Source organism: Astatotilapia calliptera, chromosome 12 (assembly GCF_964374335.1).
Source record: "Astatotilapia calliptera chromosome 12, fAstCal68.1, whole genome shotgun sequence".
NCBI lineage: Eukaryota > Metazoa > Chordata > Actinopteri > Cichliformes > Cichlidae > Astatotilapia > Astatotilapia calliptera.
Genome location: NC_137433.1, coordinates 18,853,057 through 18,997,235, shown reverse-complemented (window position 1 = coordinate 18,997,235; position 144,179 = coordinate 18,853,057). Strand labels below are relative to the sequence as shown.

Here is a 144,179-nt window from a genome sequence, read left to right as displayed (position 1 = left end):
GTGGTTTCATAAATGGAAAAGAGATCTTTTTAATTTGTCATCTAGACACTGAAAAAACTGCACAGAAGTTGGACTGTTTACTCCATCTGCACGCTTGTATTGAATTCAATTAGTTATTAGTTTACATTAGGTTATACTTTAGCATACACATTGATTGGATTACAGTCTCATTTATTTAAACACATTAGATGTTTTGTTTTGTTTTTCTTTCCTGCTGTAACAAGGAGAATCATTAACAGATAAAAAGATTAAACACTTCTGAAGTCAACCAACGTTTCAGTGACATGAGAAAGACCATTTTACAACCTAATTTTAGAATGGTTAGACAAAATAGTCTCTCTTTCTTCCAGACTTCCTCTTCTCCACCCCACTCCCTGAGGCACGTGAATGCCTTCCTATCTTCCTTTATTCCAGATTAAAGCTTCAACCACCAAGGTCTTCATGACCTTAGGAGAGCTGGCAGGATCAGATGGCTCCTGCTTCGCTTGCATTTTAACTGCTGCAGCTCGGCTGTGTTATGCGTTTCATTTTTATTGAATGGATTCAGGTTTCTTCATCCCCTCTGGCGCTATGGGGCACGCCCACTTGCTAGTGTTAGGTTTTTATGCTGACTGAATGAACATGTAAGATCACTTACAGCAGCAGGGTTGACATGTAGACCCCTCTCCACAGTCACTGGTGAGCATTTATAAACACATGCCTGCACAAGAAGGACAGACAATTTGCCACAGGGCCTCTGGTCCCCTGACTGACAACATGAGAACGGGCAGTGGTGAGATATTGAATTGCTTCAGGGGGTTTAGATCATAATATTACTGCAACTTCACAGATTTCAGGGATGACTCCCTCAGGTCCCACACATCTCCCTGGTGCAATTGCCCACAATTTACAAGGATATTCCATGCAAATAGTTTGACAACTTTCGATTTGAGAGCTGGGTGTGTGTGAAATATAAAAATTATTTCCAAGCGGGACCTAAGACTATGTTTACATGGGGAAAATACATAACAAGGATTTAAAGTAGCAATAAAGCCCTTTAACTGACAAACAAATCCTTTAAAATTTTTAGCCAACTTGATGGTCTTCGCCTTGCTCTTACCTGCTAAATCATTACATAATGAGACCGCACATCATCCAGTGCACAAGGTGAGCTACTTAGCTCTAGAGCTATTTCCTCCTGGCAGATATTGATGCAGACACTTTGCTTCACATTAACCTCAACCTTCATCCTTACATCACAATGTTAATGGAGGGATAAAGCAACGACATAAATTAGTTATATTATCCCATGAGCAGAGAACTTCTCTTGCATATAGTATAAATTAGGCTTGGAGTTATATTTTGTATTTATAATCAGCAGTTTCAGGTGGTGTGAATTAGCTGAAGAATAGCTTATTCTCCTTTTGTTAATGATTGTGCACGTGGCAGCTCAGGTTAAGTTTACAGAAAGATTTCACCTTTTGTCCAAAGTGCAGCGTAGAAGCTACTGCGGAAAAGTGACCTTGCTCAGGGCACAGCATGATGTACAGACATCATTACAAGCCCTCCGATTTCCACTGTAACTGCCACAGTCAAACAAATGAGCAGTATATTAGCTAGACAGACTAACTACAACAGCTGGCGATATTTGTCAATGCAAATACAGTAACTATTATTTCCACCTTAACATACACTATCACAGACCACTCTAATTCTGTTGAAGCGTGAATTGGAAATTTCACTTTATTGTGGAACCATAAATATATTCTTGGCAGCACTGTTTTTTTTTCAGTTTTTTGCTTTTAGTATTTTTTCAGTGGATCATAACAGTGGGTCTAGTCTGAACAACACCACTCGGCTGACCTCTCAGCTAATGATGCACCACATAATATTGGACGTGTCGTACAGTGCATCATGACAGTGCATAAATGCCCAATTGGCTATCTCTTAATGATTACTAATTATGCAAAAGGAAGCAATTAAACCAGAAAAATAGGTGCAAGGCCCTTTCTTAACCAGCGAGAGTAATTACCGCACTTAATATTTTTCCCAATCACAGATGCAGTTGGCAGCAAAACCCTAAAGGCAGGCTGGAGCGTTACTCCCACAATAAAAGATTGCAAAGCTGAGGTTATCTATTATGTAGCGAGATATTGCATCCAGGAACAAGCTTGGCCAAACACATTAAAGGCTATAAAGAAAGCTGTTAGATTTTCTATCTATAACTTCCACTAAAACATTTCCATTCTCTTTTATTTTAGCAGTGCATCTAAACATTGCCCAATTAAAGTGCAGGCAACTAAAGGACTGTGATGCGTTCTGAGAAACCTTTTTGGTATAACTCACTCTACACCTCTGAAACTCAAACAGTTGTAGTTTTGGCTCATTTCCTTCCCTGAATTAAAATCCCTTCAGATCTATCTGTCCTTTCGAAAGGTTAAATCAATGTCTATCGGAGCTGATTTATGAAAAACGGTATGTATCCATTGTGCAGCTACTGTATATGGTTTAAAAAAGAAACTCAACAAGAAGCACGTGTTATTCTCCCTGACAGGTATACAGACAAAGAGAAATCATATTGCTGTACCTGACAAATCAGTCAGGCTGAAATAAGGAGACAAGATGAGCTGAGACTTGAAAGGTCACCGGTAATGGATGTCAGATTTGAGAGAGCTGATGTTTTCGACCCGACTTGTTTTGTTTTTCCTTGGTTTTCGCGTTCATGACAGGCACTTTCTGTAAGACATCTCTCAAATGCCTTCCATGGCCTGTCCACCACGATATCGAAAGGAGATTGGCAACAAATCACAGGTACGGTACCAAAATATTTTTTGTTCATCAGAGTATATCATCCATTCTTGTCAGAGCTATTTACTAAAGAAGTCAGCCATGACAAGGACAGTGCGGAGTCCAGAGTGCACACTCTGTACAACCTGTTGACAATGGATTGAGTTCCACACTAATTAGTTACATTGATGAGCACTTGTCTAATTATTTGTATTCCTCAGAGGCAGAACGCACGGCGCACATACACAGCAGTTCTCTTGAAAGCACTGAACTGGAATGGAGTTGTCAGATGCTGAATTGCAATTTGTTTAAGGACATTCAAGCTAGAGGTCACTCATGCCACAGTATCCTCAGGGATCATCTCTCACGTCTTTGCCCGTGACAACAATTCATATTCAAAACTGTTTGGGTTTGAACACAGACGTATGCTGAAATTACACACTCATTTTATTTTCAGTGTCTAACCTGTTGCTGGCACACTGTTTGCCCTCGTTATAAATATGCCCTTAAGGAACGTATTTATGTACACAACTCCAACTCAGCTCATTCCCGGTCATCTTTGTGTCATTTTTTTCCATTTTATGATGTGTCAAATGTTTTGTTAAAGATGAGAACTGCATGCAGGCCAGTTCGTCTTCCATTATAAACCTATGATGCTGTAAAAGATGTGGTTTGGGCATTAGTAACCCTCTACCCGTCTTTACTTCTGTGTAACTCTCTAAGGTCATAAATTTATTCCCAATCATGTTAATGACCTTACTTATGTAGTGCCTACTTTTCCAGCCTTTTGTTGCCCCCAGCCCAACTTTTGAGACATGCTGCTGCCATTGAATACAAAATGAGATATTTTTATGAAATAGGAAAATGCCATTTTAAACATTTTGTAGTTTTCCTGTTTTATTGTGACAAAAATACAGGTTTATTTGGACTATAAATATGTTGTAATGTCTAAAAGATGCTAATCATTGCTTTCTGTTTTTATTTACATTTTGTACCGTGCTTTTTTGGAATTGAGGCTGAACAGAAAATAGTTAATAATTTCTGTTCAGAACTCCCTAACTCTTTACAAGATCTCCACCCGTCAGCAATTTTTCATTTTTGAATTGATTTGTTTAAAATTTGTTCAGTCATATCTATTCTTGTCCGTTGATGGTCCGACCAAATCAGTCAGCCAACATTTGACTTCATGAAAAATATAAAATATAATATTATTAACCCCTTATCACCTAGTGTATCATATTTGATACATACAGTTTTCAAATGGCAGCACTGTAAATCAGTATTTCCCAGTAAGATCTGTCCAGGGTGCTCACAATCTCTGTGTAAGCAGACACAAATGAAGCTATTTATTTAAATACAATAATCATAACAATCATGGTGAATTATAATTAAAATTCGCATTTAAAGTGCACTTTTCATAGCACAAAATAATTTTTGTACTTGTCCTCGGCCAAACTAGGCTGTGTAACTCCATCTTTATAATGCAAAGTCTGTGCCCTCACATCAGCTGTTTTAATTTGCAAATCCTTGCCAAACTGATTTGGTGAAAAGAGATTATAGAGATTATATCCTTCTTTCCTGGCAAAAGTTAATGGCTGGGGGTTGGGGATGGGTGGGTATCTTTTCACGCGGCCCCTTACTGTGCTTGCCTGTAATGCAAATTAGTTGAGGGCACATATAAAGGTTATGAGCTAATAAATGCTTTGTTGGCATTGTAGAGGTGGTAGGGTTAATTGGCTAATTTCATTTAAGCATCAAGTTTTTTGCAAATTATTTTTTCAGATCGCTTACTAATAAATTTATCTACCCATCCATCCATTCTCTTCCACTTATCTTTATCAGACCCACGGGGGGGGGGGGGGGGCCTATCCCAGCTACCATAAGGCAACCCTGGACAGGTCGCCAGCCTGTCATTTTGAAAGTATATTTTCTACAACATCTCATACATGTATCAAAACACTCTTGGTAATATTTTAAATATATTAAAAAGAACAAAACCTAAATGAATATGTAAAAAGACATACTGTATATCTATTAAATAAACCAAAAGTGTATTTAATAGATAACAATTAGGATCACTGGGCATTTTATCACTCCTGTCCATACAGCCACTCATTCCCATCCTGCTTTCTACAATACCAACAGTACGGAAAGAAGAATTAATTGAACATTCAACTTTAACACTAAAAAGCTGAACCCTGAGTACATCATTTTGTTGTGCCATATCTTTCTTTTTGTACAGTAGCTGCAGCGTTGATAGCAATATCAATAGCTGTAGAGTAGCTGCAGTAAATGTAGCATTAGTATGGCATTTGTAGAGCAACTAAGTGCTTCCTTTCACTGTATCTAAAATCACATTGAAGACCAAGATAACAAAAAAAAATGTTATGTTAAGCCCTGGAGGTGTCACATTTATTACAAGTTTTTCGAGTCACCAATAATCAGCTGCTGAGGGACAGCAGCACGGAGACACACATGCACATGGAGAAACTGTGGGCGTGGGCTAAGCTACTCCGATGGAGCACAAAAAGTCAGAGTCAACTTATTCAAAGTAAAGGCAATTCCCACTAGTTTCATATCCCAATACCTTAACTAAAGCTTTAAAGCCAGCCAGAGAGAGGAGCAGGTTTTGAAGTCTTCATGTAGGTCATTTCATGAAAAGGGTTTAAAGATCACAAAGGCTTTCTTACCGAATCACGGTTGAGCTTAAAGAAGTGTCTGCAGTTCATTTTGGACTGTAAATTACAATACGTGTTCCTACACCTTTCATGCATGAAGGGAAAGGGACACTGTCACATTGTTAGATTGCCCTCACATTTTTATTATGTCTGTCTATTAAACAGGTCATGAAGGGGGGTTTATCTCAATACTGCAAATATCTTGCTCTGGACTCGATGCATATCACCTCTCAGAAAACGATATTGGTGCATTTTACCTTTCTAAAGACTAACAACGTAGTAAAGTATTATTATTAAAGACTACCAAATTTGATCTCATACTAAAAAAAATAATTGCTAGTGTGGACATTTTCTGGGTCTTCAGTGGAATACTTCTGAATTGATTTGAGGATATGTTTAATGTCAGCCTCGAACTGGTTCGGTCAATAGCCAATTTCAGAGCGATATTGAATGTAAAGCTCAAATGAGCAGAGCCAAAGTTGCTTAGATCCTTTGCAATATTTTTATGTTCAGTTCAGTAGGTTTTATGGCCACCGGACACAACTGAACACTTACAATTACAGCATATGTGTTTGTTCCTGTGACAAATAAGACTGAATGACAAATTGCAGCGCATACAATGGGGGTTAGAGTGGGTGGGTGTTAAACCTTGGGAAATGAACAGCTGATCCTGCAGGTGCAGCTGAATGGTGAACATTTTTAGACCCTAACAGACAATTGCTGAAGTGTTGGTGGCTGCAGGTCTGGTTTTAAGATGTAAAGACAGCTCATGTAGCTCATTTGCTAAATGAATCAGTATATAATTCTAAAAATTCCTCACAGCGTGTTACTTTATAATCTTGCTGGTTATTCTGCAGATACTTAAGGAACACTGAATTATTGTATTGATGCACTAATTGTGGGTCACACTGTTGCATGTCTAAAAATGAATAGAAAAAAAACCTGTAGTGAACGCAATTAAATCCAATCAAGACTGGATTACACCGGGAATAACAATCAGCCCTAACTGTGAAAAATTAAGCTTTATTGCACTTTTGTCTGTACAAACTAAGGAAGAAGGTCACGAGGCTCTCCAGCTGTGTAGCTGATTGCAGATGTTGATAAAATGGGGCTGATTGCATGATTTGCAAAGAGCCAGCTGCAACACCAAAGAAATACAGAGTACTGTACAGTATGTTGTGTACTTAATAATCTCTTATTGTCATGGATTGTTTCCAGCATGGAAGTTCTTCAAGATTTCTTGTGAATAGCATTTATCATACCACAAGACAATTTTCTTATCGTTGTTTTGTTTTGTTGGTTTTCAACATCTAAAATAATTTTTATCTAAATAACTGACGATCAGACTGAAGGTGACTTACATCCTAGTTTAATATTTAATACTTTAAAAACATTAGATCAGGTAACTGCTTTACTTCTGTGATGGTCATCTCCACCCCGCCTTCCTGCCTGTGACAGCTTCACTTTGCAGGAACTGAAGAGGAAGTGTGTTTGTGCCAGTCAGCAAAGCTGGCAACACATGTGCCTGTTATGACTGTTCCAAACCCTGGAGCTCTGTTGCTGCTCGGCTTTCCTCTTTGAGACAGCCCTTTGGATTTTAGTTGCTGGTTGCTTTGTGTTGTAGTGTACAACGCTGCATTCAGCACTTCTTTACTTAAACCTCTGACTTTAATGACTACCCCTCCCTGCCTGTCCCGTGTTTCTTTTTTAATGAAACAGACAATTTCTTAATCAACTTTGCTGTTCGTATCTTCTTTATTGTCACCGTGTCACCAGGTCACCTGGTGCATGAGATCTAATAATGTAAGCTATGTTTACACTTTATATCATAGTGATTTATTTTAGAGAGTGGTGAGTCATGACAGGAGTAACTGTCTGCATCGTCCAGAGCAGCTTCGACCCTCTCTTATCTCACACTTTTATTGCACAACATCAGTTCTGACCATCTTTCATATCATGTTTTATCTGTTTGTTTTAGGATTAGATAAGCTACTCGGGAATATTGCAAAAATACTTGTTGTTTTTTGTTTTGTTTATTTTATCTCTCTTTCTTTATTCCCTCTCTGTTCTGAAGTTCTGAGCGTTCAGGTACACAAGAAGGAAGCAAACTATAAGTTAACCATTTCTCTTCCACAATGCAAAATTTTAGATTCAAATATAAGTTGAAAAAGTTGAAAAAATAATAATAAAAAAGATAGCTGACTTGATTTGGACAAAGGATGCTGCAAACATTGAGTTTGTGACCACACATCCATTTCCTGTTAGCCAGAGCACCATTTTTTCACAGTTTGACGATTTCCATCACATTAGTGAGCTTTAAGAAAGCTGTAAAAGGAAAATCTGGGTGAGCAAAGCCATCACAATTCATAATTCAACGCAGTAAAGCAATTTTGAGAGTTCTGTAGTGTGATTTAAGGACGAATGAGGAGACTCCCCTCATAGCTGAATTGGACCAGAAAGAGAACAGAGTCCTCTTTCAAACAAACCCACAGTGTGACTTCACAAAGAACTGGATCCCTTTTGTATTGCTCCACTTTTTGGTTCCACAAGTATAGTATTTAGTCCATTAAAAAAGGAGGAAAACTGCCCCAACATTTTGCCCAAGAGCAGTCTAAAATCCTATAAAGAAACCCAAGGCTTGAAAACACCTTTTATCGCTGTCTGATTCATAATATAACATCAAATATTATTCAATCAAATCTTATGAAGTGGTTGAAAAATATGTTTCGTAAATAATTAATTGGCAAAATGTAGAAAAAGGGAATGCCACCAAAGAACAAACTTTCTTCAACAAAAGTGTTGAACATTAACACATCTCTCCCAAAGCTGGCAGACTTGCAGACTAGGTGGCAAATGAATCATGCAGTTAAAGAAGAAAAGTGTAAAAGAAGAAACAATCATTTAAATACCTTATACATAATGTTATATCAACTGGGAATGAACATTTTTATTAAAAAAAAAATAATGCTATCATTGGTTTATGATATGTGTATCAGATATGACTGGCTAAAAATGACTAAGAGGCAAGTCTTATATTTAAAATTATGTTAGTTTGTTCAATTACCTTTCATCATCTGAAAATGGGTGATTATGAATAAAAATTGTTAAAAGTCCTAAACAGTTACTTTATACTTTTTAAGCCCCTCGAATTAAAGTTTGTTAGCACTTCAATCACATATTGATTTTTCATTTCATATGCAGGCAGAAACAGTGTTAATGTCCAAATATTTATGGACCTAACTGTATGTATAGCATACATACATATAGCAGACTGAAATGATCTTTCTACTCCATTGTGAGACTTCCCCTTTTCTGTCTCTACATGTCTGTCTCTCATGTCCTTGTTCGTAGTAAGTAAATCTCAGAGCATTGGGTAGAGTGGGATATGATGCCCAAACAGATTACCCAGATGGCAAGCAATTTTACATATTATAATATTGTTGATAAAGAATTATTTGAAGAGTTAGCTAAACAGTTAGCTGCATTGGTCTGCAGTAACACACCCCGGGGCCATTGTGGCATAATCCAAGGTCACGGTTTCTAACTGGCAAAGACCCACTGCTGGAGTTTTATTAATCTACCCATATATATACACGCGTGGAATAGTTTTCTATACGAGATCGCTGCAAAAAGTGCAGCCTTACCTAATGTCCACCCTACTGTTACTCATTTATATTAAGATTTAAAAATCTAGTTGGTATTAGTATGGGGAGTAACCTTCAGTAATTCAGTAGTACATTCATGTAATTGTAAAAAGCATGATAATATATTAAGTAATCCAAAGTATTCAGAATACGTTACTCTCATTGAGTAACGTAACGGAATATGTTACAAAATACATTTTGGGGCATGTATTCTGTAATCTGCAGTGGGATACGTTTTAAAAAATAACCTTCCTAACACTGATTACTAACATTACTAACTATCAGAATTTTGGGGGGTGTAGAATATCTGCAATTTCTACACGTTAACAGACCTTGAACAGACCTCATTAAAGGTGCATAAAGAGAAAATGCCATGTAATACTGTCTACATGTAATAGTGTCTCACAAACTGTCTATACGTACCACATCATATCGAGACAGATACTGTACAAAGAGAGAAGGAAAAACCACTAGTTTGTGAAAATAGAGCCCTTGGTGTCTAGACGAGAATAATAATTCACTTCCTACTCTTCTTCGCCCTCTGGATAAAAATCAAAGTGAAGTCAATAATCTCCAAACCCATTGCTGAGATACTGTACATGCCTTTCCCACCTCCTTCAACAACTACCAGCTGGAGGTAAGTTTAGGGGGACAGAGCTCAAATTATGGGAAGTCAAACTGACACATGAAATGACACCCCTCCTGTCTCCTCCTCCAGCTTTCTATGTAATTGCTTAGCTGTGATTGACAGGAGAAAGTTACACCTTCAGCCTCAAACTTCTCCTTGTGGAGTGGATGGGTTTACTTGAAATTCACATTAAAAAGGAGTTTAGAGCTGTTCTGAGACTCTAGCCTATCTCAGATCATTTAAGGCTGTTACTAAAAATCCTTTTTTAATCTGTAAAGAAATGACACTGGTGTGGAGTGATGCAGGTGTTAAAAAAAATGATGTAAATTGACTAATGTGTTTAAGCCCCAAAGGGGTTTCTGAGCTTCCTGCTCGAAAATGCAATGCCCAAATGTAATTGATTATTTCTCTGCAATTACAAACTCTGTACTTACAATCTTGGTATCAAAATAAAGATAACACTTGTGAAATTTCATCAGAGGTGTAAATATTGAAGCATATATTACTGTGTCAAAGTTACTGAGACTGGAACACGGAATAATTAAGTCGATTTTATCCTCGCCTAATTTTTCTTTTTTAATTTTTAGCATATAACCCTTTCAAAAATATGCCTCAGTTCACATTTCATTCAAGAAATTCAGTAACCAACATATAAACATCATCTGTGCAAAGGTTTATGTTTCTAAAGTGAAACAGTGAAAAATTACAGCACTGTCAATACATGAATATCCAGATGTTGGACAAAAATGTCCAATTTTGGCACACAATTGCACACCATGCCAGTTGAATTTTTTAGGTATTAAAGAGCAGAAATTAATTTTATTAACAGGCCTAAAAATGCTTTTTTATATATATATATTTTTGAAGAATTAACCACACATTTACATGGCAATGGCCCTTTTCTGCCGTGCACATAGAGCGTTTGATTGGCCACTGGCCCTTTAAACTCTGAGGGCTGTAACTTTGGTTTCTTTTGGTCCATTTGCATGATTGACACCTCTTTTTAATCGTTTGAACCAATAGGATCACAGTAACAATGCCACGTTCGTGTCACTTAAACCAATCAGACGTTGCAAGGCCAAAATCCACGTGGGCCCAAATTTATTGCACGTGAGTCTGTCCAGTCACATGTTTATAGGTGGGTCTAAAATGGAGGTTGTTGACGGAAAACTGCTCTGATGCGGCTAGGTAGGCGTGGTAACTGCTGATAATCACGTGGCTACCGGCTACCGGCGAAAATAACGGAGGAAATCGGGACTGTAAGCCAATCTCTGTCTTAGCGCATTTGCGCTGCGATGTGTTAATGTGGTCTTCTTTTGCGGTTCAGTCAGTGAATTTTGGTCAGAGTGTGGTGAAACTTGGTGTTTGGAGTCAGTAATAGCTCTGGAAGATAACCAGCTTGTGTTTAGCCGGTTACATGAAGTCTGAAGAACTTATATTTCTTACCTCGTGTTATAACCGATTAAACGTGATCTCCTGCTTTTTGCCCCCGGTACCGGGGATGTGGGCTTAAGTGATTAAGAAAACACATTTTTTATAGTACATAATACAATTTGTCTGAAATTTGCACTGATAGTTTAGTGCTTGTGAGGATGAACATAACAACGTGTAAGTTAAAAAACATAAATGCAACATTACAATGGTCAGTTTGACTAAACATAACACCTCAGGATTATTGACTTTTTCTTCTCAAATTCACTTAACTTTATTCATAGTTCTGCTTCTGTTTGCTTTCAACTATCATGTTTCACATAATGTATGAGTATGTCATGGCAAAGGTCTAATGATAAAGGTTTTATCTGCCTTGGGGAATTTTAGTAAACATGGGCATTTACCTTCATGGATCACAGTACCTTATGCTAAACAGCACTAAAACATAAAATGCTTACATCCATCACAGCTTTCCATAGATTTCCCTGAAATTCATACCACTAATGGTGCTACATCTGAATATGGTAATTCAGGAAACGAGAAGATGGAGAGACGTTAGAGGCCACTTTTCTCTCCTTTTTCATTAGGAATCTAATTAATGCCAGCGCAGATGGATCTGCTGATTAAATGATGTTATAAAGCTGGATTTTCAGGAGCAGAATTTACAGCCTGTTTTATGAGGAAAAGCTGACATGAATATTTCCTCTTGCAGCAAATAAGTGCAAGCTGTAAAACGGGACACTCATTTAAACATTTATCACGTTAAGGTTCTAATACAGAATTAACCAATTTTTGCGTTACGTTAAAATCAATTATATATATATATATATATATATATATATATATATGTGTGTGTGTGTGTGTGTGTGTGTGTGTGTGTGTGTGTGTGTGTGTGTGTGTGTAATCTGCTTTTATAAGTCACTTTAGTATTTATAAATTATTATTTCCTTCCAAACAGCAGAAGGATTAAATTAGCTGTATCCACCTTTTTTTTTTTAAACCAACATGCATTTAAGAGCTTAATGTTTTAGTGAACAGCAAACTGACTGTATGACTGGAGACCAAATGGATTTACTGATGATTAAATGTCCATTACAGCCAAAGAAAATTCTATCTACAGGAAAACAATGTGTATAATGTGAACAGACAAATAAGACCAGTACACCCTTTTATTTAAACAGCACCCAGTACTCACATACACAAATTCATATTTATTGCTTAATACTTATTCTGTCAAAATACAGAGGTAGTTAAAATAATAACAAGTTATTTTATCATCATTTTGGTGACATTGTGAATAAGTAGTAGTGCATTGCAATTTGAAAATTCTTTTCCCTTTGACTCATGTTCTTTCAGCTGCCTGTTGAGGCCTCTTCATTGGGCCAGTTTAGCTTGGAAAATGTGATTAGATACATATCAGAGTATTTAGGGGAAGCTGGAAAGTAATTATGCTAATTAGTTTTCTAATTGTTTTCATTATTGATATTTAATTGGACTGGGGGCTGTTTTTTCTTTTCTGATTGGTGTTTTTTCTTTGGTTTTCATACCTTATATATTGACACGCCTCTCACAATAACTGGGAGGGATGTCTGATATGGATAAAATACCTGCCTCACTTTGCTATTTTAAGTATGAGGTAAATATAAAATGCAAATAATATCACATTTGACTTGTCATGACATTTTACGTGGCGACAAGTGCACAGGTAATAACTGATGATTCATCACTGCTTAGTTTTTGTCTGTCATCTTGACAAGGTTTCTGTGATGCTGTGACTAAAGACCAGTCTCATGAGCTGAATCATCTTTTATGATTTGTGAGCACGAATCCCCTTGGGTGGTAGCAACCACTCTATCTATTGCCATCCAGAGGTTGCAGTGTCAAGCCACAGTAGAAATGAACTCCATTTTACAGGTGGTTAATGAATGTGATCATTCTGAAATTAAACTGTCTTATTTTATTTATGATCAGAAAACTGGCTCTGCAGTTAAGCGGTCCACTGAGAATGCTCCCTAAGCTCCTAATTGGCCAGTTGAGTGTTGATATAAAAGCAATCTGAAGCAGGTGTGCAGGAAAACAAATGGAAAAGCTGGAAAACTTACTTTTGCAAGAAAAAGACTAAAATATCTAATACATAACACAAGCTGCAAATGAGCATAACTAACATAAACTAAAAAATATGCTGGTCCTACACATGAACCACATCTCCTTTCTTTTCCTTGCACTAAAAGTGAGCTTTTGAGCCTTTCCTTTGATTTTAGAGTCTTATTCATTCATTTTTTGTCATTAAACTATATTGTAAATGGAACTCTGATATGCATATTTTATTTCTTTATGTCTACATCTGCCTGATATTTAAGTACTACTTTTTTAGAAATGAGATATTCAACTGTCAAAGTGGTACAGGATTTAGGGAATGGTCAGCTGCTTCACAAATCAATATCCAATTGCAGGCAGCCGATGCTCACAGTAATGAGGATGGCAGCGCCACTTGCTTGGCTAAGTTTTGCAAGATATGCATCTCTACATTCAGTTGCTCTCTTTGAAACCGTATCCTTATCAGTGTTGCTGTTTATTTGAAAAGGAAGTCATGTGTTGTGCAGGGAGTCTTGTCCACCAATGTTTCCCCTGCTGTATGACAGAATGCAGAGAACATTGTTGGCCTAGTCTAAAACAAGAAAAATAAAAGTTTTAATTTCCTTATCTACAACAATAATCGCTAATAAGTTGACTTTTACGTTGACCTTAAACCAAAGATTTCTCTAAATGTTTAAATGATTTATGCTACAGAGACTTACAATTTGTCACTTTCCACAATGTGCCTGAACACACTGTCACCCACAACATGAGTATTACAAAGAAAGGCAATATGGTGCCAATTTACCATTCAGAAGGAACCTGAATGAGCCGCTTTGCTATTCCATTTCTCCACCTTAGAAATTTGATGACTTTGATGCTTCTTTTATGTCAAAAATGAAATAAATAAATCCGTGACAAGGCCATTACTATGATTGTAGTGACAGAATGGCACGACAGGAGCTTGTATTTGCAGGTGAATATATGATGACACACGCAAGCGGCCATGTGTAAACACAGTATATTATGCCTACTGCACACAAATGCCTTCCTTTAAAACTAAAAAACACCCACGCAGCAAACAACTGCACCTACAGTATAGCTGTGCTCATAACTTTCCAATGTGAGCACCAGAGAATGACTGCTTGGAACCAAAATATACCGTTTTGAATTGCAGAGCAGTGTTGAAATTCAGTTCATTGTCTAAACTCCCAGCATTTCAGACAGGGAAGGAAAGAGTGCACCTCAGTATTTAAGTTATTGGAAAGTCAGTGTATCATCTATGGATTCAATTTATTATATCTTCCTTTATCCATCTATTTTTACTTATCCATTTCAGGGTTGTCAGAGGGCCTGGAGCCTATCCCGGCTCCTTCCTTTATCAGTATAGTGAAAACCCAGATCCAGTGGTCAAAAAGGATAGCAAACATCTTCTGAAAGTGTAAAGTATCAATTCACAGGGACAGAAACCCAACGGAGAAGCCAGACAGACAGGAATTGGGAAAAAAAAAAATCAGTGATAGATTAATCCTGTTATCAGTTGACAGTGGTAATCAAAGGATTGGGAGGATTTGTGGGTTAAAGTTTTTATTATTGTTATTTCATATAATGGTATAATGGTAACTAAAATGCAAAGTGCAGACACAGCAATAAAAACAGCTGGTTTCAGTTATGTTAAGTATTTTTTTAATGCTGTCATTTGGATTACAGAATTAAGTTGTTGATATAACAATATTCCTAGTGCAAGTCCATGCTTTTTATACCTGACCATTGGTTTAATCATCCTGAATAACTGGAAAGACCTAATACATCTGGTTCCAATGGAAGCTAAGAAGAAACCACTGGACTCAGAGTAAATAATGCCTGCTGCTATGTAAAACCACTACATTTCTAGGGTAAATACCAGGACTTTAATATGTTAGGCTCTACTTCAGCAATACGTAGATCTTGTTGAATGTCATGCCGAGGTCTTAAATGTGCTATTTCCATGAATGCTTTTTCATAAAAACAACCACACTGATACGCCAATGTATAAATATTAAGATTGTCATATGCTGTGGGAGTGTCTGGTCGGGCGTGGTCCAGGTTCCTGTCATCCGTCCCTTGGGGTGGAGTTGGCCAGCTCATCACCTGTTTTCAATCTCCGGGGCTCCACCTAGAGGGTTTTTAAGCCAGCACTGCCTGCCACTCCTCGCCAGTTCATCCTGCTACCATCTGTGATTCACCACCCGTCGCACTCACCAGTAGTGCTGGTTCTGTCTCCATCCTGGTTTCCCGTCTGCTCGGAACCCGAGGACCACATACTCAACTTCTTCTCAGCCTACCCTTCAGTCCGTACTCTCCACCTCCTTGGAATCTGGACCGGACTCTCCACACTCTCGACCCTCTCTGGAATGCTCCCACGGCAGCCTTTTCCCCGCCTAATAACCAGGGTCTCCGTACCTCTGTCCCTTACTCGTTTTTCACTCAGTAATACCCTTCTCCTGTGTTTACAGAAGTTCCTGTTCGAGTTCTCCCTGTGCTCTACGCCTGTTTCTCCGCCCACGGATTTCCCTTAGTTTCTGCGAATGGTTTCTGTTAAACCCAGTCTTGTTCACGTTCTTGTTCCTTTCAATAAATTATACATAGTTCAAGCAATTGAGTCTGCTCTTGAGTCCATCGCATCCTTGTTTGTGACAAAGATACAGTGCATATTGATTCACAACACAAATGTATGGCACTTTATAGCACACCTGTGCAACCAAATTTCATTATATCGAATTTGAACAATGATCTATTATGGTGCTAAAGAAATTAAAGAGGATTGTTTACAAAGTAGAAAGAGGCATTTAAACTGAAATTTCATTCGCTTCCTTCCAAGCTAAGGATAAAGAGGTTAAAAGTGAATTAACCACTCTCTATAAGCGGTCTGCAATCTTTGGCTTTGAGTTGTTCTTTGAGATCACACATAGTGCTCTGGATAATAGTTTTAAGCCCCTCTGAGACCAAAGTAAATCAACCTTGTAATGCGAAAGGAAAGTACAGAAATCTAAAATAAAATGGAGGGCAGAGTCATTTTGACCTTTGGTCTCCGGGGACACTTTCAACCGCTTCTTGGTCATCACATCTGCAGGGCAAACTATATGTGGCAGAGGTGATTACAGTAAAAGACACGCAGAGGTTATGTGAAGGTTCTCTGATGAATGGAAAGGCAACGCAGGTTAAAATTAATTCAAAAAGAAGCTGAACTTAACACAAACTGGGCAGATTCCATTTCATTCCTAAGGATATATGAGAGACTCGAGACGAGTGACGGGTGACTTGAATCTTTACCTCGGGCGTCTGTGATAGAGACTGTCGAAGCAGACGGCACTCTGGTGGGTTTGTTTTAATACATTTTGTTTGACAAAGATAGAACAAAATGCAAAGCGACTGTGTCTGCCACAGGTTGGTCTCATTGGTCCAAAAACATAAAAAGACCCATCACGCTCGTCTCCCTGCTGGCTCACCTCGATCGTTCTCAGTTTGTTAAACAGTAGGATTTGACAACATCTTTACATTTTGACAATTGTGTTCTCTGAAGCCAAACAGAAAACTGAAAATGAACAATGCCTTGCACATCTGAGCACCTCTACATGCATCTCTGGCTTAGTGAAGCGTGTGCCACATTCAAACTGAGGATAGGAGACAGATTTTTCTTCTGTACCACACAAGCCACAATATTTCACACACCCTACCTTTTAAAACGAAATATTACAAAGTGGTATTTGCCCCAGCACTTTTATTTCCTACTCAAATGGAAAAAAAATGTTTGTGCAAGTTGTGCAACAAGTAATTGCTAACAGCATGCTATTCATTGTTTCCAGTTCTGGTTTCAAAGGCTTTATCCAACTCTAAGGGTACATGGAGATACTATATTAGCCTTGACATAATAACAAAGAGTACAGAAAACCATTGAGGAAGTATATGCATCTGAGAGGACAAGAAGGTCACTTCAGCAGGAGGTTGGTATATCTATATTACAAGCTTCACTGTATCCCCACAGCAGGTAACATATACAAGCTATTAAACTGGAATATTGTAGGACACAGGGTGTTTAAAGTCTATCCTGCTCTGCCTCAGTGCTTAATGGCTCTTTGAAAATAGAAACACATAGATAGTGGCCATGATTCCCACTCTTAAAAATGCCATTTTCATGTTCTCCCACTTGGCTTCCCTTCCTGGGTGACTCATCTTCGCCTAAAGACCCATTTCCTACCATTAATCTTGGGGAAAAGGTGATTACAATGAGACACAGCATATGAAGATTATGTCCTCCTGTTTCCTAAATGCCATAGACTAATAAGAACTGATGATAATCACACTGTGCTATGATTTATTTTTTTCAAAAGAAAAAGAAAAAAAGGCAGCTAACATAGTGATGAAGTGCCAAACACTGCAAAATTTTCAAGGACTCCTTTGAACTAAATTGACTTCTTCTAAAAAAAAGGAAGGACTTAATACTTTTTCAGTATTTTTTTAGTTGTTTTCTTGGTAGATTACATAAACTAAAGATTATATATACACCGGGGATAGTTCAGTTCAGGCAGTTACAATCTGATATTGATAACTTGGCTGTGGCTATCTGCAGATACTGTACAGATCCAATATCTATGTAAAATTAATAACCTGTATACCTTACAATAAGAAAACATCAAGCGGGACTTAAACATCATTCCTTACCTTGAGCATGAAATATAAGAAATAAATATAATCAAGTATAGAAATTCACAGAGTTATTGGTATTTATTAGTGAATAATAAATTAATATAGGATACTTAGAGTTATGTAGTTTATTTGCACTGGTCTTATTTTGGATTAAAGTTAGAACTATTAGGTGGTAAAAGGCTGTCATTTATAGTCACATAGCTTCTCCTTTTCCTCCTCACACACACCTGTGAAGACAGTAACCAGCTTAAGTGAAATAATGAGGTTTAATGTGTTTAATTCCCTTGAAAACAACACATTCTGATACCTTACGTATAATAAAAGTTTGCCAACAGGTTTTACACCAAACTAACTTCCTTCAGAGGTCCTTACATAAGAACAGAATATAATGAGAGTGAAAGTAAATGAGGGAGCGAGTGAGAGACAGTTTCATCATTAATGTCAGCTCACTTTGACCACAGTTTGCAGAAAGGTAAAACTATTTTACAAGCATACAAACATAAGCTGTTGGTTAAATACCTCCATACTGCTTAACCCTATGCTAGGTTAGCCCTGATATTAGCTGCTGGCATTATGTGGCAAACATGCAACAGTATCATTTTTCTGATATGAATCAGATCAGCAAAATTCAGCTAATACAGAAATGCCAGAATATCAGTATCCTGGTGTAAATACAACCAGATGGTAAGGGCTCTGTTTGCAAAAAGGCTTCTGGTCCCAGAGACGTTTATGGGAAAACAGCTTTCTGTCTTGACCTCTATAAACACTTTCCTGCTGAGTTTATGAGCTCAGTCATTTATTTTAGGTCATATTGAAGAAAAAGAAATTCATCAGTTTTGTTAATCTTGCACTTCAAATTTGAGGGTCTTTGACACCAAAACACATTGATGTGTTGTAAATGCTCATTTCAAGGCTTCAGAATGGGGCTTCAAAAGCTAGGTGGTGATATTTCGGTATCTATGTCTGTTTTTTATACGGTCTGTGGTGGCAGTTCCACATTACACAGCTTAGAACTGAACTGAATAATCAGACCATAGATCTGCTCCTTGTCACCAATATTTAATCCACATATTGGTACATCCCTAATACACACAAACGCGTGTAGATGCCATTTCTTTCTATCTTAAATTAAGGTTTTTCATATAGTAAAATATTACACGCTGAATATGATATGAGGGCCATTTATGAGCTGCTCAACCATCACATTATACTAGGACTTATCAGCCAAAACTTTCTAGCAAAAAAAAGAAACCTCCTGATGGATATGATCATAAGAACATGCAACAGAAAAGAATCATCACTCACAACAACTATGTAGAAAGTTTCTCTCAAATGAAGGTATTTTTCCTTTAATTATTGCTACTCAGTTTATGCTACGGTTCTGAAAGACCTTTGTGACATAAAAAAAACTGGAGTCATATTAATATAATTGCTTTCGATCTCACAAATGTATTTTATGCTTACTGTGAATGACATTTTAACTGTGAAAGACTAATAAATACTTTTAGATTCAAGATGTTTCTCTCTTTTCTATGGCCATATTTAATATAAAAGTATGATAGGTTTCTAATATTTCGTCTCAAGGAATTAACATATTAACTGGATCGCACAATCAAGCTGGAGTCTGTCATCTAACAGCCAACTGTAAATTAGAGTAGTGAAAAAGAAAACTGCTGTATTTTATAACAGGAATTTTTCACCGTCCCTGGAACAGGGGAATTATTTCTCAGTTCCTATTTTTCACTTTGAATTACTCCTCTGGTTCATTTATCTCCTGGGCAATAAAGATTAAGATCCTACTGAAGCCTTGTCAGTTTGAAGATCAGTTGTCAGTTTTGATGAATTACCTCGATTACATTACGTTGTCAACTTTGCAATATTTGCAGCACATCGTTGCTGAAGGTCCAGAAAGACCACGAGTCCTTAAGAACGAAAAGGAAATAATAAGGGAAATATTTAAGTTTAAAAAAAGAGGAGCACCAAGTAATATGTCTGTTTGAGTGTTTTAACTTCAAGGCAGAACTTACATTTGAATATTTCAAATAGGGTCATTTTTCTTTGCGGAGTAAATCGATCTTGGGTGTTATGCAGCAAATGGAAGTCATTTGCTGACATAGGCTAATGCAAACTGCATTGAATATGTTGCTGATTTGTGACTGCAGTAAGAAATCAGTCATAATGAAGGTTTGCTGTAAATATCAACATAAATCATAGTGCATTTTCTAGACAACTACTTAGGTCATCACCTACTGGATACAATAACAGAGAGTTGTCTTGTGCAGCAATGAATATCCATAATTTACTAAATATTTTATAGCAGGAGGAGCATACTTTTGTGGAAATGTTAAGTGTCTTCCTCTAGGATCATCTGTTCTTCCACACTTTTCTTAGCTTGATGGCACACCAGCGACTCATGACCACCTTTTCCCTAAGCTACACTTCCTTGCAGAGCAACGAGGTTACAGAAATAGCTGTTTGTTCTCCAACAGTGCTGGTGTTAGCTGGTAAAACCAACCAAAAAGAGCCAAAGAAAAAACAACAACAGCAACTTCACTTGGTGTTTGTCATAACAGAAATAACATTTATTTTATATTATTTTAAATTACACCACCACAGTCACAGCCAACCAAAAATAAAGAAAGAAACAAAGGAAGAATTTTCTTGTGTATAAAAATTTTGCCTCTCTGATTTATTGTTGCTTTACAAAAAACTTTTCTTTTACAGAGTCTCTTAATGGTCTGTGGAGAAGCTGTAAGGCAATCAATTATTACTTTAAATGTGTATTCTAATGTTTCCTGATGGCTTTTGCTAAATTACATTTCAGGAAATGTTAAATACCTAATCAAACAGGTAACATTTAATAGTATATCGTGACTTGCAAAGTACTTTAGTTTGGTAAATTGATTGAAATGATTATTTTGGCATTTACTAACCCCACTCTCTTCTAATGTCAGCTTTTTAAATGACGTTAGATCATCCAAAGTTACCTCTATGCTGTCTTGCATTTTTGGTTTTTTTGGTTTTCGTCTGATGTGTTGTTACGTTTCACTGTGCCTGCAAAGAATTCAGTGCAAGAAACTTGCAATACTGTCACGTTGTCTTGCAATAACATTTGCCTTAATGCACAGTATGCTTCCCTGAGATTCATTTGAACATTCTAGTGTTGGTCCTATCATGCAATACTGTACTGCCAGTGAACTGATAGTGGGAAAGACTATAGATATTAAGGAGAGGACAGATGATATGACTCTCTACGTCGTGAATTTTGAGCTCATTAATCATGTCATGAGGGTGATCTTTCAGTGTTTAGCTGCTGCTATGAGCATACAGCTGCTTTTCTGTTGTGACGAGTGAAAGACATGCAGTTAATATTCAGGTTTCTCCTTCTCTTGTGGTTCAATTTATGGTGGATATGTCTGTGGTGGATATAGAGCTGGACTGGTAGCAATCCTAACTACAAAAAACATGTATAGCATGTCTTTGCAGCAATGAACAACAGAGCTGTGAAACAGCTTTTTAATGCAGAGGTAGCAAAGATACAGACATTCTTCACTTGAGTAGAATTATGGAAACATCTTCTAAAAAACAGTCAGGTGAAGTTTGAAGGACTTGTTCAACATCTTTACTGAAGTATAAAAGTTAATAAGTACAAGCTCTGAAAAGTACTCAAAGTATAAAATTAAAATGTAGCTCCTTGAAGGACATGTCTACAGCTCTATTGTCGATGGGTGACTTTACTTCTAACAACATGACTGTAGTCAGGGGTTAAAGTGGGATTAGCCAGATGTGCTACACCTAAGACTGGCTGTCGTGTGCAGTGTGGGGAAAACAATCACTTAAAACACAAGACAAAGATGCTCTGTGTGTACAGGCTGTGATCAGCTGATCTGTTGCTACTGCTCTGAGGTTTATGGAGCCACACGGGCCAATTTATCAATATATAAGAAGATGTTTCATGAGGCATACACTGCTACACTGACAGTATAATGTTTACTCTGTCATTTTACCAGACAGAATGAAGTTGATATAAAAAACGAATCTAAGGTTCATCAGCTTAAATTCAATATGATGTCAACAACCACTGAAGTAACCTAACCAAGAACCAAGAAAGCCACAAATTCTCCTCATCAGTAAAACTCAATGATTTACTGTAAATTCACCCTGAAGTTCCCTCCTTTTAGATTCAACTTAGTTTGATGTCTGGAAAGTGTGCAGTGAAAAACATAACTGCAAATTGGAAAGTAAAGATATTGTGTGAAAATATAGGGAGGGAGTAACAACTTATCAGAAGAATAAATAGCTAAAAATTCTATTTATGTTTGTTTTTGTTGTTTGCTGTTCTCATCATAAATGATCATCTTGCAAGCAAGCAAGCAATTTATTTATATAGCGCTTTCAGATCAGCCACCAGCTGAACACAAAGTGCTGTACACTTGACATGCCAAACATGATACATTGAGCATGTTAAAAAAAATGAGAAAAATAGTAATAATAATATAAGATAAGTAAAACATATATATATTTAAAAAACAACAACATTTAAAACAATAAAATCAGCACATTAGATTAAAACAATAAAATCAGGGTCAGACTGTGTCATAAGCCAAAGAGTAAAAATGGGTTTTAAGACGTGTTTTAAAAGTGGACAGTGAAGGGGCCTCTCTAATGTGCTGGGAAAGATTGTTCCACAGATTAGGAGCAGCAATAGAGAAGGCCCTGTCACCTCTGAGCTTTCTCTTGGACCTGGGTACCTCCAGGAGCAGCTTGTCAGCTGACCTGAGAGATCTGGGGGTAAAGATGCAGAAGCTCAGAGAGGTAAGTTGGGGCAAGACCATTTAAACATTTAAACACAAACATGAGAATTTTAAAATGAACTCTAAGATATACAGGCAGCCAATGGAGTGAAGCCAGGACGGGAGTTATGTGCTCTCTTTTACGAGTTCTGGTTAAAAGTCGTGCAGCAGAATTTTGGACCAGCTGCAGACGAGAGAGAAGATGCTGACTAACTCCACAATATAGTGCATTACAGTAATCTAAACGACATGAAATAAAAGCATGGATTACCGTTTCAAGATGCGGCCTGGATAAAATAGGTCTTATCTTTGCCAAGCGCCTTAGATGATAAAAACTTGACTTGACAGTACCCCTAATTTGACTATCTAATTTAAAATCACTGTCCATCTTAAAACCCAGGTTTGTAACAACTTATTTAAAATACTCTGCCAGGGGTCCCAAATCAATAGTGGAGGGTTCACAAGGTCCACTAGGACCAAACAGAATGTTTTGCTGGAATTGCATCTTAGAAAGTTTAGGGACATCCAAGATTTAATGTCTTCTAGACATGCTAAAAGTGGCTTAATAGAGAAGGCATCGTTCTGCTTCAGAGGCAGATAGATCTGACAGTCGTCAGCATAGCAGTGGAAGGATATTCCATGCCTTCTGAGGATGGTTCCCAGGGGCTGTAAATATAATGAAAAAAGCAGAGGCCCTAAAATTGAGCCCTGCGGGACCCCAGACTGAAAAGTGGCAGAGGAAGACTCATACCCTAAAAAGTTAACACTAAAAGTTCTGTCACAAAGATAAGACCTAAACCATTTCAAAGCAGTACCACGAATGCCTGCAAGATGGTGCAAGCGAGACAGTAAAATGTTGTGGTCTACAGTGTCAAAGGCAGCTGTTAGGTCAAGGAGGACAAGAACAACATGATTGCCAGAGTCACAGGAAAGGAAGATATCATTAAAAACCTTTAAGAGTGCTGACTCCGTGCTATGCAAGTTTTTAAAACCTGATTGAAAGACCTCCAGGATACCATTCTCATTTTAAAAAATCCATCAATTGGCAATGTACAATTTTCTCTAAGATTTTAGACATAAAAGACAACTTGGAGATAGGTCTGTAGTTAGCCAATACAGTGTGGTCCAGGGCAGGTTTCTTAAGCAAGGGTTGTACTACCGCATGCTTAAAATTAGCAGGGACTACACCAGATATTAAACTGCTGTTTATAACACTAAGAACAGCCTGGCCTATGCTAGGAAAAATCTCCTTAAAAAATTGTGGTGGGACAGGATCATTTGGGGAACCAAGGATCGGTTTTAGCCTTGGGCTTCCTGGTTTTTAATGGTGCCACAGAGTCCAGAATGGTTAGGCAAGAAGATTGAAACCAGGAGCTGAGGTTCTCTGTGTCCAAGGGAGTACGATCGGCGGGGATAGACAGCTGGTTAAAAGCAGTTGAGAACTGGGCAGCAGTGAAAGGGTTAATAATCCGACAGCGGCGAACAGGAGCACCGGTTTGAGCTGTAGTGCGTGAAAACACAACATCAAATAATACAGCCATATGGTCAGAGAAAGCAGTGTCAGTCACTTCCACATTAGACACAGGTAGACTGTGTGACAAGACCAGGTCTAGTGTGTGTCCGTGTTCATGTGTGGGACCAGGTATGGACCAGATTAAAAGAGTCAATGAGGCTTAAAAACTCCTTCACCAGAGGTTTATCAGGGCAACAGACATGGATATTAAAATCTCCCAGCTAGAAATTCTGAAAAGTCATTTATGAAATTCTTATTGTATTTAGGGGGACGATAAATAACAGCAAAGAGCACAGAGTTAGAGCGATTAACTTCAAAACACGTGAGCTCAAAGCTGGAAAACGAGGGCTGTAAAACACACTGTTTACATTTAAATCCTTTTTAAAAACAACCACCGTACCTCCTCCTCTCCCTGATGTCCTTGGTGTGTTAAAATAGGAACAACCCGCTGGTAAGGGTTCAGATAAAGTACTGGACTCACCAGTATTAAGCCAAGTCTCCGTGACACACATGAAGTCTAGTTTCCAGGAGGTGAATAACTCATTCAGAATAAAAGATTTGTTCACCAGCGATCTGGCGTTTACCAGCCCAATCCTGACAGGAGCCGGGGATGAGGTAAAAACCCCAGCGGCACAGGGAGTCCGACACAGCGGCCTCAGATTGCGGCGGTTCGCCCGGCGCACGTTGAGCCGAGGGGGACAGGGGTCATGGAGGGGCGGCGCATCATCCTGGCAGACCACGGGGATGAGGCAGGAACCCACGGGGTCCAGGAAACGTCGGTGCACAAAAACTCCAGGAAATAATCTCTGTATTCCTTTGACGGTAGTGGGATGGTGTGCTAAAGAGATCTTGAGTTTAACCAGCCGACCACTGCGCCTACCCCGACGTCTTCGCCGGGGAGGTAGCATGACTGCACGGCATGGGCAAGTTGGGATATGTGACAGCAATGGACACCATGAATTCTGACCTCCGTTAGAAAATGGAGCTGTATTTTGTCCAGAACTTTGGAGGTTCAGAAGCGATTGGCGATCGTACACCAGTAATGACCCGATTTCTTGAGTGACACACGACAGGAGCAATATAAAAACAAACAAAACTGACAGCGACAGACGAGCAGCCACGTACACCGGCGCCATCTTTGCATTCATCTTGGACATGAATGCTTTAGATTCTAAGGAGATGTCTAGGATGCAACTTGACTTTCAATGGTGACCCACAAGTCATAACTATGTTTAAAATAGGCGTCCTTTTATATTCTTTTTAATGGCCACATATTTGTAGAATTTCTTCGATCAGTTTCTCTAGACTAAGAGGAAGTTGTTGCAAAGGTATTGTAAAGTAACCAAAAAATTAATGTTTGTAGAGGTTTTTGTGTACAACACTAAAAAGAAAACGGCAGTGGAAGGAAAAAATACTTTGTTTTTAGTGCATCTTTTGGCAGCTGTTTCACCAACTCATGTATCCTGTGACTGGACTTTAAAAGAGCTACAGTTTTGATGTTCATATTGTCAATACAAAGTTAGAGTCAATGGTTTTGTACAGTAAAAGCTTGTATCCCTCAGGGTTGTGTATGCTCGCTGCTGTGCTGGTTTTGTTTATTGGTCTCTCTCAAGTTCTCTTGTGCAGTCCCCGGAGATATCAACATTAAATTGCTTTTTGGTTCAGAAGCTACTCAGATGCATTAGAAGTTGTAATGGACTTTGCCTTAGTGAAGGCGTCAGGCAGTGTATTGATTGTGCCTACTGGGTACAGCTGAAACACCTCTGAATAATTCATGTCTCTATTACAATTATTGTCCTAATTGTAACAATGTTTGGATGGCAAACTGCAAGGAAGGGGGAAAAAAAACTTACTTTGTCTTTCTCTGTCTGCCTTATATTATGTCAAACTGTGAATTGTAATGTGATCATTTTTCATACGTTATAATCTTATCCATTACGAAGATGATAACTTGTGTTGCCTGAAAGGCAAACAAAGTTTTAGACGGATCACGCCTCTTAGTTTTAATTAAAAATCACAGACAGCTTAATTGCAGTGCAGTTGTGCTCTGCTGGCCTGTGATTGCTTCAGAAACGGAAAACGAGATTGTACGAGGGACTGCTGCTAATATTGCTCCGTGCTTCTTGCCCCATCGCTCTCCCATCAAGTGGACTTTGCAAACTTTTCTTTACAAGTTTCTTATCACCGTGTAATAAAGTGTCCTTGGAGGATGGATTCTTTAAAACAGTACTTTGATAGGTGAAAACTGCAGGGACAAAATGTCACTTGAACTCATTCTGTATGCAACAGAAAGTCAAGCGAGGCGCTTAAAGTTCTTCAGCTCTTTGAGGCTATTGTGTCATATTTGCATCTATTGAAGTAAGCCGCTTTTGAAATGTACCTCAGCAGAATTATGTATTTCTGAATTGATAATGCTGATCTGTAATTCACTGCAGCCTCTTAACAGTATGTAAGATGCCATACATATTTATGAAAATCTCAGCCTCTGGCTTACATTTAGCTGATTGTGCACTTCCCATACAGTCCAGTCTGGTCATAATCCATCATTATGTCTTGAAGGGGAACGACTGCCCCCACCTCCTGCACCCCGCTCAAGCTGTGTTAAATTATTGGAGATTTTTATTGAAATGTTTTAAGTAATTTTTCATTGTATTGTATTTATTGTGTGAGCTTATCAGTGAAACATTCTCGCATGAATTGAAAATGTTGCTGCTCGATTCAACATTTTTTATTATCATCGCTGATTCTTCCCTGTGTTTCAATCTTGATACATAATAAAGAGGTTTAACTATAACCGTGCTTTCCCTTTGCACTTTAAAAAGAATTCTGACTCTTAATAATATTCATCCCTTTACTTGCTGATTTGTTTCTTGTGTTATTCTCTTAAATTCCTTGCATCTGATTCCCTAGGGCACCTTGTTTTTTAGCCATTTGTTCTCCAAATTTAGACTCTTTTACCTGTCTACTGATGTACCCATGTCGCCCTTTCACTAGAAGTCTTATTTGTCCCAAAAATGATTTGAGTGATTCTGTGATGCAGTGGGTTGAAAGCCTCCTGTAATCACAAACGTCTTATTTGTGGTCTGACAGCATTTCAAACGTAATTGATAAGTGTTGGCGTCGGCATCAAAGTAAAATAACATTTGTACATCAGAAGCTGTCAGTAACTTCACAATCAAGTATTAAATTGGGTTGCTATTTGATAGGGCTAAAAACAAAAAAACAAAAAACCACAGAAACAAAACAACATTATCTGATTACCCGGTGCATGCACACTCCACTAAGGAAAAAATAAATAAAAAAGCTGTTTACAGAGACTCCAGCTCCCTCAAATTGAGTTAGGATTAAAAAGTACTATTGATTTCCCTATAATAACAACACTTCTGTTTTTGCTAAGCCTAATGTTCCCTTGGTGCAGTTTAAGACCAAATGTTGCCTGAGTCCTAATTTCCCTAAATTGCTCAATCATCAAGTCCCAGTACAATCAGACGGTGACATTCCAAGTTTCATTGTTACCAACCTTGTTCGAAAAAGACTTTGAGAGTTGTTTAAATCAGTTTAAGACCAAATGTTGCCTGAGTCCTAATTTCCCTAAATTGCTCAATCATCAAGTCCCAGTACAATCAGACGGTGACATTCCAAGTTTCATTGTTACCAACCTTGTTCGAAAAAGACTTTGAGAGTTGTTTAAATCAGGTGTATTTAAAAAGTGAAAAAATTAGCAGTGTTTTTATCATCTGGAGCTTAACTCTGGTTTGATTATATTATGGCATTTATTTGGCTTACTTCAGCTCATTTGTCTCACTTAAGGTAGAAGTAGTTGATGTGTTTTCAGTGAAATGTCCATGACCCCATTTATAAGCACATACAGACACACAGTGTCAAAAAGATCCCTGAATATACTAGAATAGCTTGACCATATCTCATTCTTCCATATTCTCCCAGTCTCTGTTGATGATCTAAAACTTGAGTGTTAACCATCACAATTGTTTCCAAAAGCCATTAGTAGGGATGGGTACCGGTGTCCGGTGCCATGATGGCACCGGTTCTGACATAAACGGTAGTAACCAGACCGAAAAGCAGTGCACATTTCGGTGCTTTATTTCGGTGCTTTTTTTTCCTGAGCTGTGATACACTTCTAGCCAATCATTTTACGTTTCCGAGGATAGTAGGCGGGGCCAGGTACGTACGTTCTTTTATGCAGAGCTACAGATTAAAAATGCCCAAGGTGAAGCGGTCAAAAGTCTGGCTGTACTTCACAGCAAAATATGCAAACTCAGCAGCAACAAGTGCTTTAAGCTGATACTGTGATACTGTGCAAAGGAGGTAACACCTCAAATCCGATGAAACACCTGGCGACGCATAGCGTTTTTTTGTTTTTTTTTCAAAAACCAAGAAATGCGCTGTATTTGATAGCTTGCTGCGAGCCTTCACACCGAGCGCATCTACTGCGGTGTGGTGCCTGTTATCGGACCCGGAGTTAGCAACATACCCAAAAACACGAAGAGGAGAGTCCTGGCCCCTAGCCCTGCCAGTGTAGCAGAAATGATGATGGATGATGATGCAGCAGCAGCCGTTCTCTGCGTGAGTAGCTTAATGTTGTTCGTGTAATTTACGTTGAGTAGGCTAACCACGTTATTACATTAATGCATGTAAGGTGAACTAGCAAACATCATCATAGCTACATGCGGCTGTCTTCTTGTTTGATGGCAGATACTCCCTTCACCCTGGCCAAAAAGGCTAAAATGACCAAAGAAAAAGAGGGAAACAGCTAAACATGAGAGGTTTTTGGACAAAGTTTGTGTTTTTTCCATTGTTTAAGCACTGCTTCCAGCCAAGAGTGATACCATATATGCCCCATAGCTGCAGAAAAGGCTAACATTGTTATCTTTTTACAAAAAACAGCTGAACATGAGAGGTTTTTGGACCAATTTTGTGTTCTCCATTCTTTAAGCACCGGTTTGAGCACCGTTTAAGCACCGGCACCGTTTCAAAAGTACCGGTTTGGCACCGGTATCGGATAAAACCTAAACGATACCCATCCCTAGCCATTAGTTTGATGTATATTGTTTATATTTCAAACCTTTCTTGTATGCCCAGGGTGTGGATCAGGGGTCTGTAATGAATTTTGATCTACAGATCAATTTACAATTTTGGATTTTACAACACTTACAACACTACCATGTACAAAATTAACAACAATAATAAAAGTTATTTATGAGAATGGGAAACATTTCACAAATTGATTATTTCAAAGCAGTGGTAAAGTGTTTCCTACACTCACTGAAATGGGAGCTCAGGTGCCAATTGAAAATGTTCTGGTACATTATCCTTTTCTTTATTGTTATTTCTGCAAATAGTAAAACTCAACATGTGTTTAAAATATACAGAAAGCCATCAATAAGAAATTAATATGGTGAATTACTTCATTTTAAAACAGTACATTGTATTGTTTTTTTTTCCTATGTTAGCACTGTTGTCTCACATGAACAAGGTCCTGGCTTCAAATCCACCAGCTGGCTGGGGCCTTCCTCTGTGTCGCTTGCATGTTTTTCCAGCCTCTTCCCACAGGCACACACACACACACACACACACACACACAACCATTAAACACAAGAAAATGGGTGGATAGACTGTTTCCGAGGTTCCCACGTGGCCCTTCGAAGACCAGCAGGTTCCTGTCTCTACCTGGTTGGAACAGAGACAGTTCTCGTGACAGGGTCATGGCTGCGTTCATGACTGGCATGTACAGTTTCACAGTTTTAAGATTTAGATTTTAATATTTTCATTTGTGTCTCTTTGAGTCACTTTAGGAAGTCATCAGATGAGTTTGAACTGTACACTATGTAAAGCTTAAGCATCATTTTCAATATCTTAGTAAAATAAAATAAATGTATAAGTAAAGGAAGGAAAAAGCCATCAACATAAGCAAATTATTTCAAACATCATTCTCTATTTATTTTTTTAAATATCTTAGAATTAATTTTGAACATCAATAAATCCTTAAATATAACATTAAGTTAACCCAGTGATATTGTATTGCTGTTTGTAACTAAAACTCCTGCTTAAATGCAGACAGGCAAATGCAGTCCATTTTGTCCCCCCAAGTACAATAATGTGCAATAATATCTGACATGTGTGGTTATCACTCCTCAGGGCTGCACAGATGTTGAACTGTAAAATCGAGCCCAGGGCAGCTGAAAAATGCAAAGTGACTAAATTAGCATTCAGTTGGCTGTATATCTGTGAGTAAAAATCTTGCTAAAAATGGGGGGGAGAAAATAAACTTTAGCCTTGGATTGTGTGCTCTTAATGAATTCAGTGTTGATAAATTTGTTTAAACATGAGGGAAACAAGATGATTTGGAGTGCCAACGTAACAAGGTCAACTCACTCAACAGCTGAGTGCAGACTCATATGCAACTTCACACGGAACAAGGTTAGCACACAGCGCAAGTGGAAAGTACTTACTTCAACTCTTCATGTACAGTAATTTGACTTTGTCCCATTTGATGAAATGGAAAGCCCAACTAGTGCAAAACGTTACACACGGCAACAACCAAGGGATGTTTAAAAAATAATGACAGTAACCTGATTTCATAGCGTAGAAAGTGCAAGCACACACAGTAAAGTCAGTATGTCGGAAGCTTTGAATTGTCATTGTGAGGATTAATAAAGAATGAGCTTCTTTAATGTTTCGCCTGAGTGAGCTCATAAAAGCCGACGTGTAGTGAAGGAAGAGCTGGAATACAAATAAACTCAGGCCTAATAAATGTCACTACTCTCCTTTTGTGTTTTCAAGGTATTCAGGAAATGGGAGACGTGGGTGTCCACGTTAGGGAGACAGGAGAAAGAGGCTGGGAAACTAATTTTTCAGACGCTTGGTAAAGGGCATTGTAAAATGCTCTCAATTTGTCATACACAATTGGCTGCATGCTTTCAGAGCACAGAGGGAAAAGGCTGTATTTTTATGTAAGGTCTCTGCTCTATCTGATTCTACCTCATCACTGGAGACTCAGCAAGAATCTGATGCGATGAATTGCCAGAATGAGGTTTTGTGAATGTGCAAAACTCTTCCTAGGCCCATCGTACATTTTGTCTGTGTACGCCTTTTCTTTTTGCTCCACTTCAAGTTATTTACACATTCTGATTCACCTCTCTTGCTTTACTGATTCAATTCAGACTTGAGGCATTTCTGCAGCCATCTTGTGTCCACACTGAATAACAGTCTAATTGACAAACATATTCACCTTCTTTTTTTTTCTTCACAAGGACATCTGACATTGACTGCTTTGCTTCGTGAGACAATGTTGCCAGACTAGCAGCTGCCTCACAAAAGGCTAGTCAGCGGGGTGAATGCAATATGCAACCTGGCTATGTAAAATCGGTTTGCAGAGTAGTTTTGTGGGCAGTGAGGAGGATGGCGGTCAGCTGAAGTGCAGCGTTTGATGGATAAACCTGCTCGCAGTGATGCGATGCGGGCAGGACTTTACGGCTCAAAAAAGCACCTAAAAAAAGACAACTGGTTTCAGTTCGGGACTCTGGGTAGAGCCTCCTTCGTATCTTTTTAGCAGTAAACCGTGTAAGGAATAAATGGACATTTTGTAACTTTATCAGGGGAAAGACTGTTTCACAGGACCAAAATGTATATTAATGCTTTTTTCATGTGGGAGGACTTTTCCCATTTTTATGCCACATTGGCGGCGTATCTCTGGGGAAGGTTTGGTTGGTCAGTCTGTTGGTCTGCCCACAACTATGATGAGATTTTATTTATAGGGAAATGAAGCTTAATAACTCTGAAAATCTTTTGAGCTCCACCAGTAGGTTGGCATTTGTGCTTTTCAGTGATTGTTTTAACAGCTGGATGACTCATTGTGAGACTGGGGAAGCAGATGGTTCTCAGGTGATGAATGATCTTGGTGATGACTTGACTTTTTTCTCTAGCTTCCTAGTAGATCAGCTTTCGTGTACCCTGTGCACTTCCAACATCTGTTCAACTGATAAGCACAAACTGCATGCTGGCCAAGAGTCCAAAAGACTTCGCTGATCTCCTCACTTTTCTGCATCACTGATAGTCTCATATTTGTGATTTTTTTTTTTTTTTTTGTGAAAATGCCAATAGATTGCAATGAAATTTTGTACATTATATAACTAATGTATTACTGATAATCTAGGAACCCATCAACTGTTCTAATGATTCCTCTGGAAACAGCAGCCAATATTTCATGTTTGTTTACAAATGTAAATAAAATTGAAAAAGCAAAAATATGTTTAGGCAAATGGTTTAAATGTTGTAGTCAATACTGTTACTTCTACTTGTAAACAAAGACAAGCAAGAAGCACTCCAAACCTCTGCCGAGGCCCCGCACTCATTGGGCAATATTTACTTTTAAGAGAATCCTATTATATTTTGTATATATTCATTTTGTTTCTTTTCTTTAAAATGTTTGTAGTGTACTAAAAGCAAGTGCAACGTGCAGGCTTTTGATATTTGCCTTCTTGAAACCCATTTTAATACACTTAAAATAATTTTTGGTATAGACAGATCAATACTTTATTGATCCCAGAAGGGAAATTGTTGTATTATAGCAGTACATGTTGTTGTTGTTTTTTATTTATGTCAATCTAGAACATGTATAGCACTCATTTAATTGTTTAGTTAAAATCATTTAAATGTGTAGTAATAAATATCAAGTGAAAAATGTTTTGATCAGAAGCTTGTTTTGTGTTCTGATGTAGAAGCATTATTTTCTCTTTGACCTTGAGATTATTTATTGACCTTGAAGGAGAGGTCAGAGGTCACAGTTCAAGTTTAAGTTCAAGTTTGTTTTATTTATGTAGCATATTTAAATACAACAGCGAGGTAGACCAAAGTGTTGTACAGGGATAACAAAATAACCTGTACCAAATAACCTACAACTTGTAATATTAATACCAAATAACTCTCATACAGTATTAAAAGCCAGTGCTCAAATGTGGTTGGATATCTTAAATTTTTCCACTGTACTTTCTATATGTTGACAGTACTTAACACGCTTGCAAGAATCACAGTTTCTAAGATATAAGGCTTTTTGTAAGTTTTTGACCAATAAATAATTAAGTTGTCCTTGAACACCTTGGTGGATGTAAAATGGATTTAAATATATTGTTAACATGAGCCCACACCACACCCCTACAAAGCTGTAACAGAATAAAGTCAAACCCTTTTGAGCCACAATGTTTGCAGACAGAAAGAACGACCCGCACACACACGCGCGCTATCAAAAACAAAAGAGGTAAAAGTATTTTTCTTCCAATCAGAGACTGTTTTGCTGGTCATAGTTTGAATTTCTTTAAAATGTTGATTCTTTTAACAGGTCAGACTTTATCATTTTTATACCATCTGCATTTTATCATTGTCACAGCGTGCATCTTAGCAGCCTTACAACTCCTACCCAGGTGTTATTATTTCCATACCTTTGCTGGAATTACAGTAGCTTATTACTTCACTCTGATGCAACCCAACAGCATACAGTACATCACCGAATGGAAAATGCTAACAAACCTGTTAAACACTCTGATACATGCATGTGCAGGTACACACACAGTCCTCATTCTATCAAGTCTCCTCCCCAAAGCCAAAGGCTGCCAGAGAAACAGAAGACACACGTGGAGCCCTTGAGCTGCGAGGGCCCTGGGCCAAAAAGCAACTTAAATCAATTCTGTTTGATTAGGTGCCACGGCATACACTACATCATTATAATTCCATTAACGCAGGGATGGATTTTCAATGAATGTAACTGCAGGCAAATAGTTGGGCATAATTGTGTGAAATGAAATACAGCATAGGTTTGGAATATGGGTGTGAATTTCTTTCTTTTCTCCCATTTCTCCTCCCTGTTACCAGATAAGGACTTTGCCTCATCCTAATGCTGTGGTCTTGATCTGTTTCTTTTTGCAAAGCTGCTTCTGCCCCACAGCATGTTTCAAATCTTTTAGAATGCTTAGTCTAAATTATTTCACACTTTATTATATCAGCTTTGGCTCACTGGGTCGGGGTAAGACCACCATGCAATTGCCTGAATACTGATAAATAAATACTGTATATATGCCATTGGTTACAGCATGGAGAGGTTAAGCATGTGAATAAGGTCTATTGTTGTTTTTCTACTTTGCTTTTTGAATAGTATTAGACACATTACAGCAGCAGACTCAAAGCCAGGATTTTGATAGAGGGCCGGACAGACTCGTAATGTGATTACGCATGTCATCCATGAGGGCAAGTGGCTGGTGCTTAAAAAGCATCAGAGCATGAGCAGAGCAGTGGTAAAGCCAGCCAGATTTACAGCATATTTACTGCAATTTTATGCCCAACTAATCAACCTTTTCTGAGCATATATATGAGCTATACATTAGGCAGAAATATTTGGACTTGTCCAAGGATTTTATCTCATGTTATGGAAAGTGTTTCTGTGGCTGCTGAAATAGCTCCCACTTCTTAGATAGGTTTTTTTTCTTTCTTATTTATCTTTAATGCCTAGTCTGGCAGATGAACTCGGACTTGAACCTCCCCGGTTCTTGAGCAGAAAATGTTTGCACAAAATTTCAGCTTTTCTTCTGTATAATTTCTTTCTTCTTCTTTTTTTCAATCACTGATCACAGTCAGCTCAGAGTAAACCGGTCCTTAAGCTGCTGCAGAGTTCGTGTTGGACACGGTGCATCTTTAACACAGTGCGAGCTGGAAGGACTCATCAAATATTTGTGTCTTTCCCAGTCAAGCAACACAGTGCTTACACTGGCTGGATGACTCAGTGCCCCCATGTGCCCTCTTGGAAAGTTCCCCTGCGTAGAATGGATGCTGCAGACATCCGCAGTGACAGAAAGTCACTGATGAAGGTCAACAATCCATCAGGCCCTAAGGAGGAAAAAACTCTGAGCCACTGAGTGAACATTTAAAATGATGAATGTATGCAGCAGATTAACATAAATAGCAGAGTAAATGCTGACCAAATGTTTTCTTTGTAAGGTCAGCGTTTCTAGTTATATATCACAAATATGGTATAAGCTATAACACTAGCACCATCCTGATATAACAGCTTGAACCAAAACACTGTCATTCCCAAGCTGACTTAACTGTGCAAGTAAGTAAACAGTAATCAATAATAACTGTGCCACTGGATAAAATGTGAAAGTGCTATGAAGCAAATTCTTTTTCAGCATGAGATGTCAGGACACATCTGTCAAATATTTCCAGCTGATCATTTTTGCCTCGAAAGCTATTTACACACCTCCACTTTCAGGTTTTCACTAGGGTAAACTGTTATACAAATACACATACAAATCCTATAAATCCACGTGTATGCCCATCCATATCATTCATTACAATATTACAGTAACAGAGGAGCAAAACTACTGTAGTTACTCTGTGGTTCAATATTTTGCAGTGAGCCACCAGCACTTGCCAATGAGGCAATGGAGCAACAACTGTGCCAGTTTGTGTTGAGCAAGGGGAAATCAAGGGGAGATTTATGAGCATAATAATGAATCCTATGCCCGCTTTAATTACAACGATCCTGGACTCTTTGAAGTATGCTGTTGCAGCTGGAAACCGTTTGCCTTGTGTCTGAGTCCTTTACACTGAACAGATAAACACGGATCAAGTATTAAATTTGCATGTTAGTTAGAATTTTTAAATTATTTCCTCATATTTGTCAGCATCAGTGTTAACAAATTACAGGAAGGGGAGCTTAATTTGCCAGCTCTGTTTACACGTGTAATGCTGAGAATATTTAGGATTCACTCAGACTTTCATTGTCTATTAGTGAAATCGAAACTGAACAGGGAGCTTAACTAGGTTTGTGAGGTACAGTAAGCCATTAGCAGCTCATGAGTCACGGTGCAGATGATGCTAATATATTTCGTGAGTGAATTTTGAATGTCAACCAACCACCATTCGGAGGGAAAAGATGAGCCCTGCGCAGATGCTTTTCACCCACGTTGTCTCTGATGCACCTGTCCCCACCGTATGTCAAGCACTCCAATCACCGCAAACCAACCTAAACAAGGCAAATCGATCAAAATCTGTGCCAAAGGAGGTGTGTGACAGTTCCACCTGTGTTTCACCAGGATTCACTTCCCTTTCTCTTGCCCCAGATAAAGAGTCTGATCTCTGGCAGAATAAAAACGATCTGTCAGCTCCTGGCAGGCTCGGGCTCTCCAAAGAATCAGACTCCCGCAACACCCACCTTCTCTCCCCAGGTGATGGTGATAGCAGGGTGGATGGAAGGGAGTTCCAGTTGATAACAGTTTTTATGATTCTACATTTACATATTTTCACTTTAAGCTTTCCTTTTGGATTGATAAACATTATAAATGACAAAAAAAATGGAAACCAAACAGACATTTTTCATTTTTACATGTTTTGTAATATTCAAATACTAGTGTTTGTTGAAACCGCAGTTTATCTTTTAATGTTGATGTTAATGTTAAATCTTTCTCTGTCCAGGGATTCATTTTTATTCATTCCTTTACATCATTATACTGTGCGTGAGCCTTTACATACTCGGGGAAGTTAACCAACCTCAAAGGAGTAACATGAATAAACCTGCAAAAAGTGTGGTTCCAGCTCCCCGTAAGAAAGTGGAACAAGTGTATGAAAAAAAAAAAACAGTAGCTTTTTTGCTAGGTTATAAACCATGCACATGAGAAATCATCTGCAAAAGTTCAAAGAGGAAGAAAAAGCAGTGAGACTTTGACTGTGACGGAAGCGTCATTTTGAAAAGGCAAAAATAATCCAACAACTTAGAATTAAAATTATTCACTCGCTAAAGTAAGGATGTGTTATTTTCACATGTTTCTGAAGTGGGTTTTTTCAGATCCTGTATCAGTGTTTAATTTCTCTAATTTCTCCATTAGATGAACCGGCTAGGGTTTTGTGCCAGGATTTATTGCTGGTGCCGAAGCTCATTTGACAGATTGACAACTTGTTATTGTGTTTTATTAATATGCTTCTTTTGTATGCAAAGACTTTTTATGCAAATTGATTCAAGACTGCAGGTTTTAACGTAAAAAAAAGTCCAGCGTGTTTGTGTTTGCATGACAAAGTGTACGAGTGTGTAGACAGATAGGACTGATAGTCTTTCATGATCAACTTATTGGCTGTTTACTGACAATACAGAAAGTCAAGGTTTCAGCCAGCACCCCAAAGAGCAACCATTTTTCCCATTTCATACACATATATTTCATTTTTTCGCCAGGAAGATTGTGTTGTTGTGGAACAAGGTCAGAGCCCCAGAATACTGCAGGGGGAAACATGTTAAGTGAGCTGAGAGGAGCCAGAGTGAGCTTGATGGATGCTTGGCAGGTTTAGAGTGGAGCGCCTTAAGACCTCTTTCTCTCTCTCACACACACACACACACACTCCTTCCACTGACTGGAGTCTACTGCTCTTTTCATTGGGTGGCAAAGGTTTGCATAGCCTGGCTCGTGGAATCAATCAGGAATACTCATGTGAAATTAGTGAAACTGCAGGGGATGACTTATTTTTTTCCTTAATGGCTTTAATCTGGGATAAATGCACTGTTAGATCTTTCTTGCCTTGTTTAATGCTGTTGAAATAGAGAGGAAGCCCCATTCCTGCAACTGAGCAACACTGGCCTCTATTGGCAGCCAGAGAAACAGGACTTAACATGAGGAACAGCAGGTGAAAAACATAACTACATTATTAAATATAACAAATCTTTCTCTGTCTACCACTCTTTTTATCCGTCTGTATGTGTGTTTAGGATGTATTTGTGTGTTGTTTTCTTTCTTTGTTTGTGAACATGTCAGTGCAGCGCATTGCAGGCACACGTCTGTTCTCTTTGTGGCTGCGTTTGTTAATGTCACTCAAGACAGGCAAATTGAACGTGCCATTGTTAGTGCCGGAGGGCAACAGGAGTGCATTTGACAGCTTGACAGCTCTCATTAGCGTATTAGACACAAACAGTGGCACAGATGCTCCCGGTCAGTCCTTGGTCAGCCTGGAGCTTTGCTTAACGGACCACTGACAGGTGGCTTTGTGGCACTCTGTCTCGTGGTTGACAGGGTGGCAAAGCAGAAGCTCATCTTCAATAGACTGCTGGGATTGCCAAGGACGGTGGATATTTCACAAGCATGAATAGTGTAAGACTATAATTAAATGAATTGTGAAGGATTTGCGAACATGTAAACACTGAAGCCCAAGTGAAGGAGAACCAAAGAAATGGAAAAACACATTAGCATCTATGACTGTTTCTATGACTGTAGCGCTTGCAAGAAAAAGGGTACCTGAAAGAAAAACGAATGCTTGCTTATTGCTTGTTATTTGTATTATAAAGGATTTTCAAAGGCAATCATAATGGGAAGCTCATATATGCAACCTTGAACTGCATTTGGTCATACAGCCTTTAAAGCAAGCTCTCTCAATGCTCTGGTCCAGTGGTTTGGTTTGGAATGAAATCTTCCCCTTTTTTTCTTTTTTTTCTTCTTTTCTGTAGCTGTTTTCATTTGTTATGGCACGAAGCTCAAAAGTTCACTTCTTACATTCACCCCTCACCAGCTGAAAAAGAATTATTATTTTTTTGCCAGAGGCACGAAACTTCTGTTAAACAGAATGAAAGTTAAATGATTTTTCCAATACACCTTTTGAAGTTTGTACAATACCTCGAGGGTAAAATAGAGTGAGGCACACTAGTAATACAGTCAGTAATAATCCTGTGCAGGCAAACAGTTGGAAAGAAAAGTGGAAATGGACAAAATGTAATAAGTGAATACAGCTAAACATTGTGAATAAGTGACCTTGTCAGGATTTTTTCCCACTTTGCTTTGTTTGGAATTCAAGAGAATAATTCTTTATATTACTGTGAAAGCACACATTTATTCTAAAAATAATGCAATGTTAAGGACAAATAATATAAAAGGAAGACACATTTTTGAAAAAAGGCTGGTAGTTTGTTCTTAATGTTCCAAATGAAGGAGCTTTTTAAAAGATGTAATAAATATTCATTCTTAGAGTTTTATAGACATTTTTCAGGAATAAATAACCAACAACTGATGGCTGATGGATGTGTAATTAAATAAAATCAATCAATCAAGAAAGGACTGCATTCTGGCTGTTGCGGCTCCACCAGCCATCTTTCAGTGTGAGCAATTCTTTAGATTTGTTAGGAACATTTAACATATGTAGATAATAACAGGGCATGTGGTTTTTGTATTACTATGCATTCCTATATTACATATGTTTTCTAATATGGGCGCACATTTTTAGTAAATGGTTGTGTGCTTAGTATTATTATTTATGCAGGAATTACCCCTTTTTTGTTAGTGGTAACCTTAAAACAATTAACGGAAAACCTTGGAAACACATCACACCTCAGAGGAATGAAAGGATGCCACATTTTTTGATGGGAAATAAAATGATCAACCTACAGAGGGCTTAATTCAAAGACATCCTGAAAATTAAAGTGAAAAAATGATGCCTCAGGCTAGTCTATTTTGCTGAAATTTCATTGCATTAGCTCCAAAAGATACTCAGTGGTTTGAATGACTCCTACATGCTGTATGAATGCCTCCCAGATCTGGGCTAGGGAATCACTGAGCTCCCGGACAGTCTGAGGTGCAACCTGATGATGTTGGATGGACCGACACATAATGTCCCAGAGATAATCTATTGGATTTCGGTCAGGCGAGTGTGGGGGCCAGTTCCAGGAACTGCCCTGTGTCCCTCCATGGATATGCCTCCACAGACCATCACTCACCCTGATCTAGGCCTGTGAGAAGCACAGGGTGCCAGTGGTGGCCCTGCTAATCCTGGCATTCTATGGCAAATCCCAATCAGTCTCCACAGTGCTCTGCAATGACTACAGGGCAGACTAGAGGATGCTGGGTCCTCAAGCCACCCTCATGAAGTCTATTTCTATTGTTTGGTCAGAGACATTCACACCTGTGTGGCCTGCTCGAGGTCATTTTGTACCTCTGGCAGTGCTCATCCTGTTCTTCCTTGCACAAAGGAGCAGCTCCTGCTAAGGGGTTATGGACCTTCTTATCCAGCTCTCCACAAGTAGCTGCAGGAATATGCTTGTGCACTTTAGACTGTGCTGGGAGACACAGCACAATCTAAAGTCTAAATCTTCTGACAACAGCACACATTGATTTGCCATCCTGAAGGAGAACTACTGTACTTGTGCAATGTCTGTAGGACCAAGTATCACCACATGCTATCACTAGTGGCACTGACCCTAGCCAAATGCAACACTAGTGAAAAAACAGGCAGAAAAGATGAGGGAAAAGTGTCAGTGGCTCCCTCCTATAAAACCATTCCTATTTTGAGGGTTGCTTCATTGTTGTTCCTCTGTTGTTAATTTTGTTAAAACCAAAGCAGGTCAGACTGACACTATGCTACACTCTCAGTGATTTTTTTTCCCTTTTTGTGGAACTGGAGTGCAAACATGATATACATGATTTAGAGGAACAGCAGTGTTGCATGAACATAAATCTAAGTAAGGATGCTTGTTATTTAAAAAGGTCTGAATATACAGGGGGCACAGGTTGCTCATCCCAAGAGGTTTAGGTCAGCTGTGCAGTTTCCTCTAAATCCACTTTAAAGATTCATGACAAATCATGCTTTTATGTGCATGCTATAAACTCCCATACAGTAGTGAGCTAGCTGGAGGCAATGTGAGCTTCTGTGTACATCTGTGCACTTTGCAGCCTGCGTGGATGAGTGTGCCTGTGCATTTCCTGTAAACATGTAGGATTCCCACCTACACTTTTGACTGAAATCCCAGGACTCCCTGAAACCCCAAAACAGACGAAGCGAGGCATAAATTTAGGAAAATAAACAGCAGAGCAAATGAAATGAAGGGAGGTTGCACAGTTGTGTGCAATCCGTCATTCCTTTCAGACCCTGGAACAGCAGATGAAGCCATCTAGATCAAACTGAGACAGATTAACACCTGATAAAGTTCCCTTTCATCACTGCACATGAAGCCAGAAATAAATTGTACTTCAGTCCAAATAAGAATTGAACCTTCGCTTTCCACAAAGCGCTATGATTGTGCAAATCAGCTCTTGTCAGCTGCATCCATTACCTCTCCACCCCTTTGTGGAACATTATTGCAAATCTAGACAAGGAGAGAGATGCTGTTTACCCTGGCAGCTAGCCTGCTATTCATCATATATTGTAGCAGATTGGTTAATAACTGCAAAAAGCATTTACTTATAGAAATAAACTGAAGTTGTCTGACGTGCTGATATACAGTATATTCCACACTGGCTGTAAATCAAGCTTGTGATAATGTTACCATGTACTGTAATTAGTCACATGGCCTACTATATTAACATGCAAAGTCATGCACACATTTGATGAAAGGTTTGTTTACTGATATGACTAAGCCCCAGTTTCACGGGATAGTAATTGGCCGACTTAAATGAGATTGTGAGTTATTATTTAAGATGCCGGCTTTGAGTATTTGTGTAAACAGTATGTTTGAGCTGCTCTTTTTCACACTAAGGATCTCACATGGCTATTGACAGAGCACTCTGGGTAAAAAACAGCTTTGCTTATAAGCTAGGGGAAAGTCAATAGCAAGAAATTAAGACAGTCAACAAAAACAACAAACACTGGACCGCCGGGATGGATGAACCTGAGAACACGAGGCAGGGATGGATTTCGGGACTGTGCAACTAACCTTATACAACAAGTAGACAATGTAATAACATCAATATTTATAGCCGGGTGTGATGACATTGTTTGTGATGTGCACCCGGCCCCCGGGATGATTCCCAGTCCTTTATTGCTTTGCAACAGATTGTGCTGACAATGAGAGGGCAGACACGTGACAGCAGGCCAGGTGATGACCCTGCACTGATGGATGTGGCAGCCATGACGATGGGAACCAGCTTGCCGTGACATCCAGCATCATAGCAGACAATGTCAGAGCTATCCTAAGACTTGTCAAGAGAACAGCATTTTATTAGCTGTCAACACGGGAATGAAACATTTACTTTGGTCTGAAACATGATCTACTGAGGGTGACACATTACAGGCATCACACACAATAGTAGTTACACCGGTACATCAGGCCAGGGGTACATTTTGGAGGAAACTCCATCTTAGTCCTGTTTATTAAATACTAAGGTTTACAGTGAAAATTAGACATTTATTAACAAGTAAAGCACTACTTCAGTCACTTATTTAAAAGGTCAAAACAGCAATTTTGAAAGTTTTCCCAAGGTGGTCTTCAAATAAGTAAGCGAACTCAAAAGATTTAATTTTGCAAGACACTATTGTCAGATTCCCCACGTTGAATGATTAATTCTTCCTGCTCATTCATAACAGAGAACATTGGTCTCCTCTTTCTGTAATAAATTTCTGTCTGCATTCAGAAATTGTTTTCAGGCAGTCAGATGTGGAAAATATTAAATTGGTTCATACATAGAATTCGTCTAAATTGTCTTTCTTTCATTGTGTGAAAAATGGATGAAAAGAAACTTTCTTTATTTTTCTTTCAATGTCTTAGAAAGTCCATCTGTAAACCAGTCTCGCCATCTTCACCCATCTCAGCATTGCCTTTGGAACTGATTTGAATGAATAGGCTGTATTTTTAATTAAAAACCTTAATGTTTTAAATCGGCACTCAGTTCTGAAAATGATAATAATAAAAAAAAGGCTGGTGAGCCACAGTTTAATCCAAACACTTCCTACACCAGACAATTACAGTGGTTATCTAACGGAATTTTACTTGACATGCACCCTTTGCAAAGCAAGTTTAAATTTATTCCTTTTGAACAAAGGTTTATAGTCTCAAACTGCAGAAGAAGGTAGAAAAATAGTTCAGGCAGCTTTTCTGTCCCACAAGTAGGTTTTACAGGAGCTGCTTCCCAGCCTCTAGACAGTATAAAGCTAATATAAAAGGTAATTTGGCAGCTGAAATTAACAGTATCACCAGAAGGACATTATCAAATGAAGAATTAAAAGTGACAGCGGACACCACCTTCCACCACCTCCCACCACTCCACCGTAGTCCTTTACTGTGTGCTTTACCACATTACATTGTGTTATACTATACTAAACCAGTTTAGACGCCACTATTTTCATACAACCATTAGTAACAGAAATTTGAGTTAGTTAAATCTGTTTTTTAAAGACATTTAAAATCTCGAAATAGCCAAATAACCTAAGCAACTCATCCTGTGCAGAGCCATTGACTGATTTGAAATTTTTAAAAAATACATTACAGGCTTTGAATTTCCATTTTATCAAATGCTCCATCTCTGAGAGTGACGTTACCACACATTAAACAACTTTTTCCCCCTTGAAAATACAACCATTGTACCTTTAGCTGGCAGATTGCAATCCAGACTCCACGAAAACAGTTGTGTGTTTGATGATGTTTGTTGAGTTGTTTGAAATGCTGCATTTTAAATTATCTTCCTTTAAAAAAAGAGAAAGGATCTCTATTTATGTTTGCTCCACTTCAGTAGAAAAGCTTATGAAAAGAACCACGGCAACAACTTTATTGATATGCCCATGCACGAATGACAAGAATGATGGTACGTGTGCGGGCTGACAGAAGAGATGGCAATAATTTCTTGAAATGTTGACCAAATATTTCCCCTGCATCAGATAGAAGCAATGACACGCTATAGAACAAACACACAAGAAAAGTGGGTATTTCTTGTACATAAACTAAATCAGTTATAAGGTTTTTTTTCTTGGTGTTGGTTTGTGTGGCTACATTTGGGCTTCTTGGTCAGAACGTCAGAGACACTGTGCTGTGCTGGCCCAAGTAAAATTATTCCAGTGGCAACTCCTAAAGTGTGTGCGTTGAGTGATGTAAACAAAGCAGATCAGTTAAAAATGTTTGGATAATAACATTTGTTGTAAATCTATTGCGAAGTTGGCAAAAAGGTTTGTAAAACCTTGCTACAGTATAAAGTGTGTGAAACACGATACTTGATCTTGGTTTAGTCCATCTCCTAACAATTAACTGCAAGCATTCAAAACCAAAGACTGGTCTGCTTCATTGTTGATTTGTCCTCTCTGAGCAAATGTCAGGCATAGTGTTGGAGCTCACCGCTCCAGGATTACAGACAACTTGACATTAACCAAACAACTGCAAATAATCTTTTAAATCTTACTTTATTGACCCTTTTCTTTTGTTTAAAAATTTCAGGATGTGTGGTTCAGCCCTTGCAGAACTCGTAGGCCAGCAACTGGATTTCAGGAGGAGTGTCTACGCAATGTCAGGAAAAGGCTTCGTTCTATCAGGAAGAAGAATTCAGAACCAAAGGAACCCCAAGAAAATGTTCATCTTGCCTGGTACTAGAAGATAGATTTGTTTCTGCTTTTTGCAGCAATCTAAGGTCTGTTGATGGCTGCTTCGAAGGACTTTTTGTTTTTGATACAGGTTACCCAAAGTCATGCGTCCAGGTTTGGGAATTCCTTCACACTGTCATCTATCCCAGGAATAGATGAATCCCAGGACATGAATCAAATATGGTCAAATGAATGAGGGCTCATTTAGCTATGATGGAAGCATAAAATGTTGCTCATAAAGGTGCATGAAATGATCTGACAGGGAGATTCCCTCTTGCTACTGAAAAAAACATGAATTCATCAGTTTTTTAAAGTTAAAAGTTTTTACATGTAATTTGCTCTAACAACAGAGAGGGCTTTACATAGCATGTCTTCATGTGTATTAACATGTACATGTGCTGAAACCAAAGACTGATTTGAAGTAATGTATATAATATAATGAATTACATACTTTTTTTATTTGCATTTTACTTTCATTGATATATTTTGTATGAATTTTGCTGTGTATGTTCTATGTATCGTATGGCAATAAAAATAATTTTTGAGAAAATCTGTTTTGAATCTAGTTTTTACATGCTGAATTTTATAGTAAGTAGAAATCTTAACCCAAGCGTTAATGGTAATATAACCCTTGTGATGGCTTCTGAGTTTCAATTTTTGGCAACCTCAACTTTAAACATCGGTCAATTTAACCTAATTTTTATTAACCTCAACTTTAGGCATTGGTCAGTTTAACCCAATTTTTGGTAACCTCAACTTTAAATGTTGGTCAGATTAACCCAATTTTTAGATAGTTATCCTAACCCAGTGTGCTGGGTCAAACCAGTAACCCAACCCTGTTAAGTTCAAACAACCCAGCATTGGTTTACAAATTGGGTCATTTTTAAACTAGCATTTTTTTAGGGTGTATAATGTCACTTATCCTAGAATCTGACTTTGTTTATATTAATTTTATCTTCTTTTTTTTTTTTAAATAACGCAAATATATTTTTATGTTGGTATATGTAAACAGTGTGATAATAATAACTTCAGCAAGTAAAAATTGATTTTACTTTTTAACTCACTAGGAAAAAACAATTTGTAGTGTTTAAATTGTTGTACTGCTGATAACAATGAATAATGGATTTTTGAAAAAGTTCATATTTTTTCCATTTACGGTTATAATTTCTTTTCTTTCCTATATTTGAAAAACAAAATAACATCAGCTCCCCCATGTTCCAATTTTCCTTGCTTTCTAAGTTAATATTAATAATATGTATTTGAAAAAAAGACTACACAACGATTTGTACGATGCCATTAGAGTGTGAACTGATTCGCAACATTTCTCTGTGTGAGAAGAAACAGGAGAAGCACTGCCAGAGTCTGACAAAATGACCCCAAGAGGGCGGGTCGTCCGTTTGTTTGTGACTAAACTGTGAGAAACATACTGCATAAGAGCGGCATGAGGGCCCAAAGGCCTTTAGTGCAACCTGTGCCCACAGCCCAAGATTGTGCGGTTTGTCTGACATTTGTCAGAGACCACCAGAACCGACAGATATAAAAGTGTATGAAGAAACTGTGGTGAACACACAGGTATGATCTGGGGAGGCATAGCCTTTACGCATACCCATTACACAGACTTCCACATCTTAGCTAAAGATACCCTGACTAGTGTTATTTATGGGGATAAAATCCTCAGAATCCCAGTACAAACATGTGCTGGTGCAGTGTCTTGGTGCAGGACAATTCCTGAACTCATGTGAACACAGTATTTAGGCAGTTTCTGGATGTCAAAGGCACTGACTGGCCCTCGGGCTTAGCCAGCCTGAATCCAACTGCGAACCTCAGGGGAGTATATCACTTTATCGACATCATCAAATAACGCTGAGGACTGTCAAGGACCCAAATGTGGGATTAGATCCTCCAGGACACATCCGCTGTCTCATCAGGATGCATGCCCAGATGTTATCTCACGCTTTTTGCATGTCCAGATGTTATCTCGTGCTTTTTTGCTGAAGTTCTTGTCACGAGAACTCCAGCAAAAAGCAAAACTAGAAAAAAAATTATTCAGGAGGGATAAGAAGAGAGCAATGGTCTGTGGACACCACCTGCAAAACCATCCCCTTTTTGGAGGTTGAGTTATAGTTGCCTATCCAGTGCACCTGTTGTCACTGATTTATGCTTCCTAAGTAGACAGACTGAGATCCCTGAAGTTTACTAAGTAGCTTGGTTAAATAATTAGAAAAGCTAAATTAAGAGCACATTTAAGGAATGAAAGAAACACTGAAAGAACACTCATGCTTAATTGTTGAGTTGAATGAAAATGACCGCGGTATTTTGAGGACACGACGAACACGGTGTGCGTGTGTGTGTGTGTGTGTGTGTGTGTGTGTGTGTGTGTGTGTGTGTGTGTCCCTGCTACCAACTGCCATGCTTTTGCTTTAATGAGGAACAGAACTACAAAGGTAGCCAACTAAGCCCTTCTTTACATATAATGTGTACTTTTTTGCCCAACAAGGACTGTGCATATCAGAGCGAAAATGTGTGTAACCTCTCTATGCAGCAGTGAGAGTTTGGGTTTTCAAATTTTATTTAATGCATCAGAACAATACAGGACAAATAAAAGAGTAGCAAATGGCAAATAAGTGAAGGTACTGCAGGCAAGCAAACACATAACAGATAACCTAGTGTGGAGATTGCAATATGTGTTAGCTCAGGTTTCTGCACTTTGATAACTTTCATATGACACTGAAACCTGTGAAACTGATATTCATTTTCCAAATTAAAAGCCGTCATAAATTAATGAATTAAACATCCTTCAAAATGCAGAACCCAGTTTGTAGTATTAATCAGTGAAAAGGTTGCAGCAATAGTGCATAGGGATGGCTGAACCATCTGCTCTCAGTAAGACTGCTCCTTCTCTATCTCTCTCTGTCTCAGTATTTCCTTAGCAATGATATGTTTGTGACAAATGCTGAAAAATGAAGATAGCTTATCAACCAATACTTTTTTACTCCAATGAAGCCCGCAAGGACACGCACTGAAACACTGAAGTTAATTTAATCCCCAGATCACTATCTCTCCATACTTTCAAATAAAGAAAGTGACATCTGCTGCCTTACCTACACATGGATTATTTTTAATAACTGACTCTGAAACAGTGTCAATCACACGTGCTAAACGACGTGAGCAGCATAACCACCCTTACCCATTATATCTCCACTTTAGTTAACTTTAGTATGCCGTTCTGAGAGGAATGGGTTCCTTCACATTTGAAATCCCATGATAACTGAAAAACCGCAAATCGATGTCGTTGTCTGTCTGTGGATGAGACAGCATAGTGTGAAACGTTTTTCTCCCTGTGATGAAAGATCCCAAAGGCAAATATAGCCTAAACAACTTTTTTTTATATTTTTCTTGCTTGCTTGCTTTTTATACCTAATGGATTATAATCATTATGGGAAAAAACAAAAAACAAAAAAAAAACCTGTAGTCGCTTCGGATACAATTGAACTACATTTCCCATACACATTAGTCTTTTCCCACTATTCTTTGCGTCGCTCCACGGCTCACCGCTAAAACAAGAAGGTCGCACTCTTTAATAGTGTACTGGATCAGAGGAGAGACTTCCACAATGCTCGGACAAGCTGTGAGGCGATTCGCAACGTCTGCTGTTCGTTCTTCACACTATGCTGAAGGACCAGGAAAGGTGAGCCCACTTCCTGACAGCAGCAGTTTTACCATAATGGTGGTATTTTGTGATGAGGCCTTGTGTGTACGTACAGCCTTAACGTTAGCTAGCGGTACATGGAGGTCATGCCTGTCAGTTGACAAGAGCGTGATTGTATATCGAGCCAAAATAGCCGGGCTTTGGTTATTTTATATTCTACATCTACGTTTCCTCCAGTTTCTGGTAACATATTATATAAACTTGTGGCAGCAAAGACAGAATTGATGACAGGGACTACGAACTTTTGGCTAGCATTAGCCATGCTAGTCGGTTTGTGGCGACACCGGTAAAGGCTTTTAGCTTGCTATGTAACCTGCCTACTTTGGAAAATTTGCTTAACTTTGAAACCAATCTGAAATGTATATTGAGAGGCTTAAAAGTCTCGTAAACACTAAATTGCGGATCTATTCGCATAGCAGGAATCTTAATTTCTGTACAAGCTGTGCTTCCGCCTCCTGCTAAGGTCAGAGCAGTGAGGGAGGAAGAGAGGTGCGCTTAACTAAGAGTTCACCCTCTATACTAGTAAGCATCTATCAAAATTTCTGGTGATTTAAAAAGTGCAAATGACCAAAAAATTCCAGTTTTACAAGTGTACATGTACATATTTATTGTAAGGAATATCTATTGTAATGCATGTTAGTCTTGGCTATTAAAGAAAACATTGCATTTTTTATTTACACACAGACTTATTACAGATCAGGGCCGACTGTAGCTTCTTTCTGATATTAAGGTGCACTATGGCGCTCTATTTGTCTTGTCTATAATTCTGATCATTCACAGGTGTAGTAATTGTGGTTCAGTGAACTATGTTCCATTTTCTAAGCAGTTGCCTACATTGTAATGGTCTTGTCTTTTTACAGAACCTGCCATTTTCTGTGGACAACAAGTGGCGCCTGCTGGGCATGATGGTGCTTTTCTTCGGCAGTGGCTTTGCATTCCCCTTTATTGTCGTCAGACATCAGATCCTGAAGAAGTAAAATGGCCCAGTGTTGTAATTCAGCCTTCAAGGTAATTACACCTGCCGTTTTTATCAAGCCCCATCTGCTTTTCGTTAAAATGTCAGGATGATGGGTGGCAGTTTCCTCGACATCGGTTTGTATAGTGACCTCAGATGATCGCAGTCCTTCACTGCACCTCTTTAGCCTTTTTCTGCTGTGGCATATCTTAAATAAATTACCTGTATGTCTGAGAGTGACAGTAACAAATGTCATGTGGGTTCATATTGCTGCTATGTTGTGCAGATAAGCTCGCACTTCAGCGAGTTAATGTGACAGTTTATTGCAGACATCGATTTGTATCAGGTGGGAGCGGGTCAGAATTGTTGTTGTCACATTTTCTCGTCACTGGTGTTTACTCAGAAATTGCTTTTCTGACAACCTGGCATATGCAAGTCATCTTATCGCTTACTTCCCCCATTTTCTTGTTCTTTCCCGTAGGTTGGCAGCTGGAACATATTTATCCATCAGAGTTCTATCGACGCTGAAGAATGGGAATCACCTAATTTTCTTTGTAAATAAAGTCTCCTAAAATGAGAATATCCTTGTCCATGTTTCTTGCACAGCTTCCATACATGTATGCGCATTGTTTAAAAGAGTCAACAGTGATTCCAGTTGGCTAATAAATTATAAATTATGAAACTTACTAAACGGGTTATTTCCTGGCAATAATGGGCTTCCACTGAAAAACCAGGGGCTGTTTTTGGCTATATTTGGTGTTTAACCTGCAGCATTAAATGTGATTTTTAGTTGTGTACTGTTGTTCACAGCCAGATTAAAGTTCTCCAGATTAATTGGTTTTAATGCAGCCTTGTGTAAGCACATTTTGTTTAGACTGGCCTCATGTTGAGTCTGCAGACAACGCATGAAAGTAGGTGGTAAATTTAAATCCTTTGTCATAAGCTCCTGAAAGCAGTGAATAAAGTGGGAGATTAAAAATCGGTGTGAGGGGGTTTGCAGAAAAGAATCCAGTCCTCCTGGTCTTAGAACTCTGATACGTTATTGTTCCAGCCCCCATCCAACACTCTGTGGCTCGGCGCTTCAGTTAAACTCAACTGAATAACCTTTTCAGTTCAATTAACCCTGTGCTGCTGGCTATAATTATCCAAGGACAAAGTATTAAAAAGGGTGGTGTAGCTGCTCAGTTGGTTTGGAGTGGTAATGTTAAGAGGCTTTCTTTGTATATCCATTCAGGTCTCCCACGTGCCTGCAGTCATCTTTAGAAATCGGCTAAGGTTACGTTTTCATTTCCTCGTGATGTGCAGCAAAGAGGTACCACCTAAGTTAGCCTAAAGACATAAGGAAAGAGACACCGGGACAAGCTGTAAGCACAAGAAACAATCTGTCCTATATCTTTTGCCCCCTCCCTCCCCGCATATCCTTTTGTGCTCGCGCAACTCAAAGGAATTTGTAAACCTGTCATGCTGTTATGTATTCCCTTGCATTGCTGATGTTATGCTGCTGTTATACCTTTCTGCCAGAGCAGCATTCAGGTCATGCGGCTCTTGCGAGGTAGCGATAAACTTATTGTACATTTTAATGGGGTCAACAAGTAGAGGGTTATATTTCATAGGTGTGTTGTATTGTTTGGCACATACAGGTTGACCTTTCTTAGTAGCTCAAGGCTTTTCTGGTCAAAAGCACTTCTCGACATATAAATAAGAAACAGCGTTATCACAATACCACACTGTGCGTGCAAGAACACAATTTATGAATCTCCAAATGCTTGTTAGTACACATTTAACACCCACATTCGCACAAGCGCAGCATACTAATGTAGCAGTCTGATCACCGCATGTCCCGATTAAATGCAGGAAAGACGGGAGGTCTTGAGCTGCATTGTCATTCTGCTCAATGATGTCTCAATAGGTTCTCTGTTTACCAATTAAAATGCTCCATCCATCTCAGCCATAAACAATCATCCTTGCTCAGAATGGTCCTTATCAGTACATAATGAACCATCACGGTTAAGTGTGCGAGCCAGCAAATTGATGTCCTTAAGCTTCTGACATGAGGCATACTTCACGTTGGCTCTTTGAAAGTGCATCTCAAAGATCACTCTCTGCTGCACAGAGAAAAAGAATGAGCTTTCAAGTGTCATTAGGGGAGAGGGGGAGAGGGGGGGGCTTATTGAAGTGATCCTCCATACAAAGTCTGCTTTTGAGTATCAAACACATGTCACCAGCTTAAAAAGTGACTGTTAAAAAGTCAGCTTCCTCATTCGTCCGCATTCCTCCACAACCAGCATATTATATAATAAAAAGAATGCTGCAAATTATGCGCATTTATTCTTTGGACTTAAAAGGCACAGCATTTTGTCTAGTGAGTTACTTTAATTCAATTTTGATACAGCAGTAAACATTTGAAAGCTTCACTTTTGGACTGTGAACTCTTGACAGTATGCCACTAATTGAATAGAACTGCTCGCAGCTACTTTAAATTTTGCAAATGGTTCACTTCAGTGCCACAGCACTCAGTGCTAATTTGGGAATGTCCCCAACATTTAGACCCTCTTTCAGAAAAAGAAAAAAAAAAAACAGGGGGACGAGGACTATAAAGACATGAATTTGCTCCCACTGAGGGTGCAAAATTTAGATTGGCGCCGACACTTACCAACAGCTACCAGCCTGAGAGGAGTGTCACGATATCTGGGCATCCGAGGGTGAAAAACAGGCACTAAGAAGGGAGTTCTTTCTCTTCCTAGTCATAAATGATCTATTCTCTGCCATTATGCACTCTAACTGGAGCTTTTAAGAATTCTAGTTGATGCCAGGCTCCAACAGCGAGGACCAATTAGATACAATGCTGTTATTTGGACAAGGACCAAGCTGCAGTGCAGTACCAGCGGCTTATGAAAAGTACAGGAGGGTGTGCTGGCACAGGTCATATTACAGGAGGGGTACTACAGTGCCCACAGAAGTCTGCATCACCCATTTATTATTATTATTATTATTGTTGTATTTTTTTAAGATGGGCATGCTGTATCTCCTCTGCGTGGCACTTTGAGTGTTTGCAGGAAGGAAGCAGAAAAAGAATGAATTACACTATGAGTGTGCACCCAGCATGCCAAGTCTCCTGCAAGAGTTTGTCCTGCTGCATTTAGTATGTAAGTTTGAGGGTGGGGGAAAGAGAAAGGCAGGGACTGCTATTGTGTGAGTTTGCACCTTCACCGTAGCGATATCTGCTAAATTCATTACTCTAGTTGCCTTTAAATGCTTTAAAGTGTGTACACACACTAATTAAGGCAAAGCACAGTCATTAAAGTCCATACCAGCTCACCATTAAGTGATTGTTTAAAGTCATGCAGATGACTGTGGATAAAACAAAAAGGCTACCTGCAACCGCCGGAACCGCAGCTGCAAAGGCTGACAGCCTTCACTGCATACACTGCATCCTCCCTCCTTTAACTTATTTGTTCTTGCAGTTATGTAAATTGTCTTATTTGCAGTATTTGTGGCTATTCATTGCAGTCTCTGTAGTGCTCTGCATCTCACGTGTGGAATCTAATTATAGACTCATTTGCACTTCAGAGGAGAAGATAGTGGGCTCAGCCTGGTGTAGAGCATGCACAGAAGTCTAATAAAAAAAAAAACAGACTCTACGTTTTATTGAATCCCCCCAGTAAGAGTCACTTTTCACATCCAGCCACAGCATTATAGTCAATTATGTTTGTAACTGTTAGCTGGTGAAAGCTGACTCAACAGTGATTGACAGTTTTATAAACATTTACTTCGTCTGAATGAGAGAGTGGGTGCCTGACAAATTCTCTCCAGACTAAATTACCCCTCTGGGGGGGATTGTTGGGTAACTTGGATGAGCTCTAATCAGCACTCCTGCACAGCCTCGTTCCACTGCGCCACCAATCGCTGTATTGCGTTGCAATACCGGGGAGTTCTCTGGATTCGGCCTGTACCCATCATATCAGCACGACGACAATGCGAGGTGAAAGCTGCTGTCTCCAGTCGCTGAGCAACACCTCAACTCTGCACTGTCAGTCAATAAAGTTACAAGGACACGATGAACTCCCAAGTTTTCTGCCAAGCTCGTCCTCCTCCCCCCCCCCACACCCACCCTCTACCTCCTCTGTTTACTACACTTTAGCTCAAAGATGCTGACGTGTGGAGAAGCACGGAACTGTCAGTGCAGGAAGATGAAGTGAACATGCGCCTCCCACTTTGTCGGGAGTGGGGCTCCACTGCCTCAGCCGGGAACTCTACACAATTAGTTCAGAGCCTCGAGGGGGATGGCTGCTCATAGGAGATGAATGCTCGCAAGATACAGAGTCAGCTGTCTATGTGAGCATTTTTGGATGTCACAGGAAAAAAGTAGCAATAATATATTTTTTAAAAATTGCAAGGAATACTTAAATTTTTTATGGAAATTAAAAGTCTGATTAGGGTAATCCTAGCAAGACTGAACATGTCTAAAAGCATTTTGTCAGAAGCACACGCTTACATCTCTGTACAGGCTTCATTCCACTCTGCAGCCCTTATGTTCATTAATGTTGCAATACCAATGCATGCACTCAGCTATCTTAAGGAGACCTCCCCCCTCCCCCTTTCATCCCTCCCTACTTCCTTTCTTTAACAGTGGCAAATCATAAAGAGGCTGTAAAGCCAAAGGAGAAAAATATGTCATGTGTCACGTCAGGTTTTTCTCACATTCAGTTTGATATGAGCAAGCAGAGACTTGGCGGGGATCCCGGCCGAGATTCTGAACCCAGCATAATCTCCAAATCCTCTCCAGCCCACTTCAGATCCCAGACCAGCCTTGAGTTCAATAATGTAACGCTACACACTGCCGCAGTTAATAGTAGCAAGTTTCAGGGTGAACAAGTTTCCATTTTAAATAATCATGCCCACTTCAGTCCACGCTCTCCCACTCCGAGCCTTATGTTAATGCCTCGGATGACTCCAGTGTGAATGGATGTGCAATTTTCCCTCTTCCTTCATACAATATACAGTAAATTTTGAACTTAGCTCTGTGCCCTCTGAATGAAAATCATTTCCTTTTATCTTTCATTTTACCAACCGCGTGTTATCAAATCCTTCCTGACGTGTAAAAAAAACGATATCTTGTGAATAAATAAAATGAGCAAGTGGATTTCATTTTTTGTCCCTCAGTTTTCTTTTCTCCAGAAAGTTATTATGTCGTGTTTTAGTTTATTTAGCAGGAACAAGAACCTACTAATTTAAACCTATTTGATGTTCCCAAACACCTTATTTCTCTCACTGATACTTCACAGAACATAATCTATGTTGTTTACCTTGTCAGACCTCCAAAGAATGTTATTATGGCTGTAAAGCAGTATGTGGCATCTGCATGAATATGTATAATAGTCTGTTTGCTTATTGACTTTAACAAACCCCTCTCATATTTGCCAGGGCTGGGTTTGTTGGGGTCCATGTGATCTACACAGAGAAGAAAAACTAACAGCGAAAGATATCTTTCGCTCGAATGAAGCCTCTCTGGAGATTTCTGCTGCGATGGAACTGCGTAAATGTAGTGCGGGAATAAGGTCTGACAATGTGAGACTAGTGGAAACAGAGAGCAAGATGGATGGCGGGGGAAAAAGGCGGGTTCTGTTGATCACTTGTTGTTGTTTTCGCTGCTATGACTCTCTTTTCTCCCGCTGACAGAGAGAAAATATTAGAACCTTTCTTCTTTTTCTTTTTTTTTTTCTTCCTCAGCCAGAAACTGCGTCTGTTGCTCTCCAGTGGTCTCCTTCTCTTTTTACTGTCACTGGAAACATTCAACCCAAGGCATTTTCACACAGCGAGAGGCATCTGCCACCACCAACCTACATATTCACACGCACATTTGCTCACATACAAACCTCTGAAACAGATGAACAAACATCCACAGTGCATCCACAAAAAACGCCGGCAAAAATATGTAAACATTATTTGCATAATCACACACATGCCTCCGCGAATCCAAACACACTTTGGGACTGAAGTCTGGGATATTCGTACTTAGCGTGCAATTACACTCAATTTTTTCGAGACTCCTTTTTTATGCTTCATATATTTATGCTACTTACAATTGCATTAAATAACTAGACTAAATGGAGCTGCTATACATCCAGCAGGTCTCTACCTGAAATGGTGCCACATATGCAAACTATAGCAATGCCTGTATTATAGCTCCAAAGCAGCAATAGATAAAATACCTGAAAGTACAGATTGACCAAAGAAGGCAGAGAAATTCTAATGAACGCAGAGAGCAGAACTGAGCAAAGAATCAGCACAGGTTTAGGAACCATGCAGTATATTTAGGATTGTTTCCCACAGGGAACAAATACCAGCCTGAAGTCTGAGAGTCAGCATTTTTTTTCCAGTTTTTTTGCAGCTCTGTTTACCATATTTGCAAGATTTCTCAGGTAGCTCCACAGTGGTCTCCCAGGATAGAGATGCAGAGGTGTGGAGTTAAGAGAAGAAGTACAGCTGCGCACTACTGTAGTGCTCCTGGGTAGCCTTACAGCTCCCCCACATGGAGAACAACGAACCACTGAGCTGTGACATATAATAAATAACAGATGTAAAATACTTGTCAGTGCCAAGGTTAGGGTATGCTGCATGAAGAGGAACTTGCTTGACTGTCATCAACATAAAATCTAAACAACTTTTTTTTTCTGTGCCTCTGTCCAAAAATTGCCACTCGTTGATATTAACGCTGATCGACTCTAGGCACGTTAAACTTTGAGGTAACTCGTGAATCACTGAGCTGCACAGTAAGAGTCCATACAAACACAATTCGATAGCACCACATAGCTCTTGCGAGTGCATTCGTTCAGAGGGCAGGATGCAACTATAATTGTTGCCTTTGAACGCAGGAACAGAGACACAATACAACTGACTAAGCCAAGACTGTGCTGTGCAGGGGGAAATCTGAATGAAAGGGGTTTGTGTCTCCCAGAGGCACGGAGCGAGGACTGGGGCAGAGGAAGGCACGGGGCGCACAGAATGGTTTATTTTTCTGCAGACCAGTCTCCTCCAGGATGTTCTTTGGACACCACCACAGATGTTTTGGATGTAACGAAAAGGCACAATTGGGGCTGGCCTGAGTTCAGTTTCGGTCTGTGAATGGCGCCTTTCAAAGGTTCTGCTGAACCACATGGTGCCCAGGAACTCGGGCACAAAGCCTCATTAGAGTTACTCGATGTTGCAACCATAAAGAGGCTCAAATAAGTCTGTTATTTATTTATTTATTAAGTTTGTTTACTTTTCTCTTGATCCTGAAGCGGCATAAATATTTGTAGTACAAATTAGATGATGGTTTGAACGTGCCTCTGCATGACACCTAATCCCTCCAGTACTCTGCGTGTGAAATACCTCGGCAGACAGAAATGTTTCTGCACATCCTTCAGAGCTGCTGTCAGTGATGAGGTGTTTAAAGTTTAAAGGTGGTGAAGTGCTAACTTTATTTTTACAGCGGTTACTCTGAGTTATACAAATTTAATTACCTTTCACTTTTCTACTGGATACGGACCGCTCAGAGTTTTGTAGGCTCTTCCTTTCGTTAGATATCACAGCTTTTACCCGTGCAGGCTTTATAACGTGAGTGACATTCCCGCTTTCTCTTTGCAATTATGAATGCCCAATCGGAACCTGATGTAATCGTTACCTGCTGAATTTAGATTTTGCACGTGCACGTGGAGGTCAACACAAATAAAAAGCTTTCCCTAGGCGCCGCAGCCCCTTTGCACCGACAGAAGAGGCCACGATATCCAATTAATAAAGGAGGTTAAAGTTGACTTTCCACTGGCTGGTCCAATCTCAGCAGGTGCCCTGGTTAATTTGGTGAACAAAGTCATGGCGGGGGTGGGTGGCCACTTAGGAAAAAGCGAGTCGGAGGAGAATGGATGGATGAGAGGAAGCAGGATAAAGACTGAGGGAAAGATTGCGGCCCCCTGACAGCTCAGCACGCATTGCAAATGAGGAAGCTGACTGAACAAAAAAAAACATCTGCTGAATGTGTAATGGGAGCGATCAGACCGGTTCAGGAGAAAACTGCGTGCTACATCAAACACCAAAACAAAACTTTTGCGACAACCAGAACTAGATAAGTCCACTGAAGTTTTTGTTTGTTTGTTTGTTTTTTACTGCCTCAGTGGAATGACTCTTTGTGTATCAAGTCTGCATGTAAATGTCACATTTCATAGACTGGCCTGGTGTTTGTTACATAGCAAAATACTGTTAGGAGCTTTTTTTTGTTTTTTTTTACATCTCTGCTTAGTCCAGAGTCGTAGTACATGATCAGAAAAGTTTTTCTGATGTGACATGTAGCTGTTTCTTTTTCATAGGCCTCCCCTCCTCAGCTCCCACGTGGATATGCAATCAGAAGCATCGTTCACTTGACTCTACCCGGGAAGCCAGTGACTCTTCTCTCTGCAAAAGGAATCCTGCGAGCTCAAAAACAAAAAGATGGACAGCTGTTGCCACAATACACACACCCCCTGTGACAAGCCGCCAGGGACGAAGCTTATGACTATATCCACTTTTTCCCTAAATTCACATACAAGCACTGTTGGCAGCTTTTCCTCAGCAGGCTGAGAAGAATTCCTGTCTGCCGCCTTTGTTTTTCTCCTCCCCCTCCATCTCTCACCCCTGCACCTCCCCGTCTCCGTCACATCTTCCACGCTTTGGTTTATGAATCCAAACTGACGGCAGGCAGACTTCTTTTCAAACTTTGAGAACAGTGACTCTGAATAGAACATGTAGCCCTTCGGCTCCTGGGGGCTCCAACACTCCTGAGCTTTCTTGAGTGGTGCATTTCAGAAGTGGAAAAAAAAAAACACATATTCAAAATAAAGAAAGTGACAAAGCAAAAAATATATATATGAATTTCTTTTCTCCAAAGAATTCACGAAAAGGTAAACCTAGAAAGCGCAGGTAATAAAGGGATTCGTGAAACTTGGGGGTAGCATTTGTTTAATAAAAAAAAAGAAATCTCAGAGAACTTTGGCCACACATTACTAGGATTTCACAGCTGTTTCATCATTTCCAATGGAGATCTAGCTTATCATTACAAGCTCTTGAAGGAGCCACTCTCAGCAGTATTATCTTGATGCAATGTCATCAAATCATAGCGTGCCCTTATTCTGAATAAATGTTTTCATCTAGCCTTGAAAAGCTTCCCCTATGGCTACAGCATAATATTTCATTACTTTGGTGTAATTTTCACTGGAATAAATTGAACAAAGTAATTTGATGCAGCCATGGTCTTTTAAAGTTTGAGATTGAATTTCACCTACCTTCAAAGTCTGCTAACACAATTAAGCTTAGTTCTTTGACTTTGAGTCTCTTTGTTCTGAACGTCTTTTCTTAGAAGTTCATTGCATTTTTTTTTGGGGGGGGGGGGTTGTTCAGCAGTATAAAATGGCCATTTATGATGCCTCACTTATATCTCTTAAACCAGGCTACCCTGTTGTTGAGTACAACACTTAAGGTAAAATTTTCTATATACCGTTTTTTGTTTTGTTTTTGATCTGTAGAATTTGGGTTTTATAAATCTATGTATGTGTTTGTGTGTGAGAGAGGGAGTTTGAGGTTCTGTGTTCTCAATAAATTTCATTTTTTGAGAGGATTTGGGAAATACTTGGTGATGAATGAAGAAAGTGTGAAAGAGAGGTGAATGAGGAAGCGTTAAGTATTAGAAAGGCCAACTATGAAGTGGATGAATAGTGGAATGGCAGCTGATCCAGATGACACACCTGAGGAAGTATGGAGAGGATGTAGGAGAAAGGGCAGTGGACTTATTAACCAGATTGCTTAACACAATCATGGAGAGTGAGTTGATTCTGAGGAATGGAGAAATGTTCTAATCCTGCATTTCAAGAACAAGGGTGATGTTGGTGTAAAGTTGATGAGCCATGTCATGAAGCCACGAAGTTGTTGAAGCTAGGTTAAGAAGAGAGGTGATCATCAGCAAGCAGCAGAGCACTACAAATGTAATCAATGTTTTGAGAGTGATGATGGTGTATTGAAAGAGTTACACGGCTCTAAAGAAAGCATATGACACGGTGCCAAGAGAAAAAATTTACTGCACGCCTCACCAGGTGTGCAGTGACTGATAAATTCAAGGTGTGGGTGGGATTACGTCTGCCCTGAGTCTGTTCTCGTTTGTGATGGTGATGGACAGGTTGGGAAATCAGGTCAGGCAGGAGTCTCTGTGGACGATGATGTTTGCAGATGACACTGTGATCTGTAGTGATAGTTGGAAGCAGGTGGAAGAGAGCTGGAGAGCTGGAGATTTGCTCTAGAGAGAACAGGAATGAAAGTCAGTAGAAGCAAGACAGAATACATGTGGACAGCTGTAACAGTAAGGATGCAAGGAGCAGAGGTAGCGAAGGGGGATGAAGTTAAATATCTGGATTCAGCCATCCAAAGCAATGGACAGTGCACAAGAAGTTGAAGAAGAGAATGCAAGCAGGGTGGAGTGGATGGAGAGGAGTGTCATGGGTGATTTGTGACAGAAGGATAGCAGCAAGAGTGAAAGGGAAGGTAGTGAGAATTGCTATCATGTATGGAGTTTGGAGGCTGTAGCACTGAAAAAAGACAGGAGGTGGAGATGAAGATGTTAAGATAGTAGATAGAAAAAAGAAAAAAACAGGAACTTTTCTGTCATTTCCTTGTTTATCTAGTACTGAACTACTTTGGTATAATATGAGTGGCATTGTGGGTCTTTAACAATAGAAAAAGCTGTAAAACATTTGAAAATACACCCGATGAATCCAAGGTCCACTACTCACAATGTGTCCCAAATTTAAAATGATAATCTAGATCAGATCTCTAATCCTTAAACCTAACCAAGGAAGGAAAATGGCAGATTAGCCTGGGTAAAAGACCGAAAGTTGAAGCACACAATGATGTGTGCTGCTGGCAAAGTTTCTGGGCTGCCTTTCCTCATAACAGCCATCCCTCAAGAGTCTCTCCATCTAAAGCAATGCATTATCAGGGACTGTAACATCTAGTCCTTTTTACTGAATCAGTGGCATTGTGGGCGGAGTCTTTAACAATAGAAAAAAGCTGTAAAACATTTGAAAATACAGTTAAAAGTTCAAAATCTATGCACTGCTTCACATTTTCCAAAGCCTTCTAGCAGGCCAGATTGGAGTCTTTGCCGGGTCGATTCTGCCCCCTGGACATTATGTTTGACATCCCTGGTTTAGTTATACAGAGGAGTGATAGTGGATATATTGGACAAAGGATGCCAGGCAGGAAGAAAAGAAGAAGACCTGAGGTGGTTCATGGATGTATGGATAGGGTGAGATGGAAGCAAATAGTCTGCAATGCTGACCCTTAAAGGGAGCAGAGTGAAGACAAAGAAGAAGTTCTCGCTAAATTTCAAATCAAGCTCACTTTTAATGGTTGAAAACTTCAGTGGTTCATTAACTTGCTTTCCTTTAAGATCCCAGGAAGGTCTGTTAAAGCTAAGTGAATGACCTGCCTTACAGAACAAAAAAATGGTCCAATTAAACTCTGCCCTCCATCACTGTATTTAACCTCAGTAATGACTTACTTATGCAGAAGAGGTTTGATTCTTATTCCATTTTTTTCATGGGCACATTAATGGGAGACCACAGGTTCGCTCTCCACAAAAGGTTTGGTCTTAACCTGAGGTCATCACATTAAGGCATTTGCAGTCTGCAAACATTAAGAGTTAAATATTTGTTAAACACATTATAATCACTGTCATTGTCAAGTGGCCAACTATAGCCCAGCAGGTAGAGTGGTGGTTTGATCTCCGCTTCCTTCAGTCAACGTGTTGAAATGTCATTGCCCTTAATACATTATTTGTGGGTGTCTGTGATAGAAAAAAGTGCAGCATCACAGCGAGTAGGTGAATGAATTTGAGCTCCTTCTTAATGTATGCATAACATAATTGTGCATCCTTTTAAGTCATGCTCTGAAGCATAATCACGGATAAAGGTCCGTGCACAGCTTGTGACAGCAAGTGACTCTTTAGCTCAGGGTGATGAAGAGGATGAACACAGGAACAAAAAAAAAAGAAAACAATGGGTAGTCAGTTACATGTTGTAGCTAAGTGTCCAGCCAATTGGCGCTTGCAAGCCCAGCGTCCCTGTAGCCTCCTCTGCAGCCATCTGTGAGTAATGCTCTGAGAATAAGCAACGGGGAGCTGGGGAACTCTGGAAATGCTGAATCAAATCAGCACGACCAGCTGTAAGAGAAGAAAAGTAAGATGTAGAGTCCTGGGAGTAAAAGAAATAGAAAAGTAAGCAAAAGAGAAGACTTGCCTTTTTTTACACACTGAGAAAGTAATGCTTAAATATCAATATTGCAAGTAGAAACATGACACTAGTCACAATTGTTGTAATTTTATAGCAAATATTTTCACAATTCAGATTTCTCCCTCCCCCCTCCACAATACAATGTAAATGCCAGTGGATTTGCAAATCTAGAGACTTGCAAAAGAAGGTTTTAATATTTGTTTAACTTTTTTCCCCCGCTTTCCATCACAAGGCTAAGCAGATTTATAAAACATGCATGAGCGTAGCTGGGACGGGATTATCACGAGAGAAATGCAATAAACTTCGTGAAATGGCACTACACATTGCTTTCAGCCTCCAAAACCCTCGTCTCCTGGATAAGGGATTTCAAAACAAAATGTGCATTCTTGCATTGGTTTGCATGTAATTGGGGGACTGCGGAAGGGAATGACCCATCGAGGACGAAGGGAAGGAGGGGTCGGTCAGGGAGTTTGGGAGGGTTGGAATGGGCTGCTCTATCATCTCCACCCAGACGCCGCTGGGATTTAGAGTGAGAGACAGCGCTGAGCTGTGGAGAGACAAATCACTTCTCTTGACCTTTGAGAGAACAGCTACATACAGTAATAATCAACTGAACTGGGGGGCAGGGGGGGAGGGGTGCACTGGCTATAATATTGAGCTTGCCACAAAGAAGTGCTCCTCCAACATACTGCTGGAGGAGATAAGACCGGAAGGGATGGAGGCCTAAGCGCTCCTCGATTCCTTACATGGGCTTATGATCTCCTCATCTTAAAACTCTGGTGATGATGTGAGAACTTGTTTATCTCTCAGTTTTAAAACAAACCACGATGCAACAGTGCACCGCCAGCGCTCAAGTCAGTTTAAAGATTTCTCGCAGCCGGATCAAAGTCTTTCCATCAGCGCTCCAGACTGCATTCTTCCTCCAGGGTAGCACTTCACTGAGGTCTTGAACACTGAGATTTCCACTTTATGTGCCTTCATTAAATACTAACTAGTGCCATTTTTCGCCTCCCTGTGATTCACAAGCTCTTCTCTGCACTTTGTGCCATACAAGACTTGTGCCTTCGGTGATATGCAAGCAATGTTGCAGCTTTATGGCCCCCTAACTTGCTCACCTGCCACGGTATAGAGGTTAGTATGATGGACTAGTTACTTGTGGTGCCTGTCACTGTAGTGTGCATTGCACTCTGATCTACATCGTTCTTGGCTTTAAGTACTACTTCATGCCCTGAGCAATTATGGGCTGCTTCACTATAGTCAGCCAGAGAGAAAGCTGAAGATGTATTGGTGGGAATAGCACCGTTTCTCCTAGTGAATTATTCATCTGTTACATTACTGTAGAAGTGATTTAGATCTTTCTTTGGATTGCCTGATTCACTTTCTCCTGTAATTTCTAACAGCCTACTCTCTGTGCTTTTAACATGAGAGAGAGCTAGGCCAAACTTTAAGCACAACATCCATCCACCAATCCAGCAATCTGCCAAACCATCCACCGTCATCCATCTTTTTAATTCAATTCAGTTCAGTTCAATTGTATTTATATAGCACCAAACCACAACAGCAGTCATCTTGTAAGGTAGAGATCCTACAATAATACAGAGAAACCCCCAACGATCAAACAACCTCCTTTGAGCAAGCACTTGGAGATAGTGGGAAGGAAAAACTCCTTTTTAACAGGAAGAAAGCTCCAGCAGAACCAGGTTTGGGGAGGGGTGGTCATCTGCCATGACCAGCTGAGTCAATGGGACAAAGACAGGACATCCATCCATCCACCCATCTATAATGCTTATTCACATGCCCTTTCATGTTTCCCCACCCCTCTGAGTTACCTACTGACTCTAGTGCTATTAGGATCCTTATAGTTCAGCCATGTCTAACTGCAGTCCAGTGTACACAACAGGAGCAGGCCCAGGGGATTCTCCCACACCTCATCACTTAGACAAATTAATAACTGCCATAAAGACTCAAGTGACTTATGAGGCTGTGAAAAAGCATCATCTTCCACGAACAGTGCGCTGTATCCCGTAATAAATTTTAGGGGGAAGCACGCATACGTGCCACTTTATTATTACAAATAATAAATGAACATTAGGCAACTGGTAATACAACCAATTTGTCTTTCTGAGGCTTGCTAATGACGCAAAGCACTGTGAGTGAACTTACGAGAGAGAACTCTGGATATTCTGGCACTTTCCATTAAAAATTGAAATGCAATCAGTGTTGTAATCTTCAGCTGCAACTCTCGCTGAAGTCAATGGCGCTGAAACAACAGCGAGCCAGTTCAATCTAATATCAATCAATCATAAAAGATTGTATTCGCCGGATGAAACTGCTGAGACCGAGAGCTGTACACACAGCCACTGCACTCTGCAAGCCAGACGAACGTGACTAACTGTCCACCTTTGCGTTATATTTTCACAGCAAATGTGAGCAGACAGGTCTGAACTCTGCTTGACTTTCCATAAATACGTTTACTTGATTTTTAAACAGGGGACACCCTTGTCTGTATGCTCCATCCTCTGCCTCCCCTCGTTAAATACCCGGTCATCAGGTCACAGGATCATGGCACTGGGCTGATCTCAGCTGTCTGTGGTGTAGAATAACAGAGAATCCCATCCTGAGTGCCAGTCAGACAGCACAGAATATACCAAGCTCTAATTAAGTTAATGAATAAGATGAATCATTGTTCCAGTTTCCCAGAAAGCCACTTCAGCGAGAGCCACAGTAAAGTTGTGCTTCATGTTGACACGCAGAACAGAAGGGGGAGGATTTTAGGTTGGGTGTACCCCGTAGTGTTTGTGTGCATGTCTAAAAAACAAAGGGAAAGCACATGTGGGTAGGATGGTGTGAGTGAAAAATAAGCGTACACACAAACTGCATCTTCCTCCCTTCCTATGATTCAGTGGCTCAGTAAAGCCCAGATGTCGTAAACAGGATTTATGTGGTTTAATTAAGTTTTTGTACAATTACCTTTATTTACAGCTGCAAGACGCAGGCACCGGGGAATTCATGGGATTGTGAGCCAAACAAAGAGGTCGTAACTTCTGTCCTTTACTTCTTATTGTTGCCAAGATAGACGAATGACACGTCTGGGCACGCCGGCGACAAGTTTTCTTTGGTGCAGCTTAATATTTAAATGTATTCCAGATCAGAGATTCCTGTGTTGAAATAATGACTATTGTTGATTCGCCTGTCTGCTTTATAGCTTCAGATGATTGACAGCCAGGGTGGTATGTTTGATATGTGAACAATATCCTACTATTCTCAAACATTTCTTGTCTAAATGTATGTAAATATAGCCTGCCAGAAATGTATTCTAAAAAATGTACATTCCCTCTGGTTATCATCTGCTCCCAATGCGCATATTTCATTCCCACCAAAGTGTTCCCCAATTTCAGAGGCAAGATGATGCTGATGTGTCTCATAATGGTGATGTATTTTCTAGCTTCTATCTATATATATGGCAATTTAAGGACACCTGTTTCATACTTGATGTTACATTGCCATCTATTGGCCAGAAGATAAAAGAAAGAATAGAAAAATAAGTGTCTCGGCTTGTTGCAGATATGGGAAATAAATCAAAACACGTGTTTGTTTTGACAACAACAGAAGCCCTCTCGGAAAACTGTTCCCATCTCTGTGTCAAACCGTCAGAGCACGTGGCAGTGTCTGTGTGCTGGCTCGCTGCCATGTGGCACACAGAAATGTCTGTGACTGCTGGCATTGTTGTCCTTTCAGGAGTCTCGTCAACACAGGCATTGTGCAGTGACAGTCACGCAACTTTATCACTTGCAGATGTTTCGCTTAAAAATGCATCACGTCAAGAAGAATGCAGCAAGAAAAGAAGAGCTTTTAGTGCATTGTCTGTGATACCAATTACCTTTTCAATGTTGTTTTCACCAGATGAATGGTACAATGTGTGCTCTTTTTCTCAGCCCTGTCAAAACAAGGAGCCTGCAATCTCACCACAAGAGGGGGCTTCATCCACACCTTTTATCTCACTGGGATTAGCCTGGCAGCATGCAGAGCCACTGCCTTTCTGCCCACTTTCTTGAAATCGTTAAATGTCAAATTTGCTTAATATGTGGCTTAAAAAACTGATTATTGATGGTTTTGAAAAGTGTCTCTTTGTGCTCAAAATTGTTTATCTTCTTATATCTCTGTAGAACACCTCAACATTGATCTTTTAACATGTACTGATGGTGAACAGCAAAATCAATACCACAGGCTGAACCCAAGTTTTCTAAGAACTGCTGTTTGCTTTTCTTTCTTTTTTTTTTTTGGTGCGCGTCTGTGTGTTTGTGTGTGTGTGTGTGTGGGTGTGGGTGGGGGGGTGTTTTGTTTGGTTTGTACACGATGGCCTTTCGTCAACCCTGTTGAATGGGATGGGACATGAAACTAAGCTCAGACATGCAACATGCCTCAGAGGCATCCAGCCTGAATTCAAAGCTTTACTTCTCATTATGATCTTCATAAAGAGGCTTTTCGATGTCATTGGCTGGAGCATGTCTATAGAGAAGAAGCAAGAGAAAGAAAAATAAGAAAGCAAGAGAGAACATCTATCTATCTATCTATCTATCTATCTATCTATCTATCTATCTATCTATCTATCTATCTATCTATCTATCTATCTATCTATCTATCTATCTATCTATCTATCTATCTATCTATCTATCTATCTATCTATCTATCTATCTATCTATCTATCTATCTATCTATCTATCTATCTATCTATCTATCTATCTATCTATCTCAAACTGGCCTGGATTATGAATTCAAATGCTTCATTGTTATTGAAAGAGTGAATCAATGAATAGCAAAAGCACCTTCATTCATCTCAGGCACATTTTTACCATGCTTTGGAAGACAGTAAAGGAAGGGAGCAGTAAAAATAGTTCCTGTCTAGCCAGTAATGATAAAACCATACCTCATCATGCAAACACTAGCCTTCATGTATTCTGAATAAAGCCAAGAGCAACATCAGGAACTATTGACCTGTTCAGTCACGCACAGCACACACAACAAAAGTCCTCAGGAAGTGTTTCTTTGAATTGTCTCGAACACTTTCTTTATCTTCCAAATCCCAAGGCATGTCAGAAAGACAGGTATACTTTCAGTACTCAGCCTTGAATCAAAGGTGCTAGGACAAATTCTATTTTGTGATTACAGTTGCTAAGAAAGTAGCACTTGTGCAGCTGGAGGGCAGAGAGTGTCAGTGTGGGTTTCTGTGTGCCTTTGTGAGGAGTGGTATAAAACATTAGCTAATAAAAGCAGGGGATAGAGTAACCTTTAATTAACTGCAGAACAAGTTTTGCCCCTAAGCAAAAAGAGGAAGCAGAAAAAAGATAGAGAAGATTTTAGAAGATTGCCTCTGGTGAAAATACAAGCTCTTTGCTGCAGGCTTGTTCAAGCTGACATCAGTTTATACATTAGTATCAACATCATTACAGTGAGGAGCAGAAGGGCCATAGGCTCTGGGCTCAGTTAATAACAATAACAGCTACATATATATTTGCAAGTGGTAAAAGCAAGGAAAACGCTTCCTTTGAATAAACAAATAAAAATTAAGAAAAAATCCTTCCATTCATATATTTTTATAACCGCCTAACCTGTTCAGGGTTGCAGTGAGGGCTTGAGCCTATCTTAGCTGTCATAGGGCATGAGGTGGGCTATACCATGGACTGTGCATTCCAGCGCTACAGAAAGCCAGTCACCCTCACATTTACACCGAAATGAACACACATGTGTTTCTGCTGGAATGAATGGGTTAAGCACAAAAGATAAACGTGCTTTCTCTTTTAATGGCTTGTTCTAGATTTCCACACCTGCAGTGCCCTTATTTTTTTTTAGCGTGGTGTCTAATCCCCCCATTTCTGCGCCACTTAATCCAAAACAAAGCCTCAGAAGCCCATGGGAGCTGCTATGTTGGGACCCAAGTTCATCACATTGTAAGCAACACACTTTTTATGACATCCATTCAGGGAGAGGATTATGCACACAAAGATAGCAGACACTCACCTCTTGCCTCCAGGCACTCGGCTGATTTATAACACAATCTATTCCATAATCTAAATTTGTTTTGCATTCAGGCTGGAAAATATTTTTCTTTTCAGAGAGATTATTTGCTTTTTTCCAAGCAACTGAATCATATAAAGAGCTTTCCAATGGGAATAATCCCACATGTAGCCATGTTTCTATATAGATATATAGAAACATGGCTACATCTGGCCTATATATATATATATGTATATATATATATATATATATATATATATATATATATATATATATATATATATATATATATATATATATATATATATATATATATATATATATATATATATATATATATATATATAGGCCACCACAGCTGAAGTGATCAAACAAAATGCTGATGCCAGTGTGGAGGGTTTTTTAAACAACCACTAACAGCTGTGCAAACTATCCCTTTGGCACATCCTTTGATCTGACAGTGCTAACTTCTATTGTGTTGGTGCTGCTGATATTAGTACATATAAGGCACCAATGTAAGATATTACCTATATTTCAAGTGTGAAATTATTTTTGGGCATACCAACCATTATCCTCGTTGCTATGCATTTTTAAAGGGAAATCAATGATATACTAGCCTATTTTTAGTCACTTACTTTTGACTTGTCTACTGTTATCCTGATAATTTGAACAGAAGGCACGGCACTGTTATGTTGATTGGAAAAATAAGTCATGCAAAGTAAATAATGAAATTCTCACCCGGTGGAGTTCGAACAGGGAAGGCAAGGTTCGTGATATCTAAAAATGAAAAGGTATAGTAAAGTGATTTCTCTTGTTTCATCTCAGAAAGCACTTCTTCATTACAGTTTTTCTCAGTTGCTTTGGTGCATTTCTCACAACAGAATTAAACTTTGCACAACAGTTAGTTCAACCTCCACAACATGTAGTCGTTTTGGCACAACCTTGTGGCGGTTTCATGTTCATTGCGTCCAAAGGCAAATGCCTTTGGACATGAAGCAGTTGAGTAAGTACAAATATCTAAAGAATGGTCACTTTTGACTTGCTATTCATCACTATCTCCTTTCTTTTATCATGAATGTCACAATTATTTATACTTGTACCGGCTGAATAGTCATTGTCCTTACAACTAATAGTCTTCATTTCATTGCTTGTGTCAGTGCACTCAAAATTGTTGAACATCTTGTCAAACACTTTGTACACCCATTTTTAAAACCCTATTTTTAAGGAGTTTCCATGAAACCCCTGCACACGTTTGTATATCTTGACGAAGCGGGATTCAATCTTGCAAAAGGCGTGAACGAAATCACATTGGAGAAATAGCCACCATTGATGTCCCAGGCCAACGAGGAGGAAATATTACAATGTGTGCAGCAATCTCAGAAAATGGCGTTCACACCCATATTCCTCGTATTGGTGCATACAATACACAACACCGGTTGGCTTTTCTGGACGCTCTTTATAGGGACCTAATCCCACAAAATGAAAGGGATGATCCTGGTGACAATCGGACAATGTATGTAGTGGTTTGGGATAATGTTAGCTTCCATCACTCTGCTGTAGTCGGGCAGTGGTTTGCAGCACACGACAGGATACTTATGGAGTTTCTTCCTCCTTACACTCCATTCCTAAATCCAATTGAGGAGTTTTTCTCTTCCTGGAGGTGGAAGGTATATGACAGGCATCCACATACCCAAATGACCCTGCTAGCAGCTATGGATGCAGCTTGTGATGACATCACAGCAGAGTCCTGCAGAGAGTGGAGTTGACACTCCAGAAGATACTTTCCCCGATGCATCGATAGAGCTGACATTCGCTGTGATGTTGATGCAAATATGTGGGCAGACAGACGGGAGCGTCTAGATATCAATGATTGATATGCAGCAGTGTCTGTTTTTCAGTTTTGTTTTTTTGTTTCATAACCACTGGAGTGAGGTTTACTGTCTAAGTGAGTTTATGTTTGCTGTAAAATGTTTGATTTACTGTATTTCCCCAGTTTGCACAATGCTGTGAACAGTTTCAATTACAGTTTTTTACAGTCGCTAACAAGCGCCTACCCATACTTCAGATACTTTTTCTAAACTCTTAACACAGACCCACACCTACAAAACACAATTGGCCAAATGGATAATATCCTTCCCAAAAATACACTTTGTTAAATATATACTAACTCCTCATTTCAAAATTAGAACACATCGTTCTCTGCACACACTAACTGTACAAAAACACTATAAATCTGACTCAAAATGAAATTAGTCTGTCAAAGAATAACACTTGTTTTCACTTCACAAGGTACATGCAGTCAATCAAAGTACACCAGGTTTCAAAATACTGGCTATTATTGACATTACAAAAACTGCATAGACTTTCATGTTTCAGTTTCACAGGTATTTGCATGCGAAACATGCAATCCACCATATTGACACCAGAAATGTCTTGGTTGGTAACTGTATGTCCACATGTACAGTAATGTTCACATTCAAAAGCATTCCAGTAAAAAGCAAACAAGTTTTTGTTTCTTTACTGTTTACCACAGGAGGTACAGTAGAAACACGGTATGATAGGACAGAGAAAGTTTTACAGTATTGCTTACAGTGAACAAAATATCCATGAAACACACAAGAGCATTCTGAACAAAAAAACAACAGCAAAAAGCCAAGATAAAAAGGGGGGGAGGGGGAGGGGGGCTAAAAAAAGGCAAAAGATTTGCATCTAATCTCTGCGATCTTCAGGGTTAGGCCACATGTTTTCATCAACATCACATCTGATGTTATCCAAGTCGATGCACCTGGGATAAAACCGCCTGGTATGTCGGATCCACCGACATATCATTGCAGAAGCAGAGGTTTTTATACTGTATCTAAGGTTTGGAATATTGTTTTTGCGATTGTGGGATGTTGTGTGTTAACATTCGTAGATACTACAAGAACAGTCCATAGTTTTGTTGGGAGGTATAACTTGTCTGTTAAGAAAATGTAAGCATTGTGGAAATGTGTTCACTGACTGCATATTGGGTGAACACGACATGAAATGTGTGAATGGTATGGCCACAACAGACCGATGCTGTGCTAATTGTGTTTAGAGTTTTGCAAATGTGACAACTGTTTGGACAAACGCTTGTTAGCGACTGTAAAAAACTGTAAATATTATCAAGAGTGCATATGGAGTGTCTTGATTTTCCTTTACAATTTATGGTTTTCAACATGCCATGCATGCTGTCCAGACTTGACATGTCATTGGGAAGCACCTACAAAGAAATCCGTCACAATGAGAACATGTTCAAACCATTTGATTTTGTGACCAAAGGTGCTGGTGTAATGACTTGTAATTGTGACAGCCCTGACACTTTGATTGATATAAGTACTTGCTTTTGATGAATGTATTATCTGTTTTGATTAAGGGACTTGCTTTTGAAGCATTGACTACTTATTTTGAACAACTGACTTTTCGTTTTGATGAAGTGACTCACTTTTGCAAGTTATCCACCATGTTTTGCAGTTTGCACTAATTGTTTTGAGAAGAGCCTTAGTAGTGGTGCAGAGATCAATTCTGTTGTGAGAAATGCACCAAAGCAACTGAGAAAAACTGTAAGCTTTACGTGCATATTTGTATCAGTTCTTTACATCACTGCCATCCTGTGGCAACAGTTGCCTATTGTCTCTGGAAGCAAAATTAACACAGCACTTCAGCCACTGTTGGCTGGAGCTTGTCGAGCTGAGAGGCCATCAGCTTGCAGCTGTTTGTTTGTGCATGTGCATTGTGGAGAAGTATGGGCTTTGATGGAAGAATGATGGGAGATTAGCGTGCTGCACGAGCTATCACTGGATTTGCTTTCACTGCTCTGAGATCAGTTACCATCTGTGCTTTGTGTAGAAACAGATGTTGCATTAGCAAGTATACCAGTATACCAGATGAATTTTCTCTTAGTAACCACCTCATCAAACATGATGTAAGAGGTTTTTGATGACTCATTTACTTGTTATTAATGAAAGCTATGATGATGGAGAGCGGAACTTCTGCCATGTCCAGTTTAATAAAACACGCAAGTTGAACAGGTGCAGGTTCCACTGAAACTTTCAGATCTCTAGGAACTTACTTACTCGACCAAATGTAGAATTTAACCAGCTTTTTTTGCTAAAACTCCTACTTAATATTTCATTAATATTTAATCCTTCTCTAGGTACATGCAGTTCTTTTATAGAAGATCATTTCTGCTGCAGAAATGTTTCTGCCATTCAGAATTTGGCAGAAACAACATGAAAGCATGGATCCATCCTGCATTGTACCAACAGTTCCAGCTGCTGCTGGTATAATGGTGTGAGGGAGATGTTTTGGTAGACTTTGGAACCCTTAATACCAAATAAGCATCATTTAAATGCCACAACCTACCTGTTGGTCAGTATTCCCAACCCTTTATGACCAGTGTGTACCCATCTTCTGATGACTTCTGATTTCCACAGATCCCTAAGAGAGCACCTTTGGGATCTAGTAGAACAGATTCACATCATGGCTGTGCAACCCAAAAAATCTGCAGCAACTGTATGATGAACTATATGATGCTATCATGTCAACATGTACCATAATTTTGGATGAATGTTCCCAGTATGTTGTTGAATTCATGCCATGAAGAATCAAGACATTTCTGAAAGACATTTTACAGGTGAAAGTCACATGTAATTCAAGCCCATGGGCTCACAGCCCTGCATTGAATAAATAGAAGAGAATGAATAAATGGATGGATATTAGTATGGCAGGTGGAGGTTCAGTTAGTGATGCACTTTTACTTAAGTAAAAAGTGACACAGAGGAGTCTGGCTGTCCTTACTTGCACATTGTCATGATTTGGCTATTCATCTGTAAAGACCAGGAGCTCATATTGAACATATAATGTGAAAGGGTCTTGCAGGCTGATTGGTGAGCCACCAGACAGTTGATTATATACTTAACCTTGCATCCGTTCCATTCTGTATATGGCAACGGGGCTCAACTTAAAGCCAAGGGGAGACGGATCAAGCAGAATTACAAAGAATACACCACAGAGTTGAACAGTAGGGGGTTACACATATGATTGGAAAGTGGAGTCTAGTGATTTTCTGAACATGCCACAGATCAATAAGCACATGGTGTGTTTCCAGGTTCTTAGCCCCAAGAGACTGCCCATGTTGATTTGATCAAACTGCGGTTCATTTAGCTCTCTAACTGCCTCACTCTCTCTTTCTCTTCCTGACATACATGCGCCAACAAAAACATGACACCTCACTTTGATATGTACTCTCTTCAGTTCGGTGGGGAGTCAGTACTCTAGAGAAGCTTCCATTATATTCCATTGCACTGAGTCTCAATGAAGTGTGTGAGTGAGATAGCAAAAATAGCTCTTAGGTGGCTAAAAGTGGTATTAGATTAAATGTTTAATTGCAATGCTAACCCAACTTCTATCTATGCCCGATGTCACTCTGTCCTTAATTCATTACATTAAATCCCTGCCTTGTTTCCCCAAAATATAAAATCTTTAACAAATCAAACGTGGATCATCAAGAATGAGAAATCTATACCAAATCATTTGGGTTAGGGTGAACACTGACTGTATCCAGTGCTGTTGGCCAAAAAGTCTGAATTAAGTTGGATGAAGTGGAAGAGTGTTTCTATGTTGGGAGAATCATGACTGGAATTTCCATGAATATGAAGGTAAAGGGTACAGAGGTAATGAGGAGATGCTAGGCAGGTGTGGTGTTAAGGAGAGAAATTCCAAAGGGCTAATGGAAGTGTATTTTATGAAAAGAATCGAAACAGCTGTGGTGAGCATGTACTTCGAGAAGAAGGAGGAACATAAGGTGACAAATAAGGGTGGAGGAAGGTGCACACAGGTGGACTCTATGCAAAAAGAGCCATTTGAAATGAATAGGAGACTGCATGGTTGTGTCAGGGGACAATCTAACGGGGTAGCATCAATTAGCAGTGTGCAGCATGATTTTAGAAATCAAGACGAGGAAGTGAGTGAAAGCAGAGGCAAGGATTAAGTGGTGGAAGAATGGTGCATCGAGTTCAGGGAAGCGTTGAGACAAGCTCTAGGTGGTAGGGAACAGTTACCAGGTGACTGGGAAAGTACAGCTGAAGATAAAGAAAGTAAATAATGCAGAGGATTAGTAAGGAGGAAGTGAGGGCAGCTAGTAAGAAGCTGAAGAGTGGAAAGACCGCTGGTTCAGGCGACATGTCTGTGGAAGACAGTGGGCTTTTTAACCGATACACTGATATCCAAATGCAAAGGCTGTAGTTAGATAAAGGAAATAGTTGTTGGAGTTGGGTTAAAAAGAAAGGTGACAATCAGCAAGCAGCAGTCTGGCTTAAGGGGGAGAAAGAGCACTTTACTTTGAGAGTGTTGAAAGAGAAGCATAGAAAAGATCAGAATGAGTTGCTGTGGTTTTGTGGATCTAGAGAAAGCATATGATAGGGTGTCAAGAGAGGAACTGTGGTATTGTATGGGGAAGTCAGGAGCGGCAGACAAGTATGTGAGGGTGGTGGAGGACATGTATGAGCACAGCAATCCAAAGCAATGGACAGTGCACAGAGAGATGAAGAGCAGAGTAGAGTGGCTTGAGACAATTATCACAGCTCATTTTTGAATTAAGAACACAAATGAAAAAGAAGATCTGCGAATTGGTAGCGAGACCTGCTATGATACATGGTTTGGAGACAGTGGCAATGACAAAAACATATAAGGCCAAACTAGAGGTGGGGGTGGAAGAGCTTAAGATGCTAAGATTTCATTGACATCAAGAGATCAGAAGGTATAGGATTAGAAAGGCATATACCAGAGGGACATCTCAGGTTGAGCAATTTGGAGACAAACTTAGAGATGGTTTTGGCATGTGCAGAGGATGGTGGGTGGATATATTGTAAAAGGGATGTTGAATTTGAAGTTGCCAAGCAGGAGAAAAAGAGGAAGACCTCAGAGGAGGTTCATGGATGCAGTGAAGGAGGACTTACAGAGGGTTGGTGTGAAACGTTAGCAATATAGTGAGATGGAGGCAAATGGTCCGCTGTGACAACCCTTAACAAGATTGATGCAAAACAAGATCCTTAAGCTTGACGTTTGAGTGGGACAAAGTGATCTTTGTTCCATTTGATGAATTTCTCTGCTACATTTAACAAGCACATCACCTGTTATCTGCCTTTAAAGACAACCCTGTGATAGTGAAGTGAGGCCTTTGCATCTTTACCGCTGCCCTGATTTCTCATTTGCATCACAACAATATTGATCAGTTCGATCTGCTATGGGGTTTAAGGAAGGATTTCACAGGAGCTCCCTAATGGGGTATTGCTCCAATACCACCTCAGCTGTGAATAATGCTAATAAAACCTTGGAGAGATGATCAATGCTGAGGATTCTAACAGCGTGAGAATGTTGGATAGTTTCTGGCACCGTGTAGTCAATTGAAATAAAACAAGAGTTTCATGAGAGAGTACAAAACAATGTTAATGGTATACATTCCAGTAATTATATTCACTCTATGCATACCATATGTCTAGAAATAATTTACATTGGTATGTGTTCAAAAGGGCACCAAAATAAAAATAAAAAAATTTAAAAGTATGCACACAGTTGTCCTGTCCCCTCCATGGAAGCGCAAGGCACACTGCTGTGGCAGTCAGCATTGAACATGTCTTTGGGGATGCTCCATTATTTACACCATGCCTTCCTGTGGCCCCGATGAGACATGACAGGAGCCACAGGAAGCTTATGAATTATACAGAAGGGCCTAAAAGCACGAGGGGAGCTTACAGGGTGATGGGAAGGCCTGAGGACACAGCAGAGTATACTGGGGCTGCAGACTGCAATGCACATGTCACTGCAGCCTGAGGGGCTGGAGGGATCTGAAGCAGGCAGAGAGGAAGGGACATACTTTGACACAGGAAGATGCGAGAGTAGAGAGGGAGAAAAATACGCTGAAGAAGAAGAAGAAGAGGAAGCGTAAAGATACAAGAGAAAAATAAAGATGACATTTGAAAACAGCAGACATGACTGATAGAAACGCTACAAAGGCTTTAACGGGACACAGAGGAGATAAATAGCTAAAAGAGCAGCAGCAGCAGTCTTAATTTAGCCAGAGAGACATTAATCCCTTTTGGGTGCATATAAAATAGAGGAATGACAATGATGTCACGCGTGCATGTGTGCATTGGACAGTGGGGCGTGTGATGTCTCAGCTGTTGCTCAAATAGGCTGCGCAGTGAGTAGCTTCTGGTGTCAGCCTGCATGTCCTAATGGAGAGGATAACCTCATTTAGTCTGTGACTCATCACCTTATGCAGCAAAACAACACACAGTGATAAAAGATTCCGGTAATACCCTTCCTGTTTTAGTAAAGTGATAAGATTTGACCTATAGTACCAATAGGCATTTTAAAGAGTCATTTCTGGCACATATTTAGTATTAGTACAGCTTCTTTCTCTACATGTCATATGTGTGTATTATTACTGAGGACAGCCATCTGCAGCAGGATTAACCCCTGATGCAGATTAGTCCGTAAGCGTATGGTCTAGATTACAATGGCTATTTGCTAGATAGAACCACTCTTTTATTGCTCTCTCTCTTATACACACACACACACACACACTAATGTGTTTTATGAGTCTGATATTTGTAAGTAACTTTTTACAGGAAGTGCCTCTAATGACAGCCCCTTTCATTGGTCCTCAGGGAGCTGCTGTCCATCTCTCACAGCATCCCCAGACGGGAAAGGGAACCGCCCAGACCGCTGGTGCCAGGGTGATATCATCTGATAATCAACCTCAAACATGGGCTCTGAGCCACACAGTGCATTTTCATATAGTGAAAGGTCTTCATCCTTCACTCTTGCTTTTATATCGAGGTTTTTTTTCCTGCAAATATTGATCCCGGAGATTGAGTGAAATTGGTGTGTCATATAAAAAGGGAAGTTGTTAGCGCTATATATATCTGAATGGGTGCCAAGTAAATTAGGCTTATTAACTAGAATCCCTGTTTCTTTAACCATAAACCAGAATTTTATTTATTTATTTATTTTATTTATTTATTTTTAATTGAGACAGCCCATTAGTTGTAGCCTGTATTATGAATATCAGCTGTCATTCTACATGTGCTTGAGCGCTCTCAAGCACATGTAGAATGACATGAGGAGCACTGGCATCACAGCAAACATCAACACGAGAGACAAGCTGGACTTGTACTTAATCATTTCAATTATCATAATAATTATTTAAAGTGTTGTAATGAGCACTTTAAAATTGGCTTTTTGTGAATCATTGTTACTATCTATGTAGCTGTGAAAAGGTAAAACAGATGGAAAAAAACCCACAAAAGTAAACATCAGAACTTTTAGAAGCCATTCATGGTACATGGTACTATAAATGAAAGTGAAAAAAAAAACCTGTCTCATTTGTCAAAGTTTGCTTCATAAATCAAAAAGTGGCTGAGTTGTACAGAGCCGCCTACTTTCCACAGCCATTCATGGCTAAAAGTGTGACTGAGGGGGCCATGTGCTCTGTCCCCCACCCCCAGTTCTCACTTCAACTCAGCCCATATGTGCATTCGGGTGGCAGCTGCAAACTCCTTCCTCCCTTCTCACTTGCCCTCTGATAAAAAAGAAAAAAAGAAAGTGGAAAAACAGCTCTGCGCACAAGTCGAAGAGCTTCTCTGGTCAGCATGTGTCTGACAGCTACTGTGAGCATCAGGAAGACACACAAAGCTAAAGAAAAGGCCTTTTCCTATCCAAAAACAACAAACCTATTATTTACAAGGCCTGTGCCATCACTGTAAGAAGCTCTTTGTCTTCTTTTGGGATTCTTTGCTCTTATTTTCTTATCAAGTAGGGGCATTAATTACATGCATGTGTGCACACACCACGCATCACAGTGGCCTTCCCATCTGCTTTGTCCTCCTGCTCCGGGGACAGGACGCGTAATGCAGCAGGCATATATGGCCGCTTGTTTAGGCAACAGGAGAGGAAGTTTCCTCCAGCGCCACTTAAAATATTACAAGACATGTGGGCCATTCAGGGAAACAAACATATACTGCACACAGAGACATAAATATGCAGAAGGCCTCACGATCCTGCCTCTTTCACACTGTCTATTTTAGACGCGATAACACTCTGAGAAATGTCACCTCACTCTTGCTCACACACACATCGTATCTGTTCAGTGTGGCAAAGTGCTGTCACCTTCTTCAGCTAATGTGTCTGGGTCAAAAGTGGTAATAAAGTCACATTGATACCTACTATAGTTAAAAGACCACATACAGTGTAACTGAAAACACTAGAAATGTCTTAAAATCCAGGCCAATTTTAAATCTTTACAGATCCAGCAATGAAAACTTCAATCTGGTCGTACAGTGATTTTAAAAACCATGAAACTTAATGCTCGCGGATCAATTATTCAACAAATATTCTCAAACATAACTTAGAATATCTGCAGATTCTTTTGCACGTTTGCCCAAGGAATTCCAAGCACACTTATTACACACAATGATATTTTAATATGAGCTAAAATGTGCAGTGAACACTTGAAATACAACCTACCACAACCTACTCATATTCCCAGAAAATGTAGTCACTGAGGTTTTTTTGGTTGTTTTTTTTTTTAAGATGTCAACTTAAAGTTTCATGTCACCATCGCCACCCCGGAATTCACATTGTTAATTCACACATGACATTAAACTTTAAGCATCTGGTTAACACGGTGGGGCGGAAAGTTTCATAAATCCCATGAAAGTAATGCTAGTAAGCCAGCCTCCAACTCCAGAGGAAAGTGACTATCGTTATTCATCCGTGTGTCACTCAGTCCCTTTTTAAAACTTTTATGTTAATCCAGTAAATAATTCACACAAGTCCTGATGTGCCTACAAGTATCCCCTGAATCAGAGGGCTCGAGCACCAAACCTGGGCCGTGCATTCAAGTGTTAATGTGCGTACTTCACTTGAAGGAGTCAGTTGGGTGACACACATTAGATTTTATTTTAATCTTTTAGAAGGTGTTTGGTTTATATGAGAGGAGGTTGACTGAGGGAGAAACTCAGAAAGGGAAGTCTGGTACATCTAAAACCTGTCGCGTTCAGTGCTGAGTTACATTTCAAATCTAATGTATGACTATTTCAGACACTAACCACACAGGAAGAAAAGCAATGAATACCCAAACCATGGTTTCTGCAGCAGTTTGCCCACTCTGCCATAAATAGCAATGAGAATAAAAAAACATTTGATAATCAAACCAAGACATTCAATAATTTTTTTTAATGCATAGCTCATTTGCAATTACTAATACAGAGTATTTGTTACTATTGCTACACTTTTTAACTAAATTAAAAGACATCCTGCTGCCTTCAGACATCTCAAGCTGCATGTCAGTAGATAAAAAACCCAAAGCAAAACAAAATCAAACAAAAAACATAGATGTCTTCAAAGGCACTGGAGGGTGGAGATCTTCCAATGTGCTGTCTCTGAGGGCAATGGAGTGTTATTATAATATGATAATGAATATGGATGAGAGCTCTCAGCTGACACCAAGTCAGGCTCCCATGGTACTCATATCAGTGCCCATCCTCATATCTGACAATGCAGTTATGGTGAAACAGAGCAGAACAACTGGGCTGCCCTGCCACTCTCCCTCACGCGCTTCTTCCTCACCCTTGGCAGTTTGTCAGTGCCAGCCCCCACCTCATTCCCTCTCCTGCAGCCCACACCCAGAGATACAGAGATGAAGACAAAGACAAAAATGGTTACACAGGAATGGATGCACACAAAAACGCACACACACACACACACAAATCACTGCATGCAAATTCACACATGGGTGAAGTCCTGGAAATTAGATTTTGGACTATCTATCTCACCTCTACATGTGTAAAAAAAAAAAAAAAAAATCAGTCTTTCACACCCCATTACATACATGCACAGAGACAGGGTTGAATTCCGACATGGCCGAGAGTGGCTGAACTGCCATTCAGCAGGTATGAGGCTGGTCCTCTTGTATCACGTCTACTAAGGGAAGACAATTAGCTATATCCTGTCTGCAATCTTATTATGCTCCATGTGGGAGGATCTGCAGGACACGTCATCTGCCACTGGGACACATGAGATGATCCCAGTCCTCCAGATTACATCACCATACAAGGTCAAATGATGACTAGCAAATAAAGGACTGAGCCATGAGGATGCTTAAAATACATAATTATATTTTAATATGTATAATTCTGTGAAATTAAAAGCAGGGGCAGTGTTGATTTAATAAAAAGCAAAACAAAAAACAGGTTGTTCTGACACTTGAACAGACCACTCACACTGAAGTGCTTTGATTAATGAGCATGTTTAAATGTCTGGCTATCCTAGTGGGGAATGTTTGTTTTGCGTGCTTACAACTGAGTATACAGTGGGGCAAAAAAGTATTTAGTCAGCCACCGATTGTGCAAGTTCCCCCACTTAAAATGATGACAGAGGTCAGTAATTTGCACCAGAGGTACACTTCAACTGTGAGAGACAGAATGTGAAAAAAAATCCATGAATTCACATGGTAGGATTTGTAAAGAATTTATTCGTAAATCAGGGTGGAAAATAAGTATTTGGTCACCTCAAACAAGGAAAATCTCTGGCTCTCACAGACCTGTAACGTCTTCTGTAAGAAGCTTTTCTGTCCCCCACTCGTTACCTGTATGAATGGCACCTGTTTGAACTCATCATCTGTATAAAAGACACCTGTCCACAGCCTCAAACAGTCAGACTCCAAACGCCGCCATGGCCAAGACCAAAGAGCTTTCGAAGGACACCAGGAAAAGTATTGTAGACCTGCACCAGACTGGGAAGAGTGAATCTACAATAGGCAAGCAGCTTGGTGTGAAAAAATCAACTGTGGGAGCGATCATCAGAAAATGGAAGACATACAAGACCACTGATAATCTCCCTCGATCTGGGGCTCCACGCAAGATCTCATCCCGTGGGGTCAAAATGATCATGAGAACGGTGAGCAAAGATCCCAGAACCACACAGGGGGACCTGGTGAATGACCTGCAGAGAGCTGGGACCAAAGTAACAAAGGTCACCATCAGTAACACACTACAACGGCAGGGAATCAAATCCCACAGTGCCAGACGTGTTCCGCTGCTGAAGCCAGTGCATGTCCAGGCCCGCCTGAAGTTTGCCAGAGAGCACATGGATGATACAGCAGAGGATTGGGAGAATGTCATGTGGTCAGATGAAACCAAAGTAGAACTTTTTGGTATAGACTCAACTCGTCGTGTTTGGAGGAAGAAGAATACTGAGTTGCATCCCAAGAACACCATACCTACTGTGAAGCATGGGGGTGGAAACATCATGCTATGGGGCTGTTTTTCTGCCAAGGGGACAGGACGACTGATCCGTGTTAAGGACAGAATGAATGGGGCCATGTATCGTGAGATTTTGAGCCAAAACCTCCTTCCATCAGTGAAAACTTTGAAGATGAAACGAGGCTGGGTCTTCCAACATGACAATGATCCAAAACACACCGCCCGGGCAACAAAGGAGTGGCTCCGTAAGAAGCATTTGAAAGTCCTGGAGTGGCCTAGCCAGTCTCCAGACCTCAACCCCATAGAAAATCTGTGGCGGGAGTTGAAAGTCCGTGTTGCTCGGCGACAGCCCCAAAACATCACTGCTCTGGAGAAGATCTGCATGGAGGAATGGGCCAAAATACCAGCTACTGTGTGTGCAAACCTGGTAAAGACCTATAGTAGATGTTTGACCTCTGTTATTGCCAACAAAGGTTATGTTACAAAGTATTGAGTTGTATTTTTGTTATTGACCAAATACTTATTTTCCACCCTGATTTACGAATAAATTCTTTACAAATCCTACCATGTGGATTCATGGATTTTTTTTTCACATTCTGTCTCTCACAGTTGAAGTGTACCTCTGGTGCAAATTACTGACCTCTGTCATCATTTTAGGTGGGGGAACTTGCACAATCGGTGGCTGACTAAATACTTTTTTGCCCCACTGTACATGTCTTTCAACTCGAGTGCCTCTGATGATCATACGTCAAGTCAATGTCAGCTTCTGGATTTCACAGCTCGCTGACCTTCTGTATCACAGGACTTAAGGGATCTCTACGCCTTAGAGGAGAACACAGGCATCAGCTCCCTGAGTGACCAACAGGGGTGCAGGGTGTGCTTCCTCCCTTGTTACACAATCCAGATAATACTGTGAATAGTTATGTGAAATACTAAGTAGGCTACATCCCATGGAAATTGCTTTAAAATAAATAAATAAATAAATAAATAAAGCGCATTCAATATTTTTTTAAACAGTGTTTACAGATGAGAGAAAAACAAACAAAAGTTCAGTTGTTTTATCTACAAAACGTGAGTATATGTTCTCTTTGTGAGGAAAAAGTAAGCATCGCCCCTTCTGATAACAGCTTACTGTCTATCATGATTGACCACTAAAATCTACATCACTTGTAGACCGCTTTTGAAATGGTAGAATGATTGCTTTTCAGCAACTGGGAGATCTTTATGAAGATTTTACCAGACTCATAGTCATCTACATTTTTTCCACGAAGGCCTTAAAGACCTCTTTTGATACTGACTTGAAGCCACCAAGCAAACAGATGGGAAGCAAAGTTAAGATAACAGGAGATCCTGGATGTCACAGTTAGGAGAAGATAGGTTCCAGTAACTATCTAATACAGGTCTAATCACTGGTTTCCAATCTGAAACTCACGGTCCTGATTTTGGATCTGAAGGTGTGATACTTTTTTTCATATCTTTTTCATGTGACCCTTTTATTTTAAATAAATAAAATTACAAAAAATACTATTTTAATTGTCATCTAGCTTCAACTGCGTATCTGATCAACCTGAGAAATACTAGTACAAAAGCAAAGTGATCAGAGCTGTTGGCTCAAAAACTGAGAAAATAGGTTAGAAAGGCCAGGAAGCAGAGAGAGGAAAGATGAGACCTCCAGATATTCTTTTCACAGTGCCAGCTGCTCCGAAATGGATTTATGTGGAGGTAGAACAGTAATGGCAGCTGCCCTGTGGGCATGACTGTAGATGGTGGGTGGAGAACAACAGTGGCCTGCTGCTTAAGCTGCGCACGTATGCACTCTTATCTTAAAGTTAGCCAGTGGCTGATTTACTAGAACTTATGAAAAAAACCTTTAAAAAGTCAATTTAATTCATAATCAGCTTCACTACTTCTGCTGTAGGTGAGACAGGACTGTTTTATGTCTGATGAATTCAGAAAATTCACCTTCCCTTCTGCATGTTTAAAGGGTGTGTGCTGAGAGTATGTATAGAGTAAATATAAGTTTGTATCAGTAGTTTATCTGTATTCAAAATATGATGCATTCAGAAAAAACAAAACAAAAAAAGCCAAAACATATGTTTTTGTAGGTCGTGAGTAAGGCGTCACTTGGCCACCTGATTAAACTTCATGATTATCATTGTTTTCCATTGTCCTTAAGTGTATGCTTGTCTGCACCAACTTGTGCATAAGTCTAGTAAAGATCAATATACAATATATATACATACATATATATATATATATATATATATATATATATATATATATATATATATATATATATATACACATATATGTATATATATAGCTACATGACTTGAAGAAATAGTTGCCTGCTGCTGTGGCGGCTACGCTTCTGACATTTACCTACTAAGTGGGAAATGGACCCTTGGTACAAGTGAGCCAGTTTAAAGGCAGGTAAATAAGTGACAAGTTTACCGCCTGCCAGATTAAAATATGAAATGTTGTGATCTAGTTATTGTGTAATTATGCAATATAAAGGCCCTGCTTGCTGAGAACAGGCTTTTTCAGAAATGAGTAGTGCTAGTGCTGAAGCATGCATAATAAACCTCGCTGCTTTCAGTGTGAAAATGTCTGTGTAAATGGTTAACAACATAGAAAAAAGAAAGTGAAATGACTTACTTTGAAAACATGACACAAAACTCATCCACAGGCTCAACAGTAAGTTTTTCTTCCAAGAGCTTTTTGTGTTAGAGTGTGGTGCTCCACCAGCCACTCCTCACTGTTAGTATTTTCCTTTATAGTTTAGCTAGTTATTTTTTTCATGCAAATATTTACAAAAAGTGGCACATAATCTTGCTTTGATATTTTTAGTGCACACATTTTGTCTCTCTCTCTCTCTCTCTCTCTCTCTCTCTCTCTCTATATATATATATATATATATATATATATATACATGTAGACTACATAGACAGATAGTATTTATTGAGTTTTATTGACACTGTTAATCGTTGTCCATTCAGTTAAAGGAATAAAACAAAACATTTGTCCTCCTGGTGTTGTTCTGTAATAGTGCTGCAGTTTAGCACAACATGCAGATTATTCTCTTCATCTAGAGGAAAGAGGGTGATACAGGAAACGAATTCAGCTTTGCAACAATTAGGCTAAAATTGTATTTATGCATCTAGAAATAAAAAGAAAGAAAGACTTGGGTCCGTGCGTTGCACAAATCTGAACCTGGCTGCTATTTTAACGCGGTTAGCAATGACGTCTGCAGCACTAAAAAGGACCATGCCAGAATTAAAAATTCAAGCCTATTTCACTAGGAGCCAGCAATGTGATGGAACATCTGTGCGTGCTTTTTTTGAGCGTTTTCCCTTCACATTGGTATTTTAGTAGTATTATCATGCTATTTATGACTTTGCAATTAAAGCATTTTCCTGTTTTGTATAAACGTAACTGAAAGGTTGCAAATTAGTTTAAGCGGTTTTCTTGCTGCCCCGTAGTGCTATTGCCAATATGTTAAGGTAAACGCCTCGAACATCTTAAACAGCTGAATAGCATTGTAGCATATCTACCCAGTATGTTTCTATCTAACAGGATGCAGTGGTGAAATTAGTTAGAATTAGAGGACGTGGAACTATACATGCTGTCATTTACCTAGACTTTCATTACCTGTCTGAAGGAAAAACAGGAACACACACACGTACACACAAATCACAATGTGAAGTTGGGGCTTGAAAGGGAAACGCTCAGGTGTAACTGATAACATCACGGGAGATTTTGAATCTCTGTGTTCTTGTATGGAAGCAAGAATAAGAGGTACAATTAAAAAAAATATTTTTGCAGTTGTAGATTAAATGGGGAACTGTAAATAAATCCTGCCATTAAATGTTTTTTTTCTAATTACTCTTTTCTGTTTATTGTACAGAGCCGCTTATCTGATAACTAGTGAAACTTGTTCGGTGCTGCTGACGTGTTAAAAACAGCAGATCAAAGGTGTAAACATTTCCTGCCACAGTATAGTAGTTCAGCAAGAGATTATTTGCAGAAAAATATCTAGAGGACTGATTTTACTCTGCTACTTGTCTTCTTTTCTGAGATCCTCTGGTAAGAAAAAAACAAACAAACCATAATGAGATTCTATATTTCATTTACGTAACAAGGACAATATCGCATTTTATTCAACTTAATAAGATTTAACGTGATTGAAGATGCCATGGATTAAATTTGGGGGGAAAAAAAGTTCCGCTCTGTGTTCACTTAGCTGTGTCTGATCTTTAACTGGAGAGGAGTGGGAGAGGGAGGGGAGACAAGAGCAGCGCAGCAGCGGGCAAGCCACTAGCCCCGAAACCCAGAAATAAAGCTTGTACGCAGATAATAAATGTTGGTAAACGACATGGCAGTACGCGGAGAACAACATGCGGCTCCGGGGATATAGGAGATAAGGCTGAAGTCGTCTGGGAACGCTACTGGAGACGGTTTAAAACTGAAGAAAACAACACTGGGAAAAAAGAAGGGGATTACACACAACAGTGACAATAAAACAACACTCATCGACAAGTGGTCTGCTTTGGTGCCGAGGGTGAAGTCCGAACATCCCCCCAGACTCAAAAATACCAACAGGAAATATAGGTGAAGTGATATTCTGTTGGAAGTATTGTAACGGTTAATCTCATGTAGTGTTTCTGCGTGAACTCTAAACTCAGGAAACAATGAAGACATAGCGAGCAAGAACTCATCAAGTGTCTCGAAGCTGCTAGCTGTCCCGCTAGCGTTAGCTCGGTGATTTTTGCAGGGAGCGAATGCGAGGCGAAGCTAACGCCCGCTAGTGCAGCCAAGTAAGCTAAGTTAGCTGTTGGCTAACATTAGCCGGCTAGCTGAACGCGTTTTTGAGAAACTTTTGGTGTTGTTTCCCAGGAGCCCAAACACCGGGGGATTATTGTAAAAACAGAGGGGAAGGGCAGGTTCCCTTCTGGACTTTTCCCCCTCTACGTATTTTTCTACTATGATGGCAGCGGAGGTCAGCAGTGAGGATACGGGCTCGGTCGCGACAGGGACAGGGGTGGCAGGCGGAGGAGGCCCGGAGACGACGGCCCCTTTCCCATACTATCCCAAGCCGAGCAGAGTCCGAACCACTGATTTGGTGCAAGGGCCGGCACCAGCCACCCGACAGCATTCAAACACATCTCCGGACTCCCTTTCAGAGATGAATATAATCTATTCCTCCATGCTTAGTGGGGATATGACCGGAGCAGGGAGTGGCGTAGCAGGAGGTGGACATTCAGTTTTTCAAGGAACAAGCTCAGGGACAGTGGGCGGCATGTGCTGCTCTCCAACTATGGAGGGTCCAGCTAGTCGGATCTCACCCACATCAACAGGCCCGGATGGGCCCACTGTCTTCCCACCACTTCCACCACCACCTCCTCCGCCTCCTAGCTGTGGGGGGCTCGGTGGCACTATGGATGAAAGCGACATGCAAGATGGGATGGAAATCGACGAAGAAGAGGTGACGTTCCCACTCTCCGCACCTCCCACTAACCAGTAAGTAAACCACAAGTTAAGTGACGTCTATAACTTCTAGAAAATAGAAGCACTAAAGCAATGTATTTATTTTATTGCGTTTTCATAGCCTTCCTGTTTTGCACTTGAGGTATATTTGGTAGATGTGGCTTTGAAATAATTTCAGTTCCCCAAGACACATTACCTAAAATACATCTGTTGTGCGTTTGCACACCTGTTATCCTAGAAAGCACTGAAATAACTGAGATCAAATTGAATTGTCAGGAGATTCAATATGAAATAGAAACCCTAGCAACACAGTAGTAATGCCTGTTCATTATTTTTTACAGAGAGCTGATTCACTTATAGTAAATGCCCTTATAAACATTCTCACAATGGACTACTACATATCAATAATTGACTTGGACAGCTGTTGTCAGCATAGCCTCATTTCACAGGATCAACCAAGCAGAACAAGTATTATGTATATACACAGTAAACACAATAATCAACACTGAGTAATACAGTGTAACAGTAACAAAAATGCCGTCAAGGATGTGGGACAACTGGTAGTGCAGGCGCTTTTGTTCACGTTTATGCTGTTGTTGGTCCTTCAGCTTTGCCCATTCTGCAGAGAAGTCATGGTATACAAAGAACTTCTTTGTGATGGAGTGAAACTGAGCGATTAAGAACATTCAAAATTGCACTCTGCAGCAGTTGTCCAGGCTTATTTGAGCTTTGTTGTTGTTTTTAGATTTCTTTCAAGTGAACTCGACTGTAGGTTTTTCGTTTCCTGTTCCACGTAATCTTTCAGCTTAACATTCAATTTTTTTTGTAGTTTTTATGTTTTTGGAAGAAGATAGGAAATCATTAAGTTCGGATAAAGTCAGTATATACATATCAGGACACTTTCTTTGAATAGTTCTTTCAGAATTGAAGATGCTTCTCGAATAAGAGGTAAAATGTCTTTAAGAAACTTAAAGAACTCCAATTTTTTTTTATTATTCCAAGCTCCTTAGCCTCCCTTTCTTTTTCTGTTGTATCAAAAACCTAAATCAACAATTGTATGGAGACCAACTTGATTCCAGGTGTCGTTGGTGACAGTTGTGACAATTCGAACTGATGCTCAGGTGATGCACAAATACTTCCAAAGCAACTTTGTTTCTTTGATTAAACAAAGCATTTTTCTTGTTTTAGATTTAAGTTTTAGGCTGGCAAGAACCCTTGGCACTATTGGCCCAGATACATTAAAATCAATGCCTGTGCTTTTGACAGAAATCCATACACTTTTCTGTTATCTACTATTTATAGTAAAGTGCATAGTTCTCTGTAATGCTACATGGGAAGTAGAAAATCTTGTTTCTTGTTTGCTGCACAACTGTATGCTCTGAGAGAATGGCCATCGTGTCTAAATATTTTGCCTGTGATTGAAGTGAACTAAAACTTAAAACAAAGCATTTGCAAACCTTTTTTCTTTTCTTGTCTGCAGCACAGTAAATTCTGCCTAAGCACTGTACTTTAGAAAGCATCTGACTAATTGTGGGTACTGTCATGACTTTATCAGGCATGCACAGAAACCCATGTTCAAACCTGCGTGCGCACTGCTGATGTTGTAATAACCTAAATATAGGCCTTCCATTTGTTATAGTCTCATTAGAAAACTGCTGAGCTTTGTCATTTCTGGCCCTCATACTGTGAGATATGGAAGTGACTAGGCTTGGAGTGTGGATTCAGCTCTTATTTTAGAAGCCATTCTATATCTCGCTGTCAGATTACAGAGGAAGGGGAAGGGCAGCGTTTTACACTGTTGCCTGTTTTGGTAATGAATAACCTTAAGTGGAATGAACATCACTTATATCTAGGCTCCTACCTATCCTGCTGCTTTGGAAATTGTAGTTTTGCCCTGGAAATGCAGACTTCTTCACAGGTTTACACTCACCCCAGTTTTTCAGCTTGAAAGATTTTCACTGAGGCATTGGAGCAATTACTGCGTGTTATGGGGGGGGGCTTTCTTTGGTTTTACTTGCTTCATCATGCGTAACTTGAATTCAAATATTTATCTGCTACATTCGCTAAACCTCTCACCAGTACCTAACTTTGGACTAGAGTAGAATACCCAGAATCTTTTTGACTCTCACCAACACAGTCTCCTGTGTCTTTCTTAATCGAGTTGTGCAAGACATGTTCACAACACAAGCTTTTCCGCTGTATTGGCTTTGTGGTTTGGTGAATTGTTTGTAGTGGTTGTGATTGCACCGGAAAGCTGGACCACATTTTTGGGTATTATTAGTATATAAGAATTGTGTGGCAGTTTATTAGAATGAGGTTTACTATTTTTGATTTGGATGGATTTTCTTTGTTCTTTAAGGTAATTGTATTCCGTAAACATCTGAATAAAATACTACAGTCATACACTTAATATACCACTTGTATGTTTTTTACATGAGAACACTTGCGATTGGCAGTAAAAGAAAATTCAGAGAAATGACCTCCTGAGAGCACTTATCTTATCACTTTTTCTGTCACTGGATGCAGCTCAGAAACAGGCAAGTTATGAGGTGCTGACTTTGTCTTGTAAAGTTGGCCCAGTAAAGGCTGGGATCTCTCTCTCCTTCTGATTGTGCCACTGATCCACTGTTGATAGAAGGGGCTGATGTGATGTCAGAGGTGCTGCGCAGTGCATCATGCCAAATCTATTAGGTGTGTAACTGCTCTGAAACAGATAGTATCTGAGATAGAAGCATCCAAGGTCTCAAATTACAATTAGATGGGTCGCACCCTGTTTTGTCCTTGGGTCCAGTCATGATTGAGTAATCGTGCCTGCAGTCAAAAATAACATTTAAAAAAAAAAAATTGTTATTATTCACCCTCCACTCTCAACCCCAACAAATATTGTACCTCAAAACAAATCAAAAAAAAGGAGGCAGACTACTTAAACTGTGGCTTAAAAGTAAAGCTGAGGGACATTGACAGCTTACTGCCTTAATCACAGTGATTCTGTATGTGTTGTTCATTTGATTATGTAGCTAGTAAACTGTTGCAAACTGTAACAGTATAAAAACAGTCATTGCTCAACATGAACCTTGGTTTTTAACATCAATCAGGGTTCTGTTTATTCTTGCTAAGCAGAAGATAAAATTCTGAATAATATCAACAAGAAAAAGCAATAAGTATGAAATAACTTACTAAAACAGTTACTTAAAATCACCTAATTTCTTCAATTACTTAAATAACCCAATCAAGTCTGCAGTGTAATTTTAGATTTAAAAATATTGCTAAATTTCTCCTTTTTATTTCCCACAGTGTTGGCCCAGCTTGTCTATGACAGCTGATTATTTTCCCTGCCTGTAATAAATTAATTTCCTCTGTAACAGTAAAACACATTAGCAGAGCTTTCACATTCCCCTGCCAGTGCTGACGAGGGCTAAAGCCAGCTAACCTGGATACATTAGGGCTACAAATAAGACTTGCGGGCTATAGTCAAAAATATTATCTAAACGGGGTATTGTCTAGTTTCCTGTGTATATTTGTGTGCATGTATGTAGGTAAAAAGTGGAAGAGGGCTGCATTTTTTTAAGATAGCCATATTATATACATTCTTATATTAATAATGAATAATTTGCAATGGCCACAACAGTCTTAAAAGGGGCACCTTCGGTTGGAATCAGGTTCAGTCAGTCCTTCAGCTTCATTAACATAGTGCTGCCTTTTTTATTTTCATTTTAGGGATTATTTTGCTTTTGATTTTTAGGATTTTTGCACACAGTTTCTGTCCAGACCCTGGGTCAGATTTAGCTATCAGGCCCTATTTTGATCATGTGTGGTTAAAAGCACTGTATGAATGTTTGAAAGGATGTTTGATAAGAAGCTGATGATTAACAAAGATGCAGGAGTGAAGATGTCAGGTGGCCTCAGTAGTGTGTGTTCCTGCTACCTTTAGAAACCACTGGCCGTGAGCCTGAGCTTAAACAAACAGCACATTGGGAAATGAGTCGTTGATTTTGAGTTTCCACGAAGATTAGAGGGGATTTTAAGTCATAAAGGGTTTCCCACAGGAGGTTGTGGTAGGCGGAAGGAAGGGAAAAAAAATTGGAAACAAAACTTGGATTTGAAAATCTGTGGTTGTGTGAATGAGTTTACCAGATTTACCAGTTGGCTGTGGAAACATGTCTGTAGGTTTACTGCTAATTTTGCAGCAACACTGCCTAATTGGCCTTTGTGATGAAGGCTGTTACAGACAATGGAATTCTGATAAACCACAAGGACTGATTGCATAGTTTAATTAGATTATTCCCTGATGGAAGCTGTTCCTAGTGGTCAATATATTACAGCACTTTTATTACAAAGCAGCATTTGATTAATAACACTGTGACAACCACTACACTCTTGAGCATGCCATTTCCTGTCCCTTATTTTTAAAATTATTGCAGCTCTCCTAGTGTGTGTGTGTATGTGTGTGCGTGCGCGCGTGTGCATGTAAATAATATATAGAAGTATTAGGCTGTGATTGCTCGTTGCTCAACAAATATCCCCTCAGTCTCCTGAACCATTACAACCAAGGATGATCATGCTTAGGGCTGGTTTGACTGATTTGCTGATTGATCCCGCTCCAACTTTTATTAGTATAATATCTGTCTTGTGCATTCATAACACAGTCTATAGTTTCCATATATTTCCAGCTTGCTATACATTGTCGTGCTATACTCTTCCAGCGCCCACATTGCCCTGCCTTTTCTCACCCAGCATCCTGTTTTCAAGACTTCTGAACCATTCATTGTGGCCCTAACAGGATCCTCTGAAGCATTTGAGTTGTGTTTGACAATGTGCAGGATTTCTGATTTGAATGACTTTTCTTTTTAACTAGGTTTGCTGATTGATGGATTGGGGAGTGAATGGAAAGTATTACAGTGCCAGGTTAGGCTTTGGTATTATAGTACTACTGTCATGACTTCCTGTGATATGAAAAAATTCTTTTTGCGGCAGTGATGCCGTTGCAGTGAATGCTGAAGGAATAGCCACATAACTGAAAACTGCTGTTGCATGTTTCCATTTTATTGTGAGCTACAGTATCTTGTTGTTTTTTTAACAGGTGGACGTGGTTTTAGTTCTTGTCATAAACGGTGTTCCTAAATGTATGCTTGAACTTGTAGTAATCAAATGCTCAGAGGAAGATTGTTGGCATATGTGGGAGTGAAGCTTGTTATTATTACTGATGTAATCCTGTTATTTCAAGGAAGCTGATTCACAGAAGGACAGCTGAGGTATTGGCTTGAGTGACTGGGGATTAAAGTGTTGGCTGGTTATCATCTAGACTGAGCAAAGCTGAGAATCCGAAGATTGACTTTCCCATATCTTCATCTGTACAATTTCAGGTGTGCTGTCACCCTCATTATTGAGTGAGGTTGCTAGCAGATGTTGTTTGTCATGTGACAAGCATGGTATTTTACTATAGTGTCATTATATTTTTTCCCCCCTTGCTAACTCCTGGAAGTTAATCATGTTTAATAGAAGCTTATACATAATGAAATTAGAACTTGCTCCAAGTCACAACTGGTGTCTGTCATCAGCTCTACAACTTCCTTTCTATTTGTTGTGGAAACATGAAAAAACAAATGTAAGTAAATGATTAAAGGATCACATTTTGCATGGGAGTTGTTTGAATGGCTACGCACTTGTGATGCACTTGTTTATTCTGTAGGGTAATAAGACCGTTGACCGTGAACTCCTGAAAAGAAAATTCTATAATTTAAGATACTCCTTGAATTTCATGGCTGTACAAACATTGTTGTCCATCAGCAACACCATGCTAGCATGTTAGGTTTTAATTTGCTTAATTTTTTTTTTAATGCAGGTCACAAAGCTTTGTTTATGCTCGCTGTTGTTAAATTTGTGGTTAAGCTTTGGTGCAATGTTTTATGGTTGCCATGTGCATATGGAAAATGGATGAGCTGGAGGTATGGGTCTGTGTGCACGTTCAGCTCTGCAGGTATAATGGCGCTTATTTTCAGTTAGCGCAGGATGCACTGGTTCTGCTTCCCATTTGGCACAGAACTCAAAAGTATTACTGCAGCAGTTTGGAAAAAAAAGAGACCTTTTGCAGATAATTTTGGCAAAATTTGGTTTATGCTTGAACACCTATATTTCAAAGATGCAAGTCAAGCGTGCCTCAAGCTTGAGTGTGAAATTTTATGGTGGTGTGGATTTTTATTTATTTATTTATTTATTTTTTTTTTGGGGGGGGGGGTTCATTTGTTTGTTTGTTTTTTGCACAATGAACAAAGTAACAAGCACAATCACGGCTTCAGCCCATAAAATGTGTTAGCCCTAATAAAAGTGAGATAGTCATGCATTAGGGGATTCAACAGTGTTGCCTTTTAGTAAATGGCCTCAATGTTGCTAGACTGGCAGCTGTTTTAAAGCTGTTTTTTCACAATTAATCATCACTAAAGGTATTTGATCAGTCCAGTTTAACCTGAAGAGGATTTTTAAAGGCTTAAGACTTTCATGGAAATAATTAATTTACCATGTTAAGTGAAAAGTTGGAAAATTGCCTGCCACATAAAATAAGCCGTGGTAGTGGTGGGGAAATTAAGCCAAAGCAGTGTTACTTTATACCATTTCTAAAGCTAGCTGTCCTCATTGCACTGTGGTGCAATGTTTAATTTAAGCCTTTAACAATTTAATAAATTATTCAAGATAGAGCTGAAGGATTTAGGCAAAACTTTTTTTTTTTATTAAACGGATACTACAATTTCAAAATTTCACTTTCTAAAGTCAGCCTTGGTTTCAGTACTTGCAAACTAATAGATTTTAAATGTGAAACTTGATAAGAAGTTATGTTATCATAACATATCTTCATATCTATTACTTTAATTTCTAAAGCAAGGACACAGTCAGTTAATTAAGAAAGCACTAATAGTAAAACAAAAATATGCTGATTTGGTAGTTGCTTTACTTGGTTTCACAATGCTGTGTACCTTGTTAAGCCAGAGTTATTTAGGTGACAAGATTGCCCTATTTTTTTTTTTTCTTTTATGGATGTGTGTTTTTTTAGTGTTTGTGGGTAGCATGCAAATGTGTGGTCATACAGTTGGCGGTATATGTGCAGATATGCCACTCCCTACCCCTGCTGTTCCCCTGCTTGGAACACCAATCGCCAGCATGCTCGTGATACGTGTTTTTAAGGGAGAGGGAGAGAGAGACTAAGGGAGAGTAAGAGAATGAGATTGAGAAGCGGATGAAGTGGGAGCAAAGACCAGCGCTTGACAGCAGCTGAAAGATCAAGTTGTGTTATTCTTCAGAATAGCTTCTAGAGAACCAAAGAAGCAGACAAAACCATCCAGCTGTCACCAAAATAGGTTGTCGGTTGCATGTATCCAAGTCCATCTGCATCTTTGTGTACTCCTGTTTATCTTTCTTCCATGGATATTGCTCATTAACCCTTGCTACGGGAGATGGACGTAGTAAGGCACCAAAAGGGTCACATCACCATGCTTGGTACGGATTTAAAGCTGCCGTTGGTCTGCTCTACACGTCAGAGCTTACAGTTTTTGCCTGGCCAGCAGCGCTGTCGGTGGAGTGGGTGCACCTTGTGAGAACACGGGACACAGGAGGGAGATGCAGCAGAGGGTAAACTCGGTGTAAGTGGGAGATCAAATCAGCCTATAAATCTCATTTTGCATTCACAGCTTCTTTTTCCTTTTTACTTCTTTACAGTTGCAGGAACCACTTTTGAGCTTTTTTTATTTATACAGGTTTAAAAAAGGTTGTGAACTGGATTGCAACAAGATATATTAAGTATTAATTGTTGCAGTTTTTCAGACATGGCTTAACGTATGTCTCCAAAACATCTTAAAAATGAATTTAGAAAATTGCATGATGCTTAACCTTGGTTAGGTCAGCTTAGGGCTGGCGTGCCACTGGTCTGGCAACACTGGCAGAGACCCTGGAGTTATGCATTTTTTACATCAGAAACACTCTGGCTGGGTACAGACAGTAGTGTTCCTGCAGCCTGTTTTCACACCAATCTGCTGTCTAAAAGTGGGAAGCTGCTGCCAGAAAGTCTTGTGCACTTAGCTTTGCTAACAACAGTGCAAGAACTCGAAGTGTAAGAATCACTTACAATGTTACACCTCCATAATTTGTCAGTTTTACAAGCAGTATGCTCACACTATAGAGCCTGCAGAGATAACATTTTTTCCCCAATCACCATTTCGGACTCCACGAACCTGTTTATTTCCAAAAAGTGTCAATAACCGAATAATCATGTCTCTGTATGGTGTATTGAATGAATAGATTACACATGGAAGAAAAGAGTTGTTTAACTTTTGTGCACATGTGGTATGTTTTTGTATCTTTAACTAAATTGCAGCCTGTTGTTATCTAGCAATTGCACTTAATTCATGATAACAGTTGTAATTCAATTCGCCACACTAATATACTGCAGAAACAGTAATTTATTAACGGTTTTGCTTGGAGAAGGTTTACTGGTTTATTAAATACTCTATATGTAAGCATATGGTCAATAATGTTGTCATTGTCCAATTCTCAGACCTAAGGCACGGAAAGGTGCTAAAGGTTATTATGTGCAATTGTATGGATATATGTGATATGCAAAGAAAGCTAATAGAGTGCATTAGCTCTATTTAAGAATACTGGAATCTTGAATATGTGTGTAAAAGGTATGCCAACTACACAAAGTCTGTAGCTACGAGGTGCATTGCTAATGTACAACCATGCACTATTTCTTTTCTTGATCCTGATGATGGCTGACAGTATGTCTGTGGAGATATTTGAGTCCAACTGTCAAGACGAAGGAAGATGAAGAATTGAGGCATAAGCTAGAGAGAAAGAGCTCCCAAAACTGCTTAATGAGAGACAGACAGGCACACAGAGAGACGATGTCTAACCCACTCAAGTCACAGTAATCTGTGCCTGTCCTGTTAGTCTTATTGCCCCTAGAGACTAGGCTCCAGCAGACAGGAATAAATATATATATCAACAAAAAAGCGTTTTGTCTGATTTTCTCACGTGTGGTAACGTAACAACAAAACTGAACATTGAGTGGATGACCACAAATACTAGAATTGTTGCTTGCAATCATCATTGAAACTCAGATTTAAATTCTCTGTATAGCATTTTTGACAAAAAAAGGTTACTGTGTAAATTCATCCATAGTCTGGTGAAGCTTGTTAAATCCTTAAATCTTATCCTGTCCGCTAATTTTAGAGACTGTATTTTCAAATAGTAGCATGTCATGACTGCACTGTTTTTGGGTTTTTTGAGGTGGGGGTTTAAGAAACAATTCACTCTCTGGATGATGCACTTTGCCTTCATTAAATTTGCTCAGATCAGTCCGTTGATGTGATTGTCTGTCATTTTCTATATCCATTTTAATGTCTGTGAATGAGTCCCTCTGTGGGTAGGATACAATATGGTTATGCTGTTATGGTGATCCTGTTGTCTAATACCCTGATCATGAGTTGGGTGCACACGAATGACCCAAACAATTTTGTTATTTGTTATTTATCCTCAGCTTTATTTATATTGTTATTTAAAATGCCTGTATGGAACGACTGTTCTCCTGTTAGTTAGACATATAGGTTTTATATCCATGCATGCATGCTCATAATTTTTGTTCTGCAAGCTTGAATATTAAAGTATGATTAAGTGCTAATTTTGTTCTATTAATAAACAAGTATTTTATCCATTCAAGTACTTCTTTAAATTTGGATGAGTGCTTCTCTCTCTCTCTCTCTCTCTTTCTCTCTAAGAGTCTGTTGGCTGTCTTTGTGTAATGAACCTCTCATTGTAGTTAGATTTAAAAAAAAAAAATGTTTTGTGCTCTTTGTGGCTTTGTGGTGCAGGCTGTCCTTTCTAGAACAAAAGCTATAAACAGCACGTAACCCTTGTGTCTAGTGATAGAATATTTTTAAGGCTTTCGGTCATCAGCCCTGTATTGAGTCATCTTGCTCAACTCACTAGACTTAGGCATGCTAATGTGCAGCAGTGCACAGTGATATTGTTCTTAAATGCATTACACGGTTAGCTAAACTGTCCATGTAACCTACCCAAGTAAATCACTTGTTTACAAGCTTAGCTGGAAGGTTTATCTTGGCCTCTTGTATCGTGATGGAGTGATAAAACAGGTCTCTGGTGTGAAGATACCATTCAAAATGCAGGCATTGGCTTGGTGACACTGTGGGAACATGGGTATCTGTCACCTAGTGTGGACGGCACACTGTTGTCATTACATTCAGGGTGGCTGTAGCTCAGGTGGCAGAACAGGTCAGCCACTAATGGTGGTTCGATCCCAGGCTGCCCCCTGGCTGCATGCCAAATATCCTTGGGCAAGATACTAACCCCATGTTTGCCTACTGGTGGTGGTCAGAGGGCGCCAGTGTCCGGCAGCCTCGCCTCTGTCAGTGCGCCCCAGGGCAGCTGTGGCTACAATGTAGCTTGCCATCGCCAGTGTGTGAATGGGTGAATGACTGAATGTAGTGTAAAGCGCTTTGGGGTCCTTAGAGAGTAGAAAAGCGCTATACAAATGCAGGCCATTTACCATACTGTAACGTATGGGAGTTGCCGGGCTACTGTGCAATATAATGAAAATAGTAATGTTTTTAACATTAGTCTTTAGAAACACACACACACACGGCCATGGAGCTGTAGTTGAAAAAGTAAATTCCTTATCTTGTGCCGAGCTAAACCAAAACGTCATGGTGTTGCTTGATGTTCGTGTTTTGACATGAAAGAGCATTCCTGAAGCTGATAGTAGCACTGTCTCATATCACCATTGCTGTGGCTTATTTATCTCAACACTTCTCCTTTTGTTTAACTATTTGCATCCCGTGTCATCATAGAGGATATATAGCTTACACACAGAGCTGAAGGAAACTTCATCCAATGAAATAGTTTTACTAAATGTAGATGCAAAAGAGCCTAAAGTTTCACAAAAAATCACTTTGATTATACTTTATCATGATGTGACATATGATGTTACAGCTCTCTTTTACCACCATTTAGTGGTCCACTATCCACAATTGTCTCTCTGTTATATGGAGTGCAGCTAGCGAGTTTTCAATGGAGTCATTCGATTACATTTAGATCACACATTTTCTTTTTTGTATTTTGTTGTTGTTCATAGTGGGATGTAGAGCAGGGCAATATGGCCAAAAATATTTATCACAATATATATTTGAAAATTTGCAATAACGATAGAACTAACGATATAATAGATGCAAGCCAAAATACTTTACAACTCCGCAACTTTATTAGTGCAAAAAGCCCCCATCAATTTAGTTTCATTTAAACAAGAAGCTGTTTTTTATGTGCATTAATGCTATATAAAAATTTAACAGTGCAAATGCAAGTTCCTTGCTGACAATTTAACCAAAAGGCATTTTCAGTGGAAACTGGTCAACATATCCTGAGCATAACCATGTATAATATCCACAAAAGTTAAAAAGAGGTGTTTTGCAACATGAAACTGCAGTGTGCCAAATAAATAAGTCAAATACGTATTTTTCGGACCATAAGGTGTGCAGAATTATAAGGCGCATTAAGCGACACAATAAGGTAATGTTATGTTGAAGCACAGTACGTATTACTCCGCGAGGCTCCTGACTACGGTAGCCGTAATGATCCGACAATCCATCAAGCATTGCAGCTTCATAGCTTACCAAAGTCACACTAAAAAAAATTTTAACCGATTTTTGGGCGCCGTGTACCACACAAAATCAGTTCAAGGTCAGTAAGCACAACCAGAGTTCATAAGGTGCACCGGATTATAAGGCGCACTGTCGATTTTTGAGAAAATTAAGGTGCTCTTAAAAGCCTTTTAAAGTCCAAAAAATACAGTAATAACGACGGCCCGCTTGCATGTTCTACCCCAAAAAAGTGTTTTGGTGTGTATCTGACGGACAAAAACCAAACCAGTTCCACATCACTGAAGTTGCACCATTTTTAGAAACCAATTCTGGTTCATCTGTTTCATTCAACGATCCGCTTTTGCCCTTCTCATTCTCCGTCGCTGCCATGCTTTTTTCGCCATGTACGTATGAAAACAAAGGCTCTGCGCATGCGCGTTTTACCCATTTCAATCGTCATATTTCATTTTCTTATCATTGACTAACATTCTACTGTTATACCGTGAACAGTATAGTTTGGCCCAGCCCTAATGGGGTGGACTTTTGAAATCGCTGCATCATTAACCATTAAGAAAGAATTAAAAAGTACAGCTGCTTGAAATGTCTCAATAAGTGCAATTTCAACAATTTATGGGTTGCTATTTTTAGATTGCAGAGGGTCGTTAAAGGCACAATGGCTTCACATGGAGTATTTTGAACAAAGGAAAAAAAACAAAAAAATGACAATTGGAGCAACTTGTTAAGACAAGAAAATACTTCTTGCTTTCCATGTTCACTCATGTTTACAAGTGCTGGCATCAAAGAGGCAGAAATGGCAGTTCATGCTAATGAAACATCAGAATCATTAATTTGTTCTCTGAGATGTCATACTTTGCCACTTCATCTAGTTGGCCACCCTTTGGTGGGCTGGTTCTGGCTCACCGTGTCTTTGTTTGCCACACCCGATTAAGTGTGTGTGTGTGTGTGTGTGTGTGTGTGTGTGTGTGTGTGTTGGAGGAGTCGTAAACAACTTAAATAACCTCATTCCATAATAAGTGGAGCTTAACTAGCCAGTAGGATGTGGTGGAAAGTTCTTTTTGTCTGGATGTTATTGTTTTCACAGTCATCTGTCTTTGCCTCTCAATGTTATTTTCCCATATTTCCTCAACCGCTTAAGGGCTCCTTGGCCCTTCTCTCTCCAGCTGCTCTCGATTGCCATCTTCAATTCTCGTTATCACCAAAAATCCCCCCCAAACCTCCCTCATGGACACACTCCATCTCCTCTTCAGCAACCTTTCTCCAGCTTCCTGCATGATAGCAGAGTTGATGGCATTTTTCTTTACAAATGGAGACCTGTACTTCCCTAAACCAGATGGGAGCCATTAAGGCCTCCTGTGAAAAGAGCTACTGCAGCACCTCATTCATCCTCTCACCTCTGCATGTTTTCCAGTCACTGCCCTCTGTTCTGAGATGCAACACTGGCCTAAATTTGGAAAAACATGTTAATTTTTTACCCCAGCTGGCAGGGCCCTTTCAAATTCAGCCCCACCTGCTGAAATTTTAACCAATGTCGTTCTTAGGTCTTCTGTTTAATTCAGAAAGCAAGACTTAAATAGAGTTACTAAAAACTGAAAAAGCCAAACATTTGCTTTTATGAACCTAAACCTTGTCTTTTGAACTAATGGACATACAGTGCTAAAGTTTTAGTTTAATCTCTAGATTCAGTAGAGATTGTAAAGCCTTGATTAAACTTTGTTCATCTGTGAGTCTGTTAGGTTCTGCTCAGGTTGGAATAACATAAATTTCATCATCAGATAAGTTCGCAGGATGGTCAATGCGGACTGGTTTTTGTGACTGTGAAAACTTATCTGCAGAGAAATATCACCACAGTATGTCACTATGCATGAAGCCAAATGGACTTCAAAGAAGTATAGCAGGAATAAATACTCGGCCGTTGAGTTTGTGGCCGTCTGTGTCCAAAACTAGGTATAATCAAGCATTTAGGTTGTGTGCTGCGTGTGTAATGGGTTTATTGTTTTTATATGGCTTTTTTTTTTTAGTTGTAGTTAAATATAGCTTGACTTGTCAACATATTGTTTCATGGTTATAACTTGAGAAATTCTGCGTATAAACACTTTATGCTGCATGTTTCTCCTTGTGGCAATTTCCTTACTGTTTGTTTTCTCTCAGGTGGTACCATGGCAAGCTAGACCGAACCATTGCAGAGGAGCGCCTGCGCCAGGCCCGAAATCCTGGCAGCTACCTCATCAGGGAGAGCGACCGCCGGCCCGGTTCCTTTGTCCTGTCTTTCCTCAGTATGACCAATGTGGTCAACCACTTCAGGTATGATTTTTCTACACCATTCAAACAGAATATAACTCTCTGACTGCTCACAGAACTCTGGAAAGAGAAGTTAATTTGAACCTACTTAGCCTACAGGTGTTTCTATAATTTACAGATAAATCAGAGTGGTTCAGGCCTGAGGTTTAAATAAAATAGGACTGTTATTGATGTCTTATTTGTGTTTACCCTAATAGCCATGTAGACTTTGAATGGCTGTCTAGCATGGTGTTGCTAACATCTGAGACCAGAGAGAAATGTGTGGTTGGAATAGTTAGAGTAGCATGGTGCAACATGAAGTGTTTCATTTTTTTTTTCTATGGCATCTCACAACAAGCAGGATCCAAGTTGTAGGAAGTCGCCCTCGGGTAAGATAAAATCTCTGAAGTACTGAAGTTATTTATTACCTGTTAACCAAAAGGGCAGAAAGCTAGAGACTACAACAGAAGGGCAAGTTCAGAGATTAGCCCTTATTTCAACACTGTTAAGGTTTAAGAAAGTAGATTCTGGGGTAGGTCAGCCTTTTTGTCCCACAGATTCAAAGACTATACAGAGCTTAAAAACAGTGTTTTGTCATGGCAGCTTGTACATTTAAATGTTTGCTGCGACAGATGACGCTGTGTGTGTTTGCGTGTAAGGTGGACAAGGTGTTTTTTTTTATGCAATGTGTGTGGGCGGACTTGATGCAGAAGAAAAATGACACCACACTTGTTTAACAACAGTACCCTGGAGCATTTTACAACCTTACAGTCAATAAAAAAGACGAGAAGAAGATAAGACATTACAGTCTGTCCTTTCCTTCAGTGGTTATGCTATGTTAATATTAACTCTGCAGCTCACCAAGATTCAGGGCAAACATCATCTAATTAAGTGAAAACGACATGATCTCCTGTGGACATATTGCCATGATGTCATCAGTTATGGGAGAAAGGAGCTGCTCTGTATATGATTTATTCGTGTTATTTTAGTGAGTTAGTGTTTGTTAGAGATTTGTGGTTCCGTAACTGGTTGCAGTTCAGAATCCGCTTGTTAAGTGATGACGGGCCAACCCTGCTTCCAGGTCCAAGCTCCTGCTGTGTTCATTAAGGCTGTTGTCTTAACTTGTAATCTTAACTAAATTCTTTATATATTTTTTTATTTAATATAAACAATCCCCTCAAAATAATCTGTGATCATCGTAGGCCTCTCTGCCTTTTTATTAGCACTAATCATGTGCATCATGCCTTTAAGCTCAGCTTTAAAACCTTACATACAGCCTATGGACTTACGGTTTGTCAGACACCACATATTTGAATGCTTCAGATAAGAATCTCTCTGAAGCTAACTAAGATTTCAAAAGGACATGAAGCTTAGGATCGAGAATTTTTCATGGTGAGTAATCCAAACCATGCAGGAGAATATGCGTGACTAACCTTGAGCTGTGAATGGATCATCTCCAGTATTCTCTGGTTGTTTGGTCAATTTTCAGCATCGTTTCCTGCCTTTTGATTGCATTTGTCATGTCTTCCACCCTCACATGAACTTTTTTAGAAGGGAAAGTTGATATCAGGGTGTTTATTGTTACCCTAACCATAAATCTGTAGCTAGCCATCAAGTAGCACACCATTATATGCCAGTTAACCAAATTCCAATAATCCTACAAACACTGCCGCTGTTTGGTTTCTGTTTTAATTTATGTCTGAAGTGAGAGCAGAGCTGCACATTTTAGCTAGTTGACTTCTAAAGCTAGTTGACTTCCCGCTAACTTCTAACTCTGTTAAACTTTGTAATTCTTGTTTTGTTTTGTTTTTTCCATTGGTGCCTGGATGCTAAACTTTAGTGTAACACCTGGAAGGGCACCCACACAGATCAATTTAATTGAGATGAAACAATTTGGGCTGTTTTTAACTCTCAGCGATGCCACAGTATTTGAGTTCAGGAACCGAAGAAAAGTTTGACCTGCTAATAATGTCAGCAGATAGCAGTAAACATACCCGTACACTGCAGTGATTTTCAGGTTTTTAACCTGTGTCACAATTTCCCATTCATATCTAGTAAATGGGTTTGGGACTGCTGTCGAAACAGACTTAATGGATTGTCTTCAAACGCACAGACTGTCAGCACTGATGTTTCATTGTGTCGGTATGAGCTTACCTTTGCACATATGCATGTGATGAAGCAGTTTATCGTCAGCTGTGTTTACACCAGAGCTGGATGGTGTATCATAGGAACAATGATGGAAGTAATCGATACAGATAATTCAACTGTCAAATAAATGAGAGTTGAACTCTTTTTGATTGTCTTTACTGCCCAGGGGTTTACCTGTACTTAAAGCTAACCGCGGCACCTTCTTTATTGTTATGTTTTCTATTAACAGGATAATCGCCATGTGTGGGGACTATTACATTGGTGGGCGGCGGTTCTCGTCCTTATCAGACCTGATTGGTTACTACAGCTATGTGTCTTGCCTTCTAAAAGGAGAGAAACTGCTATCACCAGTGGCCCCTCCAGAGGTGAGTGACTCCATGGCTGAAGGTATACAGTGTAATTCAAAGTACTGCGTTTAAGATAAATGTAAAGTCTTGTAGTGTTCCTCTGTAATTTTATTTGACCCCCGATTTGTTTTGTCACACCGTCCCCAATGTTTCTCAACTCAAAGTAGGCCAAGGTTGTGCTATATTAAAAATGAACTCCTCGTCAGTTTTAAAAAACTTAACATAACGTGAGAAGTTTCTCGTGTGTTTTTTTTTTTTTTTTTTTTTTTTGTGCTGATATAAATGAACTATGACTTTCAGATGGCATATCATTAATGATTTCCTTTTAAAAACTGAAATTGTGATGGTTGGATAGCTGTGTTTAATGTAGCGAATAAAATGTGTGACTGGCAGCTTGTTGAATTAACGGTCTCCTATGCTGTTTTGGAAATAAGTAGAAACGAACTTTCCCCAGGGCTCTATCAAAACTTCAGACCCTTTTTATATATACTTAACAGTGTGCAAAATGGGACAAGAGTAAAGTGTGCATAATGAAACCTAATCTCCTGAAATGTCCCTTAAGAGTTCTGATCTGATAAAACGTGTGAGGGTTGAAAGATGAGTGGAAATATGCACCTTTTGAGATAACTCGAAGTCAGCCTTCACTTCTTTATTATTTCTTTCTTCCTTTTTTTTTTTTTTACGCCACTTGTTCATTGCAAGAGGAAGTATTTTACGGTCTTCCTTTTCCTTTTTTTCTTTTGCCTTCTGGCAGATTTCAGAACTGTTTAAGGCAAAGCCTGGGCTAATGTTAATTATGCTTTTTAAGGTAGTGGGATTTACCCCAGGGAGCTGTAGTAGAATACTTGATTTTCAAAAATAATTGGAGGATTTTACATGAATATAATTCTGAAAGGTCAGGGCTAAGAATGAGGCTTTTATTCTTTTTTTTATTCCTGTTACCACAGCCTGTAGAAGACAGGAGGCGAGTCAGGGCCATACTTCCATACACCAAAGTGCCAGATACTGATGAGATCAGGTAAGTGTCATGTGTGCACAAAATCTGCTTTTCTTGTCTTGTAGGGCAAAATCCTCGTGTCCCAACCATCACTTTCCTAAAAGTATTTTTTTGAATGTGAACCATAATCTTTTAGTTGCACATGAGCCACAGTGACATCCTAGACCTAAAAAATACCTATTCTTAGCACAAAGAACAGCCTAGTCTTCCTTTCATTTTTGTGGCATGACACAGCAGGCTGGAAAGCACATTATCTGACTTGTGACTGAAAAATGGTCTTGTCCCTGTCATTAAGCTGCAGTAGGCACACTTACTGATGATCCCAGCTATTCCCAATTTCCTAAATCTGATAAACAACTGTCTGAAGTCAACCTCAACGCTGAGCCTGCCAGTGAGCCACAGGCTTAACTGAGCACACATGCAACATTTACTTCAGCTTAGGGGTAGGCGACATGGTTCAAAATTTTATCATGACAATTCAAGAATAATTCCAGTGTCGAATTTATAAAATAGTTAACAAAATATTATTGATGCATGCGGGCAGCAGTTTAAAAAGTAGGTATATGGAGGGCATTTTTTTGCAACAAGTTACTGTTGCTGATCACACACTTCCTAATTTTAGGTGTGACATGAGGCGCCACCAGCCGCAGCATTCTAGTCTAACAGTAGTGACACAGCAAAAGTCAGATTTAAGCACAAAAGTAGCCTACTAAACATTTTAGTTTAACATTACCTAAAGTACCTTAACCTGGTAAGACCTGAACTCTTTCATGGCATGCTTTTTTTATTTCTCTTTGCTATTTGGGCTGACTGGGACCTGATGAATGTAAAAACAAAGAATTACCTGATTTTTTTTTTTGATTTTTTTTTTTTGTTTCTGAGGAAAAAGAGGTCCACATAAGAGGACGTTTGTTTTAAATTTCGATGGAACAGTGGCAGTGTTCTTATAAGTGGATATCAGGCCCTTGCAGAACAAAATTTAGTGTTTTGGTCTAGACAACCCAAAATGTGATGTCCACATATGTGGATGCCAGTTCCTAGGAGGTTAACTTTAACTCTTCAGGAGCCTGTGCAATATTGTCACATAATAAAACTGAAAGTAATTTTCCACCTGGTATGTTGTATCAAAATCTTAGCTTTTCCACCTTCCACTATTCTTTCTCTCATATGAAGCGGAACTAGCGAATGCTCCGATGATGCTCGGTGGAGTCTAAATCGTCATTGGAGCCTGATACAAGGCTCTTGCTTCAGACATGCCCGGGCTTGTCTCGTTGGGTGTACAGTGAATACATGACGTTGCTATAGCAATATTGAGATATGACATTTTTATATTGTGTAAAAAAAAATTATGCTGGTATTATCACGAATGAAATGATATGGCACAGCGCTACTTCAGATTTTAGTAACGCTTTATTTCCACACTAAATTATTATTGTCTGTATATGTGTTCACTTTACTGATCCCAAGTTCACATTAAATCACAGTTGAGATGATAGTCCCCTTACAGAGCGACAATGCGATGCAGATAGTGTTGGATAAAGTCTTTCTTAGTTACCTTATTTTGACTTGATCTATTTGCAGCTTCCTTAAAGGGGACATGTTTATTGTTCACAATGAACTGGAAGATGGCTGGATGTGGGTGAGCAATGTTCGTACAGAGGAGCAGGGACTCATTGTGGAGGATTTGGTGGAGGAGGTGGTAAGTACGGCCTGACATTGAGAAGCTCATATCACCTTATTTTTCAAAAGATCTTTATCAAACAATAAAAGTCAATTCGGTGGGAAAAAGAACAAACAAAATTAATAGTGGCATCTGCACAGTAGTGTGCATTAAAAACAAGCACTGCACTAGCACTGTGAGGTGACTGCAATATAGGACACTAAAGTAGGCAAAAGCATAGCACCCACAGTTGGGATGGGATATATGAATACACAAAATAATTGCATGACATTGTAAAAACTACAGACATTTCTGTTTGTGATCATTTTCAGGGCCGTGAGGAGGATCCACATGAGGGAAAAGTGTAAGCTCCATGGCACTGAACTGACTTACTTAGTGTCTGACATCTGTTCTCTTCCATAAAAACCTGTCCTCTCTGTTACAATAATTTATCACACATAATTGTATTACTGTAGTTTATTATTGCAGAAAATGCATCCATACGCGGAGCCTAGTTTGCTTTGTCTTTTAGACATGTGATCACTACTGAGCATTCGGTTAATTGCGTTAATTCAGTCTGTTTTCCTTCTGTTGCTCTCCTACAGCTGGTATCACGGAAAGATCACCAAGCAAGAGGCCTACAACCTTCTGATGACAGGTACACTTTCACTCAGCACTGCAGACTTTACAGTTTCTTTTTGTCCCAAATATGTTGTGAACATTATCTAAACGTCTCTTTTTCCTTCACTTCTTTTGCTCCTTTTAATTTCATAGTTGGTCAAGTGTGCGGTTTTCTAGTCCGGCCTTCAGACAACACACCTGGCGACTATTCCCTCTTTTTTCGCACCAATGAAAACATCCAAAGGTTTAAAATCTCCCCCACACCTAACAATCAATACGTGATGGGGGGGAGGTACTATAACAGGTATGTCTGCCAGTGTGGCTGCCTTCAGTGTGGCGATGCAACACAGTTATATAAAGAAAGTTGAAGTATAACTGTAGCATTTCTTTAATGCAACATCAGCACATATTGAGGATGCCGATGTAGTTGCTGATGAGCTGAGTGTCTTTTCTCTCTGGCAGTGTTGATGACATCATCGACCATTACAAGAAAGAACAGATTGTTGAGGGTTACAACTTAAAAGAAGCTGTTTCAGTTCAGGTAAGCAGTTATATGCTAACGTCATATAGTGAACCTCACTGTATTTTTGACTTAGCAAAATGACATTCGACAGTGTGTTTTGTTTTGTTTTTTTTGTGTGTGTGAGTCTCTGAAGATATTAGGGCTTAGCATTTGTGCCACCTTGGAAAGGCAGTGTACAAATTTTTTTTCTGAGATGTCATTTTGTTGATATTTGAGGTGAAGTTTTAGAGCTTAAATGAATGCAAGGTGGAGGACTTAACCTTAAATATGTTAAAGTACTACATTTTAATATGATTGGACTCTCAGTGAACAGTAAATGTCAATTTTTAATAAAAATCATCCACACTTCTCTTAATCAATAGACATAACAGACAGAGAAAAGCGATGTAAGCTGGTCGTTTGAATGACGTCATTTTACCTCTGTCCTTACACGGTGTTTGTTTTTGTATTTACTGTAGCACCAGGAACAGGTTCTGACTGACGTAGTGGATGGGAGAGAAATTTATAACACTATCAGACGGAAAACAAAAGATGCTTTTTACAAAAACATTGTCAAAAAAGGCTACCTCCTGATCAATAAAGGTTTGTGTAACGTTGGCTCGTTTTGTCTGGGCTTTTATCTTCTTGTAACATCGTGAGTAACTATTATCTCATTGAGAGTCTAAACTTTGATTTCTCCCACAGGCAAAGGCAAACGGTGGAAGAACCTTTACTTTATCCTGGAGGGTAATGACGCACAGCTCATCTATTTTGAAAACGAGAAAAGAGCCACGAAACCCAAAGGGCTGATCGACTTAAGCGTGTGCTCCGTCTACGGCGTGCACGACAGTCTGTTTGGCAGGTCGGGCTTTGAAATCTAATCAGTGGTTTCATTTTTTACACTTTAAAATCTGAATGCTTAATGATAGCAGTTGTGTAGACATTGTATAGATGGAAATTATTTTTAATCTTTAAAGCATTTTGTCTTCTGCTTTACTTTTTCAGGCCAAACTGTTTCCAGATTGTTGTCCAGCACTTTAGCGAGGAACAGTACATATTCTACTTTGCAGGAGAGGCTACAGAGCAGGCACAGGTAAACAGAGAGTCAGCACTTTACTGTCACAGAAAATGGTTAAACAAGGCAGAAACGCATACACATTCTTAGAAATATTTTTATACACATACATTTATTTTTCTGAGAGCTGAGGGTGCTTCTCTAAAAGAACAAGGATTTCAACATCATTATCTACTTTCGTAGAACTCAACCGACTGGTATTCTTTCCATTTGTCTTCTGCTAGATCAGAGTGCAAATTTATTCCATTATTTATTTTATCTTTCATGTATCATTGTCTAAAGTGGAAGTTAGAATGCTGGGAAGAGAAAAGTAGGAAGGAAGGAAAGAGCTTACGAACATACTGCATCATTTATCAAACCCCTTGAATTAGAGGTGAAACACCACTTTAATCACGCCTCAGTTCTTTGATTTAAAATCTTTCTGCAATGTCATAAAAATGCTCGAAAATGAAAGACTTATTGCTGTAGCTTCAGTTTGACCTGATGGTGGCAGTGTTGTTTCACTGTAGAATTACACATTTACACTGTAGCACCGGTGGAACAGGTTTACTTTAGGACAGCAGTTTTCTCTTGTTTTATATTGTAATATATTCATTATAGTATATTTTGTCTTAGATAAGTTTGGGGCCACAAAACATTTTCAGTTTCCAGATGCAAGTGGCCACCAGTTAGAAATTTCACAATAAGACTTTCATTTTATTCCTTTTTGTGGAATAAATGAGTACACACAGTGTAAATACAGTATTTTTTTTTAATGTTTTGGCCATTTTCTTCTTTCCTTTTTTCTGCAGGATTGGATGAAATGCCTTCAAACCTTCTGTAATAACCTAAGGAAAACCACTCAGCCCACCTCCAACAAGAGGCTTAGACAGGTTTGTATAGCAGCACCCAGTGTGTGGTCATGATGGCAAAGCAACACAGCAGAAGATAAAATCCAGTGAATAAAGAGGCAGCTCTCATTCAGGTGTATGTGCAAGAGAGGGCTGCAATTGTGACATCAACATTTTAAAGTTTAAAATGTATCAAAACGTAATAATATTGTGAAAGATTAAACACTGATTATTAAAATGGCTTGTATATTAATTCTTCTGTGATGAGGCAGTTGTTCTAATTTTTCTGATTAAAGATTAATTCAGTAGTTTGACGAGGTTCTCCTCAAATGTCATGGCATATCAGGACATCTAATTATTGCAACCCATCAGTGCATATGTTTTAATCTTTATTGCCGTCTTTCAGGTGAGCAGCCTGGTGCTGTACGTGGAGGAGGCGCACAAGTTGCCAGTGAAGTATTTCACCAACCCCTACTGTAACATCTACCTGAACAGTGTCCAGGTTGCTAAGACGCACCCGCGGGAGGGGCAGAACCCCGTCTTCACTGAGGAATTCATCTTTGAGTAAGTTTGTTGTACTTGTTTATTTCTCTCCTTTGGCTTTTGCTGTTATGTTTCTCCCTTCATGTTTTATCCTTCTAATGTTTCCAGCTATTTTTATTGCTTAAAATCACTTCATAGCATACTAGCATCATGCTATATAGCCAGTGTAGTGCCAATGTTTACCACTGTTTGAGAGAGCACAGATAAGACTGAGGTGTCGAAAGTCTGCAAAGTGAATCTGCCCCAGGACCATGTAGGAGTGGCATAGTTAACAGGAAAGTACGGTGATTCACATATTCTGCCTAAGGAAACCCATATCTTTATGGCCGTACACATTAACATTGTCACTGAATAAACAAGCTGCACCGATGGCATTGAACATCGTTTTTTTGTTGTTGTTTTTTTTACACTTTTGTAATTTGGATATTAGCTCATGCGACTGACATCCCTCTCACTCGCAGAGTACATGTCATGCTTCAGTTCATCTCATTGTTGCTTAAGCAGCTTCCAGCCTGATTTAGCCACTTTTCATGTCACTATAGCGACAAAGAGTCTTGCACTGTGGCCAGTGCTGCTGTTTGAGCAGGGTTCTTGCTCTCCTGCCAAAGATGCACATCTTTTTGTGTCTGCTCTGTTCAGTGAGTGGCAGAGAGGAGCTGAACCCTTGAGTCAGCGGTGTACATACATGTAATGTTTTTCATCTGGTTTGTTAATGCAGGCAGAGGCCTTACACTCTGGAAAACACACACACACACACTTTTTTGTTTGAATTATTTGACATGTAAATGTAGCTGAAATTACAACTCAGCTTTTGTCCTTAAGTTGATGTTTGGTGGACCCTTTAATAAAATGCTTTTTCTTGTTTCTCACTGGCTGCACATGCAATGAACTAGAAAAGTGTAACATGCAAAAAATACACATCTAACATCTGTGATGTTTATCTGAATAGATACTTGAAGACATATATCTCTCATCTGTATGGCACTGTAGCTGCTATTATTGCTCTTTTGATTCTTCTGAGCTCTCAGTCTGCAGTAATATAAATGACCTGGCATTTATATAAATACAAGAGCACGCAAAGGAGGAACACAGCCTGAAACCAAGTGAACGATTTGTTCACAGACTACAATTTCTTTCTCATTTTTTTTTTTTTTAGTATTATATTCCATGTAAATGTAGTCATTGTTTTACAATTGGAGCTGAAATGCTGTGCATGTGATGCTAGTGAAGTTGAAGTGTTTGCTACATAGCAAAACATTAATGTGGCAACATAACAAGATACACAAACAGATTAAAGCATATTCCCATTTATATGTACATATGTTAACAGATAATTTTGAAAACGATGCACTTGAATACCGGTACTGTACATTTGAAATGAGCAGTGTGTGTGGTTCCTGGTTTAGAGAATGATGTGTTTATCTCTGTTGTTTCAGTGACTTGTCCAGTGAAATTAACAGATTTGAAATCAGCTTGAGCAACAAAACGAAAAAGAGTAAAGAAAACGACATCTGTAAGTAACAGCTTCAAGTTTTAAAACAGATTCAAATCTGCATTTACTTTATTTCCGTTATCTACCCTTTTCTCTCCGTGTTCATCGATGCCTCAATGTCTTCCCTTCTCAGTGTTCATGCGCTGCCAGCTAAACCGGCTGCAAAAAGGCCAGATGATTGACGAGTGGTTCCCTCTCAGCTCCTACGTTCCTCTGAAGGGCATTGAGCCGGGCTCCTTACGTGTACGTGCCCGCTACTCCGTGGAGAAGATCATGCCCGAAGAGGAGTACAACGAATTCAAGGAGGTCTGAACCACTGAAAAGTGGCTTTGATTGCAACGTCTATTAACGGTCTACTCGGTTGTTGACTTTATGTCCTTGTTGTGCATCCTTTGCAGATAATCTTGCAGAAGGAGTTTTATGTCGTCTATGCTTTGGCACATGTGTGTGGTCAGGACCGCTCCTTACTGGCAAGTCTCCTCCTGCGGATCTTCAGGCACGAGAAGACTGAAGCCCCGCTACTCAGGACACTCAATGACAGAGAGATTAGCATGGAGGGTAGGAGTCACTGCTATTGTAATCCAAAGATAGGAAGGCTTAGGCATCTAAATAGATTGGTTTTAGAATTATGAAAGAATCATTTCATTGAAAGCTATAAGTGACAATCATGTTGCTTAGTAACCGGGAAGTTGTCGTGTCCACGCATTTTAAAAACCCTTCTCTGCTTATGCATTGCTACCAGATGAGGCCACAACATTGTTCAGAGCGACTACACTGGCCAGCACACTGATGGAGCAGTACATGAAGGCCACAGCAACACCCTTCGTCCACCACGCGCTCAAAGACACAATCCTCAAAATCATGGAGAGCAAACAGTCCTGCGAGGTAAACGCCTGCTAAAAATGTTGCATTAAGTGTTGATACCGTACAATAAGGTGAAATATTTATCTTGTTGAATTTATTTGTCTATTTCCCCGCCAAATCTCGGCCTAAATCTACCTTTTTTAAAAATTGTTTTTAAGTTGAACCCTTCAAAACTGGAAAAGAATGAAGATGTGAATATGAATCTGGGGCATCTCCTCAACATACTGTCTGAGCTGGTGGAGAAGATCTTCATGGCTGCTGAGATCCTTCCACCGTAAGCTCATTTACCCTCACACAGCAGAAAATCAAACCACAAGTCCAAGGAACCCAAAAAATCAATTCAGGTGTCTCTATAATTACTTTTTCAGTACTTTGAGGTACATCTACGGCTGTCTGCAGAAGTCTGTGCAACAGAAGTGGCCCACCAACACCACCATGCGAACGAGAGTTGTAAGGTAGACAAACTGCCAAAAAACACCGATTTTCTTTGAGAGTATGAATGTTTGTTTATTATGTTTCAATATCTTATTATGCTTATCGATTCCTTTTCTAGTGGCTTTGTCTTTCTAAGACTGATCTGCCCCGCCATCCTCAATCCCAGAATGTTCAACATCATTTCTGGTGAGCATCTGCTGAAAAGCGCACACGCCATATCATCTTTGCTCACTCTGTGACTTGCCACTGTGCATTTGACACTACTGTTCCCTTTTGCAGATCCTCCATCTTCAACAGCAGGCAGGACCCTCACACTGGTGGCGAAGTCTGTCCAGAATCTGGCTAACCTGGTTGAATTTGGTGCTAAGGTATGAATTCTTTCATTCAGCTTTTATAGGAAGGCACGTGTCGAGATTTGTCTGGATTTGACAGTTGTCTCTGCTCACGAACAGGAACCCTACATGGAGGGTGTAAACCCTTTCATCAAAAACAACAAACACAGGATGATCATGTTTCTGGACGAGTTGGGGGTGAGTCACATTTGTTGCCGAAAGCTCAGAAGATTAGTGCATTTAAATGCTTTGTAGTTTTATAAAGTAAAAGTAAAGTACTATTAAGATATCTTAGCAATTCAGTGTGTAGTTACATCTCTTTACATTGACAAAAGCGCTAAATTGAGTGGGCGGTATGTCATCGCTGCTTTTTTACTATTGGTCAAATTAAGAAAGTAGCTTAAATACTACATTGACCTTAGGGAAATTATAAAAGGATACCTTTTCATAAGCTTTGAAAAACTTTAAGAAACTCTTAACTGTGTTTCTAGAATGTGCCTGACCTCCCTGAAGCCACGGAGCACTTTAGGACGGACCTGTCCCGGGACCTGGCCGCGCTGCACGAGATCTGTGCCACACACTCAGACGAGCTCCGGACGCTGAGCAACGAGAGGGGCTCAGGACAGGTTAGAGACCGCTGCCACATTCTCGCACAGAGACATCAATTAATGTCGTCGCATTTCACGAGGCTCATTTATCTCCCCGTTTGATCTCCGCAGCATGTATTGAAAAAGATGCTGGCCATCACAGAGCTCCTCCAGCAGAAGCAGGCTCAGTATGCCATGTCCAACAGCAACAGGTAGTACTGCACTCTTCCTCTCCTCCCATCCTCCCCATCCTTGCGTCAAGTCTCCGAGTGCAGCCCGGTGGAGACATGGCATGCTCTACCCTCATCACCATGGCAACCCATCCACCATTCTCCATCATATCTTCCTCTGATAGTCCCGCCCATCCCACCCACCTGCCATCTTGTCTCGTTCACAAGAGAGCTATGCAACAACAGCAGCTGAGTACAACAGGCGACGGCGTACTTTAAAAAATAAATAAAAAAACAAACAAAGAACTTGCACCAGTAACTGACAGCTGTATGCACAATGCAAATATTTGTTCCCCTCCTCCATTAACTGTGATTTGGGTACATTTATTCCTTTCATCACTGAGGCCAAATGCTGAGAGGGGCTTTTTGTACCCAGTATGTGTTTTCAATAGCACAGGTTGCCAAAGTGCCCCCCACCCCTCCTACTCAATATGAGGAAACTGGCAAGGAGATGCTAGTTTTCCTCAGACCCCTTTACTGGAAACTGGATTACAAGAGATGATGCTTTTTTGTAATTAGTGACTTATTTGAAGGTGGTGACAATATCTGCAAAGTACTGAAACAAGCATCTCTGTATGTCTGTGGTTTGTTTTTGTTTTTCTTTTCTAGATTGGAACAAAGTCTTTCGAAAAAAGAAAAGTATGGTTATTTTATATTAATAAATTCTCTTGCTGGAATCATGAGTATATACATGAGAAGAGCTGCATTTTTCCCAATAATTGTATCAGCTATTTTTTTTGATTATCTGGTTGAGGCTTTTTTTCTTTTTTTTGAAACTTCAAGACACATAATCAGAGAAACCAAGTAAAACAAAAGTGTTTACAGCAGTAAAAAGAAAAAAAATTGGGATAGTACAGACTGTATCAGACATGCATGCACTCATTAAACTGTTTTTGTAAAGTAGATTACGGAGTGGGTTTTTCTTTTGGTCTCCTGATTTGAAGGAGGAGAAATGTGTGCACATGGTGTCATGTGACAGAAATATGTAGAAAACTCTTTATTAAAAAAGCAGAAGAGAGAGCAAACAAACAGCTGACTGCAATTATGACACGAACACCTGCATTTATGTCACATCCCTTTACAGTAAAACACTGGAATTAATGTGTATATATAATAACTTTAAACTCTGCTCAGTTGCACAAGTCTAGATGAGGTCTTCATCAGTCCATTCCTGAAATAAAACAAAAGTCTAGATTTAGAAAGAATTGTTTAAAAAACAAACAACAACAGCAACAAACAAACGTTAAACTGAGAATAATGTTGGCCTGCCTCACCTCTTCTACCAACCGTGGTTCTTTTGCTACATGGCCATCTTCTTCATATCCTCTCTTTCGTTTGCTGCGATGGGGGAAAAAAAAAAGAAAATTTAGCATGTAGGTGTAAAACTAGTTTTGCAAACACTTCTGCAAATCGCAAGTGTTGTTTTGCGAGAAATAACCGTCCCACATCTTTGCTGTTAACTGTAACTTGTCAACTCATTTCGGTAGTGTGAGACCTCTAGTGTGTAGTGCCCCTCCATAATCACTCTTAGTTGCATTTTGTGTTTCTCTTCATTATTTTAGTTTCTATGACTTCATTTAGACTCTCTTCACGCCATGTTTGCAAGCCACACACGACTGGCGAGGCCATCTGTCTGGAACATTTTGATGCACAGCAAACAAAGTCCCTTTCACAAACGTGTTCGCTTTATCTTACAGGACAGAGTGCACCATCATGTCACTCGCTGCTGCCATCCAGGTAATGTGAGTTTTCATACGATTTTTCACCTGAGAATCAAAAGTGTGGCGGTCGGGCCGCACAGCCAGCCAAAGCGAGGCCTCATCATCCCGTGAGGTGTAGAACCGAAGACTGGAGCAAGTTTGTACTTTCCAAGCATGTGGCCTAGATTCCTGGCGGTATAAATGCAATACGGCTGTTCTCCATGGGAAACCCACTTGCTGCGTTTCTGAATGCTGTCCTTCCAAAGCCCTTCTCGAAATGCTTCAAACGATGACGCCGTGTTTAAAGATGGGCAAAAAGCCTCAAAGATTTCTGTGAAGATCTGAGAGACTTTACTGCAGACTTTTTTTTTTTAATCCTTGCTATTCCTGCCACTCCCTAAATATAAAATAAAAAAAAAATAAAAAACCTGAGCAGTTACAGTTGGTAACTGACATAGAACCAGACAAATAGGGGGTTTGGTAGGGAGGCTACCTGATGGGCCAACTTCTGTCTCGTGATGACACAGGAGAAAGGAAATCCAAAGCATTGAAGTAGCGTTTTTTTTCTGCCATCATCAGGGAATTCAAACATAGCACCTCTTGCCAAGACAACACGAGCCTTAACGCCCTTTCTACTCACTGTCCTCTCACCCACGTCGCCTGATTTTTACAATAAGCTCTTCCTTTAAACCATTGACGACTTCCAGTCTGTGTGTGAACTTTGACGCAGCAACGGGAGTCGCTTGTTACTTCTTTTTTTGGCTGTTTTTTTAAAATATGCTGCTTTGTTTATTGATGTTATATACTTAGGCTTGTATAGAGAAACTGTGTTTGTGTACGATTACAGCTGAAAGGTAGTCATAGGAGTTTGTAGGAGATACCTGTAACCCATTCTGTGCATGTGTAATCCTGACGGATCCTGTTATTGTGTGTGGGCCTACATATATGCTGCTCTAACGACTTTCACCGGAACTCCCCTTTATGCCTTTTTGGACGTTTTAAAAAAAAAAAAAAAAAAAAAAAAATAGAATCTTTCACACGTTGCAGTCTCTCTCTCTCTCTCTCTCGCTTTTCCCTCCACCAACAGGTGGCGTTTCAGTACATAGATCCACCCGGAGAAGTCATGCCACGCACAGATTTACCAACTTCAACGTCATAACGGTTGGCCCCGTGTGCCTCGTCGTGATTCGAGCAGCTGCAAAAGTCTGAATCTGTGCCTGTCATAGCGCAAAAGTTTACCACAGTTTACTGTAGTTGCACTTAAGATACCACGGACCTCACCGAGTGTTAGCAGACATCTGGCGACAGATAAGTGACATAATGTCTCCTAACATCGCCCAGAACAACAAAAAAAACAAACAAAACTCCTCATCAGCTATACCAATATCAGCTGTGCTACATGGTATAGATGATGTACTTTCTGTATTTCATACAGCTGATGATAATGATGTGTAATCCTTTTTATTTTTCTACCTGATTACTGAACCTTGAACCTTTTGCATCTTAGATACGACAACCTGGCTAAAATAAAACAATATATACCTGGACTTAGTCGCTTGTTTGTGTGTGCCAGAGTACTACGTGACAGTTTTACAGTGACATTAAGTGTTATTTTTCTTTCTACATACATATGTACACACTGATCAGCTTTATATATTCTGATTTTAATATCACAATGTTTAACTGTCGGAAAGTATCACAAAACAAAAACAACCAAGGGAGTTAATGTCGTCTCCTTACTTGCTTGAACTGGCAAATTCGGCATGAATCCTCTCCAGCCTCTGTTTGGAAATATTCACCTCCTCTAGTTTAGGAGGCTCATATTTCTTCAGGAGGGTTTTCATTCCTGAAAAAACAAAGCAGCAAGTTTGAAAGCGCATTCTTTGCCAAGGCCCTGTTTTGTAGCTCTAAGGCACATGAGTTGGATTGGCATTTAAAATGTATTCAGTTCTTCCTTTACTTGTGCAATTCAGCATAATAGTTTCTGTATCGTGCAGTCAATCGGACAGAACCGCAAGAAAAAGCCTCTGGAGAAGCTAAAACAGCTCAATATCACCATCTTGTGGTGTCAACTTGAAGGTGCGGTTTACTCACGTCTCATGGAGTCGTACATCTTTGAGAGCGTCTCCTTCTCCTCTTTCAGTCCTAAGCACTGGGTCAGGTAACTGGGCATGAGAAATAATACATAGAAGGGATCGGTCTTGATTAACATACGACGGACAAACTTCTTCAGAGAAATTACATTTTACGGTTTTTTTTGTTCCTGATTCAAATTTTGCTTTTGTAATGTATTTGCTGTACATATAAATTAACTAAGCCAGCCAATAATCACTCTGGACTTTATGATGAAATCTTAAATTCTAAACATTATCTAACATTTAAATTTTTTTTTCAACCATGAGGAAGATTCGATTCATAATTAGACATAATATTTTAAATCCGTGTTTGAAATTCAAACTGACCACTGTCACCTGGTTACTGATTTAAGAACTTTGTGTACTACCTCTCCATGTTAAGACCGGCTCTCGAGGCGCTGTTCAGAATAGCTGTCAGAGCGATCTGGGAGGGAGAAAAAAGTAGTCCTGCATCTGTCATAGCTGCCTGTGTCAGAAAGTCATCGGCAGTCTTCCTCAGTGACTCTGGGCTTTCCAGTGTAGGGTACCGGGTCTGGAAAAAGCGATATTTTCAAATGAAAACTTAAGTAAGCGAGATTAGGGCAGTAGTAGTTTCCGTCTTCGTGTTTATAGTGTGAAGCAGTCATAAGAGCACACCCACCTTGAGGTCGATGAGCAGACCTTCCATGGGTCTGTAGGGGTTGTGGACCACCAAATGAAAGTTGAGCTGCTGGATTAGCAGTAGCTCATACTCCAGGATCTGCTCCAGAACCCTTTCTTGTCCTGCTGGGGTCTCCTGTACAAGATTGCCCACAAACTGGGTGCAGGACACATTGAATTCATCTACTTTGCAGGCCAGGTATGTACACGTCAGCCTAAAACAAGTAACAGGTTGCTTAGAACAAGGCTGAAAAAACATTCTATAATTAACTCATTATTCAACACGACATGAAGGTTAAGTGGTTTAAGTGGTAGTTAAATAAATCATTTTTATACACAGCAAATCATTCAGTGACCCTCCCCCTATGCCCTATGGATGCTGCACTTTTATCTTGGAAGGAAACATTCCCATTAGGAGGAAAGTGTATAGCAGGAAGTAGGAGATCACTGAGAACAACTTTGGTTAAGATCGAAGAGAAAAACCCCCCCCACAAAAAAACAAAAACAATTTATTATGAGGTCAGGTAAAATTATGATGTCAAAGAAAAAGAAACGCTGTGTTTAGAGAATCTGTCTGCACTTAGTCTAGACGACTTGATAATGTGACTGTGGGTGACGATCACATGGGTCACCCCTGTTAACACTGAGCACAGATTACGAAACACCTGAGATGCTTTGCTGCCACATACTCTTACGCGTTTCTCATCCTGACATCTGCCCACATCATCTCTCTCCACTGAAGATCAACTTTGACTCTTGAATTGAGGCTTTCAACACACCTGACATCACAGTAATTTACGATAAGAGACCACCAAACTGAGTTACACTACAACCGTCGCATCGCTTTGATCGTTTTAATAAAACAGTTCAAAGTTTGCCTGCGAGTTTAACAAACTGGGAATTTCTGAAACACACCAAGAGATGTATGCTTCTGTGTACAATCTACACTGTAAGGATGTCACCTCGTAGCCACAAACCCCTCTGAAACCCTACAGCATAACCTATGCAGTAACCTGATGTCCACCTCTCTGCAAAGCTACGCATCGTGTTGAGTCAGCATGCAACTTTTGTAATTGGCCTGCTCAGCACCGTCGAGTCTTTTTTACTACTGTCGACTACTTTTTTTCACCTCAGTGTTTGAATTTATTAAAGTCAATATAAGGACTCACATATGTCAACAAATTCTTAGAGGGAAACTGCCAAACCTATCAGAAACTTTCCTCAACAGACACTTCCTTTAATGTGTCACCTCAGTGCTGTTCGTTTTCCTTTCACCGACCAGCAGTACTTACATGATAATCCTGGGGTGGTACTCCATGACGGAGTTGCTCAGGTAGAATCTCCTGAAGTACATGAGGGCTGTACCCTGCAAAACGAGAGAAAGGCACGTGGTTCACAGATGTCCTCGAGGTCACATGGCTCTGTTCAAAGAAACCGCATGCATACATACATACATACATACATACCACCACAGACTTTGGCATTGTGGGCTTAAAAGCATTGCAGAATTCCAGCAGCCTCCTCTCATAGTGCCGAAATAGGACGTCTTCCTCATGACGCTGCAAGAACATGGACTCACTCACCCCGGGCTTCTTCAAAGAGGAGGGAGTGAAGGTAACTGTCAAACAGACGTTCATGGACTACATCTTTGGTTCAAATATGCCTAATGACATTTTTAATCGCAGCTTACCTTCCCACTTTCTAGGGCCTTGTTGCGGAATTTCTGATTAGCCTTGCACCTCATATGCTCGAGTTCATCTTCACTTTTAAAAATCCAGTATTTCTTCTGGGAGCTGTTGTGAAACATGTCGCCTGTTGTGGAGAACACCGCAGCAAAACTGCCTGATAAAAAAAAAAAGAGTCAACGTTAGCCTGCCGTCCAAACTTTGATAAATCTGAAATAAAATAACTTACAGTTGTTGAGCGTATTTGAAGGTCAGTCCATCCACGACACCGATGCTGCGTGAAAATAATTTTCTACAAATGAGCGCGTTTAATGCCTCAAGACAGTTCAAAACTAACGTCTTAACAAGCGGACTGCGGCAATAACAAATCCCACGCGCGTCGCCATTGGATTACGTCGACCTCGTCGGTTATTGATGACGCACATATACGCACACAATCTAAGTCATATTTAGGGACGTTTTTGGCAGTTTTAGACGGGAATGCCACTTGAAACGCGCCGAATGGCTTCAATTTATGTCTAATTGGGGTAGTTTCGGTCCCCAGAGGCAACAGCGTCCCCAATGAACGGGTGTGTCAGCTGATATAGGTCCCCAATTTTGACAGAAGTAAACACACACACGAACTCACACACACACAAGCAAACATACTCCAGAAAAAAAAGAAAAAACAGGAGGTTGGAAAGAAAACGAATGAAGCGCCATGAAGACGTTTCACCTCCCACCCAAGAGATTTCTTCAGATGATATCCCACCTTTGCTAGGCCGGTTAGAAATAGCTGCCACTTTTGACAGTCTGTAGCGTTGAAAGAGGTGTCTGACCTTATGTGTCCTCTTCACTTGGGTTAGCACACGCTAAATAACCCAGAATAAATAAGCATGTAAACCTTGAATAAAGGCCCGCATTAACAGCAGCTCCCTCCTCCTTCTTCTTTAAATGAGCCAGGACAACATAAAGTTCACACTGCTAAAGCTGGTTTGTGACTATATGTTAGTTAAAATCAAGGATTTTGATTATTTTTTAGTGGGGGGTGGGGAAAAAATGCGCAACAGAAACGAAATCACACGGTATGTTTAGACAGAGCCACTCAACCCCCCACCCGTGTTTCCGCACGCCCTCATTTGCATAAACATGAGTAATTTATGAATAATAAATGCCCTTGCATTCAGCGGGAGCCGTTAATTTGCATATCACCACAGCTACAGTTTTATTTCCTTAGTGCGGCGTTATCATGAAGCCCTTCGAGCCTGCATAAAACCAGGCTCAAAGAAATGACGCTTTAACAGGTATGTGCGCACTTGGGACTATTTTATATAATCTTAACCTTTTTCTCTACAGGCGCTTTCCGTGTGAACGCTCGCGTCTGAGCTCTGTCTGTGATAGGCTTGTGCACAAGGCTACGGCGGGCTTCTACACTAGCCACCGCTCGGTCTTGCCCTGTAAATTGCATAAACATGAAGTGCCGATGCATTATTGATGAGACCATTGCAACGTTTACTGTATGTGCGCATATGTGTGCGTGCGCGGGACTGACTGTGCATGCACGCTTGTGTTGTCAGCCTAACACCTCTCCCTCTGCTATTTCGCATAATTCTGCAGTGTGATGACTTATTTTTGTCTTTCTGTGTTGTGTTGGACTATCTTGAAGGTTTTTGTTTGTTTGTTGTTGTTTTGTTTTGTTTTTACATTTCTGCTGTTTAATTTGTCATTTATATATGTATGTGTAGGGTTTTTTTTTCTGTTTTGAGACTTCATCACTTCATCCTGTGCCTTCACTATTTACAAAAGAAATGCTGGCTTGATGGTGAGGCAGCAAGTGAAATCTGCCTCCCCGTGAGTGTGTATGTTCATGTGATGGGTGATTTGAAGGGAGAGACACCACAGTTTTAGGTCAGGTGTGTGTGTGTGTGTGTCCCTGTGAGTAACGGTTGCTCCTATGCAATCTGACAGGCAGTGTTTTATGGGAAATCAAACTTGGGTGATTTTGTTGCATTGCCAGATCAACTGAATGATCTTTGAGCCTCCCTGATCGAGTTAGACTCATCCTCCCAGAGTCGAGCCCACACTCCTGCCTGTTATATTTCAGCCGCATATGAAAACCTTTTCAGGCGTGCTGAAATGATTGCTATTCACGGACACAAAGTCAGCTAAAATTCAGCCGCCGATGCCATGTGAACCATCACCTCGCCTGTACGCAGCTTTGTAAACTATTCATGGCGGTGATAATGCTGAGGAGGGAGGCGAGAAGAAGCTGGAGGAAGATAATCCCCACCCCGTGGCCCACCTTCCTCATCTCATCTATGAAGTTACTTTCTAGCATGAGAGGAAATAATCTGGATATAACCTTGACAATGATGCAGATGATTTACCAGAATGAGCCTGCCTAATCCATTTTTTTGCCCGCCCTTGCCCTGATATTCCTCGTGTTTGCTGCAGCTTTCATTCCATTTCAGCTTCACACGCCAACAATTAAATCCCGATTCTGACTCGTCGCATGTGCATATTAATTTTCTACTCTCCATCCTGCAGCATCCAACGACACCCCCACCCCACCCCATCCAAATTGGTACCCAGGTTGCTATGGCAACCATAAGTGGCAGTGCTGATGTCAGAAACTCCTCCAAGGACAGTCATGCAGGCATTGGGTCAGGTGATATGCAACGCTGCTGGGCATCCAGGAACAAAATGGCGGCCACTCCCCCCCCCCCCCAACCTCAGTTTTCTTTTCTTTTTCTTCTTTTTTTATTAACCACATGTGAGACTCTCTCTTTGAGCTTAAATAAAAGCGTGGAGTGCACCTGTGCTCCTCCCCCCCCCCCCCACCTCTCTTTTTTTGTTTTGAAATGTGTGATATGGATGATGTGGGATATTCTCTGTGTGATTGGTGTGAGGGAAAGGCATCACAGAGCTGAGCTGTCTGAGCCCCTCAGAGATCGGCTGCCTGTCTGAAGAATTTAGAAATCTGTCTGGCTATTTAAGCGCATTCACATCTGTGTGTCCCTTTGTGTTTGAATGTGTCCGTACACTGGTTTTCTCAGGTTGGCATTAAGCAGTCAAAGGTTCCCCCCCCCCCTCCCCTTCAGACACTCAGCGCTCCCCCACTGCCTCTTTCTCTTCTCTGTCTCTAATTGAGCTTTGTGTCTACCTCCATCTCCATTCAAATCCAGCCTCATTTGCATACTGCCGCTGCGTGCTGGACAGCTCCCCAGCTGTACTGTACAGAACTAAATGAGGAACACAGACCCACTTTGCGTGACGTGAATACTAAGCAGGCGCGATAGTCATTTTCCTGTTTCCTGAAAATACAGCTACCTGAGAGATCAGGGGTAAATAGGAAGGAGTGCGGTCGTATCAAATCAGTTGCATTCACAGACAGACGGGCATTACCAGACTGGGAAGGGGATGCTGATATAAAGGCAGAATTAATTTTTTTTTCTTAAACGAAACAAGGCAAAACATCATATACTCTAATTTGACTTAAAAGTTGCCAGAGGTGTTGTGATGTAGGCTACGAAGGTTTCAAGCTGACATCATTTATATTTGTATTTAAATTTAAATCCTGGAAATTCTGCAGGAAAACAGGATTCACCCACTTTCTTTTCCTTTTTTTTTTTTCCTTTTGCCAGTTACGTGACAATTTTGCCCCATTTTGGCAGGTTTAATTTGAACCCTACTGCCCTTTAGCTTTACTCTCACATCATTCCCTTTGAGGCCCGATTTTAAGGTCCCTTGCATTTTAGCAGAGGAAGTTGCTCAGCATTGAGGAATTTTTAGGGACGTTTTGCTTGAGTGCACAGAGACACGTAATTATGCTGTATTTTTGATGCACTCCAGTCACATTTAACAGAATGTTAAGCACGCTCTTAATGGGAAGCTTAAAACCCCCCCAAGGCCAATTTTCATTTTGAGCATACTGGTAGAGATTTGTGACATTTCAACTCATTTCAGTATTCAATCAAAGACATAGCTCTAGGGAGAGCACAACTAGCATGCTCTTTACGGTAAATCCAACTGTCCTTGGCTTTCCTATGCAGCCGCTTCCTCCATAGTCACACCTTTGAGAATTGGAGCAAATTAAATGACCCATTTTAGCTTTACCTTGAAGACAAATGCAAACAGTGTGAAAATGTTTCAGTTTTTTCTTTTCTTTGTTTCTTCAGTGAGTTTGAATATAAGGGCTTTATTTAGAAAACAAAATCACGTGTGCTCATTTTTAAGTGTCTGGCAGTGTTTAAATCAGCAGGGAATGAAAAACACATTGTGCTCCATCATTCTGAGCACCTTAGGCATTGAGGGGAATGTAGAGGAGGACAGACAGAGTGATGTTAAGGTACAGTCATTCTGGTGAAAATCCAATCCATACTGTACAATGCTCCAACAAGTCCACCAAATGACCCTTTATATCAATGTACAATGTCCTCACCTCTCCAAATAGCCGGGCTATTCGAGTGAAATGCTGTACAGGTAGAATGTTGTGTGACCAATCTCTGGGCACTGTTGCTGCTCTATTTGAACATAAAATAAAACAAATATCATATATATATATATATATATAATATTAGGGTATAGTTTGGATTGTTATTATTACTTAATGTTTGTTTGTTTTCTTTTATTTTTAAAAAAAATCTATTATCTCTCTTCCATAACTTCTTCAGTTTTTAGGGTAAAATAATTGCAAAGAAACTAAATGAATCCCCAGTGTCTCAAGTAATAGATCAGTATGTTTTGGTTATTACTTGTTGTTAAATTTAAGAAAAAAAAAGTATTTTTAAAAAAATCAACACTTTTCCTCGATAGCCACATTTTTAATGGGTTCGTACCATCACAAAAGCGTTGTGCCCGTGTGTGTGTGCGCGCGTACATGAGGGCTGTACATCAGTGTGAATTAGCTTTCAGAGGGGGGTTATGCATCTTAATCTAATTAAGAACGAAGTGCCTGAATATAGATGAAGAATTATGAGCTTCAAATTGGGGGAGGGGGAGCTGCGTTTGATCAAGTCAAGTTGCCCAGCAACCAAAACCATTTATTTCAGACAAAAAAAAGAAAGAAGAAGAAGCCCTCTAAGCTTTTATAATCGGGTTGTCTGCATTAAAATGCAAAGGACGTTGGCAGACTGCACCTGAAGGATGGCAAAAATTAGTCAGGGTAAATTCTCAACTTACAGGTGAATTGCTGACCTTCTGCAGTAAGGGCCTGTCAAAATAAACCCTTAAACCCTGCAAATCAGCCCAAATAAGCTTTCAGATGCAGCTTGTAAAAAGGAAGTGAATAAAACCGAAGTGCATTTGCATACACTGTGTTTTTCTTCCCTCTGTTTGAGCATGCTCAAGCGTGTTTAAACACAGTTGTTATTAATTAAACTCAGTGTTGAATTTTACACTCAGATTTACTTGTTTAAATGAATCACTTTAAAATTAAACTCCGTTTAATTACAGACTGATAAAAAAAAACAAAAAAGCATGTTGTGTAAAAACTACATCTATTTTGCCACAATCATCATGAAAAAATATTTAAAATAGTTTTTTGATGTATTATTTTGTGAAATAATCATAATCTTTTTTATTTCTTAAAAATCCATATATTTGACAAACATTAACTTATAGAAGTACTCTCTTTGGCTCCTCTAATCGAGACACGAAAGCTGGGCATTGAAGTGCTCCTGCTGTAATCTCTGGCACCCTCCCCTCTTTTGTTTTCCTAATTGCCACCACCCTTTTTTGTTAGAGGGCATTCTTATAAGTGCATCAATCTGAGCTGGAGAGGACTGAAGGCTTCCTGTGGACTTCCTGTGGACTTCGACAAAAAGCCCTGTCAGGTAGATCAGCCATTAGTCACCAGTCTACATTGTCTCTGACAAATCTGACGTTTAAAGTAGACGCGTAATTCCAAAGCACTCTCTGTGCAGAACAAATTGCAAACATTTTATTCCGGAAACATCATAAATGTTGGCTGGAACAGAAAACATATTGATGGAAAAATAATTATTTAGATCTTTACCCAGTTAAATTTGATTACAACAAACAAATAGTAATTGACATTATAGCATTTTTTTTAAGTTAAATGTAATTACTGCCATTTTTTAAAATTTAGTTCTGCTATGATTTAAAGAAGATTTTTTGGTATTTCATCTTGTGACATAAAGTCACCTTCATTTTTGATCCGGTCATGCAACAAGAGCAACAACAACAACAATAATAATGCTAATAATAATAATAATATTAATAATATTAATAATAAAAAATAAATAAATTGGAAAAAATATTTATAGATCCTCATTCTTGTCTTTTTAACTGTGTATCTGAACAGTACAGTAACTGTACTTATTCCTACGACTTCAGTGTAATGTGTAGTAAACAGTGCCACACAGCCCTGATTAAATAATGCCCTCTTGTGGTCTTTGTATGAGGACTACTGAGGGGAAGTAAAATTAGAAATTAATATAATCAGCACTAGAAATAATACACTTTTATGCGTTTGTTCATTTGCTTTAATTTCCACACACACCCAGTACTTGCATCACATTTCCACTCATGTTGTTATATCCACGTCCCATTTTAATTGTGTTTCTTGCGAGTGTCATTTAAAAGAAACCCCCAAACACACAAACGCTCACACACATAAACTCGCTCACTCTTTTTTTTTTCCTAATGATTTGAGTTACTCTTTCTTTTCACTAGATGGGGTAAGAGCATCATTTAATAGACCATTAAGCCTAGCAAACGTTGCCCCACTGCACCTTTGCAAACAACGATATCATGATAAAACTCTTCTTTAATGATTTTTTATAGAAATCCAAAGTCTAAAATGGTGTCAGCTTTGCAGGTTTTGCTTAAAGTACTGAACTTTCTTCCCTTTGGGCCATAAGCAGCACTTACCAAAGTGCCTCAGATGCAAAGAAAAATCGGAATATCACAAAATGTACAAACTATTGGAATACTGGTTCATACTGAAATATCAGTTCTGCTTTGCTTCTCCAAAGCATTTTGCAAACTGGATATAGAGATGATTTGCAAAGCTTCTGCTGCAGTCTGGGCCGAGCTACTCTGAATATTTGCAGTGTTTGTTTTTAACAGAATAACTCTCAGAAAAACACATCTTCCTGCTGTACAATATTTTTGAATCTATTTTAGATTTCATTTCATTCTTTTTCTCATATATTCAGTCTCTCAAAATTGTGTTTCTCTGCAACTCATAAAGTTTTCTCTCTGTCCTCCTTCTTTATCAGCACCCTCCCACCCTCGCTTCATACATTCATTTCAGAGTACCATTAGCTCATGCTTGTGTTAGGGCCGCTGTTGTTCATCCCAGCCCAGCTCCTCAGTGTGTTTGAATTGGCATACGAAAGAGAAGGGGCGAGCTTAACCGCCAGAACTGTGAGACTCTGTGGAGATGACAAGTAGCTCCTTGATTAACCCATAGGCTGGTTCAGCAGACCCACACTTTGCCTGTGTTCTTTATTCATTTCCCTTGTCCCTTTCTTTCAGAAAGAGACCCAATAGGGCCCAGCAGGTGAATGTAAAGAAACGTGAGAGGACTCCCCTCTGATCAGCCTTTCAGACCCAGACAATGAGCCAGCCCACCTCTTGTACTGCTGCATTAAAACCCTGATTAAAGCTCTTCCTGTTAGCGATTGATTGAGGATGCAAAACTAAAACCAACAAAAACTCGCACTGCTGAGGCCTGATAATGACTGGGCCCCACCTACAAAGCACAGGCTTCAAATGATTAGTGGGGTTTTGTTTTCTTAGTAGGTGTGAGAGTGTGTGTGCGTGTGAGTGAGTGTGTGTGTTAGAGAAAAAGAGAGAAGGGTTAGGGAGGAGAGGTTGTCTAACCATACCAGGAGGTCTTCGGGCTGATAGTTGTAATTAATCAACGGGCTTTCTAAGAAAAGACAACAAAACTTTCTTTCTTTCTGTAGTGTCTGTAGACGTGCACATTGGGATTGTGTATGCATATCCGTAAATGTGTATGTCAACACAGTAAAAGGAGATGATTAAGAAAAAATGTTTCTTTGGCTTAAAATCTATTAAATAGAGATATAGGATTGCATACACCTTTAATGTGTTTGAAATATATATATTATAAAGTGCAGTGGAGTTTTTTTTTAAATGCTTAACATTACTTCAAGTGATTAATTTGTGTTAAATTGGGGTTGTTTTCCTTTAATAAAAGAATAAAACTGTATCCCAAATATGCCTTCAGCCTGTGCAAACTTTCACACACTTATCATAATCAGGCTTTCGACTGAAGATTTTTAAACGCTCACGCTCGTCATTGTTATGTAAACAGCCTTTTTTGCATGTTAATCCTTTTACGAGAGAACATTAGTGAGGTGCATGACGACATGGGAAATGATTTGTGGAGAAGACGCCGAGAAGGCTTTAACAATATGCGTGTGTGTGCATCTAGAGGGGGAAAAAAAGGGGGGGGGGGTCTTCTTGAACCCATAAATATTGCATTTCTTTGTTTGATGGATGTTTGACGCATTTTCATGCTTCCTTAACAAATTCCACTGTCATATTTTTCCTTTTGTCAGTCATCTTCCAAACAGCAGATCCTGACAATTATCCCAGAGAAACTCCTGATCAAAACCACCTTATTCTCTCTGCTGCTCAGCTCCGTCACACACTGATTCCGCATCACTCTTTTCCTTCCCGCACACAGTCTTTATTTGATTCCAGATATGTGTACTCCACCACTCATCTGCTCAAATGCAAAAAAAATTGCATTTATAAAGCGTCCGTGTCATGTATATTTCACAGATTTTGTAATGTCTATTTGTCGATGCATCTGAGTTATTACAGTGTTGCAGCGCAGTGATTGTCATAAAGGTTTCGTTCTTAGTACTGTAGCAAAGCAGCTCATTCACAGATCCGACACTGAAGGGAATTTCATGAAATTAAGGCTTTTGTTAACGATGGACGTGGCGGCAAAATAATGGTAGTGATGGCTGGAAGAGGTGAATCTTTTCTTTTCTTTTTTTTGCTGGTTATTTTTGCTTATAGATGTGTGAATTAAGTGAACGATACTGCTGAAGATGTCAAATTGATCAAATAGGAGCGATGCATAATTAATCAAATTGCAAGCTAATATTTATTCATTAATATTTTCAGTCTGTGCAGTTTTGTTTTGTTTTGTTTTTTTCAAATAACTGCATGTTAATTTTGCAATATTTCATTTAAAAATGTGTTCAAAGACTGGAAACTACCAGAAAAAACATCACACAGACATTCCTGGAGTCTCTGAGTAGCAGGAAGGCAAAAAAATAGAGACAGACAGGTAGAGGAAGGCACTGAGGAGGCCCTCAGGCTGCTGTGAGGGTCCTGGACAGATTGGCTTTGGGGCTCCACAACGATCCTCACATCCCACACATTTATCAGTGCAGGGTTACTGTACCACATAGTGCCTGCACTTACACTGTATGCTCATGCAAACACACACACACGTTTAGACCCAGACGTACGCCTACGCCTGCTGTAAGCCTTATAGCCTTTTTAACTTCTTATGTACACCTCTTCCTCCCACTCTACTGTTATTAGCCTCACGCAATCACAATACCTGACTCCACCTCCTGGCATGTATATGAGTCAGAACAATATGCAACTCAGTTATTTTCACGAGCCGTAGTTAGGCCATGCGTACAGTTTCGCCACTGCAAAATCAAAGGAATCGAACTGGGAAAAGACGCTAGTACAAAATAAGGAATTAGCATGGCGAAGAAGCACATGGTGTGCTATGTTTTTAAACACAGTTGTAGGAGTTTTGCTTTTATTCTTGCAAAACCTATTCCCAAGTCCTGAGACTTATGTGTAGACTATGCTTTTTTTAGTTTTATATGAGACATATGTGGCCTCAGGCTTATGAAATTAAACTTAAACTTCTAACTGGGAGTCTGTATTTCTTTCACCTGGTGCACCACTTTGTGCTTCAGAAACGTTTTGCTTTTGGATGTTAGTCGTCCTTGCAGGCAGTGGGACAAGCAGGGTTTGTTGATATCTGCACGAAGCTATGAAATACAGGTCTTGTGTTCCACTTAGGTACTGCATTCACCCTGGTGATTTATTATAGAGAGAACATGACATTAATCTCTCCCTAGAATTCTACTTTTCACGAGAATTTGCTGCCAGTCACAAACGAAAGTCCATGTAATGAGTAACATATGGATTAAAAATGAAAGGATTGTGCTGTGAAAAAGGGAAAAAAAAGTAATTTTGATATACACATACATTATTTAATTGCTCTGATTTATTTGTTTTTCTGGATAAGTCTGATAATCAGTGTTATGACAAACTCTTACGATGACTGTATTTCCAGGTCCTACGGTAAGCACAAGACTGGCAGTCTCGACACAACCCCTGTCCTCAGCCTCAACCCCCACCCTTGTCCTTGCCCCCACCAACCCACCCTTAACAAACTGTAGTCCTCCACAGCACAAACAGAAGCACGTTGTCACGCACTCGACCCCCCGTGACAGCACTGGGTCACGGAAGCCGATGATGGGCTGTGTGAACCATCAAACACACATGTCATTGTGAAGGGCTGCCAGATTGTCAGTAACTCTTTTCATCCAACCCTAAAATATCTCAGTCCAACTCCGGCTCCTCACACACACACACACACACACACACACACACACACACACACACACACACGCACACTCAGACAGATTGGCTCAGTATCCCAGCCTGCCTGACCCTGGTGGATGTGGATCAGTGCAGAGGCACTGACAACTCTGTCTCTGGCATGCCAACACGCCTGGTGTCGATGAAGTGATGCTTTGAATTAGAAGTGCGTTTGATGCTACAGAGGAGCTAACCTGATTTGACTGGCTAACGTGATTTGAGTGAGCTCAGACAAAGATAAAGAGCTACGGTGTGTGGAGAAAAATGGATCCCTGCCAGCCCGATCTGCTTATTCAGTCGATAATGGACACAAATGCAGCCAAATGAACCCAAAGGTTCAGCACAGAGCTAATCTAAAATGCTAACAGTTGGCCTTGCATTGCACACTATTGCAGGTTTTATCACTATGGTTATCTAATAGCCTCTGCTAACTGCTCTTGAGCATTACAAGCATTTAATGTGGCTATCATTGACAGGGTCATTAAGTGTTATCTGATGTGATTGTTATTCACTAAAGGGAGGCATTAAAATGTGAACACATTATGTCTGTGTGTTTCCTAGCGATGATTGGAATTTTATATTTTTTGTGTCGATGTCCATCCCTCTTACTGTATTTGTTTAGCTTTGAATACATTCACAGATAAAATGTTTTTTTCTCGCCGGCGCTGTGGTTAATTTTGTTGTGAGAAGAGCTTTTGATGAGCAAGTCCAGGCTTCTGGGGGTGTTCTCAGAGGTGTCAGAGTGCCAGAAATGGTGAGACACAAAGCGTTGATTGGGCTGAGGTGGGTGCATTTGGAGATGCGGGGGGGGGGGGGGAAATCTGACTATTAGGATGCCCATTTGGATCTGTGATTTTTTTTGTTACAGAGACTTTCCCTGTAGCATCGAAGGAAAAAGCAGACTTTTTTTGCTTTATATGTATAGAAGGTACAGTCCCCCACCCCAACCCCACTCCATAAGGAATACAGAATAATTGTACAGAACAAAGCTTCCCCTCACGTTTAAGGTCAAATCCTTGCTTTCTGTCTAATGAAAAAGCAAGCAAACAAACCCTCATATAGCGATAACCGTATAATGAAGAACAGTTTTGCCACCAAACATTCTGCATATTATCAGCTGTAACATCTGTGATATACTCATTGCTGTCACACTTGTCAGCATTCGTTGTGGATCTCTGTGGGGTCAGAGGTCACAGGTGGTCTCAGCAGGGAGGGCAAACCAAAGCTGGGCCTTCTTGTGCTTTTCACAGAAATGCCTTCATGATCTCCGAACGAGGGGCCTTGCTCCTGAAGGCCAACCCCTGTTGGCCCTCTAATCCTGTCTAAATGAACCAGGAAGATGGCTTCTCTGCTCTCTCTCTCTGACCTTTGGGTCCTTCAACACCTCCCAGTATGTGAGAGGATTAGTAAAGCAGGCCTCTAGCATCCCTGCTGTCTCAGTGTAGAGCTGACCCACAACCCTGTGGCCAGGTGGAGCTGTGCAGTGGGTGGATACCGAGGACTGAATTAGCCTCTCTCTTCCTCCCTAAATGAGGTGTCTTGAGGGGCGCCAGGTAAGACAAGTCGCAAGGGGTCGGCAAACCCCTGTGGTCTTACACAAAAAAGAGGCAGAAGATCACCTGCCGCTTTCTAGATCAAATGAGGGCTTAAATAGGGGGTTCTTCTCTTGTCAAATCTCTCTCCATGAATACTCAGGAAGACCAGAGACTACTGTATAGCCTCCCCCAGTCTTGGCCTCCTGTAGACCCAAGACCCTGTTGACTGCTAACACCCCTGTACTTCACCCAGGTCCCCTCACAGTAGCCATCAAGCTCTTAATTCCTACTCTCAGCCCATCACTAAGTACTCTGTGCATAATGGACCTATAATCAACCCCTGTCCAATGGAGCCTTTTCTCTCAGCATGTCTGCACTCATGTTGAGCTTGCATGTCGAGTTGCAATGAGATGCTAATTAGACTTCATATCTACAGGGCTAATCTGTGTGTTCACATTCAGGTGCTTTTAATCCACTCCATAGCCGAGCAGCTTGCTAATTTGCAGGTAGTATTACCATATACTGGTCAAGGGAAAAGGGTAAGATTATTTTATTTGATGAAATATGATGTAGAGATGTTTGAAGGTAGCTGCTGGGATACATTTAAAGGAGTAATTTCTAAGCCTATGCACAATATGTTCTACTACTTTATGGTTAATGGTTAGATCCTGCTCCTGCTACCAAATAACCTCATCAACCTGTACTGTATGACAAGGTAAGTGAGAGGTGGGGCGATCTAGGTGCCTAACACAATGCCCCTTGTCAGTCAGCCTCATTCCTGGGGGTGAAGAGGGGAGAGGGAGGGTGCAACAGAGGCAGCCACAGGCCCTTTGGTCTCTGCGATTGGCCTTAATCCGCCAGCTAATAAGTTCAGAGAGGAGCCATATGCTGCGGTGCAATGTGTGGGGAGGGGAGTGTTGCCTCATGTTACTTACACCAGGCCGGCGCTTTCCTAGGTACCGCCCTCCCACGGTCTGTGCCTTTGTACTGGGGGATCAGCCCTCTCCACGCTGTGAATGGTCCGAATTGATTAAACCCCACCGTATAATTGTCAGCAAATCCTAGCGAATCATTTCCCATCCATTTGAAAAGTACAATGTGCATTTCTCTTTTTCTCCTCGCTTCTTTTTCTTCCTCACCATCCCCACCCCTCAACGTCCTTCCCCTCCTGTTTTTCTTCTTCTTCTTCTTCTTCTTCTTTTTTTTTTGTAAGGTCTCCAGTTTGTCCCTGCATGCCACTCTTGGTCCCCCGTGCATGAGAGGGAAAGCAGAAGCTGTTGGAGGAAGAGGATGAGAGAAAGCAGGGTGAGGAGGCATAGGGTATGCTTGGTTGGACAGCTGGCCATAGATGAAAGTGGGCAAAGGGGACACGAGTTTTAATCTGTGGCCTAGGCCAAAGAGCAGAGTGCTTATCTGAAACCTTACCTGCCTAGGCGCAGCCAGGGAAGAGCAAGGTCACAGTAGGTCAAAGTCAGGCTGTCAAGATTTTAAGGAAGCAAAAGAAACGGAGCAACTTAACTGTGGGCATATTTTGCTGCTAAATTCAAAGCGACTTTTAGATGAGTTCAGTGTAGAATGACCTTTTATGTAAGTGTGACTTTTAGCACAGATTAAAAATCAAATGGTTTATTTTGTATACCTTTATGAGACCTTTTCAATATTTCATATATTTACATTTTTTTTCTTTAATTTGGTTGCAGTTGCATTATTAATCTCTAAAGTAGAAACAATGAGCCTGTGATACTTCCCTTCATTAATTCATCCATGTCTTCAACAGCCTTTTATTGATCTAAGAAAGCTCTAGACATTGAGTCATGACCGTCTGACCCCACCATTTAACCTTTAACCTCAGCTATGGGCCAAAGCATTTCACAGTTTACGGAAACTAGTAATCATTTCGTTCTTTGCCCGTTTTTCAGCTGGCCTCACCGACGCTTGAAAAACATTTTTTTTTTTACTTCTAACCACCCTGTGTCAATGTGCTGTGTCTCACATTCTGATATAAACAAGATCTCTTGGAGATCCTCATCACGTATGGGATCATATGCATGAAAACAGTCCCTGTCACGAATCCTGTAACCTGACATTGATCTTCAGCTTTGATCCTTGGCTTTCATTACTAGCTGAAGGGCGTTGTTTGTGAGAGCGATCTTCATGTAAAGTGCTCATAAACGATCACAGGCCATGCAGGCAGATTTATGATCATGGGGGTTAAAAGGAGCTGCGGGACAATGCAGTGTCTCATCTATGCTCATAAGCTGCGTAGGTTCTGAGTTTGAATGCTGTCACGGTGGTGGTGCGGACACTGATGGCTGAGATGACAAGAAGGCAGGAGTGAGGTGGAAAGTGCAGGAAGTTTTCGTAGATGCGTTTGATGGATAACACAACCGACTCATTGCTAATTCAAATAAAAAGTACAGTGAAAAATGTGCATATGAATAAAAAACACATATTAAGATGCTAATTCTGAATGTAGCTAGTGGTCAGGAAATGTTGGCCTCTTATTTCCATGCATAACTGTTAGCCTTGCTATCCTTGATGGAAGAAGATAATCCTCAAAGGTTGTCCCTCTAAAGACCCTATCACGAGAGTTAATTATTGTTTCCCACTCATAGTTCTGCAGTGAAAATGACTGCCCTCTTGTCAAATAGCTTCCACACTGCTTTCCATCATAGTCCTTTGAGTTAACTGGTGCTGGACTGGGGATTCCTTGGTTTAACTGCTTTAGTTGCTAGAAGACCCAGTGTATTTGCTTGTACTGTAACATCACAGTCCACCAAGGTCGCTTGTACATCTGACTGTTATTAAGCATGGACATGTGCAACTACTGTTATGATACAGGTGCGCACAGCACTAATGCATATAAGTGCATCTGTGGCTACCACCACTTGACTATTTGATATCATTTGTTTTGCTTTTTTGGTCCTAATTATTGACTGAAAATTACCATTTCATTGTGAAACGTATCCTAAACCTAACCTCACTAAACCCCATGCCGGTATTTATTTGAGCCCTAATCCTAACCTATCCTTAACGTGTCAGGCCCAAGTTTTCAATGATGTCCATTAACTAGCCTGGGAGTTCATCAGCAGGCGTCTCCTGGGAATGAGGTTATAATGTCTGGTTTGCGAACTCTGACCTCTAGTGACCATAGTGGTCTTACCCGCACATGTGCTCCTGCAACAATGCGGTCACCAATAGAACCACGTCAAGGGTCTTAAGCAAACAGATTAGGCCCGTTGTCTGTAAATAGGATGACCAGCTGCCTCACTGCCCATCACGATAATTACGTGACCCGTGAAAAAGAAAACACAAGTACTAGTTTATTGGGGACTGAAGAGGTACTGTCATTTAAAGGAATTACTTGGTAAGATGTTAATGTACGGTGGGGTGGGGGGGATTTTAACAATCTTGTTAAAAAAAAATCGAGAGCGCAAATCTAAAATTTTTACAATTTTTAAAGCCCAACAATTGAAGCAATGTGAAATGTTTTACGCAAACCAATAACAGTGGCACTTAAAAGAATTTAAATGGTGTGAGCTTTGTGGCACGACGACAAAGAAACACCATTCTCACCAGCAACACTTTGCAAGGGGGTCTGGGTTTTTCATTTTCTCCTTAACCCCCACTGCACAGCAATTTGTCCCCTACCATTACACAGTAACCACCCTGCCTGTGTCCACCCAGTAACTCCGGCCCTTTCAAACCAAAATCTTTGAGGGCAAGTGCGGCTGACCATACCCTCACTTGACCTTCTTTGACCATATGGAGAGAGGCAGTGGCTAGATTGAGAAGACACTGTTGAAAGGTCAGAGGTTAAATGACCAGGACTGTTTACAAGGAGTTCAAACATCAGGCTCTTGTAAAATTTTTTGTCCTCAGCCTGTTAATGACTCCAGTGACCCCAGTTAAAGACTACAGTGCATTTCCAGTGTTATATTTAAACAATACTGAACCAGTGATTGCAGTAAAGTATAAACGTGTTCAGCAGCAGTTTGTAAATACAAACGTGATGCAAGAAAAGAATATACTAATAAGCAGCCACCAGTTAAGACTTAAGTCCATCACACCTTGGCTTCTATACATTTTCTCACACGGGTTATGAATCTGATTAGCGTAGGGTTTTCTTTTCTTTGGAGACCCTCTGTTTACATAAAGAGGCCCAGTGGGACCAGCCCCTGAGGTCAGGGGGTCGAACCTTGGTTGTCAGAGAGCCTTGTGACATTTCTTTCCCACGTTTCCTGGCAGCCATTGTCCATGGAGCAGCCCTCCTCCCCCCCACACCATTAACGTTTGGCCCTGGGAGGTAGAGTGGCGTGAGAGGGAGGCCTAGGGGCGTTGGACCCTCAGCGGGTCCCTGGGAAACGGGCGTAACCAGGCGGGGCTGAGACGAGCGGGGACAGCATGGGGTCATTTTCCGGCTTGCTGCCCCTCTAAAGGGCTTTGGAGCACAGTATTGCAGTATTGGCCCCAAGAGGAGTGTTGGTGTGGAAGACTGTATAAAGGGCTTTGTTTGTGCGTGTGTGTGCATATGTGTGTGTGTGTGTGTGAGAGAGAAAGAGGGAGAAAATGTGTGGGTGACTCCACACCTCAGCAGGTATATATGAATATCACAATGAATATTTTACATGACGGCAATAAATTCTTGTCTTTTGATTATATTATCGGCTAATTATATTATTGGGTAAGGAAGATCAATGATGTCACAGGGCTTTTACGTAGCTTTGGCCAGTGCAGGAAAAAAGTGTGTAAAGATTTGAAAATGATGAATCAGCAATGGTAGAAACCAGCATCGAAGGTTTGGGATTGTCTACAAATCCTAAATTATTTTAATATTCTTTATGTGAGAATTTCAGAGCTTGCCAGCATTGAGAAAAGAATAAGAAAGGATGGCCTTACATAACACGGATACACACATGACTAGCGCTGAGAGCAAAGGCAGGAGCAGCTGAGGATCTTGAGGGAGAGTCACTCGGATGGTGTCACTTCTCTTCCTCCTTTTTTCCTCTTGAATGCGTGGTTAAGAATGGCAGCCGTTTTGTTTTTTATAAACAAAAACTAAACTAAAATTTAAAAAAAGATATTTTACATTGTTTTAGGTCATCGCCAGAGAATATTATGAATGTGGAAAAAAATTCTGTTCTCTTATTTCTTCTCGTTTCTACAACGTTTGCTTGTTACGTTCATCACAACTCCATTTAGTCCATTTAATTCACGATTGTTTTCTTCCTAACAAAGACTAATGGTGCACATACATATTGCTCAAGGTTGACGGAGGAGAGGAAGAGAACAGGTAAAGATTGGAATTTTTACACATGAAGAAAAAGCGAATAGCACAGTTTGTTTGTCTCCAGCAGACCATGCCGGTTCCTGAATGCTATATATAAAAGTTTCAATAAAATGTCCATTCATCCCATTGTGAGTTTACCTGGGCTGAACGTATTACCAGTAGCATATCAGCCACAAGAACTGGCCTGATAGAATCTCTCCACTCTTCCAAATCGGAGACAAAACATTGCAATCTAGTGGCTGATTGCAGCTATTTTCTTGCTGCTCTCTTTAGCAGAATTGTTTCCTGGCCCCTTTCGAATTGAGTTTATCAGGTGTTGAACAATGGAATCGCGCTGGTTTATCAGGTGTTAAACAACTGAATAGAACATCGCAGAAAAGGTCACAACTTCTCGCAAACTCAAAACCAAACTTTGTTTCATTTTCATTGCGGGATGAGGCCACAAAACCTTTAGATATGAAAAAAAAGAAGAAGTCCTGGCTGCTTTGGATGCACTACAGTATTTCTTGTTGAGCAGTCCTGATGCGTGGGAGGGTGCCATTTTATTTTCAGATGTATTTATTCATGGATCTGACATTTTAAACAACCTCTGTGTGCCTGCAGAGTTACAAACCAAGCTAATTTGCTATCATATTCCATACGTTTAAAGCTCTATCACATCCCATAGGCTGTGAGATCTGAAGACTATTCACTAGCCGTCTTTCTCGCTTCGCCTCCCGCACTCCCAAAGCCTGAACCTGAACTTGGGAGTGCAGGCAGAGATTTATATGCATGCCCCTCCTTTGATGGCAGGGTAAATATTCACACAGACAGCCAAGGTGCCCCCTTCATTACCCATGTGCTGTGTGTTTGCCCACCAGTTAAATTCTTAAGGGGATTGTTTGGGGAGATGAATGGGGCCAAAGTGCTGAAGGACGTATCGGAGTTCAGCAAACAAAACATCCTCCGATTGGCTCAGCAGCAGCAGCTTGGTCCAGTGAGCAAAGTTGGCTGCACGGGGGGTGGAGGTGGGGTGAGGGGGTGCGGTTAAGGGGAGGGTGGGGGGTGGGGGGACGAGCCGTTCTACGGTTTCGCCTGTCAATTAAGGCTGCTGTGAATGGCTAGGAGGTGGAGAGCTCCAGGCTGCGCTTGCCATCTCCTTGGTCCTGTTGGATCTGTGGAGATAGCTGAGGTGCCGTTCACCTCAAATAGGAAAACCACTGTCAATATTCATCTATTTAATAACCCTGCATGTGCTCACGGTGGCTTTTGAAGACTGTGGGGTCTGCATTTCCCTTTGATGTACCTTCATTGTCAGACCCTCTATCTCAAATCTTCGAAGATGGAATTGGTGACATTTTCTCTTTTTTCATTCATTCAATCCAACCTCAAAGGTTTCCTGCAGTATTTCTCTTGTCCAAGATGCTTTGTTGTATAGGGGGAGGGCATTCAAGTTGGCTGTAGTTCCTCAGTAGGATTTCTATCCCTGGGTAATGGAAGACCAGGAGATTTAGACAAGGATGGCACTGACTAAAATATACAGGGCTATATATACACACACAGATATATATATATATATATATTTACATCTGCTATGACTGAAGCACAGATTGCACTATATTGCTATAATTCTGAGTTTTTTTCCTCTGAAGTGAAAAACACAAAGATGCACTGGTGCACGTATCTGTATACACACATGCATCCACTCGGACGCACAACTCAGTGTCACAATAACACCAATACCACATTGTAGCCCAGGTGAGGCCAGCACTGTCAGTAGAAAATAATGAATATTACACATTTTAGGCCCCTATTCCAGGAACTGTACTGAGTGTTAGGGCTCACTAATTAATCTGTTTGGCTTCATTATTTTCATTATTTGATATTGTTTTTTATGTACGGTAGTAGCTGTCAGGGCTTGACAAAGGTACTGAGGTCTTCAGCATCCTGATCCTCAAGTCCAGGAATTCTACCAAGGGTGACTGCTAAATGACGAGTTTGCTAAGTCATCTGTTTGGTTTTATTACAACATGAAAATCAATCCAAAGGCACTGCAATTCAGTCCAATCCAGTTTTTCCCCTCATAACACCAATTCATGAAAACCAGTGTGCTTCTTTAAAAAAACACACACACACAGCTGAAAACACATCTATTTCGACAGGCGTTTGGATAATGTTCTTGTGAATTATGGTGTTTCTGTGTGATGTATTTTTAATACCCTTGTAAAACACTTTGTAATAGATTCTTGTCTTAAAAAGTTTTAGTTACGTACGTACTTACTTTCCTTATCCTGTAAGGTAAAGACTACACAATATTGAAGGATAACCCCAACAATCAGATAAAGCACGTAATTATATACATATATTGATTTGAGAGCTCCTCATAGAGAAACAGCCAGACTTTTGTTTGCTGGCAAATGTTTCATTTCAATATATGGAGCTTTCACTATAAAAATAGCATAAATATATTTATATATAAAATATATGGTATAAGGTTTAATATAAAGCACTGAAATGTTATAACGATAAACACATCACACTAGGATGAAGCGGATGAATTAAAAGAACAATGCTTGGTTATGCTTTATCGGTTTCTCTGTTATAGTAGCAAAATGTGTGTAAGTGTAGTGGAGACACAATTTTCATGTAATGTATGTAATGTATATTTTTGTTCTTTAAAATTTAGTAGATGTAACACTTGGTTTGTGGTGATGGCTGCTACACTGCAGTAATGCAAACACATTTACTGGGATACTAAGAACCCTCAAATGATTATGTTATGATATATGATACACAGGTGCATCAAACTTACTTTTAAATGAATGCATAATCACTTACCTTTCTTTTAATTCAATGAGCTAAAAATAGACATTCAAATTTAATGAACCACGTGTAAAATAGGCTGAAATATTTTTATTTTTCAATATTATGTCTTATTACATGTTCATAACAGAGCATAGTGGCTCTACACAAAGTATAAAACCTTCAAATAAACTAAACAAATATATTATATTGTTGTTGTTGTTTTTTTTTATGTAAACAATTTATCAAGATCTACAAATGTGTTTAACTTTACATACATTTTGGTACATATGTAGTGAATCTATATTCATCTCACAGTGAATATCGTGTATCTTATTGAAAAATCGTAACTATTAATAGCTTCACTGCAATTTTCGTGCTTACAAAGCCAGGTGGTAGGCCAGTTCTGGCCACTGGGTCACATGTTTGACACCCTTAATGTAAAGTCTATGTATAGAGTCCCAGTGAAATGAATATCATAGCTGTTTCCTCACGACAGAATATCTTTCGAGGTTTGTCTGGAGAAGGACATAACTGTGGAGCCGGCGCTCCTGAGCGTGCAGCTGCAATGTCTAACAACTTCCTCCGTTTCTCATATTCAGCTAATTTGAGTTTTCACATCTCTCCGTGGTGCTGTGCGCTCTATACATCTTCACCCACCATCCCCTCACATTTTCACTCCGTGCACTCTCACTCTGGAGGACCTATACACTCTCAGATAAGAGCAAATGAAGTCTCGTCTGCACAATTTGAAGCGCTGCTTTGTAGCTGAAAGTGAAATGGCAGCACCGCTCCTCTCTGCTCCTCTCCGTCTGGTAAAATAAGGGCCCTCTCGTTAAAAGCACTTTACCTGTGCTCCCTCTATGGATCATTATTCTCATTAAACAGATTTGGGGTTACATTCAAATCACAATTACTCCGAGCACTAACTGTTAATGGGCACAAGGGTTGAAAGAGTAAGAGAAATGTTTCTGACATTTCTTTTTATATCTCTCTTTGAGCGTGGAAGAGAACACATCAAAAGGTGCAAGGTGAGGCATAAACTCACCTAAACCAGGATGAGGATTCATTTCAAAGATGTGCAATATTGAACTGTACCTGAAATCACAGCCAAGGAATTTAATCTTTTCGCTGGATTTTAATCTTTCCCTCCGCTGGGGACAGTTTCTTACATAATGAGTATGTGTTTAAAATGTAGAAATGAGTTTTCTCTCCTGGCTCGAGTTACTAACTAGTGCACATTTTTTGACCCGATTTGACCTTTCGGGACTTAGTGAAAGTTTTTTTTTCTCTTTACAATATATAGCCCACACTACTCTGCTTCTGCGCGGTTGTGTGTGATTGTCTGAGGAGTGTTGTATATGTACCAGATAGTTGAGAACACCCCCCTGGGCCCTCCTGCACAATGCCAAGAAAAGTGCAGGCAAGATACTTTCATCTGTTCACCACCAAACTCCTGCTGGGTGTGTGTGTGTGAATGTATGTGTGTGTTTGTGGTGTGTCTCTGAGCTGTAAAGGAGGCAGATATGTCACCTTGGGCACTGCAACACAGGGAGGAAACTACTTTTTTTTTCTCTTCTTGCATTACAGATACAGTAACTAGTCCTAATTTGGTACTTGATATACAGCTTTCACAATATTTAAGTAAGTCTCTGAACTTTGTATCAAGTGTTCCTCAAATAAAACCCTTTTAAAAGTCACACACTCACTTCTTCCTGTGAGAATTCCTTTTTTTATTTATTAACCTGCAGACTGCCTCAGGAAAAGAGTCTCATATGAAGTGTCATTGATGACCAAAAGAAATCAAAATGTGGATGCGCCTTACGATAGATGTGTGTGTGCCTGTGTGTGTGTTTTAAAAAATTAGAATATGCAGTAAGTACACAATTTAGCAATTTGTGCACATTGGTGAGCATTTATGTGGCTTCACTTCACTGCTACTATGTTGCATGTTTGTGTGTTTGTGTGCGCGCGTTTTTGCAGTATGTGTGAGGGCCTCTCCTGGTGACTGCCTAGGGCAATAGCACAGGATGTAATCCCGTGTATGCCTCCAGTCTCTTAGCTGCCTGCGTAGATGTGGAGGAACGTTTTAGCCCCTGCAGTGTGCCGTAGGGCAAAAGTGCTCACCCTCCCGTACTGCTAACAGACAGCAGCTGTTGCAGCACCGACACACTTTCTTCTTCACTCTCTCTCTCTCTCTATTTCTGTCTGTGTGGCACAGTTCGATTTGCGGCAATGAGAGATGGCTTAAGGAGGGAGAAATTGACTTTTGACAGCCATTATGTTAAAGTATACACACTTCCACAAATTTGTATCAGTATCCGGAGGTGAAGAGCACTCTTCTGCCTGAAAATCAAATCATCTACTTAATGTATAGCCTTATCTTGATTGGCAGTCGGTTGTGCAAAAGCGGAGAAATACAGTGGGTAAAACATACTGATAGAGAAGCCAAATGTCACGCAGACGTCCTCGGCGCTCAATCCAGGCCCCGCAAGTGACAAATGACTTCGGCCCAACATGAAAAGCTTTGTTCGGTATGTGCATGAAAATGCATCACTTAAAATAATCAGCAAGGGAGATTGTCCAAAGTTCCGCTGTATTCTTAACAAAGCAGAAACAGATTTTTGATGTGCGCTCGGCTGCTGGGTACTAGTGTGTCTCCAACTTTTAAAAGTGACAAAAAGCAGTTAGAGCCGTAAATGTTAGAACATGGGCACACTGTACTGAAACGCTGGTCTTGATCTGTAACACATTATTATTATTTTTAATATAAATTCCGTATTATTATTCCTGAATTATGTAATTTAACAAATACTTTAATAATAGTCATGCTTGTGTAATTATCCAGGTGTAGCTGATGGTGTCGACCTCAGATGTCAAACATAAAGCCCACTTTGATCTAAGTGGGCCAAATGAGTGAAACTCCACATTTACAGCACATTTCAGTTTTTCTACATGATAAATGTGTAAAATTACAGAACATGTTTTGGTGCACTTTGTCCCATATTTATAAAGCATAAAGTTTTTTTTTCCTTTTGTTAAAACTGAAATTTCTATAGTAGACTGTAAAACACATTTTAAGTATGTAGTATGAATAGATATGGGCAAGATCTTTATCAGCAGGAAAAGCTGTTAAACTTATAACAATAGAGTTAAGAAATTTAGGCCCTCCTTCATGTTTTCCAAATCTTTTCAACAGGCTGGACTGGAATCTTTGTCAGGCTCCTTCTAGCCCCTGGGCCTTATGTTTGACACCCCTGGTGCAGACAGAAGAACTTCCCCTGTTTACAATGTCAAAATAGCTTTTAGTGTTTGCTCTGAAACCTGTTAAAGGCTAAATCTAAAGTTCCTGTGTCATTACCCTTAACTAACAGGTTCAGCTTTATCACGGCCTGACCTCCTGTGGCGCTTGTCAGTGATGACGTTCACGAAGGAAGGCTGGAGGAGTGACAGGTGGTCCTCGTGATAACTATCCATCCGCCACCTTCTGTCTCACTATGGTGCGACCCTGTGTCACTGATCTCATCTCTGATGTCTGCGGTTGCATCAGAACGCGGTGAAAAGAAGGATCAAGAGGTGTCATGATCGATAGGTCAGAATGAGAACGTGCTGAAAGGTCAGCGCTAATTGATTCCCACATTATTGCGCTGCACCCTCTGTGCTGCTGCGTCTTGTTGAGTGTTGCGGGATATCAGAACCCCTGTGTATTTTTAATAACATCAACCGATCCTAATTATTCGCTCTGCTCTGGCAGAAGAGGCCGTCCGTGACATTTTCTTCATCTGCGCGCGATGTGTTATCTTATCTGCACAGCCCTCGCAAACTCTGACCTGTCTCTCTCTGTGACTGTTCCTTGTTAGGAGGAAAGTCTGCTTGCCCCCCTGCTGCATGTAACCTCTGCCATGCAACCATCATTAGTGACTGATAGTGGGTGTACGCGGTTGCTGCGCGGCGCTCCGACCAGCCTTCTTGAACTCCAGGAGGCTATCGTGGAGCTTTGTGGGGTCCAAATCTTGAATCTTAGACCGCTCGGCCGAGAGCAATCCTGGCAAGACGTTCACCTGTGCTCTCGGCTCTTCATGGGAAGAGGATGGGGCCAAATCTGATTTTCACCTCTGTCTAGGATGGTGTGAAGCTCTGATGGAGTTTTGACTTGTCTGAGAAGTGTAGTGACATGAGCGGATGAAATGGATGTTAGTGGTAAGCTTAAATAGAGTACCGTGTCTTATTTAGCACAGTCATTGTCTATTTAAGACATGAGTGATTGGGGAGTGTTGTCTCCCATGGCAAACTTTTCCTTTTAATCTGGCAAAGGCCAAAAAAAGAAAAAACCCAGACTATAAATTAGTCAGAGTGGACCTCTAAAAAACAAACAAACAAAACAGCCCCCCACATGCAATACTAGCTTAACCAACTGAAAACCAGGTACAGGCAACTACACAGCTCCTTTTGACCCTCTAAACCCGTTTTGTCCAGCACTACTTCTCTGAAATAGCATTAGCATAAATCTCCAGCCCATAGAGGTAATGATGGCGTGAAATTATGGCTGCCTCAGCAGACCTTATTCCCCTCTCTGCACTCCCTCCCTCTGGGTCCAAGGCCTCAGCCTTCGACTGAGACTGTCTCCCAAGCCTTCTTTCTCTCCATCCCCTCTCCCTCTCTTCTTCTTTGCCTTCCAGTTCCATTCAAAGGGAATGTGTAACTGAATTTGAAATTGAGTGCCCTTCTTTCAAGGACCACGGCTAATGAGACGTTTTGCCTTGAAATCCAGACTGGATGAGGGAGACCCTGATGGGCAAGGCCTGGAGATGATAGCCACCTTGTATGTCAGGTGTAAGGCTGTCCGGATCTCTCACCACTGTGAAGGGGAAAGGTGGTTCTATAGGAGTGAGAAATAAGGATAAGCCTTCGTAGA

General features: G+C 40.0%; 2 protein-coding genes, 2 long non-coding RNA genes and 1 other non-coding gene across 8 annotated transcripts; 3 read left to right on the top strand and 2 right to left on the bottom strand.

The window, feature by feature from the left end:
- The first annotated feature begins 49,206 nt into the window (after positions 1–49,206).
- Positions 49,207–58,069, top strand: LOC113034058 (uncharacterized). The gene is made up of 3 exons (XR_013912639.1): positions 49,207–49,248; positions 49,677–50,559; positions 54,620–58,069. It is a non-coding gene; the product is annotated as an uncharacterized LOC113034058 (transcript).
- Positions 58,070–78,746: 20,677 nt separating this feature from the next.
- Positions 78,747–79,941, bottom strand: LOC145432455 (uncharacterized). Its single transcript, XR_013912750.1, has 2 exons — positions 79,421–79,941; positions 78,747–79,201 (listed from the first exon to the last, which is right to left on the bottom strand). It is a non-coding gene; the product is annotated as an uncharacterized LOC145432455 (long non-coding RNA).
- A 5,121-nt stretch (positions 79,942–85,062) lies between these two features.
- On the top strand, positions 85,063–115,006 carry rasa1a (RAS p21 protein activator (GTPase activating protein) 1a). 3 transcript variants are annotated; one of them, XM_080309118.1, is made up of 26 exons: positions 85,063–86,312; positions 100,088–100,240; positions 102,594–102,729; positions 103,659–103,729; positions 105,290–105,407; positions 105,701–105,732; positions 105,974–106,026; positions 106,143–106,293; positions 106,452–106,530; positions 106,971–107,094; positions 107,197–107,353; positions 107,497–107,584; positions 108,358–108,438; positions 108,803–108,960; positions 110,376–110,452; positions 110,565–110,737; positions 110,830–110,989; positions 111,174–111,316; positions 111,454–111,569; positions 111,664–111,750; positions 111,849–111,916; positions 112,010–112,098; positions 112,183–112,260; positions 112,554–112,688; positions 112,782–112,861; positions 114,577–115,006. In XM_080309118.1, the coding sequence occupies exons 1-26, from the start codon at positions 85,777–85,779 to the stop codon at positions 114,623–114,625; spliced, it is 3,192 nt and encodes a 1,063-aa protein (XP_080165244.1). In that variant the 5' UTR covers positions 85,063–85,776; the 3' UTR covers positions 114,626–115,006. The 3 variants fall into 3 exon arrangements, with proteins under 3 accessions (XP_080165244.1, XP_026042230.2, XP_080165245.1); XM_080309119.1 differs by lacking the exon at positions 85,063–86,312 and adding an exon at positions 93,770–93,910; XM_026186445.2 differs by lacking the exon at positions 114,577–115,006 and having other exon boundaries at positions 112,782–113,782.
- ccnh (cyclin H) lies at positions 113,862–119,586 on the bottom strand. Of its 2 annotated transcripts, none has more exons than XM_026186447.2 (10): positions 119,268–119,586; positions 119,044–119,195; positions 118,820–118,945; positions 118,646–118,719; positions 117,355–117,568; positions 117,083–117,246; positions 116,674–116,744; positions 116,320–116,425; positions 114,154–114,217; positions 113,862–114,050 (listed from the first exon to the last, which is right to left on the bottom strand). In XM_026186447.2, exons 2-10 carry the CDS (start codon positions 119,158–119,160, stop codon positions 114,024–114,026), a joined length of 963 nt encoding a protein of 320 aa, XP_026042232.1. In that variant the 5' UTR covers positions 119,161–119,195; positions 119,268–119,586; the 3' UTR covers positions 113,862–114,023. The 2 variants fall into 2 exon arrangements, with proteins under 2 accessions (XP_026042232.1, XP_080165262.1); XM_080309136.1 differs by having other exon boundaries at positions 118,820–118,942; positions 119,268–119,444.
- Positions 118,856–121,851, top strand: LOC145432354 (uncharacterized). Its single transcript, XR_013912638.1, has 3 exons — positions 118,856–118,967; positions 120,255–120,321; positions 121,565–121,851. It is a non-coding gene; the product is annotated as an uncharacterized LOC145432354 (long non-coding RNA).
- The last annotated feature ends 22,328 nt before the right edge of the window (positions 121,852–144,179 follow it).

What these genes read in the sequence shown, in the direction of transcription:
- ccnh (XM_026186447.2), bottom strand. Translation starts at nt 119,160, where the DNA reads ATGTTTCACAACAGCTCCCAGAAGAAATACTGGATTTTTAAAAGTGAA. An exon ending in AGGCCCTAGAAAGTGGGAAG is followed by an intron (nt 118,946 to 119,043) that starts GTAAGCTGCGAT and finishes TCCTCTTTGAAG; the next exon opens with AAGCCCGGGGTGAGTGAGTC. An exon ending in AACCACGGTTGGTAGAAGAG is followed by an intron (nt 114,051 to 114,153) that starts GTGAGGCAGGCC and finishes GTTTTATTTCAG; the next exon opens with GAATGGACTGATGAAGACCT.
- rasa1a (XM_080309118.1), top strand. Translation starts at nt 85,777, where the DNA reads ATGATGGCAGCGGAGGTCAGCAGTGAGGATACGGGCTCGGTCGCGACA. An exon ending in CTACAACCTTCTGATGACAG is followed by an intron (nt 106,027 to 106,142) that starts GTACACTTTCAC and finishes TTAATTTCATAG; the next exon opens with TTGGTCAAGTGTGCGGTTTT. An exon ending in GGGGGGAGGTACTATAACAG is followed by an intron (nt 106,294 to 106,451) that starts GTATGTCTGCCA and finishes TCTCTCTGGCAG; the next exon opens with TGTTGATGACATCATCGACC.